Genomic DNA, 144,179 nt, shown 5'->3' on the forward strand with positions numbered 1-144,179 from the left:
TGTCAATGTTTGCATCTGCATCTAGGGATGGACCCTGCACACTACACATTCTGTCTAAATCTAATAACTGAGTTATGTGGGAACCCTGACTCTGGGTTCCATCTTGTATCGTCAGTAAAATAAATATCTTTTTGAAGTAAAATAGAGTTGTGTGGCAGACTGTTTGTGTCTACTGCTTATTTTACAGTGACTGTCTCAGTCAACTCTACCACTTGTCACTTAGCTTGTAGATTTTAATTTTAATGTTAGTTAAATACAGCCTACAGTAAGGCCATCTCAAGGTCTGCTGTCTTTTTTACAATCAGGGTAAGAACACAATTGCCTCCTCCTCGACTCACCTACTCGCTTCCAGCACTTTTGACATTTCAGTCAACAAAATGCCACCAACTTGCATACTTTTGCCCTCACTCGCAAGCATTAGTTCAGCAGGAAGGTCCATCTAGGTGGGTGCTTGTCCCAGACCAGTAGTTTGGTCCATAGATCTGTGTGCTGTATTTGAGCTGGATTCACTTCCACAGAGTGAGGAAACCAAAGCTGTAAACACATACATTGCTTGTCTTCAAAAGTCCTGCAGCGACTGAGCCTGCTAGTCCTCTTCTAGACGTCTCCATTGGATCTCAGACTAATAGTGTGGTGTGTTAAAACTGAGGATGGTCCATGTCATCAAGCCACGAGGCAGGACTTGTTGGAAAGTCTGGGTAACCGGCACTGCTACCTGTGGAGATATCAGATGTGGGACCTCCTGTCATCATTCTCAGGGCATGGCTCATTCCCTGTCCGCCTTGTGCTATAATCCCCAAGGTATTGTCAATATAGCCGAGGCTGTTCATTAAAGGGGTGTGTGCAGGGGCAGAGGCTATAGATGATGGAGACTGAGGGATTCCATAGGGGCTGCTAGCTCTCAGGTCATGGTACTGCTGTCCTGTGCCATCCACGGTAAAGCCTCCATTCAGTAACTGTCTGCCAGTCATGTCACTCACACCGCTGTAAATTCCATTAGTGTGACTGAGTTCAGAGAGTATCTGATCATCTGGAACACAAGACAAACAATATAATGAGTGCTTTTGGCTAACAACGCACTTGCAGCAAAAACTACCTTAGAAGGCAATCTTGCAGCATATAATAATAACAACTTTTATTTATATAGCGCCTTTAACGTAGTAAAACGTCCCAAGACGCTTCACAATAATTTTTACCAACATGTTAGATATTGACCATTGAGGGAAAGAGAGAAAAAGCGTGAGAAGGAAGTGTAAAAAGAGGTTAAAGGCTCGGGTCCGAAGCGACAGCCAAAATGCGCACACAGATAGACACGGGCGAAAAAACTAAAAAAGAAATTCAAATTACATTGTAAATAATACAATAAGGAGAATACAATAGTAAAAGATAGATTAAAAGCAGGAGGTTATCATTGTAATTGTATGTCCTTTCATTATTATATGTTCAAAAATACAGGATTATACAGAATAACCCTGTAACATGCAATGTACATTACATAAAATATACAGGAGTATATACAATAAATTACTTAGTGTAAACAAGAGGGTTATAGCTCAAATGATATTTAAGGCTTATGTCCTTATACCACATAATGTATTTTTTAAAAATGCAGATAATACAAATAGACTTGTTACAGCGCTGTATAACACTATTACCATTTAATACTTACACAATTGTTACGACTGTGTAACAAAGTACATACGTAATAAATGCAAGAATGTTTTACTATTAATACACAGAGCTGTTAAACCATTAAAACACAGAATGCATTACTTTAGAACATAGCTAGGATTAGTAAGAGAATATATAATTATAAATTGGATATTGGATGGGTGTAGCTCTAACAACACTCAAGAAGTTCAACACCATCCAGGACAAACCAAGATGTTGATCCAGCAACGACAAAGTAACAACAATATATGTCAAAGTCAGAATGGTGTGTCACTTGGAGAGAAACCTGGAAGTGAATGTGTTCCCATGCACCTGCTGGCCTTGTCCTTCCAGGTGGTGGAGGTGTCAGATTTGGGAGGTGCTGCCGAAGTCATCTTGGCAAGTTGCTGCAGTAGATGGTACACACTGCAGTCACGGTGCGCCAGTGGTGGAGGGAGTGAATATTTAAGCTGGTGGATGGGGTGCCGATCAAGCAATCTGTTTTGTCCCGGATAATGCTGAGCTTCTTGAGTTGTTGCAGCTACACCCATCGAGGCAAGTGGAGAGTATTCCATCATACTCTTGATTTGTGCCTTGTAGGTGGTAGAGAGGCTTCGGGGAGTCAGAAGGTGAGCCAATGACTCGAGACTCTTCCTGGGTTTATTCAGGCACCTAAAAAAGGGCTTAAGAATTCCGAAAGTCTTTTCAATTACAATTCTTGTACTGGTATTGACCTCATTATATCTGTTGCTCTGCCTGTATCTGAAGAAGCCTTACTGGAGTATTGAGTCATGACTGCAGTGTATAGCCCTGATCCCCAATAAATCATCTGACATATGGCTCGGAGTCATGAGGGCTGGTATGGTGGAATCCCAAAAAGGTTACAAAACCATTAAAACACACTGGCCACTACTAGGGTTTACTCACCTCTGAAACTCAGCTCACTATCGCTGAGACCTCCCTCCTCCACAGAGCTTTCTTTCCCATTCTTTGCCCCTCCACGGCTTCTCTTTACATTCTTGTAATACTGTCCCCATCTGTGCCTGCCAGCGTCCTTCTTCAAGCGCTTCTCCTTGGCTCTTCTGTTCTGGAACCAAACCTGAAAGAAATTTAAGGATTGTCATTTATAAATGCCTGTTCAACGCCAGCTGGAGAATTTTAGTATTAGATTAGACAAAATACTGTAGTCCATGTATATTAAACTTAGAACTATACTTTGTTTTATAACCTGATGAATGAATCCATGTGGTTCCAGTGGTCGGTCGAATATAAGGTGTACTGCACTAATAATCTTGTACATCATAATTTTTTGGGGGGCTGAATACAGCTTTTCAAAATTGTATGGGAAAACTCAAAAAGGTATCCTCAGTTGACAATTATCCTCCTTTATTTGGGGTTAGCAGCTTTATCAGTGTTCAAAACATGCAGAGTAGTAGTGGGGCCGGACATGGATCTTGGTTCGTGTCTGAGGCTTGATTTGCTATTGATTAAAATTCCTTGAAAACTTAAACAACTGATGTCTCCCTATGAAAGGACGGAAAGTAAATTGAATCTGAAATCAGACATTTGGGGGATGAAATTGCCCTTTTTTACAGCCTTCGGGGCTGCTAATGGGGCACAACGAGGTTAACGCCTGGGGAAGGGGTTGATCGCAGATCGCACCACCGGGGAAATTGCCCTGGAGGTTTGATGAGGGGGGGGTATTGAGCCAGTAGCACAACGTCCGTGATTTGCGCCCCGGACTTACTGACTCCTCGCCGTCACGCGGGGGAAATTGCCCCGTGGGCGACGAGGTTGGCACCAGCAGATGTCACCGCAGCTGGAGGGCATCCGCCACTGTGGCACCCCTTAAAGGGGAGACCGTTTGCACCGTGGGCCGCCATATTTTTCTGTTGGCTGACTCTTCTGTCGGATCGACAATGGCAGCCCTCGTCTTGACCGGGACACCATCATGCAGCCTGGCACTCCGTTTTGGGTGCCAGGCTGTTGGTCCAGTCGAGGGCATCCCTGGTGGCCCAGGTGCACTGAGCTCTGTCTCCGATATCACTCTGCCTCCATTGAGAGGTGGAAGGGCCGAATTCCTCCAGGCCGGGTGATAAATGTCCCAGTCCCGGAAGGTTTCCGCCTCCAAACGGGGAGCGGAGCAATTTCGACCTCTTGATATTCAGTTTTCATTTTAGTAATTGCTCTATTGAAAGAAGTTTCTCTAGTTCCAAGCCAGGCCATTAGGTGCCATTCAGGGGAGGAAGATAGTGGTAAGATGGTCATTCAGGAGACGAGATCAGTGGTAAGGTGGCCATTCAGGAGAGGAGCTTAGTGGTAATGGCCATTCAGAGGAGGAGATTAGTGGTAAGGTGGCCATTCAGGGGAGGAGATTAGTGGCAAGGTGGCCAATCAGGGGAGGAAGTTTGTGGTAATGGCCATTCAGGGGAGGAGATTTGTAGTAAGATGGCCATTCAGGAGAGGAAGTTTGTGGTAGGATCGGTCATTGAGCTTCAGTTTTTTCAGCTGTGCTGAAGTCCCCACCTCAGACTCCCCTGGCCTATACAGACTGAGAGGGAAAATGGCAGAATGAGGGGCTAAAGGTGAAGAGACAGTGATTGCTATCTGGATATGGCACTGTGGGGGCCCATTGAGGACTATTTCTTTTTCCAGGACTTCATGGCCCATGCATCATTACCTGACCAAGACACTGGACAGTCCTAGAATGAACTGGGTGAGCTCTCTCTCTAATTTACTCTTCCTTTCCTTTACAGAGGCACCCGACTGCAGCGTTGACGCTCTTCTTCATGGTCTGGTTGAGGTGGAGAACTTACCACACAGAGACTGACTACATCAGCTCAGAGATTGAATTACAACCTTAAAATGTATATATTATATACATACATACATATATGCAAAGCTCAATTTTAAATTGGGAATAATAGTAAAATGACAGCTGTGCTGTGGAGGGAGCCTCAAAAACAGCTAACAGCATTCACGGAAAGGTACAACAGCAGATGACATTGAAAAAAATCATAATGTAAATCATGAGATATAGATCAAGAAACTTTTTCTACGACACCCAAAGGTTGTGCCAGAGCTGGGCCAACATCCTCTCCATAGACTCTCATTGTTCGAGTTTAGACCCAGTTACAGACTGAATAATTTCTAAGATAGATATTCAGGCTACGGATGTGCCTAAATTATAAGCATTCAACCAAATTACATCCACACACATACACACAAAGTGTGAGGCTATTAAATAGTTGCGTTCAAAGTCACTGTTTCTGAATTGACCTGCAAGATTTTGCTCACCTTTTATGAAACTAGCTACAATATTTTAGTAGATATAATTTAGTGAATGAAAGTTATTTTTCACAAGAGCCACTCTGACACTTGTCATAAACTATAAAAGATCTGTGAATATAATGGATTATTTTTCAGTGCCCTGCATCTTTATCCCTCAAGAGTGAAAGGATTCACCCATGTGGCATTGTTCAATCAGAATACTGTCACTGTGATGTTGTCACTCACTGCCATTGTTGCCATTAATTGGTGCCATTGTCACTACTCGCTGCCACTGTGACTTCACCACTCGCTGTCATTGTGACATCACCACTCGCTGCCATTGTGATGTCACCACTTGCTGCCATTGTGATGTCATTGTGACATCACCACTCGTTGCCATTGTCACTGCTCTGTATTTGCATACAAGCCACCAACCAACAACTAGGGGATGAGGTGAACGATAACCAGTAGTATTTTCTGAAGTAAAAGAGTTAATAAAATAAAAATAAGCAAAGCTACTCCCCTGAAAAAATTTTTTTTTACCTGCACAACCCTCATGTCGAGCCCTGTCTCTGAGGAGAGCTGCTCCCTCACATGGCGAGCTGGTTTTGGAGAGGTTTTGTATGCATTCTTCAGTGTTTCCAATTGCTTGGCTGTTATTGTAGTTCGAGGTCTCTTTGCTCCAGCCTCTGCATCAGCATCTGTGTTAGACAACAAGTTCTTATCAGATCTTAAATTACAGACGTAAATATACAATAGAGCCAATGTGACAAAAGTAAAGATTTTGTATTATGATATATGGGAGTAGAGTTTCCGCTTTGGGCACAAATTGCACCCATTTTGAAAAGTGTTTCTTTTCCCTGAATTTCTGCTCAAACTCATTTACATATTGCCGAATGCAAAATTTGTCATGAACCAGCACAATCAGGTAGTGTTTTAGAACTTAAAAAACATTGTTTTAAAAAATATTCCTCGATATACTTAAGACTGGTAACTTGATTAAGTTTGATTAATACAACTGAAAATGGGTTTATCACAAAAATAAGCATTTTAAATCACAATGTCAATTCACTACTAATCACATTGTTTTTTAAGCAATAAATTAATACAGAGGTTAAAAATACCATCAGAGGAAAATAGCAATACATTGTTTAATATCTCACTGGTACTTAAACCTTTTATGATACCAGAATAACAACAGTCCTTTGATGAGCTTTTTATGTAAGTACACACCATTGCTCTCCTGAAATCCTACCTCATAGCAGCAACCTATACATGAGGTATAATTGAGTTAACTGAATAAAGAGCTAGTGAAATATTGTTATATGTATGTCCAGTTTAAGCAGCTTCTGACTACAGAATTGTCAAACTTGGTTTAAAATGAAAATTACATCGATTTATTTCAGAAAATAATATTTTGGGATACCATGGATGAGTAATTTGAGACAGGTTAAGGTAAGCCTTTGGAAGAAGAGATGACTTTGGACCTATGGTTGCCAAAGCTCCCCATCACCTCTGTTGGCGCATCGAATGTTTTGTGGTGGAGGAGATGCCAGAGATTGTGGCAGAGGTGCGGCTAATAAGGGTACAGGGTCCAGAAGAGCCAAGGGCCCAGGGGCAGCACGGGCCAGCCCACACTGTGATATGTGTGCACACTACGTCCGTGCAGCAGAGCAGGTCTCCAATCGTCCTGATTAACCCTTGCCACTGGTTAAAGGTCTAGCTCTGTCGAGCCCATGTGGTGGCCGATGTGCAATGGTCACCACACGTTAAAAAAATCCACGCACGGGCATCATCCACCCCTGGAGTTCAGGACTGGAATATCGGGTCCTTCATTGAAACATCTGCAAACTCATCCCTTTTGGTGTGGAAGCAAGTCATCCTCGTTTGAGGGACCACCTATGATGATGATGTAGACTAATTGATAGAGGTTGATTGCTATGATTAGTTAGCGACACTTATCGTTGCATCATGCAACTACCAGGCTGGTAGAAGGCAAACTCGATGGACCTTGGCCTTTTCTCATCGAATAATTCCTATGTGGCTTCTTAAGTTCCTGACTCAAGCAATTCATATACCTTCAGGACAAAAACAATGGCAAGAGTCTACTGTGGACCCCATGGTGGGGCAGCCAATCCTGAAAAAGGTTTGGTTGTTTCCAGACACTAATATTTGGCTCTAGGCATGTCTGCATTTAACCTTTCAGTGCCTGAAACAATTGCAAATGTAATAGACTGTAAATAAAGGCAATTGACAGCCCAATGCTCCATATGAATTATTTCTATAACCTGTATATGCTTTTCATCTGCTAACACTTGTTAACCAATACAAATAGCTTGGTCCTATGTCTCTATTTGCATCTGAAAGGAAATGAAGCCATTCACTGATCAATAAAGTATCCCCGAATTGATCAGTGGAGTTTAACTATTAGCAGATCAATCAAATATTTTCAGAGCCAGGAGTGAATTCCTAATGCAATTTCACACTGTGATACTTTCAGATAAGAGTGGTTGGTTTTTATTCTTACACACCAACGCACGCATGCACACACACAAACAATTTTTTCTCAGCTCGCTGTTTACAGAAAGCAGTCAGTCTAGTTTAGATTAAGAGATACAAGGGCAAGTAAGTTGTCCAGCTTGGCAGTGCTGACGAGAAGCTCATGCACTGATCTTCCGACCATTTAAAAGGAACGGTTGGAAAATGGCGATCCGCCTGTGTCCAGATTCCTAAAACACGTTCTCAATTCAACAGAATGGAAAAGCGGACGGGATTGTACAACGGGCGGACCATCTGCTCGAATAGGTTCCTGGCCCGGCGGAATTGTGTTTAACCTTCTGAGCGTCAGTCCATGGCAGGGGTGAAGGGGTTAATTCATTATGTGGCTGACAGGCAGGATTGCTCGGGAACCATAAATCGTGCCTTCCTTGCCAGCTGATTGATTGGCTCAGGTGATGTAATGCACATTTGTATTTTGTGTTGTGATATTACTCAGTGCACAACACTTGCTCCAGGGACCTATTAATAACCATCTGTACAACAGGTTATTAGTAATTGTCATTAATCTCATTAATATTAGTCAATCAGTGGACTGCAGGTCAGCGAAAGACATTAGATCTGAAGATTTCAGCAACAAGATAGCCGCCAGAGAATCACCATTTTTAAAAAATAATAACCTGAACAATTAACAAACCTGCGGCTTCGTTTCGTCATGTACCTAGAACCGCTTTAAAAAAAAGAACATAGCATTTTCTCTTTGTTTCCCTGCAGGAGATGCCTAATTCAAGGCAACCTCGCTTTAAGCCAGAGTATAGGATGGCCTGTGTTTGCTGACCACCTGCTGTGCGATCAGCTGACAGGACCTGGATGGAACCCTGCTCATTTAAATGGGCAGCACAGACGCCTCAGGGAGTTTTCAAATAGGCGCCATTGTCTAAACAGGCTGCTCCAGGAATTACATAGCAACAGGAGTAGGTCATTCAGCCCTTCGAGCCTGTTCCACCATTCAATGAACTCACACTGATCTGTATCTTATCTCCATCTACCTGCCTTGGTTCCGTCACCCTTAATACCCTTGCCTGACAAAAATCTACCAGTCTCGGTTTTGACATTTTCAATTGACACGCCGCCTCAACAGCTTTTTGGGGGAGGGTGTTCCAGATTTCCACTACCCTTTGTGTGAAGAAATGCTTCCTGCCATCACCCCTGAACAGCCTAGCTCTAATTTTAATGTTATGCTCTCTTGTTCTGGACTCCCCCACTTCCAATACAGAATGACTGTGTCGGCTGTAATGGTAATCCCATTGATTTTTAAGCGCAGTGGCTTTTGTGATCACAACATGCTCACTGGAGGAACGTAGCAGGGTGGCACAGGTCACGAACATGCTTTGTACTTTTTTAAATCAAAGTTTGTGACATGACAGCCATGGCAGAGCTTCAAAAAGACTGAAGACTTTTAATGCGAAAAGGTGTTTGACTTAAATTAATGTTTTTTTTGAATGTTTAATTTGTTCTTACCCCTCAGGGTAGAAAGATATCGTTGACATGAGTGACATCCCACCGTATAGTTTTAAACAATAGGCCGAGATGGATAAAGAATTTGCAACATAGTCATCTTTTGACATTGCTGCATAACAGTATTGCATCTTACTGCAATTATATCGGGGCCTGGTGAGACCGCAACTGGAGTACTATGTACAATTTTGGTCTCCTTACCTAATGAAGGATATACTTATTGAGGGAGTGCAACAAAGGTTCGCCAAACTGATTCCTGGGATGGAGGGATTGCCCTATGAGGAGAGATTAAGTGGACGAGGCCTATATTCTCTTGAGTTTAGAAGAATGAAAGGTGATCTCATTGAAACATACAAAATTCTTACAGGGCTTGACAGGGTAGATGCAGGGAGGATGTTTCCTCTGGCTGGAGCGTCTAGAACCAGGGGTCACAGTCTCAGAATAAGGGGTCGGCCATTTAGAACTAAGATGAGGAGAAATTCTTCACTCAGAGGGTGGTACATCTTTGAAATTCTCTACCTCAGAGGGCTGTGGAGGCTCAGTCTTTGAGTATATTCAAGACAGGGATTGATAGATTTTTGGATACTAAGGGAATCAAAGGATATGGCGATAGTGCAGGAAAATGGAGTTGAGGTAGAAGAGCAGCCATGATCTTAGTGAATGGCGGAGCAGGCTCGAGGGGGCGAATGGCCTACTCCTGCTCCTAATTCTTATGTTCTTATGCAACACATTCACCTTTCCAGCAGGATGCCTACCATTCTGTTTGGCCGTCTCATAGTCCTCCTTGCACACCAGCCGGCTGTCCTCCATCAGATAGAACTCGTCCCCCGTGGCCAGCTGCCGGTTACACATGATGCAGGAAAAGCAGTGAAGGTGATAGACAAAGTCCTGGGCTTTCCTCACCACCTGGGTTGGGGGGATGCCCTGCTGGCAAGCTGCACATTTTGTCCCAAAACGTCTGCAATTAACCAGAATAAAAAAAAAGATACGGTAAATTTATTTTACAGGTTTGTCTCACATGAATACCACTTTGCTTTAATCATCTTTCTTGATATTTGAAGATGACAGGCTTGTATTTATATAGCCCCTTTCATGACCTCAGGACGTCCCAAAGCGCATTACAGCCAATGAAGTATTTTTTGAAACGTAGTCACTGTATCACTGTAGGAAACACAGCAGCCGATTTGTGCACAACAAACAGCAATGAGGTGATCTTGGTTGAGGGATAAATATTGGCCTGAACACTGGGGAGAACTCCCTTTGCTTCTCTTCGAATAGTATTGTGAGGGTCTTTTATGAGAGGGCAGATGGGGCCTCGGTTTAAAATCTCCTCCGCAAGACAGCACTTCCGACATTGCAGCACTAGCTCAGTACTGAATGAAGTGTCAGTCTAGATTATGTGCTCAAATCTCTGGAGTGGGACTTGAACGCACAACCTTCTGACAGAGGCGAAAATGCTACCCACTGAGCCACAGCTGACACTGTTTGATACTAAATGGACAACACTGAAGCTTTTATTGTGGGGGAGAGGGGGATGGTCAATAAACTAAACTGGTGCCAGGTGTCAGCAGAACTTGAAAAGCCATCACTGAATGTAGGCCAGTCGCTCTCTTAGTGCTGGTGTCTTTGGCTGCTTGCCATCCACAAATGTGTTTACTCATCACATCATCGTTTCAAGTTTGAAAAATGATTATAATATTTCTGAGTGAACGGCTGAAGGTTGACTGGTGAGAAGGCTACCCATAATGAAAAACCTGTGTGCAGCATTATAGATTTCAGCACACCAGAGCCAAGTCACTGAAAGGACCACATCCAAGCGACTCCATCATCAATCACAAAACCTGTCTTTTCATATTCCAACTGCTCCATATTAAAATCGTACTGGCCTTAAGAGCCAATGTACCAGTATCAGCTGTGACTCAGTGGGCAGCATTCTCACCTATATCAGAAGACCATTGGTTCAATCCACATGCTAGGACTCTATCACATCATCTCGGCTAGCACAGAGGGAGTGCTGCACTGCCGGAGGTGCTGTCTTTCTGATGCGACATAGAACTGAGGCTTTATTCGCGTGTACTGACAGTTCAAATGAACGAGGTAGTTCCCACGGAGATATTCAAAGATTAGGGAATTCTCCTGGTGTATGAACCAATACACACCCCTCAACTAGGTGGGAATGTTGGCCAGGACATCAGGAATAAAATGGCTGCTTTCACAACAAATCCTTAGGGACATGCTGAGGATGTGATAATGCCCTTTCTTTCAATTGTGTTATATTTACTATGCTTCCTCTTTCTCTTTCCTTTTTATTCCATTGAAAAAATTGGTACCATAAAGTTATTTCAATCAAATCACATTACATTAGGAGATAAGGTGGATTTGTGTCAGAATTATGAAATGGCAAGTGTCACAATATTATCCTCTTCAAAAATACCAGTTGCTCCCCTGAGTGTACATTAAATCTGATTCATTGCTCTGTGTCAGCATGATTTTTAAAAACATTTTACTTGAAGTAGCCGATCATTACAAATCAAAACAGGAAAGCTAGCCAACATTTAAAATTTAACAGTCAAGGTATAGGTATAGGATGCAGAGAAGATTTACAAGGATGATAGCAGAAATGTGAGGGTATACTATCAGGAAAGGATGCACAGCCTGGGTTTCTTTTCTCTTGAAAAAAGGCTGAGGGGTGACCTAATAGAGGTCTTTAAAATTATGAAAGGTTTTGATAGAGTGGATACAGAGAGAATGTTTCCACTTGTGGGGAAGAGCATAACTAGAGACCATCAATATAAGATAGTCACCAAGAAATCCAATAAGGAATTCAGAAGAAGCTTCTTTACCCAAAGAGTGGTGCGAATATGGAACTCGCTACCACGGAGAGTATTTGAAGCGAATAGTATAGATGTATTTAAGGGAAGGCTAGACAAGCATATGAGGGAGAAGAGAATAGAGGGTTATGCTGATAGAGTTAGATGAGGAAAGACGGAGGGCGGCTCGAGTGGGGCATAAACGCCGGTATGGACTGGTTGGACCGAATGGCCTGTTTCTGTGTCATATATCCTATGTAATCCTATGTAAATGTTTACAGAAGAGATAATTCAGACACTGGTTTTCACATGGATAGTTCAGTGGTGTATATTCTCAACACACATGTCATAGCTGTGCTTATTTGTACAGTGGTCTAACATCCAGGGTGGACATGGGAGCCTTGATAATCTGTGGATCCCAGCGAGTGTACCAGCATCACACACACTGGGAACCTCTGCCAACCACCCTGGAGGACCCTCCTGTGTCGAGGGAGGTTTCTCTTTTGTATGTTGATCACAGGGCACCTGTGCCATGATGGGTACACCTTGGGCACACACCTGCCTCAACCCACTGGCACATCCAGCGACTGACTGCTGCTGTTTCCGGAGGGGGCAACAGGTGCCCCTTTTCAGCCCACAAAGATTTCAGGTCAGCCCCCTGGGGAGCACTGTTTGTAAAAGGGAATTCATCAAAAAATGTAAAAGATGTGATTTACTTTGTTTCTGGCTACTCAGACCATTATCCTGGTCCGCACCCCACCTCCATCCTCCCTCTCCCCCTTGACCCACCCCCCCACCCCACGTGACCCCACATGGACCCTTTGTGCACTGGTATACCTCCTCTCACTGGGTGGTTGATCATAAGAACATAAGAAATAGGAGCACGAGTAGGCCATTTGGCCCCTCGAGCTGCTCCGCCATTCAATAAGATCATGGCTGATCTGATCGTGGTCTCAACGCCACTTCCCTACCTGTTTGACTCCCTTATTGTTCAAAAAGATCTCCACCTTAAATATATTCAATGACCCAGCCTCCACAGCTCTCTGGGGTAGAAATTCTACAGATTCACAACTCTCTGAGAGAAGGAATTCCTCCTCATCTCCGTTTTAAATGGGCGACCCCTTATTCTGAAACTATGCTCCCTAGTTCTAGATTCCCCCACGAGGGAAAACATCCTCTCTGCATCTACCTTGTCGAGCCCCCTCAAAATCTTATATGTTTCAATAAGACCACCTCTCAGTCTTCTAAACTCCAATGAGTATAGGCCCAACCTGCTCAACCTATCTTTATATGACAACCCATTCACTGCTGAGAGGTCGAGAACATGATTACTATGTCCATAGGGAGTCTCTTCCTCCATTGGGGAAGCAAGCGTTCATGACTTTCTCGCTAGGTCCTTGCTAGACAAGGAGCTGGGGCTGGAAAGAAATAAGCTTTTTTTTAATATCATGTTTTGATTTTTTTTGTGGGGCCCAGTGGAGAAGAATCATCCTCCTTGATCACCTTACCCGAATACCGAGGGCAATTCCTTTGAACTCCTCAGAATTAAAAAAATATATATTTTATATTTTTCATTGAAAATTTGTATTCACAAAGATGTTGGATGTTAACACTGGGATGTGGATCATTTTTCCCCTGTTCGCGCCTACTGTTAGCAATCTCGGGGCAGGGATTAGATACAGGGTTAACCTTCCTCCATACAATATTTAATCAAACACTTGCAAATGTCAAGCCATATCCAGAGTGAAGCCTTCTCTGCTCTGTCTCAAACAATTGTCTCAATCCTAACCTCGCAACAGCAGCCCTCATTGTTATCACATGACATTTTCTCTTTTAACATCAGCTGTCTTCATGGCCATTCCGAGTGAGCCCAGAAATAGGCACCAATCCGTGTCAAATTAGAGTTGCCTTTTTAAAATTATTCGGAACGTATTTCCACTGGGGACTGGATCGAAGTGGCCTAAAGTAATTTTCCTTTCTATTGTTACAGACAGCGGAGGACCAAGAGGAATAGGCTGATTACAGATACGCAAACACAGATGCAAACATACATGCAACTTATGAAAAGAAGGGCGAGAGAAACAGTCAGGCCCATCAATGTTCACCTTGTCCATTCGATGATGCAACCTTGTGCACATCGGCCTTTCCAACCACTAGTAATTCTAACAAAAAATTCTTCCTGGCTCCCAGAAAAGACTATTTCCATCCATTGGGCCAGTCCTCCTTAACCTTTTCTGAATATCATAGTTGCGACCTGACTCCAGATTCCGTCTGCTTTTACATTATAATTGCAGCATTGGTGCAAATCCAAAGCGCCTCACACCAACTCTATAGTTATACACCCTTAATGGTTTCAACAACAACTTGTATTTATATAGTGGCTTTAACATAGTGAAATGTCCCAAGGCACTTTACAGGAGTATTATGAGACAAAAAATTTGACATGGAGCCGCATAAGGAGAAATTAGGGCAGGAAACCAAATCCTTCGTCAAAGAGGTAGGTTTTAAAGAACATCTTGAAGGAGGAAAGAGAGGTGAAGAGGTTTAGGCAGGGAGTTCCAGAGCTTAGGGCCGAGGCAACTGAAGGCACAGCCATCAATGGTTGAGCGATTATAATCAGGGATGCAAAAGAGGGCAGAATTAGAGAAGCGCAGACATCTCAGGAGGTTGTGGGGCTGCAGGAGAGTACAGAGATAGAAAGGGGCGAGGCCATGGAGGGTTTTGAAAACCAGGCTGAGAATTTTAAAATCGAGGCATTGCTTAACCAGGAGCCAATATAGGTCAGCGAGCACAGGGGTGATGGGTGAGCAGGACTTGGTGCGAGTTAGGACACGGGCAGCCAACATAAAACATAGTCAGACTCCTTTATAGCAAATTTTGCTGCTGTGGCACAGTCTTCCACTGCCCTAACCTACTGTGCCACCATCACTAGTTTGTCCACTGGTCTAACACACTGCTACCAGTATCCAGTTTCCGACTGATATAGTCCACTATGTCAGCCGCACTCAGCCTTCCACTGGTCCAATCACAGTATAATGCATCACTTTTTTCCCCTGACTGATTATATGTACACACACATATATATACACACACATAGGCATGTATGCATGCACGTATGGGCACCAGAAATGCTGCAGTGCTTCGTCAAAGTTGTTATTCTTCATGTGTGAGCCAGACATGACAGGCCATTCGACCATTGCAGCAAGCCTGGTCCTGCTACCTGATATACACACGCACACACAAACTTACTTTTTTATCAGGGATCATTGGATAGCAATCTTGAATGGGAACCCTGGCTGAGGTGTCAGCTGTGGCTCAGTGGGTAGAACTCTCGCCTCTGAGTCAGAAGGTTGTGGGTTTAAGTCCCACTCCAGGAACTTGAGCACCTAAATCTAGGCTGACACTTCAGTGCCGTACAGCACTGTCAGAGGTGCTGTTTTTTGGAAGAGATGTTAAACCGAGGCCCTGTCTGCCCTCTCAGGTGGACATAAGAGATCCCATGGCACTATTTTGAAGAAGAGCAGGGGAGTTATCCCCGGTGTTCTGGCCAATATTTATCCCTCAATCAACATAACAGAAACAGATTATCTGGTCATTATCACATTGCTGTTTGTGGGAGCTTGCTGTGCGCAAATTGGCCGCCACATTTCCCACATTGCAACAGTGACTACACTCCAAAAGTACTTCATTGGCTGTAAAGTGCTTTGAGACGTCCGGTGGCCGTGAAAGGTGCTGTATAAATGCAAGTCTTTCTGTAACACCTACTCCCATCCAAGCCCAGGGTTGCTGAGGTCAATTGTAGCACCTCACCACCACCTTGCCTGAGATCAGACAATTAGAACTGGGAGTGCTTGGGAGGGTTGGGCACTGCAGACTTTGTTCCAGAACCCGATTTCCATTCCACGATCCACTTTGACCGATCCCCCCCGGGCCACAGCTGATCCAAGAGTGCTTGCTGGGGCACTCCAGGGCGAGCTTTACTCCGCATCCACACACTTGCGATACTTGACTGGGAATACTGGATTGAGCACTGTGAAAGGTGCTTAATCCTCCTTCAGATGCTTACGATGGTTTACGTGGAGGCGATCCCCTTCACCAGAATAGGATGAAAACAAAGATTTAGCCCAGCGTATCTGCATTTTCTATCCTAGCTCAGTTCTCGCTTTCAAAAAGATCAGCACTCCCAAAGCATCTGAAAGACAGAAAAAAATGACCGACCCAGCAGATAACCACTCCCATCTCATCTAAAATCTCCCAGCAAAAAAAAACACGGACAAAAATTTGCAGCAGCAGACCCCATTAGTGCGGCATTCAGCCCTTCAGTGCCAAAGGAACAAGTAAAAAAAAATGCTACTACATTAAGGAAGTTGGCACTGACTCGCAGACTGCAGCTTGCTTCTGCCAAGTTTCTGCTGATTTGCTGCCGGGAGTGCGGTGATAAAGTGAGTGAATGTGCGATGCTGCCGCTGAGTCAAGCCACCGATTTGCAGTTTAAGCGATGGAAATTTTTGGAGCTGCTCGAGGGAACCAAGCCTTTCAAAGTGGGCCTGGGTGCCCCAGTTGTTCCGCACCGCAGGTCCTTCCATCCACAGAGCTGGATCTGAATCCAGCTCCGACTGATGCAACCAAAGCTTCCACTTCTGACACATCTCCACAAATTGATCACATTGATCCGGGCAAATTGTTCGCTGTGTTGAAGGGTTCAAATGTCAATAGCAACTAGAGAAGGTCATTGAAGCTGACCATATAAACGGGGTTCAAGAGACAACTTGATGTGTTTCTGGAGGGGAAAGAGATTCGGGGATAAGGTGAGATATCGGCCTGGTGAGCGGGATTGACCCATGAAATGGAGAGGCTCGTTGGACCAAATTACTTTTTACCTATTCCCAAAAATTCTTCGGGTTTTTACTATGATGTTCCGATGATGGTATGGGCAGTCCTAGTCCACTTTTCAGTGGGTGTGAGTCCACAGCAAATAAACAGCCCCGCCCGCATTCAACACAAAGTTGCAATCGAATACAGAAAGGCTGCATGGTTAAACAAAAGAACATAAGAAATAGGAACAGGAGTAGGTCATAAGGCCCCTCGAGCCTGCTCCGCTATTCAATAAGATCATGGCTGATCTGATCATGGACTCAGCTCCACTTCCCTGCCCGCTCCCCATAACCCCTTATCCCCTTGTCGTTTAAGAAACTGTCTATTTCTGTCTTAAATTTATTCAATGTCCCAGTTTCCACAACTCTCTGATGCAGTGAATTCCACAGATTTTCAACGCTCTGAGAGAAGAAATATCTCCTCATCTCTGTTTTAAATGGGCGGCCCCTTATTCTAAGATCATGCCCTCTAGTTCTAGTCTCCCCAATCAGTGGAGACCGGTGGGAATAGATATATACATAAGAACGTAAGAAATAGGAGCAGGAATAGGCCATTTGGCCTCTCGAGCCTGCTCCGCCATTCAATAAGATCATGGCTGATCTGTAGCATTGAGGGAGTAGGAGGTTGGCTTCTGAAGTTGAGTCAAAAGTAAAGGTCAGATTAAGAAGTATGTACTCTACAAGATCTCTTAACTCTCTTGAAATCATGGACTGCCCCGTGGTTCAATGCCTAAATGCACCACAACAACAACTTGCATTTATATAGCACCTTTAATGGAGTAAAACATCCCAATGCACTCCACCACGAGTGATTATCAAACAAAATTTGACACCGAGTCACATAAAGAGATATTAGGACATGTGACAAAATGCTTGGCCAAAGAGGTAGGTTTTAAGGAGTGTCTTAAAGGTGGAGAGAGAGGTAGAGAGGCAGAGAGGTTTGGGGAGGGTATTCCAGAGCTTAGGACTTAGGCAGCTAAAGGCATGGCGCCAATGGTAGAGCAATGAAAATGTAAATGGCACTGAGCCATATAAATCAGGAAGGTAACAGGCTCGATATTTGAACTGTGCTGATTTTCTTGGTCTCAGCTGGGAATGGTGGGAGCACTACAGTTGGCCTCAGTGCACCTGGTCTAGCGAGCGCGTCTTGCTCTTGGTCAGTGGCCAGTGAGTGCTGCTGGAAAGTGGCATGTGTGAATGTTGGCTGAGGGCAGGGTCAGGCCTGGCTGTGATGCTCACACAAGATTGAATAACCTGCAAAGTCTCGCTGTCTAAGCTTACGCATCAACAGTGGCTGCTGGGATGAAGCACCAGAGGGCTGCTGGCGCATTTGGAACCACTCGCCAAGAATGAGCCCACACCTTCAGGAGACCTGGGTGGTGGAGAATGTCCAAGATATCTCCTGGTTACTATGGGTTATCCTTCTTCAACAGTGCATTTTCAAGCTATGAAGATTCACCATTTTGTGTCTCCATTGTCCTCCTGAGCTGTCCTGGTGATTTAGTGGCAAAAGGATGCATTCATGGTCTGCTGCTCTCACTTACCTAGTCTACAGCACAGAAACAGGCCATTAGGCCCAATGTGAATGGATGCTAGCACTTCAGAGTGGACCACAGGCTGAATTAAAGGCACCCAACCCTAGATTAATCACTATTGGTTCCAGCCACTCAACTCAAACCATATTTGTAGCTGCCATTTTCAGGTTGCACCTGTTTAAGCCATCCTGTGCTATAATCAAGGTATCTCCCTATCTCTGTAATCTACTCTAGCCCAACAACCCCCCGAGATGTCTGCATTCCTCTAATTCTGCCCTCCTGAGCATCCCTGATTATAATCACTCAACCATTGGTTGCCGTGCCTTCTGCTGCCGAGGCCCCAGGCTCTGGAATTCCCTCCCTAAACTGCTCCGTGTCTCTACCTCTCTTCCCTCCTTCAAGACGCTCCTTAAACCCTACCATTTTCCTGCACTAATTTCTACTTAAGTGGCTCGGTGTCAAATTATTATCTCATAACACTCCTGTGAAGCACCTGGGAATGTTTATCTGCATTAAAGGCGCTATATAATTACAATTTGTTGTTGTAATTTTAACAGCAGAAGATTAAATACCTGAATTTAAAGCACATCTTTTGAAAGAACTCTGAATTATAATAGTTATAATGTTACCCTTATCTCTCAGTTCTCTTTTTTTCCCCCACAAAGGGAGTTTACTATCATCAGGGTGAACAGATGCATCAGTCAGTGCCACAGGCATCTCTGTCAATGTTGCAACATGATGACTTTTGTGGTAGGTACGGAATATATATACTATTGGAGACATTAGCATTACTAATACAAATTCCAACATTCTTAAAATAATTCAACCATCACTTACATTTTTCTTCTCCCCACCTCAACATATAGTCAGTCCTGCCCCTACATGCAGATTCTGCTGGATGTCCCAGATGTACTGCACTAATCCACTGTATATACAGGAGCCAGTGAGGCATACATCAGCCATCCCCAGATGTGCTCACCGTGAGAACTGACTAAATTGGGTTCCAGTAGTAGTGGTAATTCCTGAGTGACAGACTGTCCCTGATCACAATCCCTTCAGAGGAAATCATTGTACAGACTGCCCCTCATCTCAATCCATTACAATTTGCTCTGACAGACTCCTTGAATTTCCATCACCCTTTCATTATGCTCACTTTTCCTGAAAACAAACAAAAAATTTACTGCAGCCATCCAATTACATATGTGTCCGTGAATCAAATAAGTTTCCCCTTCCCCCTTTATTCAACATTCTCATCCTCTTTTTATTTCTCCAATAGTACAGGGTACCATAGTGTTCAACTGTGACAAACCCACTTCTACCATTCGTGACTTTTCTTTTAGCCTGCACAGCACCAAATACAAACAGTAACAAATAATGACTACTTACATTGTCCTGTAGAATTACAATTACTACATTCCACAGATGTCACAGCGTACTATGATAACAACAACCTGAACTTATACTGGACCTTTAAAGTAGGAAAATATCCCATGATGCTCTACAGCAGGAAAAATAATAAGGAAAGGACAATGATACAGAGGGGGAGATTTGGAAAACCTAGTCCAAAAATGTGCTCTAGGAAGCTTTTAAATGTAAAGAAGTTGGGTTTACAGATGGAGTCCTAGAGAGTGGGGCTGAAGCATTAATTGGTCTGCCACTAGTGGTGGGGCAAAGGGAGGGGAATGCACAAAGTCAGAGGATCAAAGAGTGCAAGCAGGAAAGTATGGCTGGAGGAGGTGGTACCTGGACAACAGGTCGAAGTCTTGAAGGATTTTGAGGATGAGTATTTTAAATTCAATATGTTGGGGCAGATGACAAGAGTGCCGATTATCAGGAGCAGGTATGATGGGTGAGTAGGACAGGATATGGGCTTCCAAGATTTGAACAAGTTTATAGACAGAGGAGGATGGGAGGCCAATAAGGAGAACAGTGCAGAAATCTAGTCTAGTGGTTACAAAAATGCAGATAAGAGTTTTGGCAGTCGAGAGAAAGCAGGAGTGGTGATGTGGGGGCAAGAAGAGAAATGATTACTGGAAATGCTCTGGCAGCACTGGGATAGGTAGGAGCAGAACCATGTGAAGGCAATCCCACAAAGCTGGACAACTTGAAGAAAGATGATACGGCCAACAATGAAATTACAACAGTTACTATACTTCAAAAGTACTTCATTGGCTGAGATTGTGAATAAGTGCGATACAACTACAAGTTATTTCTTTCTTCATTGAATGTCATGGAGAGGTTGAGGAGGACAAGGACTGCTAGCACACTGCAGTCACAGCCACAGTCACAGGGGATGTACTTTCTGAAGTTGGCGCAGGTGGTCTCAGTGCTGTGAGGTGGCAGAAGCCACTGACATGATTTAAACACGGAACTGACAGGCAACAGCTTAGAGAGGGGGAAACGTTGCAGATAGGGCAGCATTTAGAGAAGCCAGATGCATCAATGATGGACACTTTGAGGAAGTGTTGAAAATGGCAGTTATGTAAAGGAGAGACAATGCCTAAACAAAGGGAGCTATTACCTGTCAGCTAGTGTGGGGGTTGCGGGGGGGGGGGGGGGGGGGGTGCACAGAGGGATCTGCAGGAAAGATAATTGAGTGATTAGGAGTTGGGTGGAGTGGAGTGAGAGTCAAGGAAGCAGGAATAGGTCTTAGGAAAGAGAAGCTTGGAGAGGGTAGGGGGAAATGAGTGAAACTATAAGGTGACAAGGCATCTGGGCAGGGTGAATGAGGCTGGCTAGGTGATGGCTGAGAACAAGGGAGAGACGAGGGCAAGGTAGCAGTAGGGTTAGCTGTGTCAATTATTTCAATTTAAGAGTTCCATGAGTTCTTTACAGTTGGTGATGGAATGACGGATGGAGTGAACAGGGGAAAGGGCTTGAGGAGATGGTTATCCTTGGAGAAAAGGAGCTGTGGGTTATGCTTGCCCACTGGGATAAACCTGGAGTAATAAGGGGATGGCTGAAGTGAGGTCGGCACAGTGGAGCTAAATGTGGTTAATACAAATCTGTTGATGACTAATGAGTCCAGTCACATGCCAAATGTCTTTCAAAAGGGATTAAAGGTATCTGGAAGCTTAACTGCTGATATTTGCTGAGATCCTCATGTACCAGTTGTGCAGTCCAATCTTAGATGCATGATAATTAATACATACGACTTATGTTGTTTCATTGGATAATTAATATACACAAGTTACATTATTTCTAAAAAAAATCGTTTTGACTGTACCTTTCATTTCCTGGACCCTTCTCTCCTTCCCTCCCTACCACCATCCCGCCCTCCCCCCACCACCGCCACCACATTGTTTCTTCTCTGCAGTGCCAGCCTCTCTACTCTGACATATTCCTTTATGTGAGGAGTGTTACATAAATTCAACTTTTGTGTGCACCAAAATTGTCAGCAAAATTGAGCAGTAAGTTGAAGGGGGGCACTTGTATCATTTCAATGAGGTGTATGTTTACTGATATTTACACACCTCAATGTTCAGATGAAGTCAATAAATTGCTCAGGTCTTGCTATCACAGTTTATGATGTCTTCTAATCACTTGGTGCAATATTGGTTTATCACACACACACATGGGCATGTCATCCTACATGCAATGTACAGGAAATATGGGGGGAATTTATCTATATATTTATACAGGTGCGTTAGTCCTTGTAACATAAGGTGCAATAAAATTCAATTACATTGCAATTCAATCTATGCTGGACAGTATCATTTCAGTTATAATTCTATCCCCTTGCCAGTGGTACTGCAGTGCTATAACGTGCCACGGGGGTTGCCTTCCACTCTATGGCTCAGTATTACCACACACCAGAGTACTACAGGGCCTGGCTATATTCATTGACGCAGTGCCACAGTGCACTATTATACAACATACCTAGATACCATTCCATTACATATGCAACTGTACTTAAATGTAGTACACAGCTAGATATAGTCCCTGGCACAGCATATTAATGTACTATAGGGACATTATTGAGTCATCCATGGCACAGTATATTAATGCACTGTATGTACATTGAGTATTCCATGGCACAATATATCAATGTACTATAGGGACATCACGTACTCCATGGCACAGTATGTTAATGAACTAAAGGACTGCAATTGATCTACTTTTTTGCTCCATAAGATGTCACACATAATCCTTAGTTTGGTCTGGACTTGTTTATGAATGTTATCCTGAGCTTGCTTCTTCTTTGTTGATAACTTGTCCTTTAACCATGATGAGTGCATTTCTCATTAAATAACCTTTTTATGTCACCTTTATTTTCAACAAACCATTCCTGATGTTTACAAGCAGTTTGGCCCAAGTCTCCAAAAGCTGCATTGTGGACTGTGTCCCTGAAGCAGTTCCAGTCAGCTTCAATGACACCAGAAGCTGTATTTACATCGATCCAATGGTTTTTAGTTGTGCAGAGTTCTGGGGAAACGAATTGAGCTTACTCACATTTAACTGGGACCTCTGAGGAGGATTGATGAGAATATTGAGTTTTGCGCGAATGAGCCGATGGTCTGTCCAACATTCAGCGCGTCTCACTGCCTTGGTGATCTTGGCATCGTTGATGTCCTTTTTCCTGACTAAGAGGTAATGGGGCCGAAATTTACCTTTGCCCGAAACTGGTCACACCTTCTGCTCCTGAAGTGTTTTTTCCATTGCATAGGATGAGGTGACCTCTTTCAGTAAATTAAGCTCTTTGGCAGGCTATTTTCAGCGGACCGAAAGTCAGTCATAGTGGTAAGTACTCCGGAGGGACGGAAGTGGAGGCAGGACAGAGTGTTTGCCACTGTCAGTCAGCAACGGAGCGGAGATGATGTCACGACGCACGTCCGTCACCATTCTCACCCCTTCACTTAAAGGGAAGAGCCTTTGGCATTTTGAAACTTCGGTTCACTGGGCCTCCAGGGTTTTTTTTTGGCCGGGCCAGCAGCCTGGCACCCAAGGCGGGGCTGCATGTTGGCAGCCCGGCCGAATCCAGGGGTATAATTATCGGCCCGACCTGGCAGTCAGCCAACAAAATAAAACATGGCAGCTGCGGCAGTGTGCCCTCCCCTTGAAGGGCCGCCATGCTGCTGTGGCTCACAGAGTGAAAGCAAAATGCGCCGACAGAAAAACCTGTCGGGGGCACCGCGCGGCGGAATTAAGATTTTTGGATCTAAATTTGGCTGGAGGTGCGATGTAGGTGCGGGAGATTGGATGTGCACCCTTTGATGATGAACTTAGGATGGTCAGCAGCAGCGGGGTAGAAGTGGGGACTGCCAGAAAAATCGGCAAGGTGAATTTCGCTGGCTGTGGCCATTTGACCGGAAGTTGGCGGCCGCTCGACTCCGCCGCCTGGCCGCCAGTTTCTAGTGGTAAATGGCCTTTTTGGGGAGCTGTATTTCAGCCCCAATCAGTCAAATGGCAGTGTTTGAAATGAGGATACATCCAAGATAACCTGTTCTTATTTGGCAGCCAGAAGATGGTGTTGATAATGATCAGGTTGTGTTCAACGCATTTCCTTAGGAAGAGAAGGCCGTTGCTGTTGTCACTTCCAATGCTATGTTTGCCAATGATGCCCTGCCAGGTTGGATAGTCTGACCCAACACAAGCATTAATGTCGCCCAGGATGATGAGTTTGTCATTTTTAGGTACTGGAGAGATAATGCGATCTAGTTCTTTGTCGAATTTGTTTTTGATTTTGCCTGGATTTGGTAATGGTCCGTTCATAGGCACTGATGGTGGTGGTCTGACCTTTTCCAGCGAGTGACAATCTTTGGGATCAGATGGTTATTGATAGTTCTCATATTTGTTTATATCGGACTTAACAGCAAAACCAACACCAGCCTGCGATGTTCCCCTTTGTGCCAGCTACTCCAGAAGAAGGTGAAGTCATCAGTTTCCTTAAGTTGGCCAAGGCGAGTTTCGCATAGTGCTGCAATGCCTATTTTATATCTCTGGCAATCAGCACCTAGCAGTGGAATCATTCCATGAGTGTTCGAACACTCCAGGCAGCCATGTTGAGATGGAAAGATTTGGTATTTGATTTTGGATGTTATCGACTGCAAAAATGGCCTTCCTGTCAACTGCGACATGCTAACCAGGGAATAGAGAAGCAGGCAAGTTTCAGGGCACCTTTTCTAGCCCTGTCCTCATTCAAATCAGCCATCATCCCCACTCTTTCGAAACTCATGCTTGACAACTCTGTCCTTGCTAACTGCTACCCATCCCCAACCTCCCTTTCCTCTCCAAAGTCCGTGAACGCCTCCCAAATCCATGCCAATCTTTCTCCTAACTTCATGTCTAATCAGGTTTCTAATCCTGCCACAGCACTGAAATGGCTCTAATCAAAGTCACAAATGGCATCCTATGTAACGGTAACTATGGTAAACTATTTCTCCTTATCCTTCTTGACCTGTCTGCTGTTTTGACATGGTTGACCATAATGTCCTCTTCCAATGTCTCCCCTCCATTGTCCACCTGCGTGGGACTGCTGTCACTTGGTTCCATTCCTATCTATCCAATCATAGCCAGAGAATCACTTGCAATGGTTTTTCATCCCATTCCTGCACTGTTTCCTTTGGAATCCCCCAAGGATACATCCTTGGTACTTCCTATTTCTCATCTACATGCTGCCCCTCGATGACATCATCCGAAAATACATCATGTTCCACATGTACACTGACGACATCCAGCTCTACCTCACCACCACCTCTCTCGACCCCGCCACTGCCTCTGATTTCTCATGCTGTTTGTCCGACATCCAGTTTTGGATGAGCAGAAATTTATTCCAATTAAACTTTGGGAAAACCGAAGCCATTATCTTCAGTCCCTGCACAAACTCCACTCCTCTCCCTGCCACTGTCTGAAGTTGAACCAGACCATTTGCAACCTTGGCATCCTATTTGACCCTGAGCTGAGCTTCCAACCCCATATCCTCTCCATCACTAAGACCTCCTACTTCCAGTCTGTTTCCGTCTCCCACCTCTACTCCATAAAATTGAGCTAATCCAAAACTCTGCTACCCATATCCTATCTTGAACCAAGTCCCTTTCATCCATCACCACTGTGCTCGCTGACTTACATTGGCCCCCAGTCCGGAAATGCCTCAATTTTAAAATTCTCATCCTTGTTTTCAAATCCTTGCATGACCTTGTCTATCCCATCTCTGTAGTCTCCTCCAGCCCTACAACACTCAGAGCTCTCTACACTCCTCCATTTATGGCCTGTTGTGCATTGGTCAGGTGTCCTATATGGAAGGTGGACAATGGAGGGGAGACATTGGAAGAGGACATTATGGTCAACCATGTCAAAAGCTGCAGACAGGTCGAGAAGGATTATCCCCGGTGTCCTGGCCATTATTTATCCCTCAATCAACATAACAGAAACAGATTATCTGGTCATTATCACATTGCTCTTTGTGGGAGTTTGCTGTGTGCAAATTGGCTGCTGCGCTTCCTACATTACAACAGCGACTACACTCCAAAAGTACTTCATTGGCTGTAAAGCGCTTTGAGATGTCCGGTGGTCGTGAAAGGTGTTATATAAATCCAAGTCTTTCTTTTTCTTTCTTTCTTGCGCATTTACTCTTTTTATTGCTCCATCATTGACAGCCATGCCTTCAACTGCCAAGGCACTAAGCTGTGGAATTTCATCCCTAAACCTTGCCTCTCTCTCCTCCTTTAAGATGCTCCTTAAAACCAAGCTTTTGTTCACCTATTCCAACATCTCCATATGTAGCTCACTGTCAAATTCTGTTTGATAATGCTCCTGTGTTGCGCCTTGGGACCTTTTATGACATGAAAAGGCGCTATTTCAATGCAAGTTGTTGTTGTAGTTGAGCAGCGCTGTCCTAAAACAAAAGGCCGCTCAGCTGTCCAGGGGTGCCAGACAGCACTGCTGCTTCATTCAGTGAGGAACAGCCCTGTGCCCTGAGCTGCCTGCATGCAGGTCTCCAACTGCAGCTTCCAGGGTGACTTCACCTACTTTGCTGCTCGCCCATCACCACAGGGCTTGTGGAATGAAGATATTGAAGGCAATGATGAGGAGAAATGAGATACGAGATGAATGGATAGCACACAGAAAACAGAGGGTAAGGGTTAATGGTCGTCACTCAGACTGTTGGAATCTGGGAGGTGGAGTTCCACAGGGATCGGTGCCGTTCCAATGTTCTTCATTTATAGAAACGATTTGGACGCAGGAATCGGAAATATAATATCACAATTTGCAGATGACTCAAATTTGGGGTTATAATTAATACTGAGGAAGACTGCGACAAAATACAAGAAAACATTAATAAAGTTGCAGAATAGGCATCGAAATGGTATCCGAATTTCAATATAGTTAAGTGTGAGGTGGTACATTTTATCAGGAGGAATATGCAGGCTACCTACTGCTTGGAAAATAAGGGTCTAAATGGGGTCGAGGCACAAAGGGATTTAGGGCCACAAAATCACAAATCATTAAACGTAGTAATGCAAGTTAATAAGGCCCTAAAAAAATGCAAACAAGGTACTGGGGTTCATGTCAAGAAAAATATAATTGAAAACCAGCAAAGTTATTTTAAACTTATATAGAACCCTGGGTAGACCTCACCAAGAATACAGTGCACAATTCTGGTCTACATATTACAAAAATGATATACAAGTACTGGAGAAAGTGCAGAAATGATTTACAAGGCTGATACCAGACTTGAGCGGGTACGACTATCAGGAAAGATTGAACAGGCTGGGGTTTTTTTCCTAGAAAAGAGAAGATTGAAAGGTGACATGAAAGAGATCTTTAAAATTATGAAGGGGTTCGGTAGGGTAGATGTGGAGAAGATGTTTCCACTTGCGGGGGGGCGGGGAATCCAAAAACAGGGGCCATAAATATAAGATAATCACTAATAAATCCAACAAGGAATCCAGGAGAGACTTCTTTACTCAGAGAGTGGTGAGAATGTGGAACTCGCTACCGATATGGAGTAGTTGAGGTGAATAGCATAGATGCATTTAAAGGGAAGGTAGATAAATACATGAGGGAGAAAGGAGTAGAAGATTATATTGATAGCGTGAGATGAAGTAAGGTAGGTAGAGGCTTGTGTGGACAATAAACACTGGCATAGACACATTGGGCTGAATGGCTTGTTTGTGTGCTGTGTAATTCAATGTAGTGGCATTCGTACATGAGATTGATTTCAGTGAGGGATAGTTGCGCTGCATTTACCTGACTCTCTCTGCCCCCCACTCCTGAATCCAATGGTAAGATGAGGTCGAGACATCTGAAGATGGGAGGGCTGATGGCCTGCAGTATCTGATGTGCCCACGCCAACAACCTGAGCTTTCCACCAAGCCTTGGCTGCCGCGCCCTCTGAGTCGGAGGTGTCAGTACAGCCGCCGAGTCCGCCAAATTCGCCACAGCCGTTCTCGTGCACTGCGGGGATGGGTGTCTCTCAATCACCCGGGATACCAATCCGCGGGCTACCCTCACCTAGTTTAGCCTGCGAGCCGACGCAGTTTGCCGGGGTGTGGCCGTCGCCGTGCACAAGCGACTACTTGGAGCCATAGGTGAGAGTTGTGTAAGCAGAGAGGACCAAAGACTGGGGACCATCCAAGGGATGCGGCATGTCCCCAGTCAGAGGCACTACCCCTTCTGCTTAACACTACACCCCATGGCACAATATATTAATGTACTATAGGGACATTGAGCATTCCATGACACGGTGTATCAATGTACTATACGGACATGGAGCATTCTAGGGCAAAGTAAATTAATGTACGAAACAAACATGGAGCATTCGATGGCACAGTACATTAATATACTGTAGAAATTTTGAATGCTCAATGGCATTGTATATTATTGTACTACAGAGTGATTGAGTATTCCATGGAACAGTATATTAATGAACTATAGGGACACTGTATATTGATGCTTATATCAAGCACCCCATGACATAGTATATTAATGTACTGCAGGGACATTGAGTATTCCATGGCACAGAATATTAATGTACTATAGGGTCATCGAGGGCTCCATGGACCATATATTAATGTACCACAGGCACTGATAGGGTACATTAATGTACTATATGAACATTGAGCACTTTGTGACACAGTATATTAATGAACTACCCTGACATTTAGCGCTTCATGGCACTGTGTATATTTTTTGATTCGTTCCCGGGATGTAGGCTACCACTATGCTACCTTGCCCCTTAAATATACTGTCGAAATTCCAAACACTTAATGGCATCGTATATTAATGCACTATGTGGACATTGGGTATTCCATGACACAGTATATTAATGGACTATAGGAGGTATGGTACTATAGTATTTATGTTACTGGACCAGTAATCCAGAGGCCTGGACTACTGATCCAGAGACATGAGCTCAAATCCCACCATGGCAGTGGGAGAATCTAAATTCAATTCATTAAATAAATCTGGAATAAAAAGCTAGTATCAATAATGGGGACCATGAAAATTATCCTTACTCATTCTGGGCTATATGTGACTCCAGACCCACAGCAATGTGGTTGATTCTGAGATGGACTAGAAAGCCACTCAGTTGTATCAAACCGCTACAAAAATAGGAAATAAGACTAAAACCTGACCGAACACTCGGCATTGACATAGACACTGGATTCAGACATGACAAAGGCACACCCAGCCCAGTTGTGCCAAAATTGGGAGAACTGCCCCACAGACTAGTCAAGCAACAGCCTGATATAGTCAAACTCATAGAATCATAGGAAGGACAGACCCACCAGAGGTGGGGAACAGTGGTATACAGTCGGGAGGAAGTGGCCCTGGGAGTCCTCAACATTGACTATGGACCTCATGAAGTCTCACGGCATCAGGTCAAGCATGGGTAAGGAAACCCTCTGCTGATTATCACCTACTGCCCTCCCTCAGCTGACAAACCAGTACTCCTCCATGTTGAACACCACTTGGAAGAAACACTGAAGGTAGCACTGGGTAGGGGATTCAATGTCCATCATCAAGAGTGGCTCGGTAGCACAAATACTGACCAATCTGGCCAAGTCCTGAAAGATATAGCTGCCAGACTGGGCCTGCAACAGGTGGTGAGTGTTCCAACACCAGGAAGAAACTTACTTGACATCGTCCTCACCAATCTACCAGTCGCAGACGCATCTGTCCATGGCAGTATTGGTAGGAGTGACCACCGCACAATACTTGTGGAGATGAAGTTAAGTCTTCACACTGAGGATACCTTCCATCATGTTGTGTGGCACTACCACTGTGCAAAATGGGATAGATTTAAAATAGATCTAGCAGCTCAAAACTAGGCATCCATGAGGCTCTGTGGAAACTTAACTGGCCAGCCACATAAATACTGTGGCTACAAAAGCAGGTCAGAGGCTGGGTATTCTGTGCCAAGGGACTCTCCTACTCACTCCCAAAGCCAGTGAGGTCCATGTGGTGAAGGTACTCCCACTGAACTGTTAGGCAGGGAGTTCCAGGATTTTTATCCAATGACGTTGATGGAATGGCGATATATTTCCAAGTCACGATGGTGTGTAACTTGGAGGGAAACTTGGAGGTGGTGGTGTTTCCTTATGCCTGCTGCCCTTATCCTTCTAGGTGGTAGAGTTTGTGGGTTTGGGAGGTGCTGTCGAAGAAGCCTTGGCGAGTTGCTGCAGTGCATCTTGTAGATGGTACACACTGCAGCCACGGTGCACCGACGGTGGAGGGAGTGAATGTTGAAGGTGATGGATGGGCTGCCAATCAAGCGGGCTACATTGTCCTGGATGGTGTCAAGCTTCTTGAGTGTTGTTGGAACTGCATTCATCCAGACAAGTGGAGAGTATTTCATCACACTCCTAACTTGTGCCTTGTAAAATGTGGAAAGGCTTTGGGGAGTCAAGTGGTGAGTCATTTGCTGCAGAATACCCAGCCTCTGACCTGCTCTTGTAGCCACAGTATTTATGTGGCTTGTACAGTTAAGTTTCTGGTCAATGATGACCCCCAGGATGTTGATGCTGGGGAATTCAGTGATGGTAATGTTGTTGAATGTCAAGGGGAGGTGGTTAGACTTTCTCTTGTTGTATTTGGTCATTGCCTGGCACTTGTGTGGAACGAATTTACCTGCCACTTATAAGCCCAAGCCTGAATGTTGTCCAGGTCTTGCTGCATGCGGGTATGGACTGTTTCATTATCTGAGGAGTTGTGATTAGAACTACAATCATCAGCGAACATCCCTACATGACCTTACATTGAACATCTTCTCCTTTGACTCCACTCACTTTTTTCAAATAAAAGATGTGGCTATGGGAACTCATATGGTTCCTAGCTATGCCTGCCTTTTTGTGGGATACGTGGAACTTTCTTTGTTCCAGTCGTACACAGGTCCCTTCCCTCACCTCTTTTTCTGGATGAGTGAATCGGTGCTGCTTTCTGCTCTCACCCTCAACTAGAAAATGCCATCAACTTTGCTTCAAATTTCCACCCCACTCTCGACTTCAAATGGTCCATCTCCGACTATCTCGGCTTCTCTATCTCCATTTCTGGGGATAGGCTGTCGACTAATATGTACTATATGCCCACTGACTCCCACAGCTACCTTTATTACACTTCCTCCCACCCCACTTCCTGTAACGACACTATACCATTCTCCCAGTTTCTCTGTTTCTGTTCTGACGATGTCACCTTCCATACCAGTGCTTCAGATATGTTTTCCTTTTGCCTCAACTGAGGATTCCCCTCCACCGTGGTTGACAGGTCCCTCGACCGTGCCCATCCGATTTCCCGCACTTCCGCACTCACCCCTTCCTAACCCGCCCAGACCAGGATAGGTTTCCCCTTGTCCTCACCTCTACATTCAACGGATCATCCTCCGCCATCTCCTGTGCGAAGCAAACACCAAACCCATATTCCCCTGCACTCCCCTTTCAGCATTCTGAAGGGACTGTTCCCTCCACGACACCCTGGTTCACTCTTCCATCACCTCCAAGACCCATTCCCCTTCCCTCGGCACTTCCCCATGCAAGCACAGGAGATGCAACTGCTGCCCATTCATCCTTCCTTCCCGCCATCCAGGGCAACAAACTCTCCTTTCAGTTGAAACGTCAATTTACTTGTACTTCTTTCAATTTGTATTCACTGTTCATGATGTGGTCTCCTCTACATATGTACAGCAAACATATTCCATAGCACAGTATATTAATGTAATACAGGGACATCAAATGCTCCATGACAAAGTATATTCATGTATATAGGGATGTAGATCATTCCATGACATGGTATATTAACGTAAGTGTACTAATTTACATGGACTTCCAAATGACATTTGATTAAATGCCACATAATAGGCTTGCCAGTAAAGTTGAAGCCCATGGAATAAAAGGGACACTGGCAGCATGGATACAAAATTGGCTAAGTGACAGGGAACAGAGAGTAGTGGTGAACAGTTGTTGATCGGACTGGAGGAAGGTATACAGTGGTGCTCCCCAAGGGTCGGTTCTAGGACCACTGATTTTCTTGATATAAATTAATGACTTGGACTTGAGTGTACAGGGCACAATTTCAAAATTTGCAGATGAAACAAAACTTGGAAGTGTAGTGAACAGTGAGGAGGATAGTGATAGACTTCAAGAAGACATAGACAGACTGATGGAATGGCTGGACTTGTGGCGGATGAAATTTAATACAAGAAAGTAGGAATTAATACTTTTTGGTAGGAAGATTGAGGAGAGTCAATACAAACTAAAGGGTACAATTCTAAAGGGGGTGCATGAACAGAGAGACCTGGGGGTATATGTGCACACATCATTGAAGGTGGCAGGGCAGATTGAGAAAGTGATTAAAAAAGCATACGGGATCCTGGTCTTCATAAATAGAGGCATCGTGTACAAAAACAAGGAAGTTCTGATGAACCTTTATAAAACATTGGTTCAGCCTTAACTGAAGCATTGTGTCCAATTCTGGGCACCGCAGTTTAGGACGGATGTGAGGGCCTTAGAGAGGGTGCAGAAAAGATTTGTAAGAATTGTTCCAGGGATGAGAGACCTCAGTTATTGGATAGACTGGACAAGTTGGGGTTGTTTTCTTTAGAGCAGAGAAGATTGAGAGGAGATTTGATAGAGGTGTTCAAAATCATGAGGGGTCTGGACAGAGCAGATAGAGAGAAACTGTTCCCATTGGCGGAAGGGTCAAGAACCAGAGTACACCAATTTAAAATGATTTGCAGAAGAACCACAGGTGACACGAGGAAAATTCTTTTTACACAGTGTTTGTTTATGATCTGGAATGCACTGCCTGAGAGGATGGGGGAGGCAGATTCAATCGTGACTTTCAAAAGGGATTTAGATAAGTACCTGGAGAAAACATTTGTACAGCTACGGGGAAAGGGCAGAGGAGTGGGACTAGCTAAAGTGCTGTTTGCAGAGAGTCGGCACGGTTTGACAGGCTGAATGGTCTCCATCTGTGCAGTAACCATTCTATGATTCTATGATTCTATGATCGTGATTCCCGCCCCCATTTTCGGGTGTTAGCAAATTTAGCGGCCAGTATATTATTGTACTGCAGGGATATCACACATTCCAGGACAAAGTTTATTAATGTACGATAGGGACATCGAGCATTCCATGGCACAGTATATTAATGCACTAAAGAGAAATTGAGTATTCCTTATCACAGTGTAATAATGTACTATAGGGATATTGGGCTAGAACCTCCACTTTTTTTGCCTGCATAACGCTCACTTAACACCCATTTTACCGCTGAAATGATGTATAACAGCCATATAGCGCCCATTTTGGCACAAAATGGAAACTGGTGGGCATTTTTCGGAAACTTATCGTCGGGCTTTACTTTCCCCATGTGCTTAACGCCGAGAAAAAATATTACTGCCCACCCACTTTTTGGGGGCGGAATCAGCAGAATGGGCAAATTCATCACCCATAATATTGCCCAGCATTACTTTCCGCACAGAATTAACGGAAAGGTTCAATATTAACGCCCGGTGACTGTTTTTTGTCGTAAAGAGCATATTTACCCAAGCTAGCGGCCATGGAGATTGCCCATCGTCAATTTCACCACCTCACATACATTTCACCCACAATATCGCTCGCTCAAAAAACCGCCCACAAAAAGTGGAACTTGTCATGTATGTACATTCTGTTTGTAGCCACCAGATGGCGTCATTGTTGGAGGCCACTGAGCAGCACACACATGTATAAAAGGCCAGCCATTTTCAGAGTCAGACACTTTGGGCCTAAATAAAGCAGAGCCAAGGTTGGACCTTGCTTAGTTAAACAGTACTCAGTTTTAACCTTTATTGCATACATAACATTTGCCAATGAGAATACAAGAACCTTTGTTTGCAAAATGAGCACGATTGGATTTTTAAAACAATTTGCAGAGGGAGAAGATTGGGCAGACTTGGTGAGCCATTTGAACCAGTACTTCGTGGCCAACAAAATGAAGGAGGTCGACGATGCAGATCGGCGCCAGGTCGTGTTCCTCACTGTGTGCAGTTCAAAGATCTATGTCCTGATAAAGAATCTACTCATGCCGAGTGATCCAACAGAGAAAACGTATGAGGAGTTGTGTACATTGGTACGGGAGCACTTCAAGCCATCATCATCTGGAGATACAGGTTTTATGCACATGTTCGATCGGAGGGCCAGAGCGCGGCGGAATTCGTTGCCGACCTGAGACGTCTAGCGGGACCGTGCAAGTTCGGGACGGTGTTGGTAGACATGCTGCGGGACTTCTTTGTTATCGGTATCAACCACGAGGTGATCCTGCGCAAACTTCTGGTGGTGGAGGAGTTGGATTTAAAAAGGGCCATCCAGATCGCTCAATCATGTATGATGACGGACAGGAGTCTAAAATAAATAGCAGTGAAGAACCGAACCTCGGCAAGTACTGTAAATGCGATTGATTCGGCGTTCAGCAGCGCGGCACATGGAAGGGATTATCCAGCTGCGTTCGCGAAACCTGTGGCTGCCCAAAGTCCGTCAACGGGAATATATCCGACTTCTCCGTGTTGGCATTGTGGGGAAATCATTGGCACCAGCAGTGCCGATTTAAGCAATATAGTTGCAAAGGCTGTCTGAGAGTGGGGCATCTCCAGCGCAAGTGTCCGCAGATGAGCAAGTGAGCTACGACACACCAAGTGAAGGATGAGATTCAGACTAGCGCGGATCCGGATACGCAATCTGAGATGCAAGAGGAAGAAGTGTATGGACTGTACTTCTTCATAACCAAGAGTAAACCAATTTTGATTAATGTGAAGTTTAACGGGATACTGGTATCGATGGAACAGGATACGGGGGCGAGTCAATCGATCATGAACGAGAGGGCATTTAATAAGCTGTAGGATATTAAGACTGTGAAGCCCAGGGTGAGCCCTGTTAACGACAAGCTGCGCACGTACACCAAAGAACTGATAAAGGTGATTGGCAGTGCAAATTAACGCGTCATGTAACGGTGCGGTTCACGAGTTACCGCTGTGGATTGTTCCAGGCAATGGCCCAACGCTGCTCGGCAGGAGCTGGTTGGAGAAAATCAGATGCGACTGGAACGACATAAAGGCGTTGACATTGGAGGAAGATACATGTGCCCAAGTCTTGAGCAAGTGCCCCTCGCTGTTCAAACCGGGTATTGGCAACTTCACGGGAGCCAAAGTGCAGATCCACGTGGACTCAGATGCAAGACTCGTCCATCATAAAGCTCAAGCAATACCGTATATGATGAGGGAGAAGGTCGAAATTGAATTGGACAGACTCCAGCTTCGAGCGATCATATCACCGGTCGAATTTAATGAATGGGCCAGCCCCATTGTTCCTGTGCTGAAAAGTGATGGCACAGTCAGAATCTGTGGAGACTACAAGGCTACGATCAACAGGATTTCGAAACAAGATCAGTACCCATTACTGAAGGCTGATGACTTGTTTGCGATGCTAGCCGGAGGGAAGTCATTCACAAAACTGGACTTGACGTCAGCATATATGACACAGGAGTTGGTCGAGACATCGAAGAGACTTACGTGCATTAACATGCACAAAGGGCTGTTTATTTACCACAGGTGCCCATTTGGAATTCGCTCGGCTGCAGCAATATTCCAGAGGAATAAGGAAAGTCTACTGAAGTCTGTTCCCAGAACCAGCGTGTTCCAAGATGACATCCTGATCACCGGTCGTAACTCCAAGGAACATCTGATCAACATGGAAGAGATTCTACGGCGTTTGGATAGAGTGGGACTCAAACTGAAATGCTCGAAGTGCGTCTTCATGACACCGGAGGTCGAATTCCTCTGGAGGAAAATTTCCGCTGATGGCATCAGACCTACTGACGTGAAAACCAAGGCCATCAAGAATGCACCCAAGCCACAGAATGTGACAGAGCTGCGTTCATTCCTGGGTCTACTCAACTACTTTGGTTCATTCCTGGGTCTACTCAACTACTTCCTTCGTAAATTGAGCACCTTACTAGAACAACTGCACATGCTATTGAGAAAAGGTGACAACTGGGTGTGGGGCGCATCGCAAGACAGAGCTTTCGAGAAAGCCACCAATCTGCTTTGCTTGAACAAGCTGCTGGTACATTATGACCCATGTAAACATTTAGTTTTGGCCTGTGACACATCGTCATATGGAATTGGTTGCGTACTCCAAAAAGCCAATGAGTCGGGGAAACTTCAACCTGTCGCGTATGCATCCTAAAGTTTGTCTAAAGCAGAAAGGGCTTACAGCATGCTAGGAAAAGAAGCTTTAGCTTGTGTGTACGGTGTTAAAAAGATACATCAATACCTGTTCGGTCTGAGGTTTGAATTAGAGACTGATCACAAGCCGCTCATTTCATTGTTTTCTGAGAGCAAAGGTATCAATACCAACGCTCCATCCCGCATCCAAAGGTGGGCATTGACATTACCTGCCTATAATTATGTCATTCGCCACCAGACCTAGCACAGAGAATAATGCTGATGCTTTGAGCCGGTTGCCGTTGCCCACACCGGAGGTGGAAACGCCACAACCGGCGGATCTAATGTTAATTATGGATGCTTTTGAGAGGGAAGGAACCCCTGTCACGGCTCAACAAGTTAAGACCTGGACCAGCCAGGACCCAATTTTATCGGTGATAAAGGGTTGCATCCTCAAAGGGAATTGGTTTGCCATACCTAAGCAAATGTGCGAGGAGGCCAAACCGTACATTCGTCGCAAGGACGAAATGTCTATTCAAGCAGTTTGCATATTGTGGGGCAATCGCGTTGGAATGCCCAAGAAAGGGAGAGAGAAGTTTGTGCGTGAGCTACACAGCACACATCCGGGTATAGTGATGATGAAGGCCATCGTCAGGTCCCATGTATGGTGGCCAGGAATTGATTCTGAGCTGGAAGCATACGTGCATCGGTGCAATACTTGCATGCAGCTCAGCAAAGCACCAGCGGAATCGCCGCTGAGTCTGTGGTCGTGGCCATCCAAACCTTGGTCCAGGATCCATGTAGATTTTGCAGGTCCCTTCCTGGGCAAGATGTTTTTAATGGTGGTGGATGCTTATTTGAAGTGGATAGAATCCATAATCATGTCATCCAGCACGTCCACGGCAACGATAGAGAATCTCAATGTCATGTTCCCGACACATGGTCTGCCTGACATAATGATGAGCAACAATGGGTCATGCTTCACCAGTCAGGACTTTCAGGAGATTGTGAAACTTAACGGCATAAAACATGTAAGGTCAGCACCGTTCAAGCCTGCGTCCAATGGGCAAGCTGAAAGTGCAGTACAAATTATCAAGCAAAGCATGAGGAGAGTAACCCAAGGTTCACTGCAGACTCGCTTGTCCTGCATACTGCTGAGTTACAGGACAAGACCCCACACACTCACAAGGGTCTCGCCTGCTGAACTCATGATGAAAAGAGGTCTTAAGACAAAGCTATCTCTGGTACCCCCGGATTTAAATAATCATGCTGAATACAGAAGACAAAGTCAACAAGGTACCACGATTGCGCAACTGTGTAACGTGAGATTTCTGTTAATGATCCTGTATATGTATTGAACTATGGTGAGGGTCCCAAATGGATCGCTGGTACGGTCATGGCCAAGGAGGGCAACAGAGTATTCGTTATTAAGCTCAAGAATGGGCAAACTTGCAGGAAACATATTGATCAGACAAAGCTGAAGCACACAGACGAGCCAGAGCAGTCGGACGAAGAAATCATCAATAACTTACCAACCTAACAGCAGTCTTCAGAGGAGTCAAGGGTCATCAGTGAATCCAGAATTTCCATCACGGACCTGTTCAATAAAAATGGACTTGCAAATCCTGACATGGCCACTGCCACCCCCAACAAGTCAGTTATCCAGCCATCAGCCGCAACAGACCCCGCACACTCACCCAAGGCTGGAATCGAACTGAGACAGTCAACCCAGGAATGCAAAGCACCGGACCGTCTCAACATGTGAAAGACCGTGATAAGATCTCAGAGGAGGGTATTGTCATGCATGTACATTTTGTTTGTAGCCACCAGATGGCATCATTGTTGGAGGCCATTGAGCAGCACGCACATGGTGCTGCTCAGATATAAAAGGCCAGCCATTTTGAGAGTCAGGCACTTTGGACCTAAATAAAGCAGAGCCAAGGTTGTACCTTGCTTAGTTAAACAGTACTCAGTTTTAACCTTTATTGCATACATAACAGAACTAACTGGAACGATCACAGTGTTATGGACGCCATGTTGTAGATCACATGTCGCATCCTTTAAAAGGCTGCTGTGCTTCAACCTTGGCAGAGGTCGGATGTACTCTGCAGGTCGTTGGAGTTGATGTGAACATCTCTAAAAACATCTTGACCACACTGTCACCGATTGGAATTGAAGAGGTGCGTTTGTCTGGACATTCCTTGTTTGTGAGCAATCGGTGCAAAACAGAGAGCTACTGCAATGGAGCCTGTCCTTTCTCACCCTCTGTTGGTGATCAAATATGTGCAGCAGACTCGACATTGCTGAAGGAATGCTGAACGTGCACAATATACGAAGTGACCGACAGATGAGGAGGAGCAGACGTTACACCCCCCGCAAGTACAAGAAGAAGCATTCATACCTCGACTGCCCTTATCAGCTGACACCACCTGCCTTCGGAGACTGCGCTTCCACAAAGAGGTTATCACTGAGGTATGCCAGCTGATAAGGGAAGATCTGCAGCCTGCCAGCACCATCAGTACTGCACTGTCCGTCGAGGTCAAAGTCACCGCGGCACATCGTTCTACACCTTGGGTTCTTTTCAGGCCACAGCTGGCGACATTTGAGGACTTTCCCAGCATGCCACACATCGCTGCATTAGACAGGTCAGTGAAGCCCTGTACGCACGCAGGAGGGACTAGATCATCTTCCCTATGACCAGGGAGGCACAGAGTGAGAGGGCTCTAGGATTCTCCAGAATTGCAAACTTCCCCAAGGTGCAGGGAGCAATACACTGTACGCACATTGTGATGTGGGCACCTTTTCAGGATGCTGAGGTTTTCAGGAACCGCAAGGGATTCCACTCCCTGAATGTCCAACTGGTTGTCGTCCACCAGCAAATTATACTGACAGTGAATGCTCAATTTCCGGGCAGCATCCATGATGTGCACATCCTGCATGAGAGCCACTGTATCTGACTTGTTTAACAATGAGCCACAAGGTCAATGCTGGATGCTTGGGGACAAAGGATATGGTCTCGCCACCTGGCTGATGACCCCCCCCTGCGTGACACCCACTCTAAGGCTGAGAGGCGATACAACGAGAGCCAAAGAGCAACTCGCAATATCGTGGAGAAAACCACTGGAATGCTGAAGCAACGCTTCAGATGCCTGGACCACTCAGGAGGCGAGCTCCAATACCACCCTGAGCAGGTAGCTCAATTCATGGTGGTCTTCCCTATGCTACACAACTTGGCTATCAGGAGGGGACAAGAATTGGCTGATGAGTCTGACAGTCCACCTCACCAGAGAGAGGAAGAGGATGATGAGGAGGCGGATGCTGACATCAGGCTAGACAATCAGGCTGACGCTGAAGCCATGCCCCCGCCCCCCTGTAGGCTGCATGAAAGGGCCCATGGTGGCATGATATTTGCAAGAGCCTTACGTCAGGAGCTCATCAATGATCGTTTTGCCTGAAAGAACGTTGGTGTTATTTACAAGACTGACACACTGCTGGGTGTGCAGGTCATATATCAAAAGTGGGCATCACCTTGGTGACAGTTAAAGTTTAAGTTGATTGAAGTTAAGTGTGATTATACCCTTTGATGTTAAGGAATCACCAGCGTGTAATGGTGCAGCTATCTGAGTCAATGTGCTGCAAGGTTTTGTTAAATAAAAAACATTTAAACCGAATATTAATCTGAAATCATCCGAGCCATAAGCAAGATGTTGCTGCTGGCTCTTATATGTGGTTGACAATGGGGGTGTGTCACCTTGGGGTGCAGTGCGGTGCTCCGGGAACACTGGGAGCCCTCTGCCACCAGTGTTCCTGGCTACCATATCCAGGGCCTCTTCCATCCTTTCCATTTTATATGTTATTTGTTGGACAAAAATTCAGTGTCAACTATGTTCTTGGTGCTTAGTGGGCTTTTTGCTGCTGTGAATCTCTGTCGTTCCTCCCACAACAACCAGACAAGCACACACCACAGCCACACACGCTTTCAGTGCCTCTGAGCTCCCTCTCTCTCTGGCTCCTCTTCTGCGCATGTCATAATGATCCTTGATCTCCTAAATCGCGGGAATCGAACATTGCCATACCATTGCTAAGGACAGTCACACTTCACGGCAGAATGTCAGAAAAATTTTACACTACCGCCCATTTGATATTGCTCGCGGTAACGCCCATTTTCAAAAATGTAAACTAGGTGTTTTGAGAATGGACGAGAAGCTGGCGATCTGAAAACCCTTTTATACTGCCCACGCTGGAAATAACGTCCACTTTTGGGCGATAAGCTCAAAAGTGGAGGTTCTAGCCCATTGAGCTTTATAGGACACAGTATATTAATGTACTGTGGGGACATAGTGTGCTCCATGACATAGTATATTAACATGTGGGAAAAAAATCGAGCATTCCAGAGCACAATATATTAATGTATTATACAGACATCAAGAGCTCCACGGCACACATATTAATTTACAGTAGGAACATCAAGCGTTCCATGGCACAGTATATTAATGTATTATAGGGGCTTTGAGCACTCCATGACACAGTATTTTAACATGCAAAATGGACATTGAGAATTCCATGATACAGTATATTAATGTACCATGGGAAAATCAAACATTCCATGGTACAGTATATGAATGTACTATAGGGAAATTGACTGCTCCGTGAAACAATATTACTATTGGGTCATTGAGAAGAATTATGGCTGTGATTGTAAGTAACAGTGGGAAGGTAAGTTGTGGGACTATTGTTGAAAGGGGAATTGGGGCTGCGTTCACTAGAACCCCAGTCGGACGAGTCGTTCACGGACAGCCCGGCAGAAAGGGGCTGTCTGGGTTGCCTCCTGCTCCTCTTCCTCGTCCTCCTCTTCCACTTCCTCCTCTTCCTCCTCCTAATCATCCTCCTCCTCTTCCTCGTCCTCCTCTTCCTCCTCCTCCTCTTCCTCCTCATCATCCTCCTCCTCTTACACTTCCTCATCATCCTCCTCCTCTTCCTCCTTGTCCTCCTCCTCAGTTGGTCGTCGTATGCCTGGTGGCGATGGCTGTATCCTCATGATGGTGAGTTTGAGGAGCATGCAGCAGACCATGATGAATCTTGAGATGCACTCTGGCGAGAACTGCAGGGCTCCTCCAGAGTGGTCCAGCCAGCGGACACATTGTTTAAGCATGCCAATGGTCTGCTCGATCACACTCCTTGAGGCAGCAGAGCTTTTGCTACATGCATGTTGCCCATGTGTGCTTGGGTTGCGCAGCGGAGTCATAAGCCAGGTGGTTAGCGGTTAGCCCTTGTCACCCAGTAGCCACCCTCAGGTTTGTTGTGATGGCTCAAATGCAGATGGCAAAGCGGACTGCCGCGGAATGAAAGCATCATAATTGCTGCCAGGATACCGAGCATTGACCTGCATGATGCCCTGAGTATGGTCACACACTGGCTGGACGTTGAGGGAGTGGAATCATATTCGGTTGCAATACATATCTGAATTGACATGCGGAGTGTGTGCAGTCAACGGCACCCTGCACCATGAGGAATCCTGCAATCCTTGCAAAGTTGTGTGCTCACTCCGCCTGCTTCTCTCTGACAAGAGAATGAAATGTATTCAGCACTCTTTGCATACAGTCTCTCAGTGACCTCCCTTATAAAGCAGTGGATGGTGAACTGGGAGATGTTGCAAATAGCCTGGAATGAGCCCGGCGCATAAATGTTGATGGCCACGATCACCTTGAAAGGCATTGGTATTGCCGTCCTCGCCCTGCTCTGAGGCTGCAGTTGTGCTGCAACAGGTGGCTGATTTCAGTGAGCACCTCCTTAGTAAAACGGAGCCATCGCATACACTGTTCCTTGCTGAGGTTGAGGGAGAAGAATTGCTCCCTGAACACCCTGGGTGGATACGGCCTCTTGCTGAGAGTTCTTCTCCCCTCCTCCTCCTTCTTCCTCTTCCAGCAGCTTGTCCTGCTTTGTGTCGCCTCTGCTTATTCTCCCCGTCATGCTGCAGGTCAAAAGGGGGATACAAACTACTGCACCCATGTCTGGAAGCAACTGGTCTGAGCAGAAGCCTAGCAAGTCAGTACCAAGCCCTTGAACACGTGTCACACCACTCCCCGTAGACTTTAGGCAACTTTGAAGAACTCTCGAGAGCATCAAACACTTTTGCAAACTCAGCTACAGCTGGTGATGATCCGATTAAATAGCGCTGGTGGGGGTCCTTCCTGCTGCTGAACGACTGTTCAGCTATGCGAGTTAAAGAGAGGGCATTCGCTCCAGCATTGAGGTCGAAATTGGCAGCGTTGGTGTCAAATCAGTGACCATCTGCTATTCTGGATACTTCCGGCAAACGCTCTCTGTGCTGAAGCTAGCACCCTAAATGTCCTCACCAAAATGGCGTCCTGTGTGGCCTGCACTTGAAATATAAGGTGCTGCTCGGATGCCATTTTGGATACCAAACGGCCCCGATAGCGCCGAGAAATTGGGCACTACGAATTTTGCAGCCATTGACTGCTCCATGACACAGTATATTAGTGTACTTTAGGGACGCTTCAATTTACAGTATAATATTGTACTATACGCACTTTGAGTGCTCCATGACACAGTATATTAATGTACTATAGGTACATTGAGACTTCCATGACACATTATAGTAATATATTTCAGGAACATAGAATGCTCCATGGTACAATATAATAATGTACTATATGGAAATTGAGATCTCCATGGCACAGCATTTTAATGTACATTAGCAGTCCATGACACAATATGTTAATATATTATAGGTACATCAAGCATTCCATGGCACTGTATTTGAATGCACTATAGGGACATTGACTGCTCCATGACTCATTATATTAATGCACTATAGAGACATAGAGCAGTCCATGCCACCGTACTGTAATGTACTGTAGGGACATCAAACTCCACATGGTATGGTATATTAATGTATTATAGAGACAGTGAACTGTATATTAATATACCATAGGGGCATCAAGATGCCCAAATACATTATATTAATCGGACATTGAGTACTCCATGGCACTGTATATTAATATAGCTCAGGGACATTGAGCATTCCATAATACAGTATATTAATGTATTATAGGGACAATGATTGCTCCATGACACATAGTATTATCGGGACTTTGAGCATTCCATGACACAGTATATAAATGTACTATAGGCTCAATACCATCCCATCACACGTATATTAATGTATTATTATGGAAACTCAGATCTCCATGGCACAGCATATTCATGAACATTAGAGACATCACTCATTCCAAAACACAGTATATTAATGTATTAAAGTAACATTGCTCATTCCATAACACAGTATATTAATGTATTAAAGTAACATTGTTCATTCCATAACACAGTATATTAATTTGTTATAAGAACATCGAGAAGACTATGTCACTGTTTACTAATATACCATAGAGATTTTGAGCATTCGATGTCATACTATATTAATGTACAATAGGGACATTGAGCGCTCCATGTCACAGTATATTAATGGACTAGAGGGAAATTGAACATTCCATGGCACATATATTAATGCACAATAGGGACATCAAGCACTTCATGGCACAGTATATTAATGCTCTATTGAGCTATTGAGTGCTCCTTGACATAGTATATTAAGAGGCTTGAGCACAAAAATCTAGATTGACACTCCAGTGCAGTACTGAGGGAAAGTTGCACTGCCAGAGGTCCCGTCTGCCCTCTCAGGTGGACGTAAAAGTTCCCAGGGTACTATTTTCAAGAAGAGCAGGGGAGTTATCCCCAGTGTCCTGGCCAATATGTATCCTTCAATTAAAATCACTAGAACACCACTATCTGTCATTATCACCTTTCTGTTTGTGGGAGCTTGCTGTGCGCAAATTGGCTGCTGCATTTCCTACATTACAACAGTGACTAAACATCAAAAGTACTTCATTGACCGTAAAGTGCTTTGCGACATCCGGTGGTCGTGAAATGCACTATATAAATGCAAGTCTTTCTTCTTTTATATAGGGACATTGAGTTGTCCATGGCACAGTATATTAATGCATTATCGGTACATCGAGCATTCCATGCCACCGTATAGTAATGTACTATAAGGTCATCAAGTATCCATGGCATAGTTTTTTAAGTACCATTGGGCCTTCAAGCAGTCCGTGACCCAGTATAGTAATGTATTATAGGGACAGTGAGCATTCCATGACATTGTACACTAATTGACTATAGAGACATCAAGTGCCCCACGCCACAGTATATTAATGTACAATATAGATATCAAGCATTACATGGCACAGAAATATTAATATTCTATAGGGATATCACACATTCCATGTTATTGTGTATTAATGTACTATAAGGACATCGAGCTCTCCATGAAACAGTATATTAGTGAACTATAGGGACATTATGTGCTCCATTTCACTGCACAATAGTGGACTAGAGGGAAATTGAGCATTTTGCGACACTGTATATGAATGTACAATGGGGACATCGAGCATTCCATGACACCGTACATTAATGTACTGTAGGGACATTGAGCTCTCTATCTCACAGGGTATATTCATGTACAATATGGATATCGAGCTCCCCACATCACAGTATATTAATGTACCATAGGGACATCAAGCATTTCTTGACACAGTATATTAATATAAAATATGGACCTTGAGCGCTGGGTGTCACAGTACATTAATATACTATAGAGACGTTGAACATTCCATAACATAGGAACAACATTGGAATATCCACCTTTCAATTAGATCATGTCGGATCTATATCTTACTTCATCTATCTGCCGTGTTTCTGTATCCCTTAATGCCCTTACCAAGTAAAAATCTAGCGGTATCAGTTTTGAAATTTTCAATTGACTTAGATGGAACAGGTTTTTGTGGGAGATAGTCCCAGGTTTCAGCTTTCATTTGTCTGGGGAAGTGCTTTCTGACATAAGAACATAAGCATAGAAGCAGGAGTAGGCTATTTGGCTCCTCGAGCCTGCTCCACCATTCAATAAGATCATGGCTGATCTGATCCTGGCCTCAATTTCACTTCTCCGCCCGCTCCCCATAACTCTTGACTCCCTTATCTTTCAAAAATCTGTCTATCTCCACCTTAAATATATTTAATGACCCAGCCTCCTCAGCTCTCCAGGGTAGAGAATTCCAAAGATTCACAACCCTCTGAGAGAAGAAATTCCTCCTCATTTCTACTTTAAATGAGCAACCCCTTATTCTGAAACTATGCCCCCTAGTTCTAGATTCCCCCCACGAGAGGAAACACTCTCTCTGCATCTACCCTGTTAAGCCCCATCAGAATCTTATATGCTTCAATAAGATCACCTTTCATTCTTCTAAACTCCAATGAATATAGGCCCAACCTTTCTTCATATGACAAGCCCTTCATCTCAGGAATCAACCTTGTGAACCTTCTCTGAACTGCCTCCAAGGCAAGTATATCCTTCCTTAAATAAGGAGACCAAAATTGTAAATAGAAACATAGAAAATAGGTGCAGGAGTAGGCCATTTGGCTCTTCAAGCCTGCACCGCCGTTCAATATGATCATGGCTGATCATGCAACCTCAGTACCCCACCCCTCTCTTCTCCCCATACCCCCTGATCCCTTTAGCCGTAAGGGCCACATCTAACTCCCTTTTGAATATGTCGAACGAACTGGATTCAACAACTTTCTGTGACAGAGAATTCCACAGATTCACAACTCTCTGGGTGAAAAAGTTTCTCCTTATCTCGGTCCTATGTGACTTACCCCTCATCTCTAGACTGTGACCCCTGGTTCTGGACTTCCCCAACATCGGGAACATTCTTCCTGCATCTAACCTGTCCAGTTCCGTCAGAATTTTATGTTTCTATGAAATCCCCTCTCATTCTTCTAAATTCCAGTGAGTATAAACCTAGCCGATCCAGTCTTTCCTCATATGTCAGTCCTGCCATCCCGGGAATCAGTCTGGTGAACCTTCGCTGCAAACCCTCAATAGCAAGCACATCCTTCCTCAGATTATTTACCAAAACTTAAGGTGTGGTCTCACCAAGGCCCTGTACAGGTGCAGTAAGACTCCCTGCTCCTATACTCAAATCCACTCGCTATGAAGGCCAGCATGCCATTTGCTTTCTTTACTGCCTGTTGTACCTGCATGCCTACCTTCAATGACTGATGTACCATGACACCCAGGTCTCATTGCACCTCCCCTTTTACTAATCTGTCACCATTCAGATAATAATCTGCCTTCCTGTTTTTGCCACCAAAGTGGATAACCTCACATTTATCCACATTATACTGCATCTGCCATGCATTTGCCCATTCACCCAACCGATCCAAGTCCCCCTGCAGCCTCTTAGCATCCTCCTTGCAGCTCGCACTGCCACCCAGCTTAGTGTCATCTGCAAATTTGGAGATATTACATTCAATCCACTCAGGTTATCCACTCAGGATTCACTCTGGAGCATCCACGATGCTGAGAATGACATGAATAGCACGTTTAGCAAGTTGTCTTACCGCAGGTAAAGAGTCCACAGCCAGATAGGGAATGGAAGACCAACAGGAAGAGCAGTGCAAGGAAGATAGTGCAGGGGTCCCCTGCGGTCATCCCCCTGCAAAACAGATACACCGCTTTGGGTACTGTTGAGGACGATGACTCATCAGGGGAGGGCAGCAGCAGCCAAGTTCATGGCACTGTGGCTGGCTCTGCTGCACAGGAGGGCAGGAAAAAGAGTGGGAGAGCGATAGTGATGGGGATTCAATTGTAAGGGGAATAGATAGGCGTTTCTGCGGCTGCAACCGAGCTCCAGGATGGTATGTTGCCTCCCTGGTGCAAGGGTCAAGGATGTCTCAGAGCGGGTGCAGGACATTCTGAAAAGGGAGGGTGAACAGCCAGTTGTCGTGGTGCATATAGGTACCAATGACATAGGTAAAAAATGGGATGAGGTCCTACGAGACGAATTTAGGGAGCTAGGAGCTAAATTAAAAAGTAGCAGCTCGAAAGTAGTAATCTCAGGATTGCTACCAGTGCCACGTGCTCGTCAGAGTAGGAATCACAGGATAGCTCAGATGAATATGTGGCTTGAGGAGTGGTGCACTAGGGAGGGATTCAAATTCCTGGGACATTGGAAACGGTTCTGGGGAGGTGGAACCAGTATAAACCGGATGGTCTGCACCTGGGCAGGACCGGAACCAATGTCCTAGGGGGATTGTTTGCTAGTGCTGTTGGGGAGGGGTTAAACTAATGTGGCAGGGGGATGGGAACCTATGCAGGGAGACAGATGGAAATAGAATGGGGGCAGAAGCAAAAGATAGAAAGGAGAATAGTAAAAGTGGAGGGCAGAGAAACCCAAGGCAAAAAACAAAAAGGGCCACATTACAGCAAAATTCTAAAGGGGCAAAGTGTGTCAAAAAGACAAGCCTGAAGGCTCTCTGTCTCAATGCGAGGAGTATTCGGAATAAGGTGGATGAATTAACTGCGCAAATAGCAGTTAGCGGATACGATGTGATTGGCATCACGGAGACATGGCTCCAGGGTGACCAAGGCTGGGAACTCAACATCCAAGGCTATTCAGCATTTAGGAAGGATAGACAGAAAGGAAAAGGAGGCGGGGTGATGTTGCTGGTTAAAGAGGAAATCAATGCAATTGTAAGGAAGGACATTAGCCTGGATGATGTGGAATCCGTATGGGTGGAGCTGCAGAATTCCAAAGGGCAGAAAACGCTAGTGGAAATTGTATATAGACCACCAAATAGTAGTAGTGAGGTTGGGGACAGCATCAAACAAGAAATAAGGGATGTGTGCAATAAAGGTACAGCAGTAATCATGGACGACTTTGAATAGACTGGCAGAAGATACTTAAATGGTTGACGGTGGATAAGCAATGACAAACATTTAAAGGTCACATGGATGAACTTCAGCAATTGTACATCCCTGTCTGGAGTAAAAATAAAACTGGGAAGATGGCTCAACCATGGCTAACAAGGGAAATTAAGGATAGTGTTAAAGCCAAGGAAGAGGCATATAAATTGGCTAGAAAAAGCAGCAAACCTGAGGACTGGGAGAAATTTAGAATTCAACAGAGGAGGACTAAGGGATTAATTAAGAGGGGGAAAATAGAGTACGAGAGGAAGCTTGCAGGGAACATAAAAACTGACTGCAAAAGCCTCCATAACTATGTGAAGAGAAAAAGATTAGTAAAGACAAACGTAGGTCCCTTGCAGTCGGATTCAGGTGAATTTATAATGGGGAACAAAGAAATGGTAGACCAATTGAACCAATACTTCGGTTCTGTCTTCATGAAGGAAGATACAAATAACCTTCCGAATGTACTAGGGGACAGTGGGTCTAGTGAGAAGGAGGAACTGAAGGATCCCCGGGGCCTGATAGTCTGCATCCCAGAGTACTTAAGGAAGTGGCCCTAGAAATAGTGGATGCATTGGTGATCATTTTCCAACAGTCTATCGACTCTGGATCAGGTCCTATGGACTGGAGGATAGCTAATGTAACACCACTTTTTAAAAAAGGAGGGAGAGAGAAAACGGGTAATTAGCCTGACATCAGTAGTGGGGAAAATGTTGGAATCAATCATTAAGGATGAAATAGCAGCGCATTTGGAAAGCAGTGACAGGATCGGTCCAAGTCAGCATGGATTTATGAAATGGAAATCATGCTTGACGAATTTTCTGGAATTTTTTGAGGATGTAACGAGTAGAGTGGACAAGTGAGAACCAGTGGATGTGGTGTATTTGGACTTTCAAAAGGCTTTTGACAAGGTCCCGCACAAGAGATTGGTGTACAAAATCAAAGTGCATGGTATTGGGGGTAATGTACTGGCGTGGATAGAGAACTAGTTGGCAGACAGGAAGCAGAGAGTCGGGATAAATGGGTCCTTTTCAGAATGGCAGGCAGTGACTAGTGGAATGCCGCAGGGCTCAGTGCTGGGACTCTTGACAATATACATTAACGATTTGGATGAAGGAATAGAGTGTAATATCTCCAAGTTTGCAGATGACACTAAACTGGGTGGCGGTGTGAGCTCTGAGTAGGACGCTAAGAGGCTGCAGGGTGACTTGGACAGGTTAGGTGAGTGGGCAAATGCATGGCAGATGCAGTATAATGTGGATAAATGTGAGGTTATCCATTTTGGGGGCAAAAACATGAAGGCAGAATATTATCTGAATGGCGGCAGATTAGGAAAAGGGGAGGTGTAATGAGACCTGGGTGTCATGGTTCATCAGTCACTGAAAGTGGGCATGCAGGTACAGCAGGCGGTAAAGAAGGCAAATGGTATGTTGGCCTTCATAGCTAGGGGATTTGAATATAGGAGCAGGGAGGTCTGAATGCAGTTGTACAGGGCCTTAGTGAGGCCTCACCTGGAACATTGTGTTCAGTTTTGGTCTCCTAGTCTGAGGAAGGACGTTCTTGCAATTGAGGGAGTGCAGCGAAGGTTCACCAGACTGATTCCAGGGATGGCTGGGCTGTCATATGAGGAGAGACTAGATCAACTGGGCCTTTATTCACTGGAGTTTAGAAGGATAAGAGGGGATCTCATAGTAACATATAAGATTCTGACGGGACTGGACAGGTTAGATGCGGGAAGAATGTTCCCGATGTTGGGGAAGTCCAGAACCAGGGGAGATAGTCTAAGGATAAGGGGTAGGCCATTTAGGACTGAGATGAGGAGAAACTTCTTCACTCAGAGAGTTGTTAACCTGTGGAATTCCTTGCCGCAGAGAGTTGTTGATGCCAGTTCATTAGATATATTCGAGAGGGAGTTAGATATGGCCCTTACGGTTAAGGGGATCAAGGGGTATGGAGCGAAAGCAGGAAAGGGGTACTGAAGGAATGATCAGCCATGATCTTATTGAATGGCAGTGCAGGCTCAAAGGGCCGAATGGCCTGCTCCTGCACCTATTTTCTATGTTTCTATGTTTCTAATTCCTTCGTCTAAATCATTAATGTATATTGTAAATAGCTGGGGTCCCAGCAATGAACCCTGCGGCACCCCACTAGTCACCGCCTGCCATTCTGAAAATGAACCATTTATTCCCATTTTTTGCTTCCTGTCTGCCAACCAGTTCTCTATCCACATCAATACATTACCCCCAATACCATGTGCCTTAATTTTGCACATTAATCTCTTGTGTGGGACCTTGTCAAAAGCCTTTTGAAAGTCTAAATACACCACATCCACTGGTTCTCCCTTATCCACTCTACTAGTTACATCCTCAAAAAACTCTAGAAGATTTGTCAAGCATGATTTCCCTTTCATAAATCCATGCTGACTTGGACCAATCCTGTCACTGCTTTCCAAATGCGCTGCTATTACATCTTTAATAATTGATTCCAGCATTTTCCCCACCACTGATGTCAGGCTAACTGGTCTATAATTCCCTGTTTTCACTCTCCCTCCTTTTTTGAAAAGTGGGGCTACATTAGCTACCCTCTAATCCACAGGAACTGAACCAGAGTCCATGGACTGTTGGAAAATGACCACCAATGCATCTACTATTTCTAGGGCCACTTCCTTAAATACGCAGTACTCCAGGTGTGGTCTTACCAATGCCCTGTACAGTTGGAGCAGGATGTCCCTACTTTTATACTCTATCCCCCTTATAATAAAACCAACATCCTATTTGCCTTCCTGATTACTTGCTGTACCTCCATGCTCATTTTTTTGTGTTTCATGTACAAGAACCCCCAGATCCCTTTTTACGGCAGCATTTTGTAATCGATCCCCATTTAAATAATAATTCACTTTTTAATTTTATCTACCAAAGGGGATAACTTCACATTTTCCCACATTATACTCCATATGCCAAATTTTTGACCACTCACTGAGACTATCTATATCCCTTTGTAGATAGAAACATAGAAACATAGAAAATAGGTGCAGGAGCAGGCCATTCAGCCCTTCTAGCCTGCACCGCCATTCAACGAGTTCATGGCTGAACATGAAACTTCAGTACCCACTTCCTGCTTTCACGCCATACCCCTTGATCCCCCGAGTAGTAAGGACTTCATCTAACTCCCTTTTGAATATATTTAGTGAATTGGCCTCAACTACTTCCTGTGGTAGAGAATTCCACAGGTTCACCACTCTCTGGGTGAAGAAGTTTCTCCTTATCTCGGTCCTAAATGGCTTACCCCTTATCCTTAGACTGTGACCCCTGGTTCTGGACTTCCCCAACATTGGGAACATTCTTCCTGCATCCAACCTGTCCAAACCCGTCAGAATTTTAAACGTTTCTATGAGGTCCCCTCTCACTCTTCTGAACTCCAGTGAATACAAGCCCAGTTGATTCAGTCTTTCTTGATAGGTCAGTCCCACCATCCCGGGAATCAGTCTGGTGAATCTTCGCTGCACTCCCTCAACAGCAAGTATGTCCTTCCTCAAGTTAGGAGACCAAAACTGTACACAATACTCCAGGTGTGGCCTCACCAAGGCCCTGTACAACTGTAGCAACACCTCCCTGCCCCTGTACTCAAATCCCCTCGCTATGAAGGCCAACATGCCATTTGCTTTCTTAACCGCCTGCTGTACCTGCATGCCAACCTTCAATGACTGATGTACCATGACACCCAGGTCTCGTTGCACCTTCCCTTTTCCTAATCTGTCACCATTCAGATAATAGTCTGTCTCTCTGTTTTTACCACCAAAGTGGATAACCTCACATTTATCCACATTATACTTCATTTGCCACGCATTTGCCCACTCACCTAACCTATCCAAGTCACTCTGTAGCCTCATAGCATCCTCCTCACAACTAGCATTCCCACCTATCTTTGTATCATCAGCAAATTTGACTATGTTACACTCAATCTCTTCACCCAAGTCATTAATATAAATTGTATATAGTTGAGGCCTCAGCACTGATCCCTGTGGCACCCCACTAATTACAGTTTGCCAAACTGAAAATGACCCATTTGTCCCGACTCTCTGTTTTCTGTTAGTTAGCCAATCCTCTATCCATGCTAATATATTACTCCCAACCCCTGAGCTCTCATCTTGTGCAGTAACCTTTTATGTGGCACCTTATTGAATGCTTTCTGGAAATCCAAATACATGACATCTACTGGTTCCCCTTTAGCAACTCTGCTCATTACATCCTCAAAGAACTCTAACAAATTTGTCAAACATGATATCCCTTTCATAAAACCATGCTGACTCTGCTTGACTGCATTATGATTTTATAAATGTCTTCCTTAATGATGGACTCCAGCATTTTCCCAATGGCAGATGTCAGGCTAACTAGTCTATAGTTTCCTGCTTTCTGTCTCCCTCCTATTTTAAACAGGGGTGTTACATTTGTGGTTTTCCAGTTTGCTGGGACTTCTCCAGAATTCATGGAATTTTGGTAGATTACAACCAATGCAACCACTATCTCTGCAGCCAGTCATTTTAAGACCCCACGATGCAGGCCATCAGGTTCAGGGGGCTTGTACACCTTCAGTCCCATTAGTTTGCCTAGTACTTTATCTGTAGTGCTAGTGATTGTTTTAAGTCCCCCTGCCAATAGCTCCTTGATTGTCAGTTATTAGGATGTTTTTAGTGTCTGCTACCATGAAAACTGATACAAAATATTTGTTGAACATCTCTGCCATTTCCCTTTTCCCCATTATTAATTCCCCAGTCTCATCCTCTAAGGGACCAACATTTACTTTAGCTACTCGCTTCCTTTTTATATACCTGTAGAAACTCTTACTGTCTGTTTTTATATTTCTTGCTAGATTACTCTCATAAGCTATCTTCTCTGTCTTTATCATTTTCTAATCGTCCTTTGCTGGTTTCTAAAAATGTCCCAATTCTCTGGCCTGCCACTGCTCTTCACGATATTGTATGCCTTTGTTTTCAATTTGATACCATCCTTTACTTCCTTAGTTAGCCACGGATGGTTCATCCTTTTCTTACTGGAATAAATCTTTCTGAGCGTTATGAAATATCTCCTTAAATGTTTGCCACTGCTTTTCTACAGTCTTACCCTTTAATATATTTCCTAATCCACTTTAACCAACTCTGCCTTCATACCTTTGTAATTGCCTTTATTTAAGTTCAGGACACTAGTTTGAGACCTAGCTTTCTCACCCACAAACTGAATTTGAAATTCTACATGCTATGATCACAGTTCCCAAGAGGATCCTTCACTCCAAGATCATTAATTAATCTAGACTCGTTGCACATTACCATAATCTACTCCCTGGTTGATCCCACAACGTATTGTTCCAAGAAACCATTCCACATACACTCTACCAACTCTTCCTCAAGGCTACCTTGCCAATTTGATTTGTCCAATCAATATGAAGATTAAAATCGCCCATGATTATTGCTGTACCTTTCTTACAAGCCTCCATTATTTCTTGATTTATACTCTGTGCTACATGTGGCTACTGTTTGGGGGTCTGTAGACCACTCCCACCAGTGACTTCTTTCCCTTATTATTTCTTATCTCCACCCAAACTGATTCTACATCTTGATCTTCTGAGCCAATATATTTTCTCACTACCGCACTGATCTCATCGTTTATTAACAGAGCTATCCCACCTCCTTTTCTTTTCTGCCTCTCCTTACGAAATAGTAAATACCCATGACTATTTAGTTGCCAGCCTTGATCACCTTGCAACTACATCTTTGTAATGGCAATCAGATCACACCCATTTATTTCTATTTGTGCCGTCAACTCATCTATCTTGTTACGAATGCTTTGTGTGTTCAGATATAGAGCTTTTAATGTTGTCTTATGTGTATACGCTCTGTCACTACCTGTCACACTCTGGTTATCATTACCTCTATCGTTACCCTGCACTTTTGCCTTCTCCTTTCTCTTTGACTTTTTTAGTTTCCGCTCAGCAGATCCCCTCCCCCACTATTTAGTTTAAATCCCTATCTACAGCCCTAGTTGTTTGATTCGCCAGGACACTGGCCCCAGCCTGGTTCAAATGAAGTCTGTCCCGACGGAACAGCTTCCTCCTATCTCAGTACTGGTGCCAGTGCCCCATGAATTGAAATCCATTCCTCTCACACCAATCTTTGAGCCACGTGTTCATCTCTCTGATCCATTTACCCTATGCGAATAGGCTCAGGTAATAATCCAGAGATTATTATCTTTGTGGTTTTGCTTTTTAATTTAGTCCCTAGCTGTTCATACTCCCTCAGCAGAATCTCTTTCTTTGTTCCACCTATGTCATTGGTACCTACGTGGACCACGACAACTGGATCTTCCCCCTCCCACTCAAAGTTCCTCTCCAGCCCAGAGGAAATATCCTTACATGTCCTGATGTCCTGGCACCAGACAGGCAACACAGCCTTCGGGACTCATACTCTCGGCTGCAGAGAACAGTATCTATCCCCCTAACTATACTGTCCCCTACAACTATCACATTTCTTTTTACTCCCCCCACTTGAATGGCCCCCTGTACCATGGTGCTGTGGTCAGTTTGCTCATCCTCCCTGCAGGCCCTGCTCTCTTCCACACAGGGGGTAAGAGCCTTGAACCTGTTGGACAAGAGCAAGGGCTGATGCTCCTCCATCACTATGTCCAGGGTCCCCATACCTGCCTTGCTCGTAGGCACACCTTCCTGTCCCTGACCAAAGAAAAATTTTAAAATATTTAACTTAAGGGGTGTGACTGCATCCTGGAACACAGCATCCAGGTCATCTCCCCCTCCCTGATGTGTCGCAGTTTCCGCAGCTCGGATTCCAGTTCATCAACACGGAGCCGAAGTTCCTCGAGCTGCAGCCACGTACTGCAGATGTGGTCATTGTGGAACTCAATGGTGTCCTGCAGCTCCCACATGTAGCAGCAGTGGGCATCATCCCTGAATGGCCTTGCTCTAACTTTATGGTTATGCCCTCTTGTCCTAGACTTCCTCACCAGAGGAATTTGTTTCTATTTTCCTGATCAAATTATTTAACCTGCTTAAACACCTCAGTTAGATCACTCCTGAATCTTCTATACTCAAGAGAACATTTATGTTCTATACAAACATTCAGTGCTCCAAGATACAGTGTATTAATGTACTATAGGGACAACAAAGATTCCATTATATAGGAGCAACATAGGAACATACAAACAGGAGTAGGCCATTCAGCATTTCGAGCATGTTATGTCATTCAATTAGATCCTTTTTTTTATTCGTTCATGGGATGTGGGCATCGCTGGCAAGGCCAGCATTTATTGCCCATCCCGAATTGCCTTTAAGAAGATGGTGGTAAGCTGCCTTCTTGAACCGTTGCAGTCCGTGTGGTGAAGGTACTCCCATGGTGCTGTTAGGGAGGGAGTTCCAGGATTATGACCCAACGATGATGAAGAAACGGCGAGATACTTCCAATTCAGTGTGGTGTGTGACTTGGAGGGGAACTGGTAGGTGGTGGTGTTCCCATGCGCCTGCTGCCCTTGTCCTTCTAGGTGGTAGAGGTCACGAGTTTAGGAGGTACTACCAAAGAAGCCTTGGCGAGTTGCTGCAGTGCATCTTGTAGATAGTACACACTGTTGGAGAGATGGAATTTTTAATTTGGTGGATGGGGTGCCAATCAAATGGGCCGCTTTGTCCTGGATGGTGTCGAGCTTCTTGAGTGTTGTTGGAGCTGCACTCATCCAGGCAAGTGGAGAGTATTCCATCACACTTCTGACTTGTGCCTTGCAGGTGGTGTAAAGACTTTGGGGAGTCAGGAGGTGAGACATTTGTTGCAGAATACCCAGCCTCTGACCTGCTCTTGTTCCAACATTATTTATCGTGTGTTGGACCTCGTCATCGATGTCTGCCCTTGCTGATAGTTGGCTCCCGAGGTATGGAAAATGGTTCACGTTGTCCAAGGTCGCGCCATGAATTTTGATGACCGGCGGGCAGTGCTGTGTGGCGAGGCCAGGTTGGTGGAGGACCTTTGTCTTATGGATGTTAAGTGTAAGGCCCATGTCCCCAGTGTGCCAGCACAGCATTTAGTCACCTGAGGGAGAGAGGGGAAGACCAGGTCCTCAAATCTGGCACCAAGCTTAAGGTCCACGGCACAGTAGTGATACCCGCTCTCCTATATGGTTCAGAGACATGGACCATATACAGCAGACATCTCAAAACGCTGGAGAAGTACCACCAGCGCTGCCTCCGCAAGATCCTGCAAATCCAATGGGAGGATAGACGCATCGACGTCAGTGTTCTCGTTCAGGCCAACATTCCCAGCATCGAAGCACTGACCACGCTCAACTAGCTTTGTTGGGCAGGCCACATCGTCCGCATGTCTGACACAAGACTCCCTAAGCAAGCGCTCTACTCGGAACTCCTACACGGCAAGCGAGTCCCAGGTGGGCAAAGGAAACATTTCAAGGACACCCTCAAAGCCTCCTTGATAAAGTGCAACATCCTCACCGGCACCAAGAAGTCCCTGGCCCAAGACCGCCCAAAGTGGGGGAAGAGCATCTGGGAGGGCGCTGAGCACCTTGAGTCACGTCGTCGAGAGCATGCAGAAAACAAGCACAGGCAGTGGAAGGAACATGTGGCAAACCAGACTCCTCACCCACCCTTTCCTTCAACCACGGTCTGCCCCACCTGTGACAGAGACTGTAATTCCCACATTGGACTGTACAACCACCTGAGAGCTCACTTTTAGAGTGGAAGCAAGTCTTCCTCGATTTCGAGGGACTGCCTATGATGATGATGATGATTTATCATGTCTGATTTATATCTTACCTCCAGCTACCTGCCTTGGTTCCGTATCCTTTAATACCATTGTTAAACTAAAATCTATCAATGTCAGTTATGAAATTTTCAATTAATGAAGCCTTAACAGTTTTTAGTTGGAGAAAGTTTCAGATTTCGTGACGATTATGTGAACAAATGCTTTTTGACATCACACTTTAACGGCCTAGCTCTACTCTTAATGTTATTCCAACTTGTTCTGGACTCTCCCATCAGAGGAAATAGTTTATTTCTATCTACCCTATCAAATTATTCAATCATCTTCAACACCTCAATTACATCACCTCTTAATCTTCTATACTCAAGGGAATACAAGCCGAGTCTATGCAAACTGTCATCATAATTAAACTCTTTTAACCCAAGTATCGTTCTGGTGAATCTGCGCTGCACCTAATCAAAGGCCAATATATCCTTCCTGAAGTATATTAATGTACTATAGGGACATGGAGCATTCCATGATACAATATATTAATGTACTATGGGGACACTGAACATCCATGACACGGTACATGAATGTTCCACAGTGTAATGTAATTGCTTCATGGGTTCTTTGCTTAACACATTGCTATTAAGAACTAGTTGGTTTATTAGCGAAGGTTTAACAATCACAGTACACATTACCAGTTCATACACTAGGCTCACAACCACCTACCTCATCGTGGATCCCCCAAACCCAACTGGCTGGGGTTTTATTGAGTCTTGTGAATATCCTGTGACTGGCTAAGCCACTCACAATTCAACAGATCTATAAACCTGTGAGCATACTCACAGGTGCATACATTGCACACAGGGATATAGAGAACACCATGACACAGTATATTAATGTACAATAAGAACATTGAGCATTCCATGACATAGTATATTAATCTACAATAGCGATATCAAGGGCTCCATGACACAGTAAATTAATATACTATAGGGATGTTAAGAATTCCATGACAGTATATTAGTGTACTGTAGAGCTACCGAGTACTTCATGGCACAGTATATTAATACTGTATGCAGAAATCGAGCAATTCAAGGCACAGAATGCTAAGGTACTATAGGAACAATTGCTCCATGACACAGTATATTAGTGTACAATAGGGACATTGAGTATTCCATGGCACAGTATATTAATATAGTATAGGGACATGGAGCATTCTATAACACAGAATATTAATATGTTATAGGGCCTTGGATTCTATGTTTTTTGACATCACACTTTAACAGTTGAGATCTACTTCTAAGGTTATGCTTACTTGTTCTGGACTATGTCATGGTATGTTAATGTACTATAGGGACACTGAGCATTCCATGATACTTTGGCCCGGATTTTGTGGTGGGTAATGATGGTGAACTGTCAGCGTTCGCCGTCATTTCTCCTCTGAAATTGATCGCAACTTCAGGATTTAGCGCATGCGCATCTAAATACGGAAATCATGAAGTGATCGTCAGTCATTTACTACTCCGACACAGGCTGCACTAATGTACTGTGGGGCATTGAGCATTCCATGGCACCGTATATTACTGTACTATATGTACATCGAGCATTCCATGGATCAGTAATTTAATATATTATAGGGACATCGAGCGCTCCATAACATAGTATATTAGTGTACTTTAGGGACATCCGGCATTCCATCCCTCAGTATTTCAAAGTACTAAGGCACATTAACTTCTCCACGAGTCAGTTTATCAATGTACAATAGGGACATCAAGACCCCCATGGCACAGTATATTAGGGATAGCAAGTACTTCACAGTATATTAATATACTACAGATATTGAACATTCTGTGGCAAAGAATATTCATGCACTAAAGGGACATGGACCACTCTATGACACAGTATATTAATGTACTCTGGGGATATCGAGCTTTCTATGACACAGTATATTAATGCACTATAGGGACATCAAGAATTCCATGGCACAGTATATTAATGCACTGTAGGGACATTGAGTGCTCCATGGCACAATATATGAAGTATAGGGAAATTCCATGACATAGGAACATCATAGATTCTTAGGAACAGGAGTAGGCCATTTGGCCCCTTGAAGCTGTTCTATTAGATCAAGCCTGATCTAAATCTTAACACCATCTAGCTGTCTTGGTTCCATGTCCCTTAACACCATGGTCAGTTTGTTCATCCACCCTGCAGACTTAGCCCTCATCCACACAGGCAGCAAATGCCTCGTACCTGTTGGATAAGGGCAACGTCCGAGGCTCCTCCAGCACTGCACCTCGGGTTCCTATAAAAGGCCCAGCGGGAGCTCGAATACCAGCGGCAGTTGGGGAGAGGCGGGAGCAGCGTCGGAGCGGCCTATAAAAGGCCCAGCGGGAGCTCGAGAGTCAGCGGCAGTTGGTGAGAGGTGGGAGCAGTGTCGGAGCGGCCTATAAAAGGTGTACCGGTGCAGCTACAGCGGAAGAGAAAGCAAAATAGAAGTATAAAGGAATCAAAAGGTGACGTCACAGCCAATGGGGGTAAGTGATTAGCTGGTGATTGGTGAGTAGCTTTTCTTTTTATTTTTTATATCAGTAAGTGAACTGTAACATTGTTATTACCAATTTAAGGGTATCTAAGGGTTAAGGCATAGCAGGAGAGATCGGTCACATGATATGCTCCTCCTGTACCATGTGGGAACTCAGGGACACTTCCGGTGTCCCTGACGACTACGTGTGTGAGAAGTGTATCCGCCTCGACCTCCTGACGGTCTGCGTTGCGGAATTGGAGCTGAGGGTGGATTCACTCTGGAGCATCCACGATGCTGAGAATGACGTGAGTATCACGTGTAGTGAGTTGGTCTTACCGCAGGAGAAGGGTCCACAGCCAGATAGGGAATGGAAGACCAGCAGGAAGAGCAGTGCAAGGAAGATAGTGCAGGGGTCCGCTGTGGTCATCCCCCTGCAAAACAGATACACCGTTTTGAGTACTGTTGGGGGGGATGACTCATCAGGGGAGGGCAGCAGCAGCCAAGTTCATGGCACCGTGGCTGGCTGTGCTGCACAGGAGGGCAAGAAAAAGAGTGGGAGTGCGATAGTGATAGGGGATTCGATGGTGAGGGGAATAGATAGGCGTTTCTGCGGCCGCAACCAAGACTCCAGGATGGTATGTTGCCTCCCTGGTGCAAGGGTCAAGGATGTCTCGGAGCGGGTGCAGGACATTCTGAAATGGGAGGGAGAACAGCCAGTTGTCATGGTGCACATTGGTACCAACGACATAGGTAAAAAAAGGGATGAGGTCCTACGAAACGAATTTAAAGAGCTAGGAGCTAAATTAAAAAGTAGGACCTCAAAAGTAGTAATCTCGGGATTGCTACCAGTGCCACGTGCTAGTCAGAGTAGGAATCACAGGATAGCGCAGATGAATACGTGGCTTGAGCAGTGGTGCAGCAGGGAGGGATTCAAATTCCTGGGGCATTGGAACCAGTTCTGGGGGAGGTAGGACCAGTACAAACCGGACGGTCTGCACCTGGGCAGGACCGGAACCAATGTCCTAGGGGGAGTGTTTGCTAGTGCTGTTGGGGAGGAGTTAAACTAATATGGCAGGGGGATGGGAACCAATGCAGTGAGACAGAGGGAGAAAAAAGGGAGGCAGAGGCAGGAGATGGAGGGGAGATGGGGGGGGGGGCGGTGGGGGGCGGAGAGGCCCGGGGCGGGGAACAGGAAGGGCCACAGTGCGGCAGAATTCTAAAAGGACAAAGGGTGTTAAAAAAACAAGCCTGAAGGCTTTGTGTCTTAATGCAAGGAGTATCCGCAATAAGGTGGATGAATTAACTGTGCAAATAGATGTTAACAAATATGATGTGATTGGGATTACGGAAACATGGCTCCAGGATGATCAGGGCTGGGAACTCAACATCCAGGGGTATTCAACATTCAGGAAGGATAGAATAAAAGGAAAAGGAGGTGGGGTAGCATTGCTGGTTAAAGAGGAGATTAATGCAATAGTTAGGAAAGACATTAGCTTGGATGATGTGGAATCTATATGGGTAGAGCTGCAGAACACCAAAGGGCAAAAAACGTTAGTGGGAGTTGTGTACAGACCTCCAAACAGTAGTAGTGATGTTGGGGAGGGCATCAAAAAGGAAATTAGGGGTGCATGCAATAAAGGTGCAGCAGTTATAATGGGTGACTTTAATATGCACAGAGATTGGGCTAACCAAACTGGAAGCAATACGGTGGAGGAGGATTTCCTGGAGTGCATAAGGGATGGTTTTCTAGACCAATATATCGAGGAACCAACTTGGGAGCACCTGTACATAAGGAGTCCTCACAGGCTGGAGAAGCACTCTGAGATCTGTAGTAAAGGACTATGGTCACACTTACTTTGAGCTTGCAGTATCTAGTCTGACTCTTTATTCAAGACATAACAGGTTATGCTCTGAAATTGTTGAACTCAATGTTGAGTCCAGAAGGCTGTAATCGAAAGTTGTGGTGCTGTTCCTCGAGTTTACTTTGAACTTTGTTGGAATAGTGTAAGAGACTGAGGACGGAGAGGTCAGAGTGAGAGTGGAGCGGAGAATGTAAGTGACAGGCGACCGGAATCCTGGGGTCATGCTTACAGACTGAACAGAGGTGTTCCGCAAAGCAGTCACCCAATCTGCGTTTGGTCTCCCCAATGTTGAAGAGACTGCATTGTGAGCAGTGAATGCAGTATATTAATTTGCAAGAAGTACAAGTAAATCGCTGTTTCACCTGGAGGGAGTGTGTGGGGCCCTGGACAGCGGGATAATTGTTAAATGCTCTGATTGGTGGTGGGGGAGGGGAACTGTAGGTTGTTTCTATTGGTTGGGTTTAAAACATCTTTACATTTGACACTGCAAAGGTCTGTGAGCACAGAGCTGGGAGAATCTGATAAACGGAATAGCTTGCTGAACAAAATTCCGAACGGAAATTTAGTGAGAGTGGGAATTCGGTGCAGAGGGGGTCAGAGGTATTAAGTAATTCAAACCAAAGGGCAAGTATAAGTAAGTAAATAATCGCACCATAGAAAATAGAAAAAATGACATTCTAGTCAACACACACAAAAGAGTGGAACAACCCAAGGAAATGAAGATAAGTATATCGGTAAGTATCTAGATATCCTTTTGTGTGCTTAGTTTCGTTCGTGGTTGTGTTGGTAAAGATTTAATATTAGAAAAAGAAAGACTTGAATTTATATAACGCCTTTCACGACCACCGTATGTCTCAAAGCACTTTACAGCCAATTAAGTACTTTTGGAATGTAGTCACTGTTGTAATGTGGGAAATGTGGCAGCCAATTTGTGCATAGCAAGCTCCCACAAACAGGAATATGATAATGACCATATAATCTGTTTTTGTTATATTGATTGAGGGATAAATATTGGCCAGGACACCGGAGATAACTCCCCTGATTTTTTTCGAAATAGTGCTATGGGATCTTTTACATCCACCTGAGAGCGTAGACGGGGCCTCGGTTTAACATCTCATCTGACAGAAGGCACCTCCGACAGTGCAGCACTCCCTCAGCCTAGATTTATGTGCTCAAGTCCCTGGAGTGGGACTTGAACCCACAATCTTCTGACTCAGAGGCGAGTGTGCGCAATTAAGTGTAAGCCAAAGGAGAATGAGTACGTGATTAAATTCTAATTGCATTTAAAGATGCTAAGATAAATTGCTAAGTAATTAATCACAATAACTAATTATCTATTTATTTAACATCAAGTTAAATCCACCTATTTAATAAATCTAGATCTCAAGTCAACAATTCGTTCAGGAAATAAACTGCAAATAAGTAACAAACAAATAAATAAATGAATTACTCAAGACATGACAGTGCAGGCGGTGTGTCTGGATTATAGTATGTGGCTGTTTGTGGACAGCGAGACTGTTCCAGACTGCCGTATCTCTGCTTCGAGACACTTTGGCTCAGAATCGTTGACCTGGAGTCCGAGCTCGTGACATTCCAACACAAAAGGGAGGAGGAGGAATTACTGGATAATTTACTCCAGAATACAGTCACACACCAGAGGAAAGTACAGGTGCAGGAAGGGGAGAGTGTGACTGTCAGTCAGCTGGGTAAGGGAAACATAGGAAAGGTAGTGAGGTCCAGTAGACCCTGCTCCTATCCAACAGGTGCAAAGTACTCAATACTTGTGTTCCCTGTAAATATTTTTGGCTCTTCCCTAGAGCAGTGCAAGTTCCTTACAGGGAACACTGTGCAATACCTGTGAGGATAAGAAGAAAGACTGTGGGAAGGACAGTCAGAATGCCTTCAAGATGCCATGGAGCAGGAAGGTGTCCAAGAGGAGGAGGTGCAGAATAGAAAGGTTGTACTTATGGGGTCTATAATTAGGGGAATAGAAATTATTGTTGCAGTCAAGATCGAGAGTCCTGAAGGGTGTGTTGCCAGGGTAAGGGACATTAAAAAACGGCTAGTAACGAATTTGTAAAGGGAGCGGGTGGATCCAGTTATTATGCTCCATGTCGGAATCAACAACATAGGAAAGATTAGGGATGAGGTCCTGCTAAGGGAGTATCAGGAGGTAGCAGCTAATTTGAAAAGCAGGACATCACAGGTAATTATCTTGCGATTATTAATCAAGCCACGAGCAAATTGGCATAGGGACAAGCAGATTGGGAAAATCAACACATGGCTAAAGGAGTGGTGTGAAAGGATTGCTTCCATTTCATGCGAAACTGGCACCAGTACTGGGACAGGAGGGAGCTGTATCATTGGGATGGGTTGCAGCTGAACTGGGCTGGAACCAAGGGCTAGCGGAAAGGGTAACTAAGGCTGAAAATAAGGCTTTAAACTAATAACATGGTGGGGAGGGAACTGCTAGAAATGACAGAAACCTAACAATAACAGAGTCAGGAAAAGAGAGTAAAGGACAAACTCAAGGAAGGAATGAGCATAACTCAAATGGCCAGAGATTGGATAAAGTCATGGAGCATAAAGGTAAAATAACTACTAAAAACAAAGAGAGAGAAATATCAAATAAAAACAGTTTTGGTACAGCAATGCACATGGTATTCAAAACAAAATGGATGAACTGGAGACAATAATTTATAGAGAGGATCCGGAAATGGTAAGGTTGACTGAAACAAGGCTACATAGAGAACAGGATTGACAACTAAATGCTGCAGGATATAACACAATTAGGTAGGAAAGGGAAGAAAGGAGGGGATGTGGAGTAGCTGTACTAGTTAAAGATAACATAATGGCAGTCGAAAAAAAAGGATGTAACTAGCAGTAATATAGATACAGAATCCATATGGATTGAGTTAAAAGATAAGAAGGGACCCATCACCCTAATAGAGATATGTTATAGACAACCAAATAGTGGGAGAGAAATAGGAAGAAATATGTAGATTCGATGGGCCGAATGGCCTCCTTCTGTGCTGTACTATTCAATGATTCTATGAAATCTACGGGAAATCTTGGGCGATTTCAACCCACCCCAATTTAACTGGCAGGAAGAAGTAGGGAAAGGAGAAAAGGGAATTGAGTGTTTACAGTGTATACAGGACTCCTTTCTCACTCAGTATGTAAGAAATCCAACAGGAAAAGAATCACTGTTGGATGCTTAATGAGCCAGAACAGATGGGTGAAGTGTCTTAGTAGTAGGGATCACAACTTCGTAAGGTTCAGGATTAGGATTGAGAGTGACATGAGTAGGCCTAAGACTAAGGCAATAGAGTGGAAAAGAGGAAATGAAGATGGGAATAAAAAAGGTAAACTGGGAGAACATCTTGAAAAACAAAAGAGACAGAAAAGCAGTTTGAAATCTTTTATGAGTAATCAATTGAGTTCAAGTGAAATGTATTCCACTAAAAGCCAAAAACAAGCAAGCTAATTACAGAGCACTGCGGATGAATAAAGATTTAAAGGGAAATTGAATCTAAAGAAAAAGACATTTACAAAGTACTTAGATACTAAAGGAGAGGAGGAAAAAGGGAATACAAAGAATTTAGGAACAAAGTTAAAAATAAACATCAGGAAGGTAAAGAGAAATTACAAAATCAAATTAGCAAGGAACATAAAAATAAATAATAAAGTGTTCTATAGACACATAAATAACACAAGGAAAATTAAAGTGGGATAGGGCCACGAAAGGATGAGCAAGACAAACTTACAGGTAATAACAGAGAAATGGAAGAAATATTGAATAACAACGTTGCCTCAGTTTTTATTAAACAAGATAATGAAATAAATACTTCACTAGAGGATGAGCTTAAAAAGAATATTAATACAGTTGGTATAGAAAGGGAGAAATTAATTGACACACTAGCAAAACTAAAAGAGGATAAACCCCCAGGTCCGGATGGTATGCACCCAAGCATACTCAGGGAAACTAGGGAAGAATGAGCAAAGGCACTAGTTTATAAGTTCCATAGAAGGGGGATAGTACCAGAGGACTGGTGGACAGCTAATGTTATTCCTATATACAAAAAGGGAGATAGAACAAATCCTGGGAACCATAGGCCCATCAGCTTAACATCAGTGATAGGAAAGATACTCGAATCTGAACTAAAAGAAGTGATAGAGGAGCATCTAGAGACAGAAAATCTAACAAAAAATAGTCAGTATTGATTCTGAAAAGCTAAGTAATGCTTAACTACCCTGATAGAATTATTTGAAGAGTTAACGGAAAGAGTAGACAACCGTAATGTAGTAGATGTCATATACTTGTATTTTTAAAGCCCTTCAATAAGGTACCACACTTAGAGGAGGTCTGATAGAGGTCTTTAAAATTATGAATGGGTTGGACAGGGTGGATGTGAAGAGAATGTTTCCATTTGTGGGAGAATGGGAAAAGCCAAATCTGGGAACCATAAATACAAGTTAATTACTAATAAATTAAATAGAGAAATAAGGAGAAAATTTTTTACTCAGACGATAGTTAGATTGTGAAACTCGCTACCAAAGGAAGGAGTTGAGGCAAATAAGTTAGATGCTTTCAAAAAAGACACTAGACAAATATATGATTAGGGGTGCATGCAATAAAGGTGCAGCAGTTATAATGGGTGACTTTAATATGCACATAGATTGGGCTAGCCAAACTGGAAGCAATACGGTGGAGGAGGATTTCCTGGAGTGCATAAGGGATGGTTTTCTAGACCAATATGTCGAGGAAACAACCAGGGGGGAGGCCATCTTAGACTGGGTGTTGTGTAATGAGAGAGGATTAATTAGCAATCTCATTGTGCGAGGCCCCTTGGGGAAGAGTGACCATAATATGGTGGAATTCTGCATTAGGATGGAGAATGAAACAGTTAATTCAGAGACCATGGTCCAGAACTTAAAGAAGGGTAACTTTGAAGGTATGAGGCGTGAATTGGTTAGGATAGATTGGCGAATGATACTTAAGGGGTTGACTGTGGATGGGCAATGGCAGACATTTAGAGACCGCATGGATGAATTACAACAATTGTACATTCCTGTCTGGCGTAAAAATAAAAAAGGGAAGGTGGCTCAATCGTGGCTTTCTAGGGAAATCAGAGATAGTATTAAAGCCAAGGAAGTGGCATACAAATTGGCCAGAAATAGCAGCGAACCCGGGGACTGGGAGAAATTTAGAACTCAGCAGAGGAGGACAAAGGGTTTGATTAGGGCAGGGAAAATGGAGTACGAGAAGAAGCTTGCAGGGAACATTAAGGCGGATTGCAAAAGTTTCGATAGGTATGTAAAGAGAAAAAGGTTAGTAAAGACAAACGTAGGTCCCCTGCAGTCAGAATCAGGGGAAGTCATAACGGGGAACAAAGAAATGGCAGACCAATTGAACAAGTACTTTGGTTCGGTATTCACTGAGGCGGACACAAACAACCTTCCGGATATAAAAGGGGTCAGAGGGTCTAGTAGGGAGGTGGAACTGAGGGAAATCTTTATTAGTTGGGAAATTGTGTTGGGAAAATTGATGGGATTGAAGGCCGATAAATCCCCAGGGCCTGATGGACTGCATCCCAGAGTACTTAAGGAGGTGGCCTTGGAAATAGCGGATGCATTGACAGTCATTTTCCAACATTCCATTGACTCTGGATCAGTTCCTATGGAGTGGAGGGTAGCCAATGTAACCCCACTTTTTAAAAAAGGAGGGAGAGAGAAAACAGGGAATTATAGACCGGTCAGCCTGACCTCAGTAGTGGGTAAAATGATGGAATCAATTATTAAGGATGTCATAGCAGCGCATTTGGAAAATGGTGACATGATAGGTCCAAGTCAGCATGGATCTGTGAAGGGAAATCATGCTTGACAAATCTTCTGGAATTTTTTGAGGATGTTTCCAGTAAAGTGGACAAAGGAGAACCAGTTGATGTGGTATATTTGGACTTTCAGAAGGCTTTCGACAAGGTCCCACACAAGAGATTAATGTGCAAAGTTAAAGCACATGGGATTGGGGGTAGTGTGCTGACGTGGATTGAGAACTGGTTGTCAGACAGGAAGCAAAGAGTAGGAGTAAATGGGTACTTTTCAGAATGGCAGGCAGTGACTAGTGGGGTACCGCAAGGTTCTGTGCTGGGGCCCCAGCTGTTTACATTGTACATTAATGATTTAGACGAGGGGATTAAATGTAGTATCTCCAAATTTGCGGATGACACTAAGTTGGGTGGCAGTGTGAGCTGCGAGGAGGATGCTATGAGGCTGCAGAGTGACTTGGATAGGTTAGGTGAGTGGGCAAATGCATGGCAGATGAAGTATAATGTGGATAAATGTGAGGTTATCCACTTTGGTGGTAAAAACAGAGAGACAGACTATTATCTGAATGGTGACAGATTAGGAAAAGGGAAGGTGCAACGAGACCTGGGTGTCATGGTACATCAGTCATTGAAGGTTGGCATGCAGGTACAGCAGGCGGTTAAGAAAGCAAATGGCATGTTGGCCTTCATAGCGAGGGGATTTGAGTACAGGGGCAGGGAGGTGTTGCTACAGTTGTACAGGGCCTTGGTGAGGCCACACCTGGAGTATTTTGTACAATTTTGGTCTCCTAACTTGAGGAAGGACATTCTTGCTATTGAGGGAGTGCAGCGAAGATTCACCAGACTGATTCCCGGGATGGTGGGACTGACCTATCAAGAAAGACTGGATTAACTGGGCTTGTATTCACTGGAGTTCAGAAGAATGAGAGGGGACCTCATAGAAACGTTTAAAATTCTGACGGGTTTAGACAGGTTAGATGCAGGATGAATGTTCCCAATGTTGGGGAAGTCCAGAACCAGGGGTCACAGTCTAAGGATAAGGGGTAAGCCATTTAGGACCGAGATGAGGAGAGACTTCTTCACCCAGAGAGTGGTGAACCTGTGGAATTCTCTGCCACAGAAAGTGGTTGGGGCCAATTCACTAAATATATTCAAAAGGGAGTTAGATGAAGTCCTTACTACTCGGGGGATCAAGGGGTATGGCGAGAAAGCAGGAATGGGGTACTGAAGTTTCATGTTCAGCCATGAACTCATTGAATGGCGGTGCAGGCTAGAAGGGCTGAATGGCTTGCTCCTGCACCTATTTTCTATGTTTCTATGTTTCTATGTTTCCCTTACCTGCCTGAGTCACAGTCACACCCTCCTGTCCCTGACCATTAACCAGAGCTATATCACTACCTAACCTAAGGGGTGTGACTGGCTCCTGCGTCAAAGTGTCCAGGTAACTCTCCCCCTCCCTGATGCCCCACAATGTCTGCACCTCGGACTTTTGTTTCTTTACTTGTCCCATTATCATCTCCTTTAGCCTTGCAGCATCATCCCTTTTGTCATTGAATCTCTTCTGCCTTCCACCCCATCACAGACCTTCCCTTTGTTCTTTCCTCCCCTCCCTCTTTCCCTGCCCCTACACTTGCTTAAAACCTGTCACATCTCTAACTTTTTCCAGTTCTGATGAAAGCCCATCAATCTGAAAGCTTAACTCTGTTTCTCTCTCCATATGTGCTACCTGACTTGCTGAGTATTTCTACCATTTTCTGTTTTATTTCAAATTTCCAACATCTGCCATAATTTGCTTTTATATTAATGTACTATAGCGACATTGAGCAGTCCATGACACAGCATATTAATGTAGAATATGGATATCGAGTTTTACATGGCATGGTTTATTGATGTACTATAGGAATATTCACCACTGTATGGCACTGTAAATTAATGTACTATAATGCTGCTGAATTCTTTTGTCAAATTGGTCACACAATATATTCATGTACTATGGAGAGATCAAGACCTCCATGTCACAGTATATTACTGCATTATAGGAACATTGACTTCCCCACAACACATTGGCCCTGAAATTCCGTTCGACCTCTTCCCGTGGGGAAACAGCCTAAAAAAAGCAAAAAGATACGCACTTACCTGCTGCTGCGGCGACTGTCCGAACTTCCGGGCCTGAGGCCCAGAGATGACTGCGTGCGCAGCTCATGCACATGGGGACCTGCGCAGGCCAGGATCTAATGACAGCAGCCAATCCGGTACAGTAAAGTTTCTCATTCATAGCAATAGGAGTTCCATAAGTATGGAACTCCGATTGCTATGACCCCCCCCCCCCCAAACACTTAAATCCAAAATAGAAAATAAAATACACAATTAACATGCATTTAAATTAAAGTTGTTACAAAAAAATAGTTTTCCGACTGAAATTTTTTTTTTTTATTAACACTTAAAATAAACTTACCGTAGTGAGGAGGGATTTTAATCATAAAAAGTGCTTTTATAACTTTATTTTTTATTTGTATGTGTATTTCTAATCACTTGCGCCTGTAAAAGTAGGCTATATGTCTGCTTTTTCAGGCACAGGATTTTAAAGGACATTTGCAGGGCAATATATTCGTAAATATCGGAAATTTTACCCTGCAGGTATCCTCGCTCCCGAGATGCAGCTATCTGTCAAGACCAAGAACTTGACAGATTGGAAATGTCGGTTTCCAGCGCATGCACATTGCGTGCTAGAAACCGACTTTTCCAATGCCTTCCCGGGTCTGTAGGAACTTCTTACGGACCTGGGATATCGGAATTTCAGGGCCATTATATTAAGGTACGAGGGCCGATTTGCCCCTCATCCACACAGACAGCAAATGCCTCATACCTGTTGGATAAGAGCAAAGTCCGAGGCTCCTCCAGCACTGCACCTCGGGTTCCCTTACCTGCCTGAGTCACAGTCACACCCTCCTATCAAGTACTCCATGACATAGTTTATTAATATACTAGCAGGACATTGAGCCTTCCACAAAGCTGTATATTAATGTATAATAGAGACATCCAATATTGCATGCCACCGTACATTAACGCACTGTATGGACATCAAACATTCAATGACACTGATTTTAATGTTTTAGGAACATCGAGCATTCCATGGCTCAGTATATTAATGCACTATGGAACATTGATTGTTCCACAACACACAATATTAATGTACAATAGTGGCATCAAGCACTCCATGGCACAGTATTTTAACGTGCAATATGGACATTGAGGGTCTAGTGAGAAGGAAGAACTGAAGGATATCCTTATTAGGTGAGAAATTGTGTTAGGGAAATTGATGGGATTGAAGGCCGATAAATCCCCAGGTTCTGATAGTCTGCATCCCAGAGTACTTAAGGGAGTGGCCCTAGAAATACTGGATGCATTGGTGATCATTTTCTAACAGTCACTCGACTCGGGATCAGTTCCTATGGACTGGAGGGTAGCTAATGTAACACCACTTTTTAAAAAGGTAGGAAGAGAGAAAATGGGTTAGCCTGACATCAGTAGTGGGGAAAATATTGGAGTCAATTATTAAGGATGAAATAGCAGCGCATTTGGAAAGCAGTGACAGGATCGGTCCAAGTCAGCATGGATTTATGAAGGGGAAATCATGCTTGACAAATTTTCTGGACTTTTTTGAGGATGTAACTAATAGAGTGGACAAGGGAGAACCAGTGTATATGGTGTATTTGGACTTTCAAAAGGCTTTTGACAAGGTCCCACACAAGGTCAAAGCACATGGTATTGGGGGTAATATACTGGCGTGGATAGAGAACTGGTTGGCAGACAGGAAGCAGAGAGTCGGGATAAACGGGTCCATTTCAGAATGGCAGGCAGTGACTAGTGGAGTGCTGCAGAACTCAGTGCTGGGACCCCAGCTCTTTACAATATACATCAATGATTTAGATGAAGGAATTGAGTGTAATATCTCCAAGTTCGCAGATGACACTAAACTGGGTGGTGGTGTGAGCTGTGAGGGGGACGCTAAGAGGCTGCAGGGTTACTTAAACAGGTTAGATGAGTGGGCAAATGCATGGCAGATGCAGTATAATGTGGATAAATGTGAGGTTATCCACTTTGGGGGAAAAAATGCAAAGACAGAATATTATCTGAATGGCGGCAGATAAGGAAAAGGGGAGGTGCAACAAGACCTGGGTGTCATGGTTCATCAGTCATTGGCATACAGGTGCAGCAGGTGGAAAAGACGGCAAATGGTATGTTGGGCTTCATAGCTAGGGGATTTGAGTATAGGAGCAGGCAGGTCTTACTTCAGTTGTACAGGGCCTTGGTGAGGCCTCACCTGGAATATTGTGTTCCATTTTGGTCTCTTAATCTGAGGAAGGACGTTCTTGCCATTGAGGGAGTGCAGCGAAGGTTCACCAGACTGATTCCCGGGATGGCTGGACTGACATATGAGGAGAGACTGGGCCTTTATACATTGGAGTTCAGATGAATGAGAGGGGATTTCATAGAAACATACAAGATTCCAATGGGACGGGACAGGTTAGATGCTGGTACATTGTTCCCGATGTTGGGGAAGTCCAGAACCAGGGGACACAGTCTTAGGATAAGGGGTAGACCATTTAGCTCTGAGATGAGGAGAAACTTCTTCACTCAGAGAGTTGTTAACCTGTGGAATTCCCTACCGCAGAGAGTTGTTGATGCCAATTCATTGGATGTATTCAAGAGGGATTTAGATGTGGCCCTTACGGCTAAGGGGATCAAGGGGTATAGAGAGAAAGCAGGAAAGGGGTACTGTGGGAATGATTAGCCATGATCTTATCGAATGGTGGTGCAAGCTTGAAGGGCCGAATGGCCTACTCCTGCACCTATTTTCTATGTTTCTATGTTTCTATGTTTGAGCATTCCATGACATAGGAACAACATAGAGCCATAGTAACAGGAGTAGGCCATTCAGCACCTCGAGGCTGTTCTATCATTCAATTAGATCATGACTGATCTAAATCTTAACTCCATCTAGCTGCCTTGGTTCTGTATCGCTTAACATCATTGCCAAACAAAAGTCTATCAATGTAATTTATGACATTTTTTTATAACAACTTTAATTGAAAATGTCATAACTTACATTTTTTGAGGTAGAGATTTCCAGATTGCCCCTACCATTTGTGTGAAAACGTGCTTTCTCACATCATCCCTCAAAGCCAAGTTCTAATTTGAAGGTTATGCTCCCTTGTTCTGGACTCTCCCACCGGAGGAAATAATTTATCTTTCTCTACCTTATCAAATCCTTCTATCATCATAAACACTTCAATTAGATCACGCTTTAATCTATAATTAAGGGAATATTAATGTTCTTTTGGGACATCGAGCATTTGAATTCAAGGTGGCTCCTGGGCTGACAGCTCCTTTCTGACCTGCTCTTCTCTTCAACTGTATCCATGGTCAGACTTTGTCATCCTTTGCCCTTTCTTCCCCAAATCGCCTTTCTTCCATTGCTTACGATACCCTGCCTCTGCTCGTGAAGGCATTTTAGCCCAAACTACAAGTTCAAACTATAAGTTTAAAGCTATCCCTGCCGATCCCACCGTCCATCCCCCGGCGTGCCTTTGTTCTCACTGAGCTCTTTCATCTGCTGGCTCTTTGAAGAAACTTGATTTCTATCAGTGAATCACTCACGAACAGGACTTCGTTGCTCGACAGACTACACTGTTTGACTCATTGGCTGTGGTTTTGTTCTGCTTTCAGTCACTTCAAGTTTTTGCTGCTGAATTCTTTTGTCAAATTGGTTTCCGATCTCTGGACTTCTCTGGACATCTAGACTACGTTTCTGCTTTGAACTACACTGGATTACACGACTACGTTTCTGTCCTGGACTACACTGGATTATATACTGTAAGACTTACCTACTGTTTCTCTATCTCTGCTGCTAAAGATTGAGCCTAAACTTTCAGCCTTGCCGGGTCCGTACGAAGTGCGCACGGATCCGGTGAGGCCTCGCAAAAGATTTCTCCTGACAGATCCTCCTCATCCCCGGGACAAGGACAGCTGCGTGGGAGAGATTGGGCTATTTGCCCAACTCATGCCCAGCGAATGTCCTTCAACCTTTTACGTCTGGCAAAAGCAGTTGGTGTATAGCTTACTTTTACCAGCGTAAGAGTTTTAAAACATATAAAAATTAAATTTAAATACACATTTTTACAATAAAAACCCTGTCCATTAAGGTAAGTTTATTTTTAAGATGATTAAAACACATTCAAAAAAATTCCCAAAATATTATTTTTTCTTAAACATTTAATTACATTTAATTTCAATTAATTTTAAATATGAGAGGTGTTTTATTTATTTATTATGCTGAGCTTGGGTGTTTTGGGGGGTTATTCTCATTGATAGTAATGGGAACTCATACAAACGGATTCCCATTTTTATCAATGAGAATACTGCATAGTGATTAGTTGTCCAGGCCCACGTGACTCCAGCTTGGACTTAGTACCTGAAAGGTATCTCCCCATGCGCTGCGCAGTGAATCTAGGCCTCCAACCGGGATCTTACTGTCATGTATTCAACTATCATTGTAACCCATGTATAAGCTGACCGAAGTTGTACATGTTGAGAACATTGACCACAAGGGGCGAACTTGTGGGAGATACTCCCAACCTAGACTTTCAGGTATAAAAGGGGAAGCTCCACCCACCTTCATCACTTGGTCTTGGTAATAAAGGTAACTGGTCACAGAGTGACCTTCTCTTAAGTATGGGCCTCGTGTGCATTTATACTGTATAGTAAGGACATATCACTTACATTCCTCCGAGGCCACCAGGTATTTCGCAGATTTGTTTCGGGTTGGAGGCGTTCGTATGAAGGAAGCCTCCGACCGCAATGTTAGGCCCATTATTTTTCCTTTTAACTGCGACTGTGTCTCTGCTGAAGTGCTGAACAGGTTCTACTGATTTTTCAGCTCTGCTGGCTTCTAGCTAGCAGCTGGTGCTTCAATTGCTGTCCAGTGACTCGTTCTACCGGTTTTCAACTTTGCTGGGCACTGGTTTGTAGTTTTACTTTTTCTCCACTACTTTGATCGAAGTTAACCTCCAACTTGCGCCAATTTTGTCATCATCTTTCTGTACCGCTACCAACTCTCTTTCCTATGGCAACGACCTCGAACTCTCTACACTTCAAATAACCTCTGGACCTCACTCGCCTGCTTTGGACAGTGGTTCGTTGATGCTCCGTGCTGGCCCCGTCCTGCTTATGACAGCTTTGTCCTCCCATGGGACGTCTGACTTTGACCCTGGTCCCCCTACTATTGTATCCCATTAATTACTACATTTAACCAGTCCCATGTAACCTGAGCTTTTCCCCTGTGTCCATTTGCATGCACACTTTGGCTGTCGCTCTGGGCCTAAGCCATTCAATACTTTTCCACTTTTCTCCCTTTCCTTTTCTCTCTATCCCTCCCTGACTGCTCTCTGCTGTCGTCATGCATCCTTTCATCTCTCCTCTCTCAGATACTCTGCCCTCCCAAATCCCTACCCCAATCCTTCCTTACTCTTTGACCTTCCAACTCTCCTGCCGCCATCCCAGGCTTGACTCCCTCCTAGATAAGCGTACAGCTTCCCTCTGTACCTCTCTTGGCATCCTACTTAGGGCCCATCGAGGCACTCATCGCTGCCTCCTTATGAGCAGCAACCCCAACTGTCCCATCCTACTCTCACACCAACCTTCCGGCCCAACATGCCCACTGGGGGCTAATCTTACCTCCTCCCCATCCAACTCATCCCGCCCAGCGCCGACTCAGTGGCCGCTGGCAGTGGGGCAGTTATCACGCAAGAACTTACGAAATAGGAGCAGGAGTATCCCATTTGGCCCCTCGAGTCTGTTCCGCCATTGAATAAGAACATGGCTGATCTGATCTTGGCCTCAACTCACCGACCCTCTCCGCATTTCCCTCCATAATGTCCGTTCGCTTGCGAACAAAGCCCTTCCCATCATTAGCTTATCATACATAATTGCATCGAAATCATGGCCTTGACGGAAACTTGGTTGAGGGTTGATGACACCTTACCTTTTAATGAAGCCTCTACACCTGGCTATACCTTCCACCACTTGCCCCACTCAGATCACTATGGTGGCAGTGTGGCTCTCATCAGCAAATCACACCTTGGTCTGTCCCCCTACTCCTCCGGCACTTCCTCCTCCTTTGACCATCTCACCCTATTCCACCCTCTCACATCTCATTTAAAATTCTTCATTCTCCACCGCTCACCCAAGTACTATAACATTTCCTCTCTCAGCCTCTGCACCAACGACTTCTCAACCTCCATCTCAATTCATCATGTTATCGCAAGCTCTCGTGGCATGGCTACTCCTATCGTGTCAATCGCAGATAAGGCCATCTCTGAACATTTCCTTATATAGCTCTCAATCCTTCCACCCCTCCTGCCCACCAACCCTACATTCTACTGTGTCCGCCCCTGGAAAAAACTCTCTCACGACTCATACAACTGGACTTACGAACTCCCAACTGTCTAGTCTTTGGCCCTCTATTCACCATGACATTTCTGCAGCTACTGATCTGCTCAACCACACCGTCACCACCACCTTTGATGTCCTAGTTCATATTAAAAGAATTAATCTCTCTCTTAAGTCCAAGGGACGCAGACTTGAATGGATATGGCGGACAACTGGTTTAGCCATTCACCATCAGATCTGGCTGGAACACATAAAGCACTATCGGCTCCTGCTCTCATCTGTAAAATTGCTGAATGTTCCAGAATAATTCTGGAATGCAAAACTAAACCCTGGCTTCTATGCTCCACTGCTAACCATTTTCTTAAACCCCTCTCCCCTGTCTCCACCTTGTCTCCATCCTCATCTCCGACAATAAGTGAGGATCTCTAAGATTGAGACCATCCATTCAGCTGCCTCTACCACTTTCCCTCCTTCCCTTAGCTCACTGGGCCAAACTTCCTCTAATGATCCCCCCTGCCCTAGCTCTGACTTCACATCTTTCTCCAGTTTCTCTCCGATCTCCCCTCATGACCTTTCCGGGCTCACCTTGCCCATGAGACCCACTTCCTGCTCCCTCAAACCTATTCCCACCAAACTGCTGACCACCCAACTTCCTTTTCTGGCTCCCATGTTAGCTGACCTTGTTAAGGGTTCTCTCTCCTCAGGTACTGTCCCCCTCTCTCTCAAATCTGCTGTCATTGCCCCTCTTCTCAAAAAAACAACCGTTGACCCCTCCGTCCTTGCAAACTACCGCCCCATCTCCAACCTCTCTTTCCTTTCCAAAGTCCTTGAACATGTTGTTGCCTCCCAGATCTGCGCCCATCATTCCTGCAAATCCATGCTTGAAACACTCCAATCAGATTTCTGCCCTTGCCACAGTACAGAAATGGCTCTCATTAAAGTCACAAATTCCATCCTTTGTGACTGTGACAAAGGCAAACTATCCCCCCTCGCCCTTCTCCACTTGTCTGCAGCCTTTGACGTGGTTGACCACTCTATCCTTCTCCAACACCTCTGCACTCGCCTGGTTCCATTCTTATCTATCTAATTGTAGCCAGAGAATCACCAGCTTCTCTTCCCGCCCCCCGCAGTGTTACCTCTGGTGTCTCCCAAGGATCTATTTTTGTCCCCCTCTTATTTCTCATCTATATGTTGCCCTTTGACGACATCATCCGAAAACACAGCATCATTTTCCACATGTACGCTGATGACACCCAGCTCTACCTCACTACCACTTCTCTCAACACCTTCACTGTGTCTAAATTGTCAGTGTGCTTGTCCGACATCCAGTTCTGGATGAGCAGAAATTTTCTGCAATTAAATATTGGGAACGTAGAAGCCTTTGTTGTTGGTCCCCATTCTACTTCCCTCTATCTCCCTGCATACGTTCCCATCCCCCTGTCATATTAGTTTAACCCCTCCCGAACAGCACTAGCAAACACTCCCTCTTGGACATTGGTTCTGGTTCTGCCCAGGTGCAGACCGTCCGGTTTGTACTGGTCCCACCTCCCCCAGAACCGGTTCCAATGTCCCAGAAATTTTATCGTGGTTCATATAGGTACCAACGATATAGGTAAAAAATGGGATGAGGTCCTACAAGCTGAATTTAGGGAGCTAGGAGTTAAATTAAAATGTAGGACCTCAAAGGTAGTAATCACAGGATTGCAACCAGTGCCACGTGCTAGTCAGAGTAGGAATCGCAGGATAGCTCAGGTGAATACGTGGCTTGGGGAGTGGTGCAGAAGGGAGGGATTCTGCCCTCCCCTGATGAGTCATCTCCCGCAGCAGTACCCAAAATGGTGTATCTGTTTTGGAGAGGGATGACCGCAGGGGACCTCTGCACTACCTTCCTTCCACTGCTCTTCCTGTTGGTCACCCATTCCCTACCTGTCTGTGTAACCTTTACCTGCGGTATGACCAACTCACTAAATGTGCAATTCACGGCATCCTCAGCATCGCGGATGCTCCAGAGTGAATCCACCCGGAGCTCCAGTGCCGCAATGCGGTCTGTCAGGAGCTGCAGCAGGATACATTTTCCGCACATGTAAGTGTCCCTGAGTTCCCACATAGCACAGGCGGAGCATGACACATGTCCAAGGTCTCCTGCCATGAATTAACCTCTAGATTAACTTAACTTGGCAACAACAATGATAAAGGTTACCTACCGATAAAGGAAAAGGAAAAGAAAAACGACTCACCAATCACCAGCCAATCACTTACCCTCTTGACTGTGACGTCACCTTTTGATTTCTTTCTACTTCTTTGTTTACCTTCTGCTCCTGCTGCAGCTGGCTCCTCGAACTCCCGCCTCCTCGACTCTCGGGACTTTTATAGGCCTCCGACTCCCCGGACTCCTGCTCCTCGAACTCCCGCCTCCTCGACTCTCGGGCCTTTTATAGGCCTCCGACTCCCCGGACTCCCGCTCCTCGAACTCCCGCCTCCTCGACTCTCGGGCCTTTTATATGTCACAGGCTCCCCAGACTCCTGCTCCTCCGATCTCCCGCTTCTCGAATCTCGGGCCTTTTATAGGCCTCTGACTCCCCGGACTCCCGCTCCTCGAACTCCCGCCTCCTCGACTCTCGGGCCTTTTATAGGCCTCCGACTCCCCGGACTCCCGCTCCTTGAACTCCCGCCTCCTCGACTCTCGGGCCTTTTATATGTCACAGGCTCCCCAGACTCCTGCTCCTCCGATCTCCCGCTTCTCGACTCTCGGGCCTTTTATAGGCCTCTGACTCCCCGGACTCCCGCTCCTCCGATCTGACATGGCTCCAGGGTGACCAAGGCTGGGAACTCAACATCCAGGGGTATTCAACATTCAGGAAGGATAGACAGAAAGGAAAAGCAGGTGGGGTAGCATTGCTGGTTAAAGAGGAAATAACGCAGTAGTAAGGAAGGACATTAGCTTGGATGATGTGGAATCTGTATGGGTGGAGCTGCGGAATACCAAAGGGCAGAAAACACTAATGGGACTTGTGTACAGACCACTAAACAGTAGTTGTGAGGTTGGGGACATCATACAATAAATTAGGGATGCGTCTTGTTGTGCTAGGCCCCTTGGGGAAGAGTGACCATAATAAGGTAGAATTCTTGATTAAGATGGAGAGTGACACAGTTAGTTCAGAGACTAGGGTCCTGAACTTAAGGAAAGGTAACTGTGATGGTATGAGATGTGAATTGGCTAGAATAGACTGGCAAATTTTACTTAAAGGGTTGACGGTGGATAGACAATGACAAATATTAAAATATCACATGGATGAACTTCAACAATTTGTACATCCCTGTCTGGAGTAAAAATAAAACGGGGAAGGTGGCTCAACAGTGGCTAACAAGGGAAATTAAGGATAGTGTTAAATCCAAAGAAGAGGCATATAAATTGGCCAGAAAAAGCAGCAAACCTGAGGACTGGGAGAAATTTAGAATTCAGCAGAGGAGGACAAAATGTTTAATTAGGAGGGGGAAATAGAGTATGAGAGGAAGCTTGCTGGAAACATAAAAACTGACTGCAAAAGCTTCTATAGATATGTGAAGAGAAAAAGATTAGTGAAGACAAATGTAGGTCCCTTCTGGTGAATTTATAATGGGGAACAAAGAAATAGCAGACCAGTTGAACCAATACTTTGGTTCTGTCTTCACGAAGGAAGACACAAATAACCTTCCGGAAATGCTAGGGGCCTGAGGGTCTAGTGAGAAGGAGGAACTGAAGGAAATCATGATTGGGCGGGAAATTGTGTTCGGGAAATTGATGGGATTGAAGGCCGATAACTCCCCGAGGCCTGATAGTCTGCATCCCAGAGTACTTAAGGAAATGGCCTTAGAAATAGTGGATGCATTGGTGATCATTTTCCAACACTCTATCGACTCTGGATCAGTTCCTATGGACTGGAGGGTAGCTAATGTAACACCATTTTTTTAAAAAGGAGGGAGAGAGAAAATGGGGAATTATAGTCCAGTTAGCTTGACATCAGTAGTGGGGAAAATGTTGGAATCAGTTATTAAAGATGATATAACTAGCAGAGCGGACAAGAGAGAACCAGTGGATGTGGTGTATTTGGACTTTCAAAAGGCTTTTGACAAGGTCCCACACAAGAGATTGGTGTGCAAAATTAAAGCACATGGTATTGGGGGTAATGTACTGACGTGGTTAGTGAACTGGTTGGCAGACAGGAAGCAGAGAGTCGGGATAAACGGGTCCTTTTCAGAATGGCAGGTAGTGACTAGTGGGGTGCCGCAGGGCTCAATGCTGGGACTCCAGCTATTTACAATATACATTAATGATTTAGATGAAGGAATTGAGTGTACTATCTCCAAGTTTGCAGATGACACTAAGCTGGGTGGCGGTGTGAGCTGTGAGAAGGACGCTAAGAGGCTGCAGGGGGACTTGGACAGGTTAGGTGAGTGGGCAAATGCATGGCAGATGCAGTATAATGTGGATAAATGTGAGGTTATCCACTTTGGTGGCAAAAACACGAAGGCAGAATATTATCTGAATGGCGGCAGATTAGGAAAAGGGGAGGTGCAACAAGACCTGGGTGTCATGGTACATCAGTCATTGAAAGTTGGTATGCAGGTGCAGCAGGCGGTGAAGAAAATAAATGGTATGTTGACATTCATAGCTAGGGGATTTGAGTATAGGAGCAGGGAGGTCTTACTGCAGTTGTACAGGGCCTTAGTGAGGCCTCACCTGGAATATTGTGTTCAGTTTTGGTCTCCTAATCTGAGGAATGATGTTCTTGCTATTGAGGGAGTGCAGCGAAGGTTCACCAGAATGATTCCCGGGATGGCAGGACTGACATATGAGGAGAGACTGGATCGACTGGGCCTGTATTCACTGGCGTTTAGAAGGATGAGAGGGGATCTCATAGAAACGATTAAAATTCTGACGGGACTGGACAATTTAGATGCAGGAAGAATGTTCTCGATGTTGGGGAAGTCCAGAACCAGGGGACACAGTCTAAGGATAAGGAGTAAGCCATTTAGGACTGAGATGAGGAGAAACCTCTTCACTCAGAGAGTTGTTAACCTGTGGAATTCCCTACCGCAGAAAGTAGTTGATGCCAGTTCATTGGATATATTCAAGAGGGAGTTAGATATGGCCATTATGGCTAAAGGGATCAAGGGGTATGGAGAGAAAGCAGGAAAGGGGTACTGAGGTGAATGATCAGCCATGATCTTATTGAATGGTGGTGCAGGCTCGAAGGGCCGAATGGCCTACTCCTGCACCTATTTTCTATGTTTCTTTGTTTCTATGTAAACTCCGTTCTGAAGAAATGCAAAATTCACAAGAAACCCTTCCTGTGTTTGGGCTCATTCGAAAGGAAATTTAATTTGGGACTATCTACCGAAAAATTTGGAACTCTAAAGTGCTTATAGAAGAAACTACGAACTTTAATAGAATTTTGGATTTTAAAAGACAAACTCAAGGCTGTGGGCGGACCTACGGAACTCACAAGAGACAGTCTAATTAAGTAAAGCTACCTGGTTGTGAGGACTGAGGTAACCTGTCTGGAAGAATGAGTATTCAAAAATCCTTCCCCCACAAGAGATATTAACATCACAAAATCACCCAGAGGTAGCGACCCATCAACATGGGTCTGAACAACCATTTCAGCATATACATCACAAAGAGGCCCAATTCAGCCTGAATGTAAAAGCCTGAGCACAAAAGGACATTGCAATTACCAAACTAATATTTCCATCAGGAAACAGTTTTCGAACATCAACCCACCCAAGACATATCAACTTTTAACGAGCCCAGCAAAATATTACAAAGAAGAACCAAGCCCGCCAAAATTTTACAAAGGATTTTGAAGAGATTTGAAGGCAAGATTAGAACAATGAAATCGTATAACTGACCCCTGTTTTCAACAGAGGTTGGGTGGTTTCTAGGTTGCTACAAGGCTGCTACCACCTCAGATGACACTTTGACTGACAGACTAGTACCACACTACGCTGTGTCATCAAGACAAGGAGAGAAACCAACGCGACAGTTGTAAACTAACTTCTCCAGCCTCGAAGTCCTGAGTCCTGAAGGAAGGAAGAACATCACCATCGCAGCAGCGACCGACCTCAGTCAACATGGTATAAACGGAAAAACAACCGCGATCTACCATTAACTATCAAAAGGGATGGTAAGCATAGTCCCGGTCTGCCCTGGAGTCTAGCCGAGCTAGAATTAGGTATTGGGAGGTGGGAGGTATAATTTACTGTGACCCCTCTTTGAATGTGCCGTGCATGGTTCTTTATTGGAGTGATTTGTGATTTTAAGTTTGACCTTGTACCTTTCCTTGTATTGTTCTTTATTAGAGTGATTGTAAGTTTGGCCTTATATTTTCTTACCAGAGTAATAAGCCTGTATTACTTTGACTGTAATAAAACCAAAGTTCTTTGCATCAAACCAGTGTCCTTTGCACTTTTGTCACACCCCCCAAATAAATCCAGAGTATAGAACCCAAGGGAGTGGGAGCAATTCGAACATCTCAAGTTTGTCAGAAGGGAACGTGACCCCCTCATATAGACCACCCCCCCTTTACAGTTCCCTAGCCACTGACTCCATCTCTCTCCCCAACTTTAGTCTGAGACTGAACCACACTGTTCGCAAACTTGGTGTCATACTTGACCCTGAAATGAGCTTTCAACCACATATCCACAGCATAACTAAGACCGCCTATTTCAACCTCCGGAATATCGCCCGTCTCCGCCCTGCCTCAGCTCATCCGCTGCTAAAACTCTCACCCATGCATTTGTTACCTCCAGACTTAACTATTCCAATGCACTCCTGGCTGGCTTCTCATATTCTAATCTACATAAATTGAGATGATATAAAACTCAGCTGCCCATATCCAAAATCGCACCAAGTCCCGCTCACCCATTACCATGTGCTCGCTGACCTACATTGGCTCCCAGTTAAGCAAATGCCTCAATTTCAAAATTCTCATCCTTGTTTTCAAATCCCACCATGGCCGTGCCACACCCTACCTCTGTAATCTCCTCCAGCCTCACAACCCCCCGAGATATCTGTGTTCCTCTAATTCTGCTCTCTTGAACATATAAACATAAGAACATAAGAAATAGGAACAGGAGTAGGCCATGTGACCCCTTGAGCCTGCACCACCATTCAATAAAATCATTGCTGATCTGATCATGGACTCAACTCCACTTTCCTGCCTGCTCTTCATAACCCTTGACTCCCTTATCATGCAAAGATCTGTCTATCTCCACCTTAAATGCATTCAATGACCCAGCCTCCACTGCTCTCTAGGGTAAGGAAGTCCAAAGATTCACGGCCATCTGAGAGAAGAAATTCCTCCTCATTTCCATTTTAAGTGGGCGATCCCTTATTCTGAAACTATGCACCTTGTTAAAGATTTCCCCATGAGAGAAAACATCCTTTCTGCATCTACCCTGTTAAGCCCCCTCAGAATCTTATACGTTTCAATAAGATCACCTCCCATTCTTCTAAATTCAAATAAGTATAGGCCATACCTGCTCAATCCTTCTTCATAAGCCAACCCCTTCATCTCAGGAATCAACCTTGTGAACCTTCTTTGAACTGCCTCCAATGCAAGTATATCCTTCCTTAAATATCAAGACCAAAACTGTATGCAGTACTCCAGGTATGGTCTCACCATGCCCTGTAAAGTTGTAACAGGACTTCCCTACTTTTATACTCCATCCCCTTTGCAATAAAGGCCAACATTCCATTTGCCTTCCTAATTACTTGCTGTACCTGCATGCTAACTTTTTGTGTTTCATGTACAAGGACCCCCAGATCCTTCTGTACCTCAGCATTTTGTAATTACTTCCCATTTAAATAATAATTATCTTTTTTATTTTTCCTACCAAAGTGGATAACTTCACATTTTCCCACATTATACTCCATCTGCCAAATTTTTGCCCACTCACTTAGCCTATTTATATCCCTTTGCAGATTCTTTGCATCCTCCTCACAACTTGCTTTCCCACCTATCTTTGTATCATCAGCAAATTTGACTACATTACACTCGATCCCTTCATCCAAGTCCTTAATATAAATAGCAAATTGTTGAGGTCCCAGCACCTATCCCTGTGGGCACCCCACTAGTTACAGCTTGCCAACCTGAAAATTACCCATTTAACGTGATTCTCTGTTTTCTGTTCGTTAGCTAATCCTCTATCCATGATAATATATTACCCCCCAACCCCGTGAGCTCTTATCTTGTGCAGTAATCTTTTATGTGGCACCTTATTGAATGCCTTCTGGAAATCCAAATACATGACATCTACTGGTTCCCCTTTTTCCACCCTGCTTGTTACATCCTCAAAGAACTCCAGCAAATTTGTCAAACATGATTTCCCTTTCATGAAACCATGCTGACTCTTCCTGACTGTATTATGATCTTCTAAATCTCCTGCAACTACTTCCTTAATAATGGACTCCAGCATTTTCCCAATGACAGATGTTAGGCTAACTGGTCTATAGTTTCCTGCTTTCTGTCTCCCTTCTTTCTTAACTAGGGGCGTTACATTTGCGGTTTTTCAATCCACTGGGAGCTCTCAAGAATCCATGGAATTTTGGTAGATTACAACCAATGCATTGACTATCTCTGCAGCCACTTATTGTAAGACCCTAGGATGCAGGCCACCATGTCCAGGGGACTTGTCCACCTTTAGTCCCATTTGCTTAGTACTTTTTCTCTAGTGATGGTGATTGTTTTAAGTTCCTCCCTCCCAATATCTCCTTGATTATCAATTATTGGGATGCTTTTAGTGTCTTAGACTGTGAAAACTGATACTAAATATTTGTTGAAAGTCTCTGCCACTTCCCTGTTTCCCATTATTAATTCCCTAGTCTTATCCTCTAAGGAACCAATGTTTACTTTTGCTACTCTCTTCCTTTTTATATACCTGTAGAAGCTTGTACTGTCGGTTTTTATATTTCTTGCTAGTTTACTCTTAAAAACTATCTTCCCTCTTTATTATTTTTTTAGTCGTCCTTTGCTGGTTTCTAAAAATTTCCCAATCCTCTGGCCTTCCACTGTTCTTCACAACATTGTATGCTTTTGTTTTCAATTTGATACCATCCTTTACTTCCTTAGTTAGCCATGGATAGTTCATCCTTCTCTTAGATTCTTTCTTTCTCACTGGAATATATCTTTGCTGAGAGTTATGAAATAGCTCTTTAAATGTTTGCCACTGCTCATCTACCATCTTACCCTTTAATCTATTTTCCTAGTCCACTTTAGCCAACCCTACCTTCATACCTTTGTAATTTCCTTTATTTAAGTTCACGGCACTAGTTAGAGACCTATATTCCTCACCCTCAAATTGAATATGAAATTCTACTATGCTATGATCACTCTTCCCAAGAGAATCCTTTACTATGAGATCATTAATTAATCTAATCAAAATTAATGAGCATCCCTGATTATAATCGCTCAACCATTGGTGGCTGTGCCTTCAGCTGCCTTGGCTATAAGCTCTGTAACTCCCTCCCTAAACCTCTACGCCTCTCTGTCTCTCTTTCCTCCTTTAAGATGCTCCTTAAAACCTACCTCTTTGTTCAAGCGTTTGGTCACCTACCCTAATTTCTCCTTATGTGGCTCGGTGTCAATTTTTGTGTCTCATAATACTCCTCTGAAGCCCCTTAGGAAGTTTTGCTATTTTAAAGGTGCTATATAAATACAAGTTGTCATTGTATATGTTTCTCTACGCTATCAAATCCTTCTTTCATCATAAACACCTCAATTAGATTATTCTTTAATCTTCTTTCATCAAGGGTATGTTAATGTACAATGGGGACATCATGCAATGCATGACGCAGTATATTATCGTACTACAGGAATATCCAACACTCCATGGCATAGTAATTTAATATACTATAGGGAACACTGAGCACTGCATCGCAATGTAAACTGAAGTTTTTTCGGGAACATCCAGCATTGCATAGCATAGTGTACTGCTGTACTGCCAGAGAGATCTTGCACTCTATGGGAAAATATACTAATATACTTTTGGATTAGATAGCATTCTGTTGCAGTGTTCTAATATATAACAGGGCTTATATAACAGTTTGTGGTACAGCGTTGCAATGCATTAATGCGCTACATGACTTGGCCTAATCTGGCACACTGCTATAAACAACTAATCTATTTCAGGGCTCAGCTACCACTTCTGGGCATAATTGCACAAATAGCTAAATTCAGATCAATGTGTACAGAATGATCAAGATTGATATAGATCCAGGAGGGAACAGAGCTTAAAATTACAGCAATCTATATATTTAAAAAAAACATTTTCTCGTGCTCAATATATAGATATACCATGGGCATATCTCGTGGTCTTCCCCATTACTTAGACTTACAAATGCATGTTGAGCTTTTAGAACATTTTGCCCACAAAGTTGCTGGAAGTTCGAGCTGATAATAGTGTGGTGAGGGCAACAGGGCATCTGGAACCTCAGTGAACAATGGGACAAATGGGGCATCTCCTTAACCAATGAGATAAAAGGATTGAAAAATAAACAGAGGAACGACTGAGAAGGAGTGAAATCAGGTGTAGAAAGATAAATAAAGAGAGGGAAAGAAAGATTGGATTAAGAGAGAGAGAGAAAGAAAGAGACAGAATGAAAAACAATTACATTTAAAATTTGACATTTAAAAAAATCTGAAACAATTCACAACCTGAAAAAATAAGACTCTGCACATATTATTATTTACTTTCTGAGCCAGAGAGGCTGATTGACAGTCAGTAACAATTATGATATTGTTAAAAGGGTACTTATGCTAATAATTACTAGTCTTGATTTTCTGTGGTGAGTTTTGTTACACTCATAATAAATGGTCAGACTGAGTACTGTGTGTAATGAGCAAGTGTGACCTTAGCTCCTTTATTAAGGTTCCAGAGTGCAGGTACCTCGTGGGTGGCCTGCTTATATACTGTGCTTCCAAGGGATGCTGGGATCCCTTGGGACTCCAACAAGTAGGCCCTCTGATGGTCAGGTGAGATGCAGGTTACAAGGGGTTAAATACATAACATCACTCCCCCATGAAATCAACAGTACACTTTTTGCAAGGTGAGACGATCTGGGGTTTTGCGCTCCATTGTCGATCGTCTCGGTACAATTGCTGGTGTGGTGGGTTGGTCAATTCTTCATTAGGCTGTTGGGCAGCTGGCCTTACCGGGCTGCTGGGGATGGTGAGTTCGGTTTTGTGGTCAACTGTGATGTCAGTTACCATTTGTGTGTGTGTTGGAAGGTCAAAGTTGGTGGTGTCCTCTTCAGGTTATTCGTAGCTGTTGGTGAACCGCAATTTGATTGGGTCCAAGTGTTTTCTGTGCGTTTGTCCATTGGTCAGTTTGACCTGAAATACCCCACTCCACTCTTTGGCTGTGACCTTGCCAGCGAGCCATTTGGGACCATGTCCATAACTGAGCACAAACACAGGATCATTGATCTCAATATCGCATGACAAATTTGCGTGGTCATGTTGATGCCGCTTGTCCTCCACGTGATCATATAGTTCAGCCTTGTTTTAAGCATCCTTTTCATGAGCAGCTCAGCTGGGGGAATCCCGGTGACTGAGTGGGGTCTGGTGCCGTAGCTGAGCAGTACTCGGGACAACCAGGTCTGCAGGGAGCCTTCCGACACGCATTTCAAGCTTTGCTTGATGGTCTGAACTGCCCGTTCTGCCTGGCCATTGGTTGCGGGCTTGACCGGAGCAGATGTGACATGTTTGATCCCATTGCAGGTCATGAATTCTTTGAATTCAGCACTGGTGAAGCACAGCCCATTGTCGCTGACTAGGACATCAGGCAAGCCATGCATGGCAAACATAGCTCATAGACTTTCAATAGTGGCCATGGATGTGCTTACAGACATTATTGCACATTCAATCCACTTTGAGTAAGCGTCCACGACAACCAAAAACATTTTGCCGAGGAATGGGTCCACATAATCTACATTGATACTCGACCATGGTTTGGATGGCCAGGATCACAAACTTAGCGGTGCCACTCTGGGTGCATTGCTCAACTGAGAGCAAGTGTTGCATTGGTGCACACATGACTCTAAATCTGAGTCGATGCCAGGCCACCATTCGTAGGATCTGGCTATGGCTTTCATCATTACGATGCCTGTGTGGGTATTGTGCAGTTCACAAATGAATATGTCTCTGCCTTTCTTGGGCAAGACTATGCGATTGCCCCACAAAAGACAGTCTGCCTGCAGGGACAGCTCACCTTTGCGTCTGTGGAACGGCTTAATCGCTTCCTGCATCTCCACTGGGACACTGGACCAGCTCCTATGGAGGACACGGTTTTTTACCAGGGATAGTAAAGGATCCTGGCTGGTTCAGGTCCTGATCTGGCGGGCCGTAATGGGGGATTTCTCATTCTCAAATGCCTCCATGATCATGAGCAAGTCCGCTGGCTGTGCCATTTCAACCCCGGTGGTGGGCAATGGTAGCTGACTGAGAGCATCTGCGCAGTTCTCTGTGCCCGGTCTGTGGCGGATTACATAGTTGTATGCCGACAGCGTGAGCGTCCATCTTTGGATGCGGGCAGAGGCATTGGTATTAATCCCTTTGCTCTCCGAGAATAATGATATGAGCGGCTTGTGATCAGTTTCAAGCTCGAACTTGAGGCCAATAAGTACTGGTGCATTTTTTTTACCCCGTAAATGCACACCAGAGCCTCTTTTTCAATCATACCCTAGGCCTTTTCGGCCTTGGACAAACTCCTGGATGCATACGCAACTGGTTGCAAAATTCCCGATTCATTAGCCTGTTATAACACACACCCAACCCCATATGACGACGCATCGCAAGCTAACACCAATCATTTACATGGGTTATACAGGACAAGCAGTTTGTTAGAACACAATAAGTTTCTGGCTTTCTTAAAGGCAGCCTCTTGTGAATTCCCCCATACCCAGTCGTCTCCCTTGCGCAGTAGCGCATGTAGGGGTTCTAGCAGGGTGCTTAACCCAGGTAGGAAATTACCGAAGTAGTTAAAGAGTCCCAGGAACGACCGCAGCTCCGTCACGTTCTGTGGTCGCGGCGCGTTCTTGATGGCCTCGGTCTTGGCGTCGGTGGCCCTGATGCCGTCTGCTGTGATTCTCCTTCCTAAGAATCGATGTCCTGTGCCAGGAAAACACACTTCAAGCGTTTCAACCTGAGCCACACATGATCCAGCCAACTAAGAACCTCCTCCAGGTTATTCAAGTGCTCCATGGTGTCCCGACCTGTAACCAATATGTTGTCCTAGAAGACTACTGTGCAAGGAACCAACTTTAGCAGGCTCTCCATGTTCTGCTGGAAGTTCACTGCGACCGACTGAATCCTGAACGGGCATCGGTTATAGATAAACAGACCTTTGTGCGTGTTGATGCAGGTGAGGCCTTTCGAAGACTCCACCAGCTCCTGCGTCATGTAGGCCGAGGTCAGTTCCAGCTTGGTGAATGTCTTCCCTCCAGCCAGGGTCACGAATAGGTCGTCTGCTTTTGGTAGCGGGTACTGGTCCTGCAGCGAAAAACAGTTAATTGTTACTTTATAGTGCCCACAAATTCTAACCGTACCGTCCTCCTTGAGTACTGGAACAATCGGACTGGCTCAGTCGTTGAATTCCACCGGTGCGATGATGCCTTTGCGTTGCAGCCTGTCCAGCTCGTTTTCCACTTTTTCATGCATCATGTACGGTACCGCCCGAGCCTTGTGGTGGGTCACGTACTGGGAACCAAATGGATCTGCACTTGCACTCCCGAGAAGTTTCCAATGCCTGGCTCGAATAACGAAGGGAACTTGCTTAGAAGCTGGATACATGTGGAGTTGTCGACGGATGAAAGCGCTCGGTTGTCCAGCGGATTTTTCCCAGCCAGCTTCTGCCAAACAACGTGAGGCCATCCCCTGGCACAATCCACAGCGGGAGTTCATGTACTGCTCCATCGTAGGAGACTTTGACTTCAGCACTGCCAATTACAGGGATTAGTTCCTTTGTGTAAGTCCTTAGTTTGGTGTGAATGGGGCTGAGCTTGCGCCTATGTACCTTATTGCTCCACAGCCTGTCGAAGGCCGTTTTACTCATTATGGACTGACTTGCCCCCGTGTCCAGCTCCATAGACACTGGAATACCGTTCAGTTCAAATTTCAACATTATTGGTGGGCATTTCGTCGTGAACGTGTGTACCCTATACACCTCTGCCTCCTCCGTACGAGTTTCCAATTCCGTCTGATTCACTGTGGATCGATCTTCCTCTGCAACGTGGTGGTTTGCAGGGTTTGCAGCTCGCCTGCACATTCGTTGAAGGTGTCCCATTGTTCTGCAGCCATTGCACGCATAGTGCTTACAGCGGCATTGATGGGGCCGATGATCACCTCCACAGCGCCTATAGGGGGTTAACTGCCTCGCATTAACAATTGATGGCAGATTCTGGGTCAATTGAGGTCCGGCATTTATGTTCTGCCCTGTACATTTCGGCTCAAAACCGACGTTACTTTATGCACAGTACTGGCCGAAACTTCTTTGTTCTGCAAAATTTGCTTGGTGTTGTCGCTGATGGATATAAATGCCTGGGCTATCGTTATGGCTTTACTCAGATTCGGAGTTTCTACAGTCAACAGTTTGCGAAGGATTGTCTCATGTCCGATGCCCAATACAAAAAAGTCTCTGAGCATTTGTTCTAAGAATCCCTCAAACTCACAATGTCCTGCAAGGCGCCTTAGTTCGGCGCTGTAGCTCGCCACTTCCTGGCCCTCTGATCGTTGACACGTGTAGAACCGAAATCTCGCCATCAAAGCGCTTTCTTAGGCTTTAGGTGCTCCTGGACCAGCGTACACAGTTCTTCGAAGGATTTCTCTGTTGGTTTTTCCGGGGCCAGGAGATTCTTCATGAGGCCATAAGTTGTTGCCCCACAGATAGTAAGGAGGATCGCCCTTCATTTGGTCACGTTCTCGTCCTCTTCCAGCTCGTTGGCCACGAAGTATTGGTCGAGTCTCTCCATGTAGGCCTCCCAATCGTCCCCCTCTGAGAACTTCTCCAGGATGCCGACTGTTCTTTGCATTTTCGCGCAATTGTTCGTTACCTCGTCGCCAGTTGTTATAATAAATGGTCAGACTGAGTACTGTGTGTAATGAGCAAGTGTGACTTTAGCTCCTTTATTAAGGTTCCAGAGTGCAGATACATCGTGGGTGGCCTGCTTATATACTGTGCTCCCTTGGGACTCCAACAGGTAGGCCCTCTGGCTGTCAGGTGTGATGCAGGTTACAAGGGGTTAATTACATAACAAGTTTAATGGGCAATTAATTCAGCAATGTCATGAAAATCCCGGGGAGGTTAAGCACGAGATGCTATTTACTCGAAGCTAATGCCGGAGCAGCGTAAAATCAGCCAACAACTTGTGATGATTCCTAATTCACGGGGTAACTCTTCCTGGCAACAGAAGTTGCTGGCAATTTGCACATTAATAGTAATGTCACTCACACGCAATTATTTTTTCAGCAAATTCTGTCCCGTAATTAATGACTGACAATCAACCTCTCTGGCCCAGAAAATGGACAATTCAACGAATGGAGTCGCCTCCCTTTAGGTAGTGAATTGTTGTTGGGAGATTTTAAAAATGCCAAATTTAAAATTTTTAAAAGTTTTCTTACTTTTCCTTTCTGTCCCTTTTCTTTCTCTCTCTCTTAATCCAGTCTTTCTTTCCCTCTCTTCATTTCTCTTTCTGTACCTGATTTGGTTCAAATTCATCCTCCTTTCTCAGTACTGCTTCTGTTTATTTCTCAATCCTTAAATCTCATTGGTTAAGGAGATAGACCATTGGTCCCATTGTTCACTAAGGTTCCAGATGCCCTCGCCACGCCATTATCAGCTCACACTCCCAGCAACTTACAGGGCAAAAATTAATTGAGTTGAACGGTGCAAACAACATCTAACAAACCGGGCACGCCACATTCTGACAAATTCTGCCCACTTGAGATAGAGAGAGAGAGATAGAGACAGATTTTAAAACCCATAGTCTCATAGATTCTTCCTTTTTTTCCACAACCTATTTCTATTTAATCAGGGTTCAGCAGCCCACTGCTCCTATCTCCTCCCCTAGTATTGTTAGTAATGTTAATAATCCAATTAATGTGGTATTGATTACTTACGCCAGTGAAGATAGAAGAGTGGTTATTCTCACATAACGCTCCACTTGGGCATCACTCTGTGGAACAATTCTCAGCATGGTTTAACGATGGTGAGAAAATAATTTTCAGATCTCATCATTGCCTGCGCTGCTGCATTGTAGACCTGTCACACTCCTTAAAGAGCAATGGTTCTGCTTCTGCAGCAGTGCAGTATCTGCATTTTATTCAATACCAGTTTGTTGGGCATTCTTAAGCATTGACAGATTCACAGCATGCTGCCTATAGCATTAAATTCGGCTCAGGCCAAAGGTTAACAATGGAATTATAGTAAGCAAATAGAGTCGTGGTATGCAAATTGATTGCAGCTAACAGCAGGCCTACAGATCTCGCTTATTTACCTGCACTCCATAATGTAAATGGCTCAGCATTCGACAACAACTTACATTTATATAGCACTTTAACATAGTAAAACATCTCAAGGCAATGCACAGGAGCGTTATCAAACAAAATTTGACACCGAGCCACATAAGGAGATATTAGTATACGCGACCAAAAGCTTGGTCAAACAGGTAGGTTTTAAGGAACAGTTTAAAAGAGGAGAGAGAGAGGTAAAGAGGCAGAGAGGATTAGGGAGGGATTTCCAGAGCTTAGGGTCTAGGCAGCTGAAGGCACGGCCGCCAACGGTGGAGCGAGCAGTATTGGGGATACGCAATTCAGGAATCCAATGGCGTTGCAGAGTTGTGAAACACAAGTTCAGTCATTGGGTTAAGGCCACCTGTTTCAGTCCACATGTGGAGCAAGACACACGCACTGGGCTGAAGTATGCCGGCGGGGGGTGTGGTCAGCGGGCACGATCGGTGGCGGGTCGGATGGGAAAAATTATTTTTGGACAGCCAGGCTGTCACATGATGCACCAGGTTGGCAGCAGCCCACACCAACACCATGGGCGAGAACCTCCACTTTTGTGGTTATCGCCCATTTCCGACATGGGCGTTAAAAAAGGGCTTTCAGATCGCCGGCTTTTCTCCCATTCTCAAAGCACCTAGTTTCCACTTTTGAAAATGGGTGTTTCCGTGAGCTATATAAAATGGGTGGGAACGTTGAATTTTTTTGACCTTCTGCCATAAACTGTGGCCATCCTTAGCAATGGCATGGCAACGCTCGATTCCCGCGATTCTGGAGGTCAAGGATCATCATGACATGCGCATAAGAGGGGACAGAGAGAGAGGGAGCTCAGAGAAACTGAAGGCGTGTCTGGGTGTGATGTGGCTGCTTTGGGAGGAAGGAGGGAGACTTTAGAGCTTCACAGCAAGTAGGCAAACAAAAAGTAGCTGTTACTAACCACGTATTTGACCGAATTTGGCCTATAATGGAGAGAGAGGAGGAGGCATCACAGCACGTTGTAGAGACTGACGCTGGAGAGAGCAGTGAAATGGGAGAGGAGCACATTGGAGGGCTCAAAAGAGTCAGGCGATTCTCAGACAAGGCAAATGCCTCCCTCCTGCAGGAGGTCGAGTTACGCTGGGGTGATTTGACACAGGGAGGGCATGGGAAGCCCACCCCAAAGGCATACCAGAAGATATGGACCGAGATAGCAGAGGTGGTCTCGTTGGTGACCAAAGAGGTGCGTGAGGGCAAACACAGCCGCAAACGATGAAATGACCTTGTGGGATCTGCAAGAGTAAGTATTACATTGATTTACATGTACTTATGTATTTATATAATTTGATTTATAACAGTCATTAGAACATAAGAACATAAGAGATAGGAGCAGGATTAGGTCATATGGCCCCTCGAGCCTGCAACGCCATTCAATACGATCACGGCTGATCCGAACATGGACTCAGATCCACCTCCCATCCCGCTCACCATAACTCCTTATTCCCTTATCGTGTAAGAAACTGTCTATTTCTGTCTTAAATTTATTCAATGTCCCAGCTTCCACAGCTCTCTGAGGCAGTGAATTCCACAGATCCACAACCCTCTGAGAGAAGAAATTTCTCCTCATCTCAGTTTTAAATGGGCGACTCCTTATTCTAAGATTTTGCCCTCTAGTTCTAGTCTCCCCCATCAGTGGAAACATCCTCTCTGCATCCACCTTGTCAAGCCCCCTCATAATCTTATACGTTTCGATAAGATCACCTCTCATTCTTCTGAATTCCAATGAGTAGAGGCTCAACCTAATCAACCTTTCCTCATAAGACAACCCTCATCTCCAGAATCAACCTTGTGAACCTTCTCTGAACTGCCTCCAAAGCAAATATATCCTTTTGTAAATATGGAAACCAAAACTGCACACAGTATTCCAGGTGTGGCCTCGCCAATACCCTGCACAACTGTAGCAAGACTTCCCTGCTTTTATACTCCACCCTCTTTGTGATAAAGGCCAAGATTCCATTGGCCTTCCTGATCACCTCTGTACCTGCATACTAACCTTTTGTGTTTCTTGCACAAGTAACCCCAGGTCCCGTTGTACTGCAGCACTTTGCAATCTCTCTCCATTTAAACAATAACCTGCTCTTTGATTTTTTTTCTGCCAAAGTGCATCACCTCACACTTTCTAACATTATACTTCATCTGCCAAATTTTTGCCCACTCAATTAGCCTGTCTATGTCCTTTTGCAGATGTTTTGTGTCCTCCTCACACATTGCTTTTCCTCCCATCTTTGCATCATCAGCAAACTTGGCTACGTTACAATCGGTCCCTTCTTCCAAGTTGTTAATATAGATTGTAAATAGTTGGGGTCCCAGCACTGATCCCTGTGGCATACCACTAGTTACTGATTGCCAACCCGACAATGAACCATTTATCCTGACTCTCTGTTTTCTGTTTGTTAGCCAATCCTCTAAACATGCTAATATATTACCCCCAACCCAGTGAACTTTTATCTTGTGCAGTAACCTTTTATGTGGCACCTTGTCAAATGCCTTCTGGAAGGCCAAATATACCACATCCACTGGTTCCCCTTTATCCACCCTGTCCGTTACATCCTCAAAGAATTCCAGCAAACATGACTTCCCCTTCATAAATCCATGTTGACTCTGCCTGACCGAATTTTGCTTGAGTGACTACCATCAGATGTGAGGTCTTTCACTTTTACTAGGAATGTTTTATTCAAAGCCTGCAGTCACGGTATACTTCTTTAGGTAAACAATGATAATTATCATAATAATCATGATTATATTTCTTGGTTATGTGTTGTATCAATGTCTGTGACAGTACCTTGCAATGATATCATGCAATGATCTCATGCCATGTCTTCCTGTCACCTTTTACAGAAGAAGTTATCGACGATAAGGTCCGTGCAGAGGCGAACGGGTGGGGGACCATCAGTCCCCAACGACATCACTGACATGGAGGAGCATGTGCTCACACTCATGGGGATCCACACCCGGACAACCACGGACGCATCTGCAGACCCTGAAGTGATGCCACGTGAGTAAAGCTTACATCATTGCGTTATGTAAAGTCAACAGATGCCACACCCACTCATATCCAAACAATCATATATGATAGATGATTTCTAAAATTGCCATAAAAATAATGATGGCCTAATGAAAATCATTGGAATGCAAATGTGTTGATCATGAAATGTGATGTCTGCGATGATTTTGAGAGTGGTGGTGCTTTTGTCATGAATATGCTGTGTGTAGCGCTGGACTTACCTTGTCACCCTAGCACCCGCTTCTCCTCTAATAACCTCATTTGTGTTTTGCAGCTCAGCCAGCAGTGCGTCCCAAGGCAAGACCACAGAGGCCAGAATGTAGGGGCACGGTGCAGGAGTTGGCAGACAATCCTACATCTGGTGCTGAGGAGCTCCGATTCTCGCCCGACAATCTGCTGGATCTGTTCTCCACGGATGAGAGCGCGGATTTCGAGGAACCTGCATTGTCACGCTCCAGAAGCCATTCCACCCCAAGGCCATCTTGTGGCCCTCCGGTCATTCCTGCCTCCACTCTGGAGGTACCGGCCCCAAGCACCTCACCACAGGGCACCCCATTTGTCCCCATGACGGCGCCGACTCCGCGGAGGCCTCGTGGACGTGACAGGTCTGTTGCATGTGCGCCACCTGACAGCAGAGAGATGGTACAGTTGTCCAGGAGGACTGTAGACATTGGTGACCAGATCATTGAAGCATTGGGATGCACATGCCAATATGCGAAGGCCCTGGATGCGATAGCCAGGAACACTCCTGCACAGGCCTCCCAATGGTCCCCAAGCGCGGCACTCCACCCCTAGGTTCCGCACCACCACTGTGAACGACAGATAAGAACAAGGACCAAGATCCTGCTTCTGCATCAGAGAATGTTGTCCCCTCGGCATAAAAGCATAGAAACATAGAAAATAGGTGCAGGAGTAGGCCATTCGGCCCTTTGAGCCTGCACCGCCATTCAATAAGATCATGGCTGAAAATTCCCTCAGTACCCCTTTCCTGCTTTCTCTCCATACCCCTTGATCTCTTTAGCCGTAAGGGCCATATCTAACTTCCTCTTTAATATATCCAATGAACTGGCATCAACAACTCTCTGCGGTAGGGAATTCCACAGGTTAACAACTCTCTGAGTGAAGAAGTTTCTCCTCATCGCAGTCCTAAATGGCCTACCCCTTATCCTTAGACTATGTCCCTGGTTCTGGACTTCCCCAACATCGGGAACATTCTCCCTGCATCTAACCTGTCCAGTCCCGTCAGAATCTTATCCGTTTCTATGAGATCCCCTCTCATCCCTCTAAACTCCAGTGAATAAAGGCCCAGTTGATCCAGTCTCTCCTCACATGTCAATCCAGCCATCCCTGGAATCAGTCTGGTGAACCTTCGCTGCACTCCCTCAATAGCAAGAAGGCCCTTCCTGAGATTAGGAGACCAAAACTGAACACAATATTCCGGGTGAGGCCTCACAAAGGACCTGTACAACTGCAGTAATACATCCCTGCTCCTATACTCAAATCCCCTAGCTATGAAGGCCAACATACCATTTGCCTTCTTCACCGCCTACTGTACCTGCATGCCAACTTTTAATGACTGATGAACCATGACACCCAGTCTCGTTGCACCTCCCCTTTTCCTAATCTGCTGGCATTCAGATAATATTCTGCCTTCGGGTTTTTGCCCCCAAAATGGATAACCTCACATTTATCCACATTATACTCCATCTGCCATGCGTTTGTCGACTCACGTAACATGTCCAAGTCACCCTGCAGCCTCTTAGCGTCCTGCTCACAGCTCACACCGCGACCCAGTTGAGTGTTATCTGCAAACTTGGAGATATTACACACAATTCCTTCATCTAAATCGTTAATGTATATGGTAAAGAGCTGGGGTCCCAGCACTGAGCCCTGCGGCACTCCACTAGTCACTGACTGCCATCCTGAGAAGGACCTATTTATCCCGACTCTCTGCTTCCTGTCTGCCAACCAGTTCTCTACCCACGTCAGTACATTACCCCCAATACCATGTGCTTTGATTTTGCACGCCAATCTCTTGTGCGGGACCTTGTCAAAAGCCTTTTGAAAGTCCAAATACATCACATCCACTGGTTCTCCCTTGTCCACTCTGCTAGTTATATCCTCAAAAAGTTCCAGAAGATTTGTCAAGCATGATTTCCCTTTCATAAATCCATGCTGACTTGGACCGATCCTGTCACTGCTTTCCAAATGCGCTGCTATTTCATCCTTAATGATTGATTCCAACATTTTCCCCACCACTGATGTCAAGCTAACCGGTCTATAATTACCCGTTTTCTCTCTCCCTCCTTTTTTAAAAAGTGATGTTACATTAGTTACCCTCCAGTTCATAGATACTGATCCAGAGTCGATAGACTGTTGGAAAATGATCACCAATGCTTCCACTATTTCTAGGGCCACTTCCTTAAGTACTCTGGAATGCAGACTATCAGGCCCCGGGGATTTATCGGCCTTCAAACCCATCAATTTCCCTAACACAATTTCCCGCCGAATAAGGATATCCTTCAGTTCCTCCTTCTCACTAGACCGACTCTCCCCTAGTACATCCGGAAGGTTATTTGAGTCTTCCTTCGTGAAGACGGAACCGAAGTATTTGTTCAATTGGTCTGCTATTTCTTTGTTCCCCATTATAAATTCACCTGAATCCGACTGCAAGGGACCTACGTTTGTCTTCACTAATCTTTTTCTCTTCACATATTTATAGAAACTTTTGCAGTCTGTTTTTATGTTCCCTGCAAGCTTCCTCTCGTAATCTATTTTCCCCTTCATAATTAAATCCTTAGTCCTCCTCTGTTGAATTCCACATTTCTCCCAGTCCTCAGGTTTGTTGCTTTTTCTAGCTAATTTATATGCCTCTTCCTTGGTTTTAACACTATCCTTAATTTCCCTTGTTAGCCACGGTTGAGCCACCTTCCCCGTTTTATTTTTACTCCAGATAGGAATGTACAATTGCTAAAGTTCATCCATGTGATCTTTAAATGTTTGCCGTTGCTTATCTACTGTCAACCCTTTAAGTATCCTTTTCCAGTCTATTCTAGCCAATTCACGCCTCATACCGTCGAAGTTACCTTTCCTTAAGTTCAGGACCCTAGTTTCCGAATTAACTGTGTCACTCTCCATCTTAATAAAGAATTCCAGCATATTATGGTCACTCTTCCCCAAGGGGGCTCGCACAACAAGATTGCTAATTAATCCCTTCTAATTACATATCACCCAGTCTAGGATGGCCAGCTCTCTAGTTGGTTCCTCGACATATTGGTCCAGAAAACCATCCTTAATACACTCCAGGAAATCCTCCACCACTGTCTTGCTACCAGTTTGGTTAGCCCAATGAATATGTAGATTAAAGTCACCCATGATAATGGCTGTACCTTTATTGCACACATCTCTTATTTCTTGTTTGATGCTGTCCCCAACCTCACTACTACTGTTTGATGATCTGTATACAACTCCCATTCGCGTTTTCTGCCCTTTGGTATTCCGCAGCTCCACCCAGACCGATTCCACATCATCCAGGCTAATGTCCCTCCTTACTATTGCATTAATTTCCTCTTTAACCAGCAATGCCACCCTGCCTCCTTTTCCTCTCTGCCTATTCTTCCTAAATGTTGAATACCCCTGGATGTTGAGTTCACAGCCTTGGTCACCCTGGAGCCATGTCTCCGTGATGCCAATTACATCATATCTGTTAACTGCTATCTGCGCAGTTAATTCATCCAACATATTCCGAATACTCCTCACATTGAGGCACAGAGCCTTCAGGCTTGTCTTTTGAACATACTTTGCTCCTTTAGAATTTTGCTGTAATGTGGCCCTTTTTGTTTTTTGCCTTGGATTTCTCTGTCCTCCACTTTTACTATTCTCCTTTCTAGCTTTTGCTTCTGCCTCCATTTTATTTCCCTCTGTCTCCCTGCATAGGTTCCCATACCCCTGCCATGTTAGTTCAACTCCTCCCTAACAGCACTAGCAAACACTCCCCCTAGGACATTGGTTCCGGTCCTGCCCAGATGCAGACTGTTCGGTTTGTACTGGTCCCACCTCCCCCAGAACCGTTTCCAATGTCCCAGGAATTTGAATCCCTCCCTTCTGCACCACTCCTCAACCGATGTATTCATCTGAGCTATCCTGCGATTCCTACTCTGACTAGCACGTGGCACTGGTAACAATCCTGAGATTATTACTTTTGAGCTCCTACTTTTTAATTTAGCTCCTAGCTCCCTAAATTTGTCTTGTAGGACCTCATCCTGTTTTTTTACCTATATTGTTGGTACCTATATGCACCACGACAACTGGCTGTTCACCCTCCCTTTTCAGAATGTCCTGCACCCGCTCCGAGACATCCTTGACCCTTGCACATACCATCCTGAAGTCTCGGTTGTGGCTGCAGAAACGCCTATCTATTCCCCTTACAATCGAATCTCCTATCACTATAGCTCTCCCACTCTTTTTCCTGCCCTCCTGTTCAACAGAGCTACCCACGGTGCCATGAACTTGGCTGCTACTGCTCTTCCCTGATGAGTCATCCCCCTCAACAGTACCCAAAGCGATGTATCTGTTTTGCAGGGGGATGACCGCAGGGGACCCATGCACTACCTTCCTTGCACTGCTCTTCCTGTTGGTCACCCATCCCCTATCTGGCTGTGTACCCTTTACCTGCAGTAAGACCAACTCGCTAAACGTACTATTCCATCATTCTCAGCATCGTGGATGCTCCAGAGTGAATCCATCCGCAGCTCCAGTGCCGCAACACTTCCCGCACACGTAGTCATCAGGGACACTGGAAGCGTCCCTGACTTCCCACATATTACAGGAGGAGCATAACACATGTCTGAGCTCTCGTACCCGAGCAAAGACCACATCTGCCTTCATCCCCCCCAATGAGGCACTGCCTGAGGAGCTCCTCGGCCAGAAGCTGTGCAGCGAGGAGGGGAAGGGGTAGAGGTGGGGAGAAGAAGCAGAGAAGAAGGGGAGGGTGGAAGGAAAGTGAGGTGCATGTCTGCAGGTGATGGCTGTGTTATATCTCCATCTGGGTGTATGCAATTTGTTGCAATGTCTGGGGGCTGGGGACCACGCTCCTGCTTTGCCTTTGTTGCTGGACATGTTGAACATGTGATTTATGTCAATGGTGGGAAAAGTGGAATGTGGGCGGGAGTTGGGCATTATTGCCTGTGATGCTTATGATTTCAGACCAATGTTGGTATAAAAGTTTTGTTATTGAACCTAACCTTGTTGCACATTGTCTCAGATAGCTGCACCATTACACACTGGTAATTCCTTAACCTGAAAGGGTTAAATACAACATAACATCAATCAACGTAAACTTTAACTGGCACCAAAGTGATGGGCACCTTTGATGTCTGAGCTGCACACACACAGCAGTGTGTCAGCATTGTCACTCACATCAACTCTCTTTCAGGCAAATCGTTCAGATATCAGCTCCTCACGTAAGAGTGGGATTTTAAAAATGCCAGCCACACCGCTGGCATTCGTTCAGGACCGTTCCACTTTTTGTGGGTGTTTTTTTAGGTGAGCGATATTGTGGGCGATATGTGTGCGAGGTGGTGAAATTGACGCCGGGCGATCTGCTGGGCGTTAGTTTCGGTAAATATGCTTTTCACGACAAAAAAAAGTGGGTGGGCGGTATTATTGAATCTCGGCGTTAAATCGGTATGGAAATTAACGCTGGGCGATATTATGGGCATTGATTGTGCCCATTCTGCTGATTCCACCCCAAAAAAGTGGGCGTACGGTAATATTTTTTCCCGGCTTTAAGCACATGGGGAAAGTAACGCTCGGCGATAATTTTCCTAAAAATGGGCGTCAGTTTCCATTTTGTGGCTAAATGGGCGATATCTGGGCGTTATATGTCATTTCAGCGGTAAAATGGGCGTTAAGTGGGCATTAAGCATGCAAAATAAGTGCAGATTCTAGCCCCATAAAGCATCCCTATAACTCTCAAGCCATTCCTTTCACACTCATCACCATTACGAGGGTTACTGTTATGTCTCACCATTCACTGCAACTCACTAAGCCACTTCCAAAGGTGCACACAAATCTGTCCAAGAATGCAAAGTTTTGAATACAAAGGTTTTAATGTTTGACACCGTATTAACGGAAACTTTACATGAACATTGCATAAAACACCTAAGTGCCTACCCTTTCGTGTTGTTAGTTGTTGGTATGATTGCACAAGGATGAGGGTGAGTGTGAAGGGTGGCTAGTGAGATGGGGATGTAAAAATGTAGATAGAGTGAGACGGATGGGTGGTGGTGCAAGGTAAGCTGATGTGAGTAAGGATGTGCAGGAGTAGGGTAGGGATCAGGTTAAGTGTGACTCTTCAGTAATGTTTCGTGATCTACTGAGATCATTGAAACATTTCTGCCACTGCAGCTTAGTCCTCCTGACGACATCCCTGCTTGTGCCCTCCTGTGCAACATGCAACCAGGCTGCGTTGGTTTCCTGGGGATGGTCTTCTGCCCATTGGAATGGAAGAGAACCTTTCTGCATGCTGTAACGCTTTTAATAAGCATATGGAGGGAGTCATGGGAGAGCCTGGTGCAGCTGTGCACCTCTGTGCAGTGCTTGTCAGTGTTTGCAGCACGTCAATGCTGTAGAACACTGACAGCACAACTGTCAAAATCAATTTGAGCATGGTCCCTTTAAGGAAACCGGCTGATGACGTGTCATCAAATGACATCACCAGACTTGCTTCCTTCAATTGGCTGGCAAACACGCTGGGCAGGCTTAAGAAGCCCCATCAGGGGAAAATCATTTTAGACAGCGGGCTGGAGCCGCCATCGACATCGCCCACCATGGACCTGCTGAAGTTGGTAAAATCCAGGTCACTGAGTCCAACTCCCAACACCAAGTGACAAAGGGGGAAAAGCTCTATTTGAAAATTGCTTTCAAGGAACAGGATCTTTTAACCTTATATAAAAGTTGCAAGATAAAAGTATCCACAGTGCAGCATTGTCAATCCTGAATGCACAGGGCATAGTTATTGTAAATTCAAGCTTGAGGGGAGGAGGGAGAATATCTGACACAGCTCTAGTCTGCATTCATGTTATAGTCCACTCTTAATTCAAAGTTACTTCATTCAAATTTTTTATCAATTCAAATTTTAATGCAAAAAATTATTTCAATTAATCAAGGATAGGCTGTACAATCATCATTACTTCGAAATCGAACTGGACAGATTCCAGCGTGAAGGGATCATATCACCGATTGAATTTAATGAATGGGCCAGCCCCATTATTCCTGTGCTGAAAAGTGATGGCATGGTCAGAATCTGTGGAGACTACAAGGCTACAATCAACAGGGTTTCAAAACAGGATCAGTACCCGTTACCGAAGGCTGATGACTTGTTTGCAATGCTAGCCAGGGGGGAAGTCGTTCATCAAACTGGACTTGACGTCAGCCTACATGACACAGGAGCTGGTCAAGACGTCGAAAAGACTTACGTGCATTAATACGCATTAAGGACTGTTTATTTATCACAAGTGCCCTTATGGAATTCGCTCAACTGCAGCAATATTTCAGAGGAACATGGAGCATCCACTGAAGTCCGTTCCCAGAACCGTTGTGTTCCAAGATGACATCCTGATCACAGGTCGTGACTCCGAGGAACATCTGAACAACGTGGAAGAAGTTCTACATCGTCTGGACAAAATGGGACTCAGACTGAAACGCTCGAAGTGTGTCTTCATGGCACCAGAGGTCGAATTCCTGGGCAGGAAAATTGCTGCTGACAGCATCAGGCCCACGGACGCGAAAACCAAGGCCATCAAGAATGCACCCAAGCTGCAGAATGTGATGGAACTGCATTCGTTCCTGGGTCTACTCAACTACTTTGGTAACTTCCTACCTAAATTTGAGCACCTTATTAGAACCACTGCACATGTTGCTAAGAAAAGGCGACTGCCTGGGTGTGGGGTGTGTCTTAAGACAGACTTTTTGAGAAAGCCACTAGTCTGCTTTGATCTAACAAGCTGCTGGTACATTATGACCCATGTAAACCTTTAGTATGGGCCTGTGATGCTTCGTCATATGGAATTGGTTGCGTACTCCAACAAGCTAATGAGTTGGGTAAACTTCAACCAGTAGCGTATGCTTCAAAACGTTTGTCCAAAGCGGAAAGAGCCTACAGTATGGTAGAGAAAGAAGCACTAGCCTGTGTGTACGGGGTTAAAAAGATGCATCAGTACCTGTTTGATCTTCGGTTTGAACTGGAGACAGATCACAAGCCGCTCATTTCACTGTTCTCTGAAAACAAAGATATCAATACCAATGCTTCATCCCGCATCCAGAGGTGGACGCTGACATTATCCGCTTATGATTGTCATTCGTCATAGACCTGGCACCGAGAATTGTGCCGATGCTTTGAGCCGTCCACCTTTGCTCACACTGGAGGTGGAATCGCCACAACCGGCAGACCTATTGTTAGTTATGGATGCTTTTGAGAGTGAAGGAACCCCTGTCACGGCTCAACAAGTTAAGACCTGGACCAGCCAGGACCCGATTTTTTTAGTGGTGAAAAGTTGCATCCTCAAAGGTGATTGGTCTGCCATACGCAAGCAAATGTGTGAGGAGACCAAATCTTACATTCGTCACAAAGACAAACTGTCTATTCAGTCGGATTGTATACTGTGGGGCAATCGTGTTGTTATGCCCAAGAAAGGGAGAGAGAAATTTGTACGTGAGCTACATAGCACACATCCCAGCATTGTAATGATGAAAGCCATCGCCAGGTCTCATGTATGGTGGCTGGGAATTGACTCTGAGCTGGAATCATGTGTGCATCAGTGCAACACTTGCATGCAGCTCAGCAAAGCACCAGTGGGATCGCCACTGAGTCTGTGGTCGTGGCCGTCGAAACCATGGTCCAGGATCTATGTAGACTTTGCAGGTCCCTTCCTGGGGAAGATGTTTTTAGTTGTGGTGGATTCATATTCGAAGTGGATAGAGTGTATAATCATGTCATCCAGCACATCCACAGCTACCATTGAGAATCTCAGCGTCATGTTCGCGACACATGATCTGCCTGACATCGTTGTTAGCGACAGCGGATCGTGCTTCAAGAGTTCATGAAACTCAATGGTATCAAACAGGTAAGGTCAGCATCATTCAAACCTGAATCCAATGGGCAAGCAGAATGTGCTGCCCAAATCATAAAGCAGAGTATGAAGCGAGTAACCCAAGGGTCACTGCAGACCCGCCTGTCATGCATACTGCTTAGTTACAGGACAAGACCACACACGCTTGCCAGGGTCTCACCTGCTGAACTAATGATGAAGAGAGGTCTTAAGACCTCTGTCATGTATTCAACCAGCATTGTAACACATGTATAAACTGACCCTTGGCATTGACATGCTGCAACACACACCCGACACCATAGGACGACGCATTGCACGTTAACACAAATTTCTTACATGGGTCATATAGCGTTAACAGATTGTTGGAACATAACAAATTGCGTGCTCTATTAAAAGCCCTTTCCTGGCTGTCCCCCCCAGACCCATTCGCGACCTTTGCGTAGGAGCATGTGTAGCGGCTCTAGCAGCGTGCTCAATTTGGGAAGAAAGTTACCAAAATAGTTCAGGAGCCCCAGGAACGAACGCAGCTCCGTCATGTTACGGGGTCTGGGTGCTCTTTGGATCGCTTCTGTCTTGGACGCAGTAGGGCTGATCCCGTCTGCTGCTACCCTCATCCCCAGGAATTCTACCTCTGGAGCTAAGAAGACGCACTTCGCCTTTTTCAGTCGCAGACCTACCCGGTCCAGTCTGCATAGCACCTCCTCCGGGTTGTGGAGGTGTTCTTCAGTATCGTAACCTGTAATGAGGATGTGACTGCCCCTGTTATTGTCCTTGAGTGCCCCATTAACAGGTGTTGATGGCCCCATTACTGGCCGCATTGTCCCTTGCAATGGTGTGAATCGCTGTTCAGCTTGCCATTGTCTCTGTCGAACTCCCCCTCTGGGTTCGACTACATGTTGGAGCATGCCCTACTGCCCTTGTCTGCCTGGAGAACTGTGTGCTGCTTTAACAATGTTGAATCTCTGTCCCAACCATTCCTTAACACAGTACCTCTCTTCTGTTCTGCTAGTGGCCATGCTCGCATGGTTTAAATCGCAGTTTCTTGTCCCCATTGATACGTCTTTACTATAAAGTATAAATGCACACGAGGCCCATGCTTGAGAGAAGGTCAGTCTGTGACCTGTCCTTTATTCCTTAGCACTCAAGTGATGAAGGTGGATGGAGCTTCCCCTTTTATACCTGAAGGTCCAGGTTAGGAGTGTCTCCCACCTAGTGGTCAGTGTTCTCACGGTGTGCAACTTAGGTCAGTTTATACATGTGTTACAATGCTGGTTGAATACATGACAACCTCTTGTACACCCTGACTTGAATAATCATGTTGAATATAGAAGACAAAGTCAGCAAGGGTATCACGATTGTGCAGCTGTGTCACGCGATATTTCTGTAAATGATCCTGTATATGTTCTGAATTATGGTCAGGGTCCCAAGTGGATCGCTGGTACTGTCATGGCCAAGGAGGGCAACAGAGTATTTATTGTCAAGCTCAAAAATGGGCAAACATGCAGGAAACATATGGATCAGACAAAGCTGCACAGACGAACCTGAACAGTCGGAGGAAGAAACAATTGACGACCAATCAACCTACTCCCAGTCATCAGAGGACTCAGTGGTCATCAGTGAATTGGGACTTTCAATCACTGACATGTTCAATGAAAATGGACTTTCAATCCCTGACATGGCCATTGGCACTCCCACCAGGTCAGCCACCTGGCCACCAGTCACAACAGACTCTGAACACTCACCCAAGGCTGGAGTTGAACTGAGACGGTCAACCCTAGAGCGTAAAACACCGGACAGTCTCAATTTGTAAAAGACTGTGTTAATATCTCACAGGGGGGTATTGTCATGTATGTACTTTTTGAATCACTAGCCACTAGATGGCATCACTGTTGGAGGCCATTGGGCTGCACGCACGTGTGTGCAGCCCAAGTATAAAAGGCCAGCCACTTTGTACATTAAGCACTTTGGGCCTTAATAAAGCAGAGCCAAGGTCATACCTCTTGGAGTTAAACAGTACTCAGTCTAACAGTTATTGCATACACAACACCTTCCACACGAGGAAATAATTCTAATCACATTTATTCACACTGTTCCCACATTCCTTCAACCCCCTTTCATTTGTCCACCTGTCCAATATAATCTTGAATGTTGACATAGTTTCTGCCTCAACCATTAACCCTGGAAGTGAATTCCACAGCCTCACAACTCTCTATGTGAAGATGTTTCTCCTGGCCTCTGCTCTGAATCTCCTAAATCTTGTGTTTGCAGCCCCAAAGCTATTGAAAACATTCTGCTTCTATCTACCATGTCCCGTCCTTACATAATTTTAAAATCTCCTGTGAAATCTTCCCAAAATCTGCATTGTTGCAATAAATAATGAACTAATTGTTCAATTCTTTCTTCATATTTCCATGTCCTCTTACCAGGCAGCGTCCTAGTCAATCTGCATTGTAGTCTCGCTAAAGACTCAATACCTTTCCTATAGTGTAGAGCCCATTACTACATGCAAGGTGCTAACTGCTATCTTATAAAGGTTTTATCGAGGCCTTTATATTCTATACCGATAAAACCTAGAATTCTACAGCTTTTCTTACAGCCTTATCACCTTGAGGTGCTGCCTTAATGTCCTGTGAATCTGTGTCCCCAGATCCCACTGCTCTTTTACAGCACTGAGCCCACTTCCATTCAGAACATAATTACTGCTGTTTATTTTTACCAAAATGCCTCACCTCACACTTACTGACACTGAATTTCATCTGCCACTATTAAGCACACCCCACCCTTGCCCCAGCTCCACTATCAATATGCCTTCGCAGCTTCCTTTGGTTTCCCCCAAAAATAATTCTACTTCCTATTTTGGTATCATCTACAAATTTCGACACCACTCTTTCTCTTCCTATATCCAGTTCATGTGGAGCGAAATGGGACATCACTTGTTTTTCTTTATCTCGATATTTGGTCATTTTCATCTTAGTTAATGACTAAAATTTACCTACCAAAAATGTTAATCTAACTGTCCTGTAATTACCTGGTTTAACTCGGGCTTCCTTTATAAAACGGGGACCACATTGACCACTCCCCAGACCTCTGATACACATGTGCACTCAATTTGACCTTTTTGTCTTTCCGTAGTTTGACTAAGTTATCTAAATGTTTCCTTTAATCCATCGCTATATGGCGCATCTTCCAATGTGTCTAACTCAACTTGCCGCTGGAGTCAGGCTGGACCCTGACCCCTGATTTACAGTTACAGTGCAGCGAAAGGCTTTGCACTGAGGTTACAGTTGGAGTGGGAGCGCTGCCTCAGAGAAGGTAAGGATGTGGGATTTCACTCTGACAAGTGAAGTGAGCCCAAGGGTCTCAGTCTCATGGCAATACTAATTGGTCCAAAAGTGGCAGAAGTCAATGAGGTTCCCGCCACGCTATTTGAAATCTGTAACGTTTGCCCAGTCTTCAGACAGCTGATCTACCTTGACCTCCAGTTCTCATGGTTTCCTGCACTGTGATAATCCCGCAACAACAAAAAACACCACTCAAATTTCAGCACAATTTGCTCCACGGTTATATCTCAATGTTATATTTAAAAGAAAGACACATCCCATTGGAATGGGGCCTGGGAATGAGCAAGATTGAGTTACCTGAATCGGTAATCACCCATCCCTGGATTGAATACGCACACACATGGATAAAACTGTTTTCAATCAAGTTAAACCAAAGGTAAATATGTCACAGGTAAAGTCAGTACAGAATTGCAATAAATTCTGTCTCGTGTGTTTGCGCAGTACAAAGGAAGTCCTCGAATACTGCTCAGTGATCAATGACCGAGGTATTGCCCCGACCAACCTCTTTATTTAATATCGACACACTAATTTGCACACACTAGGCCAGTGCCTGCTCTGAGGCTCGTAGATTCACGTTGCCAAGGCTTGTTTAAAAAACTATTACTGCTCTATCCACCCACAATTCTCCCTCAAATCTACTCACACTTCACCCTCAAATCCTCTCTCGATTCACCTTCAAATATACTCACAATTCTCCCTCAAATTCACTCACACTTCACACTCAAATCCACTCGCAATTAAGTCCTAAATTCACTCACATTTCTCCCTTAAAAATCCCCTCAAACTTCACCCTCAAATCCAAACACACTTCACCCTCAAATCCACTCACATTTTACTCTCAAATTCACTCAAACTTCACTCTGAAATCCACACACACTTCACACTCAAATCCACTCCCAATTAACCCCCAAATTCACTCAACTTTCTTCCTGAAATTCACTCACATTTCACCCCCAAATCCACTCACATTACTCCCTCAAATCCCAATCACATTTCTCCCTCAAAACGCATCACACTTGAATCACAAGTCTACTCACACTCGACTCTTAAATCCACTCGCACTACTCCTTCTAATTTATTCACACTTCTCCCTCAATCCACTGAAATTTCTCCCTCAAATCCACCCCCACCTCTACCTCAAATTCACTCATACTTCTCCCTTAAATCCACACATATTTCAGACTCAAATCCACTCCCAATTCACCCCAAAATTCATTCACACTTCTCCCTCCAATCCACACCCAATTAACTCCCAGATTCACTCACATTTCTCCCTCAAATAAGCTCACAATTAACCCTCAAATCCCAATCACACTTCTTCCTCAAATCTACTCAACTTTACCCTCAAATCCACTCATACATCTCCCTGAAATCCACTCCAACTGCTCCCTGAAATCCACTCACATTTCACCCTCAAATTCACTCACAATTCACCCTCAAATCTACTCTCATTTCTCCTTCAAATCCACTCCCAATTAACCCCCAAATTCACTCAAATTTCTTCCTGAAATACATTCACACTTCTCCCTCAAACCTACTCACACATCTCCCTCAAATCCACACAAACTTCATACTCAAAACCTGTCACACTTGAAACGCAAGTCGACTCACACTTAACTCTTAAATCCACTCACGCTATTCCTTCAAATCCACTCACAATTCTCCCTCAAATCCACTCAACATTACCCTCAAATCTACTCATACTTCTCCCTCAAATCCACACACATCACATTCAAATCCACTCCCAATTCACCCCAAAATTCACTCACACTTCTCCCTCAAATGCACTCGCAATTCACGCTCAAATCCCAATCACACGTCTCCCTCAAATCCACTCACATTTCACCCTCATATCGACACTCACTTCTCCCTCAGATCCATACACACTTCTCCCTCAAATCCACTCACATTTCTCCCTCAAATAAACTCACAATTTAACCCTCAAATCCCAATCACACTTCTCCCTCAAATCCACTCAAACTTCTCCCTCAAATCGACTCACATTTCACTCTCAAATACACTCACATTTCTCCCTCAAATCCACTCCCACTTGACTCTCAAATTTAGTTGCAATTAACCCCTAAATTCACTCACATTTCACCCTCAAATCCGCTCACACTTCTCCCTCAAATCCACTCACACTTCTCCCTCAAATCCACTCACACTTCATACTCAAATCCACTCCCAATTAACCCCCAAATTCACTCACCTTTCTTCCTGAAATCCATTCACACTTCAACCTCAAATTCACTCACAATTCTCCCACAAATCCACTCACATTGCACCCTCAAATACACTTACAATTCACCCTCAAATCCTAAACATGCTTCTCCCTCAAATCTACTCACACTTCTCCCTCAAAACCATTCAAATTTCACTCTCAAAGACACTCAAACTTCTACCTCAAATCCACTTACAAGTCTACCCGAAATCCGCTCAAATTTCTCTGTCAAACCCACTCACATTTCTCCCTCAAATCTGCTCACAATTAACCCCCAAATTCAATCATATTTCTCCCTCAAATCCACTCACACTTCTCTCTTAAATATCCCCTCAAACTTCTCTCTGACATCCTCTCAAACATCACCCTCAAATCCACTCACATTTCACCCTCAAATCCACTCACATTTCTCCCTCAAACCCACTCACGATTCTCCCTCAAATCCACTTGAGTCTCAAATTTACTCACACTTCACACTCAAATCCACTTGCATTTAACCCCCAAACCCACTCACATTACTCCCTGAAATCCACTCCCACTTCTCCCACAAATCCACTCAGAATTCTCCTTCAAAGCCACTCACATTTCTCCCTCAATTACGCTCACAATTCTCCTTGAAATCCACTCACACTTCTCCCACAAATCCGGCAACAATTCACCCTCAAATCCACCCACAATTCTCCCTCAAATCTACTCACACTTCACCCTCAAATCCTCTCTCGATTCACCTTTAAATATACTCATAATTCTACCTCAAATCTGCTCAAAATTCACCCTCAAAGACACTCACAATTCAGCCTCAAATCCACTCACATTTCTCCCTCAAAGACCTTCACACCTTCCTCAAATCCACTCACAATTCTCCCTCAAATCCATTCACACTTCCCCCTCAAACCTACTCACACTTCACCATCAAATTCACTCAAACTTCACCCTCAAATCCACTCACACTTCTCCCTCAAATCCACTCGCGCTACTTCCTCAAATACATTCACAATTCTCCTTGAAATCCACTCATAAATCTCCCTCAAATCTGTTCACACTTCACTCACAAATACACTCACAATTCACCTCAAAGACACTCACAATTCACCCTCAAATACACTCACACCTCCCTGAAATCCACTCCCACTTCTAACTCAAATTCACTCACACTTCACCTTCAAATCTACTCACAATTCTCTCTAAAATCTGATCACACTACTCCCTCAAATCTACACACACTTCTCCCTCAAATATACACAATTCTCCATCAAATCCACTCCCACTTGACTCTCAAATGTACTCACATTTTATCCTCAGAACCACTCACATTTCACCCTCAAATTCACTCACATTTCTCCCTCAAATATGCTCAGAATCTCCTTGAAATCCATTCACACTCCACCCTCAAACACACTCACAATTCAGCCTCAAATCCACTCACAATTCTCCCTGAAATCCACTCACAATTCTCCCTCATATCCACTCACAATTCTTGCTCAAATCCACTCACAATTCTCCCTCAAATTCACTCACATTTCACCCTCAAATCGACTCGCACTTCCCCCTGTAATCCACTCAAACTTCAATCAAAACTCCAATCACAATTATCTCCCAAATACACACATATTTCACCCTCAAATCTACTCACATTTCTCCCTCAAATCCACTTATGCTCCACCCTCAAATCCATTCAGAAATCTCCCTTAAAGCAACTCAAACTTCACCCTCAAATCCACTCTGACTTCTCCTCCAATTCCTGCCACACTTGACTCTCAAATACACGCAAACTTAACTTTCAAATTCACTCACACTTCTTCCTCAAATCCAATCACTCTTCTCCCTCAAATTCGTTCACACATTTCCCTCAAATCAACTCAAACTTCTCCCTGAAATCCACACACTTTTCTCCCTCAAATCCACTCACACTTCACCTGGAGTTAAGGCAGAAATAGATGGATATATGAGTGATAAGGGAATAAAGGCTTATAGGGAGCAGGCAGGGAAGTGAAGCTGAGTCCATGACCTTAGTAAATAACGTAGCAGGCTCAAGGTGGCAAATGGTCTACTTCTGCTTCTATTTCTTATGTTCTTATCTAACCTTCAAAGCCATTCACACTTCACCCTCAAATTCAGTCACACTTTATCATCAAATCCACTCACACTTCTCCCTGAAATCTACTCAAACTTCACTGCCAAATTCACTCACACATCTCCATCAAATCCACTCATAGTTCATCCTGAAATCAATTCATTCCTCACCCACAGATCCATTAAGACTTCACCCTCAAATCCACTCACAATTCACCCTCAAATTCACTCACACTTCTTCCTCAAATCCAATCACTCTTCTCCCTCAAATCCACTCACACATCTCCCTCAAATCAACTCAAATTTCTCCCTCAAATTCACTCACACCACTTGGATTTAGGGCAGAGATTGATGGATATATGAGTGATAAGTGAATAAAAGGTTATGGGGAGCAGGTGGGGAAGTTGAGCTGAGTCCATGATCAGATCATCCATGATATTAAATGGCATAGCAAGCTCAAGGGGGCAAATGGTCCACTTCTGCTCCTATTTCTTATGTTCTTATGTAACCTTCAAATCTACGCATACTTCACCCTCAAATCCTAATATATTTACTCTCAAATCCACACAAACTTTTCCCTCAAATCCACTCACACTTCTCCCTCAAATATACTCACACTTTTTCTTCAAATCCACTCAAACTTCACCCTCAAATCCTGTCACAAGTCATCCTCAAATCCAATCACACATCTCCCTCAAATCCCATCTCAATTTTCCCACAAATCCACTCAAGCCTAACCCTCAAATGTACTCACACTTCATCCTCCAATTCACTCACGTTTCTCCCTCAAATTCCATCACACTTCACCCGCAAATCCTGTCACACTTCACCCTCAAATCAGCCCCCAATTCACCCTCAAATCCATTCAAATGTTTCCCTCAAATCTACTCACACTTCACCCACAAACCACTCACATTTCTCCCTCAAACCCATGCACTTTTCACCCTCAAATCCAGCCGCACTTCACCCTCAAATCCGGTCTCACTTTTCCCTCAAATCCAATCAAACTTAACCCTCAAATGCACTCACACTTCATTCTCAGATTCACTCACATTTTCTCCCTCAAATTCCATCACAATTCACCCTCAAATCCACTCACATTTCACCTTCACCAATTCACTTTTCACCCCTAAATCCACTCACACTCCATGAAGAAATCCTCTCCCACTCCACCCTCAAACCTACTCACTTTGCATCCTCAAATCTACTCAATTTCTCTCATATCCACTGACACTTCACCCTTAAATCCACTCACACTTCTCTCCCAAATCCAATCACACTTCAACTTCAGATCTATTAAGACTTCACCCTGAAATTCACTCACATTTCTCCCTCAAATCCACTCATACATTTCCCTCAATTCTACTAAAACTTCCCTCTCAAATCCACTCATGTTTCATCCACAAATCCACTCAGACTTCTCCTCCAAATCAACTCACATGTCACTCTCATATCGATTCACTGTTCCCTCAAATCCACTCATATTTCTCGTTCAAACACACTCCCACTTTACCTTCAAACCCACTCACTCTACAAGCACAAACCCACTCACATTTCACCCCCAAATCCACTCACACTCCATGAAGAAATCCATTCCCATTTCTCCCTAAAATCCACTCACACTTCTCCCTCAAATTCCATCACACTTGACTCTGAAATCCACTAGCAAATCTCCCTCAAATCCACTCAGACTTAACTCTCAAATCCACTCACATATCTTCCTCAAATCCACTAACACTTCTCTCTCAAAGCCACTCACATTGACCAACAAATACGCAAACTTCTACCTCAAATTTACTCACACTTCTCCCTCAAATCCAAATTAAAATTCACCCTCAAATCCACTCACAATTCACCCTCAAATCCACTCAAACTTCTCCCTCAAATTCCATCACACTTGACTCTGAAGTCCACTCACACTTAACTCTCAAATGCACTCACACTACTCCCACAAATACACTCACACATCTTCCTCAAATCCACTCAAACTTCTCCCTCAATGCCACTCACACTTAACCGACAAATATACTCACACTTCTACCTCAAATTCACTCACAATTCACCCTCAAATCCAGTCGCATTTCACCCTCAAATTCATCCACATGACTATCAAATCCATTCACACTTTTTCTCAAATCCATTCACACTTGACCCTCAAATCTACTTACTTCTCCCTCAGATACATTCAAACTTCACCCTCAAATACTCTCAAACTTCACTCTCAACTCCACTCACAATTCACCCTCAAATCCACTCACACTTTACTGATTATTTGTTTTAGATTCCATTTCATTATTAGATTAGATTATATTCTGCTGTCTCAGGGTTTAAGGTGTTTCAGGCTGCACTCCAGGATCGTCGCTTACAATCCAGGGTTTGCAAAATGTTTTTTTTAACCAACCTTCATTTTAGTTCAACGGTTCGGTACCATTGGGTGAAGAATTATTTTCTACACTGTCCGATATTATTTCGGGTTATTTTTGTTTTATATAACGGACCCTCACATTTTTATTTCCTTTAGGATCGACACGTGTGACCGGACGAAATGATATTCCCGAACCTTCGCATTTCTGTGGGGTTTGAGCAGGTTTGAAATACATAAATCCGCAGCCTTTTTGTTCCAAGGGCCCAGGGCTCCAATATCAGCTTTAAGCGGCTGAAACTGAGCAGAGATGAACTGGTAATAGAAATTCTAACTGGTATTTTTATAACACATTTCGTTTTCTTCTAGTTTTAACACCTGGGTTAAACGTCATAAGTGTGGTTTTATTTTAATTTCTTGTGCGATTTTTCAAAAGTCAAGTGTCGCTGGCAGATTTGGAGCGTGTTTGCAAAGGAGCGGGAATCCCAGGCTGAATTGCTACCTCGGTCAATGCGCATTGTCGAGTGACGGATTATATTATTCTCCTTATAAAATACCCTCGAACGGCGCAATGAAGGGTTAATTAAGGCGACAACAAAAACACCGAAGGGATTTTATATAAATTTCTTCACAAGGCAATCTCCGATTTCTGGTTTTCTAAGAGATTTAACTCGGGATTTTTAATTTCTAGTGTTAAACTCAAATAAACATCTGGCAAGTGCATATCCAGTGCCATACAAACACACTTCAATCTGTTCAAAAACCCTCGCACTTACCCCTGAGACCACACAATATTCCGCTTTAAACATTACTCCGAGTTAAACAAAGATCGCTATTTTAAACCAATCCAGTTTAAACAATGTTCAGACAATATCCCCTTTTAGAAGGGTGGAATTTAAGGTGTAAGATCATAAAATAACCCGGTTAAAAGGCCTGTACAATTTAAATAATGACCAGAAAATATCCCGGTTAAAGACCTTCCCAAATTTAATCAGTGATCACACAACATCTAGGCTTAAAAGCGTGTCTGGTTTAGTGATGGTACAATATTCCGAATTAAAGATCACCCGAATTCCAATCTAGATTCCAGCCCCAGGAACAGAATAGTTACACAGAAACTGCACAATGTACGGGGTTTACACACAATCAGATTTAACAAAGATCGGACAATATTCCGACTGTTCTCCGCCCCAGTTTAAACAGCGAAACGACAACTTTGCCTTAACAGGGAAAAGGTGCATTTGTCAATTTAAATAAAACCAGAAAACGCCGGCGTCGACGGCCGCATTGAGAGTGGACAGATGCTGTTTGGTGAGGTGATTAAGCTTTCGGATTTTCAGTGTAATTCGGTGGGAAACCCGCTGAAGTTAATCTTCAGTATTTGGGTCAACAAAATATATCGCAGGAAGAGAGAGAGAAAGAACTGTGCAGAACGGCGAGAACAAATAGTGAGACTATAAAAATCCAACCTCAGCCGAAGAGACCAAGCACAAGGCTCGCAGGCAGGGATAGAGGACTTTAAACAGGCTTTTGCTAATAAATAGGTAACTGTATTTTACTTGTATAAAACTAACTGAAATGACAAGGTTGAGTCTGTACACTGCGATCCCACATACTAGTCAACGGAAGTAGGACCCAGTTTAAAGCCAACATATTTTTAAAGTACTGTGCTAACATTGTACAATCTTCAACTCCACAAAAGCCTCTTCAAATCAACATTGACCACTCGTTTTCTTGCAGTCACAATATACCAGCTGTCAGTTATGAAGCAAATCTCGCCGGCTCCTCCTTTTCTATAATATCTAGCCCTCCTGCGGTGATTGTGCGCTGGCATCAGCATTTGAAAAAGCAAAAGTATATTAAAATGTAATATGCATCTATCTATCTATCTATCTATCTATCTATCTATCTATCTATCTATCTATCTATCTATCTATCTACTTATCATATCTTTATATATCTATCTCTGTATATATCTCGCTATCCCTCTCTGTACATATCTCTATCTGTGTGTACACATATATATCTATAATATACACAAACATATATATATATAACCAGGGTTTTGCGTCGTTTACGTTCTCATCAGAAATATTAATTCAATAATTAGATTTTTGCAGTGGACGAAGTAACTCTAACCAAGGCTGAAACCTTCACGGTCAGATTTGAGACCATTTTTTCCGAGAACAAGGCACATTTCCTTTCTCAATGCCCTTTCCTTGGGCTCGGGGCGTTCTCTCTAAATGTGAAGATTGTATTGTTTTTGGTGCCACGGGACTTATTTTAAATAAGAATAACAGGCTCCAGAGTCAACCCGCTGAATATTTTTTCGTTATTCAGCGTCCCACTGTTAATAAAGCGCAGGAAAATCCCAACCACGGGGACACGGATTCACTAACAGACCGGGTTCTCACATTGGCAAACCGCATCCAAATAACCGTTAATTGTCCAACATCCTAGGCACGGAAACCGCCGACTATTGATACAATCCGCCCTATAATATTTATACAACAGGTCCTGTAATATTGATCAGAACCATCCCAGAATAACCTGCAATATTGACACAAACCATCCCAAGTCCTCCCTCTCCCTCCGTCCCCCGCCCCCGTACTCCAGCCCAAAGTGAGTACTCAACTCGGTATCTGTGAGATACTGTCTGGTCAATGATTTGATTTTGGTCAAACCTACTCACTCTTGTGCCGTATAAAGTGGTCTTCCCTTTCCCTCTGACAAGACATATTCCGCCCCTCTCTGTTGTGACATGTTTGAACAGTCCCACCCCTCTTGAACTGTTTTCTGATCTAACAGCAGTCTGTGCCTTTTGTCCTGTTTTATTTTAGCTGGTAAGAATTTATATAAAACAGAATGCGGGCTGCAGAGCACTCAATGTAACACGCCGGCTGTGCATTTAAACCCGTGCTGACTGTCCCTGTACAGGTCAATACCGAAGGAGCAAGGTGGATCTGATCTCTGCTTACAGCCGTGTCCCTCACTGTAAATATATCGACTGCACAACTCACTGATATTCGTACAGTAACACAAATCTAGAACACAATTACTGGCATCCAACATTAACAAAAGTGATATTTTATAAGCCGGTGTTAATATGGGAAAGACCGTATGAAAATTGCGTGATCAAGGCAGTGTTTGGTTTAATAAAAACAGAGAATGCTGGAAACACTCAGCGGGTCAGGCAGCATCTGTGGAGAGATAAACAGAGTTAACGTTTTAGGTCTGTGACCCTGGGTCAGAATTGGGGAAGGGTCACAGACCTGAAACGTTAACTCTGTTTCTCTCTACACACATGCTGCCTGCCCTGCTGAGTATTTCCAACATTCTCTGTTTTTATTTCAGATTTCCAGCAGTATTTTGCTTTTGTATTAGCGTTTTGTTTGAACCGAGATTGGTGGGTGGGTTTATAAATATAAAGTTCCGAATTTCTACATAACAACGCCAAGTGGCGATTGAACTGCTGGGGATGGGACTTTCTTTCGTCAACCTGTAGGGACGACACTGGGGCAACTCGGGAAGCCAGAAACATAGAATATTATGGCAAGTGCCCACGGGCACCGGCAATATAATAATACACAATAATAACCATGCTTAATGCAGCGACAGTGCACAAATAATAATTAAATCCTAATGCTGTTGTATCAATGATGCCCTCTATACCCTGCGGTGCCCGCAGGCGAGGGAATGTCCCAGGTGTGTCAGTGGGCACCGCATGCCTCCTCTCCGGGGTGCCTGGGCACGGCCAATGCCGTGGATGTGCTGGGGGTGGGCACTGGTGCTTTAGTAAAGTGCCCCCCCCCCCTCCCTCCCCGTGTAGGCGTTTTCTGGATACGCTGCCCATCGGCCGAGCTACAGGAAGCCCCTGAAGCTGACTTACTTGAAGAAGTCTTCCTTGCAGTAAACGTCTCCGGCCCTGGAGAAGCACTTGTCCGCCAGCTGGACCTGACAGTCCGCGCACTTCAGGCACTTGCTGTGCCAAGATCGGTCCAGCACCTTCAGGATGAACTTATCCAGGATGTGCTGGTTACAGCCTGCACACAGCGGGATCTCTGCAAAGGAGAGGAAGAGAAGTTAACAACCCGGCAGAGCTACAGTGGTATCCCCGAAACTGAGGGCGGGGGAGCAATTGTCTGAGCGAACGAGAAAAGGGTAGGAATCAAATACAAGAGCAGAACATAATAAGGGGAAATAAATCTCAGAAGAAAATAATGAAGGTAGCAAAAATACATTTGTACAAGAAGTTAGATAGATAGATACATAGATAGATGGATAGATAGATACATGGAGAGATAGATAGATAGATAGATAGATAGATAGATAGATAGATAGATAGATAGATAGATAGATAGATAGATAGATAGATAGAATGTGAACGACAAACAGTGGACAAGGAGAGAAGCCGATCATCCAAAAGTCAAGCTGAAGGTAAACCCACCGACTGCAACATAAAGCTCTGCCTGCTGAAGGATTTTATCCAGATCAGTAACTCGGATTTGATTTGGTTTAACAGGGCAGTTATGGCTCCGAGAATATCAGTTCTATTGAAAGGTTAAACTTTCAGATGTTCCACTGTGTTATTTTAATACACTTCCCCTCTCATCTGCAGACCGGCTTGCTTTTGAGCGCAGGTATTAGTGGCACACAGCATTTCCTAATTCACGGTTTGCAGAAAAGTGCATGTTCTTGCGGCGGGAATCCTGTGCAATATGGGCTGGAGTACACTTGTATTCTGATTTTAGAAAACCAGGGGACAAGCTGTGAACCGATTTGGCGTAGCTTTGCCCGAAGATACTCTGTAATTTCAACAGACAATATTTGGCAGACTGAAATACTTAGCAATTTCTGATTTAAATACGTTTAAATACAAAATGGGAACAGTAACTAAAATATATCGGCGTGTTACAGGGAAAAAATACCTTTTCAATTGTAACTTACAAGAGTTATATGAGAGAGAGAAAAATGAAAAGGGAGGGAAATGATTGGAGTGAGACGCTGTCTAAAATGATAACACGTGGACAGAATGCCCCCATTGAATCTAAATAAAGATAACTATAATATCCCAGTGCCCAATCCTAGCTCTTTCGCAAACACTTACACTTGAATTTAGTCGTGTTCTGCCAGAAAATGCCTTGGAGTTCACAGATGCGCTACCTTTTTTTTTAACAACAATTTTTAAATAACGAACAGTTACGTTGATCAAAACGAGGAGTATCTGTAGGAAGGTGATTGTTGGGACTGGGAATTATTTTGAAGTGGTCTATTACTGTGGAACATACTAGCTTCGCGTCCCATTACAAAGGTACTGACGGCGAAACCCGCGTGGCTTTGATAGCGTGGAAATACTAATAACCCAAATGAACTCGGATTGAAATGTAAAGTGATTGTGGTTTGAAACACATTTTTCAGGATTTCGTACAGATACAATTGCTCCCAAATGGCTGACACGTGTAGGGGCTTCAGTGCGTTTGGCTTTAGGCTAGATTTCTTTCCAATGTTTCCACGGGACAGTTTGCTGCGGGGATGTCAGCAGTTAGCTCGCTTGATGCAAATCAATGCATATTGCCGCTTGGTTGTGTTGACTGATAGGTAGGCAGACTGCCTTTTCCAACTGTAATCAGTTAACCTAATAACGCTTTAGCTGCACATAGTAACTAAACACACATTTCTATCCACTTTTCTCCATTAGATACATTGCTTGTACAAAATCCCCCAACCGTCTGATCCCAGTCTAGACACGAATACCCCCACCCTGTTGCTGTGAGTATATTTCACTTAGCACTTTTACCTATTTACCAACCAGTTCGAATAAACCCTGTTTAATATTAATATTTTACATATAGATACATTTCCTCCTTTCAGCTAGTGAGAGGCTAATAACATGCCACAGACTATCAACAGGCCTTGGCGGTACAAGATTAAAACTGTCAGATAGTCTGTAGATAAAATAGTTAAGACCATTTACCCATACTCTTTAAATATTTGTACCAGGCAGGCTGGTCATCCGCGATGGGTGCCCCAATTGCAAGGTCCTGTGCCTCTGGCGTCAGCTGAGTACAGTATCTTCACTCTGACACACAGTTGTCCGCTTCACCCTGCCACCCAACACCTCGTCCTCACTGCCACTTAGTACTGGAGCAGATCAGTGCAGCCTCCCCCGTCCTGCCGCAGGTTGTATATTAAATCTGGCGCCCCAACTACTGGACCTTTTCTGCCGGTGAAATGCACATTTGTTTTTGCCGAGTCCGGCAGTAATTTCAGCTGAAATGACAGCCTTGCTGCAGAATTGACTGACTGAAGTTGGCTGCGACTTTGCTTCTCAAACTGCACGGAGGCGGGGGGGGGGGGGGGGGTGGACGGACGGGCGGACGGTGCAGTAAGCGAGGCCTCTAAAGTCCATCTCAACCGGACTTCCACAATGCTGTAATATTCTCATTTTCAACGCGCAGCGCTCTCGGTCCTTGGACATTCCTGGCACCTTCTACTTAATAACAGGTGATTAATGTCACCGGAAAACACAGTTTAAAAAAAGCCCTACCTCCTACCGTCTCTAGCGCTGCTAAGGATAAAGTTGCAACACTCACGCCCTTACCCCGGCACAGGGTTTATATCGCAATTGCCATCAGTAATAAACTGTCACCCTTTTATCTGGGCCTCACTTATGCTGCAGCCTAGAAATACATTGCTTGCTCGAATTCCTGCAGTTAGCCACCCATCTTATTTCCCTCTGATAAATCTTTCTACAACCACCCCCTCCCTTCCCCATGCACCACCCCCCACCCGCCACGAAATGCGTTTACCCACCACCCTGTTCCAGGCTCAGCTCTCCTGGTCGCTTGGTTCTGAAATGTATGCAATTGACAGGTGGACCTGCAGCAAAATAAAAAAAGGCTTCCCGCGGCTTCAAGCGTCCCTGTACTGAAAGGCTCCTTACGTTGCACTGTGACTCCCAACAGCTCTTGAACTCCTTTCCCAGGACTCTCAGTGGCGATCGCTGCACTTTGCATCATTTTCCAAACGAAATCCTCCCCCTCCCTCCCCCTAATAAAGAACAATTTATATTAAAAAAATAGACATATACACAATATAATTCAGGCCTGTCTTCCAAACGGATCCGTGCAGATATCAATAAATAAATCCACTGCCCCAGTGCCTGGGTTGATGCGGGATTTCCCTCCTCACTGATACATCCAGATTTCTATCATACAGTCAGTCCAACACATCATGACATCATCGGCTCCCACCTGCCAATCAGGAGCCCAGGGTGCCCCCTCCAGGGGCGCGACTTTGCCATAAGAGGAGATAATTGGGTCTGGGTGGGCGGGATTTCCATACATTGGGGCTTCATTAGAATCAATGCACCACCTATTCCTGGTTCTGTTCGCTCAGTGGAACTCATTAAAGCCGCAGTATACTTGTACGCACCATAAGTTCCTCTCCCAAGCCCGAAAGCACTGGTTTACTTTCTTTTGCTGATATATTCTTAATTCTGGGCAAAATCAGTCAGGGAGAGCTTCATCCATGTTCCGATATATATACACAGTGCAGAATCAAATCTTATATTCTCAGTCACTGTCAATCGGTCTTAAAGCCACTTCGTGGGGTTAAAATAAATCACTTATTGGGTGTGCTCTGCAGCCCCAACTCCGTCAGCCTGCATTAGTCCAAGCGATTTTAGAAGGATGCAATCTTGCCTATCCAGTCGTAGTAAGAGCATCTTTGGCAATGACTTCTCTCCCCACCCCATACCTTTACCTCAAGTGTCCCAAAAGGATCTGTCCTTCCTCCTCTTCCTCCAATTCTGGCCTTTTGTGCATCCCTCACTTCCTTTGCCCCATCCTTGGCGGCCGTGCCTTCAGCCACCTCGGCCCTAAGCTTTGGAGTTGCCTTCTCAAACCTCTTCGCTGTTGAAACTGCTGTTGAAACCTTGTGCATGCCTTTGTCATTTCCAGACTCAACTCTACCTCTCTACCTCTCTCCTCCTTTAAGACTCTGCTTAAAACTACTTATCTGACCATGCGTTTTGTCACCAGTCATAATGTCTCCTTCTTTGACCCAGTGTCACATTTTGCCTGATTACCCCCGACCACAAACTCCATACCCTTACCACCAATTCTATCGCCTCCCAGGCCAATGTCTCAGGTAGAACCAGGCTGGTTAAAACTTTGACATCTTACTTAACCTTAGCTGAGCTTTTCCATTGTCCATCCATCATAAATACTGCCTACATCCACTCTGTAACATCACCCTCCACTGTCCCTGCCTCAGCCCTTCTGCTGTTGAAAACTGTGCATGCTTTTGTCCTTTTACAGACTCAACTATTCCAATGCTTTCCTGGCCCACCTCCCATCGTCCACAATCTGTAAACCTTTGCTCATTCAAAACTCTATAGCCTGTATCCTGCCCCACACCAAATTCTACTCATCCATCACTACTCTCCTCACTGACCTACATTGTCTCCCAACACCTCCAACATTCTCATCCCTATGTTTAAATCCATTCATGGCCTTACCAGTCCCAATATCTGTAACTTCTGCCAACTCTATAATCGTCCCCCACCCCAAACTCTCCATTCCTCCAGTTTGGTCTCTTGTGCATCCCTTCTCCTTTTATCTGACCACTGGAGGCCATACCTTCAGCTCCTCTAGACCCCACACTGGAATTCCCTCCCTCCCTGTCCCTTCATACTTCCCCCTTCTCTAGGACCCTCCTTAACACTCACCTTTCTGAGCAAGTTTTTTCCTCACCCATCCTAATACCTAATTCTTTGACAGGGTGTCCATTTTTGACATTACCTCTGTGAAACAGCATATGACCTTTTCCCAAATGCAAAGGAGCTAAATAAATGCAATGTGTTGCTGTTAACCCGTTGAGATAATAATTGATTGTTTATTTATTTCTGGTGTAAATGTTTACTTACCTCAGATTTATTATTTGTTAAATAAAAACTTATGCTAGCCTACAAATTGAATCAAATATTTTAAAAAGAGCTTGTGTTTTGCTATAAAATAATAGTGCAGTCTATTTGTGACTTGTTAACAGCAGCCCACATATAATATATAGAAACAGGTATATACCATATACATACTGGCATAAAAAGGCAAAATACTGCAGATGCTGGAAATCTGAAATATATATATTGGCATACTTAGGTGTATACGATATAGGCATACTTGAACATATACTGTCACTACAGGCAGGGATACCATATAAGGTATATACCATACCACACATAATATATACATGCAGACATACCCGGAGACACACCATACGCATACAGATAATACACTTCGGTATACACTACATATATACTCCTAGTGAGGCACTTTATCAGTTTGCATTGTCCCAGTCACATGAACAATGCAATTATTAATACCAATAGCATTACGCGGATAACAGGAGGATGGAGTCACAGCAAAATATAGGCTTGAACTTTCTATGCAACTAAAGTTATAAAATAAAACAATGATAGGGTTCAACAGCTCCAGTTGTGTTAGTAATCGCACACTGCTTTGGTAGAACTGATTTCACTTCTATTCAGAATACCTCATCATCACGATCATCATCACTGGCCTGCTTAAGGCAGGTTCTGGCTCAATTCTTCCCTCCAAACCATTCTGGCTTGTGCTTCTCTCTGCAATGCTCCACACGACCACCTATACTTCAGGTGGTCCAAAAGCATCTTTCTTTTCCTCACTCTTGGTCTTTTTCCTTCCATCCGTCCTTCTATCGCCTCTTTCATCATCCCATCTCCTCTTAGCACGTGCCAAATCCAATCCGTTCTGATAACATCAATCAAATTACCATCTTCTTGTATCATTGCCAACACCTCCTCATTACTTTTCTTATCTATCCACTTTACTGTCACCTTGCGTCTCCAAACTCACGTCTCAACGCTCTCTAGAAGCCCGGCCTCCTCTTTCCTCCGCGCCCACGTTTCAACATCGTACAGTTCATATCAAACTCTTCACTAATCTTGTCTTCAGTCACTTTTCAGTTTTCCAGACAATATTCTCTTCGTTCTATGAAATGCAACTTTCCCCATTGTAATCCTCCTTGGCATGTCTGTCATCTTCGGTCATTATACTTCCCAGATATTTAAATTGTCAACCTGATTCAACTATTCCTGACTTATGAACATCTATCAGCAAAATATCTTGGCAATGAACACATGGGGCAATAGTGATAATAAGAGTTCTGTGCCAGAGGCGTAAGGAACATCATTGAGAGGTGTGCATTTCCTTTGTAGATTTTGAAAAAGGCGACAGTAGAGCGAACTGATCAAACTAATGGATATACTAAAAACTATTGATGTGTATCAGCGCTATAGACGCTGGATAAAGGCTTGGTATATGGGACAAACTGCAAGTGTCCGGGTGGCAGATGGAGAATCAGATCCAGGAGTGATTCGAAGTGGAGTGCGGCATGGATGCTGCTTGTCAGCTGTGTTGTTCAACGTGTGGGCAGAAGCAATGGTAAGTGTAACGTTTAATCAGACAGAGGGAGGAGTGAAAGGTGCAGATCAGCTCGTGAAAGCTGTCGGATTTGCCAATGACAATCCCCTGGTCGCCGATAGACAGTCTGGGTTCTGCAGTAGTGGCTTATAGAATGAAAATCAATTGGGAGTGTGAAGACCAAAATTATGATGTTTTCTAGGAATGCCGGTGAAAGAGCGCGCATTTTTTTAAATAACCTAGGAACCGTTGGATCAGCATACTTTACAGGAGCATAAGCGTTTCTGCTATTTCAGAAATCTGGTTCAAGTGACTGTAACTAACTTAATAATTGTGCTGATCTTTAAGACGGTTTGATATAGAATGCAGTGTGTCCCATATACCGAGCCTCTATCAGGGGTCTACCTCTCCAATCCATATTAGTTCAGTCTACTGAAGCCCTTTTCTTAGGATCATAGAATAATACATCACAGAAGGAGGCTATTCGGCCCATTGTACATATGCTGGCTCTTTGGTCGAGCTATCAAATTAGTCCCACTCTTCCGCTCTTTTCCCATAGCTCTGTAAATGTTTTCCCTTCCAGTATATGTCCGAGTCCCATCTAAAATTATGACGGGACTGGACAGGTTAGATGCAGGAAGAATGTTCCCGATGTTGGGGAAGTCCAGAACCAGGGGTCACAGTCTAAGGAAGGGGTAAGCCATTTACGACCGAAATGAGGAGAAACTTCTTTACTCAGACAGTTGTTAACCTGTGGAATTCCCTACCGCAGAGAGTTGTTGATGCCAGCTCACTGGATATATTCAAGAGGGAGTTAGATATGGCCCTTACGGCTAAAGAGATCAAGAGGTATGGAGAGAAAGCAGGAAAGGGGTACTGAGGTGAATGATCAGCCATGAATTTATTGAATGGTGGTGCAGGCTCGAAGGGCCAAATGGCCTACTCCTGCATCTATTTTCTATGTTTCTATTAAATCTGCTTCCACCACTCTTTCAGGCAACGCATTCCAGATCACTTCTCCCTGTGTAAAACATGTTTCCACACGTCCCCTCTGGTTCTTTTGCCCCACTTCAAATCTATATCCTCTGGTAACCAACCCTTCTGCCACTGGAAAAAGTTTCTCCTTACTTACTCTATCAAAACCTTTCATGATTTTGAACACGTCTGTCAAATCTCTTCTTAACCTTCTCTGCTCTAAGAAGAACAATCCCAGCCTTCTCTAGTCTCTCCGCATAACTGAAGCCCCTCATCCCTGGTACCACTCTCGGAAATCTCTCCTGTACCCTCGCTGAGGCCTTGACTTCCTTCTTAAAGTGTGGTGCCCAGACTTGAACACAATATTCCAGCTAAGTAATTTACAAAGCAAATTATACTCCTTTTGATTATGTTATATACTCCTCTCTCACAAGGTTCTCCAGGTACTCCCGTGAACAACCCGGGAATCTCATCCTGGCTGTTAAACGTGCCCTGCTATTCATACCTCGTTGTACATCTGATGAGCACAACCTAGGGGCTCCAGATATTTTTTTAAAAGATCATCGTAATCGTACCTACCACACAGCCCTGTCAGTCGGTTTCGACAAAACAAACCCTTCACCAATTGTTCACGATTTTAAGGATTTTAAAGTACTGAATATTGCTTGCCCATTGTTTATGCTATATGCAGGCAGGGTCAGATACCAAAGTTTGTTCATTTACGCCGATCAGTTTTTGCAATTCCATCCTCGCAAATTATATTTCAAATCGGAGTCGCTGCTGGGCTATTCTAATATGGAGATGTGTTCACATTACTTACTGTACAGATGCAACCTTCTTACAGCCCGGGGTTTATAACCAATCCGTTCCAGCAAAAACAACTTTGCCATAAGTCACGTACACTTCTGGAAGTACATGGCAGTATTGTAGCAGCACTGTGGGACTATTGCACAGCTTTCTTTATAACTTTCAATATTGTGATTTGCGGCGATATAATGTCGCGAGGACTCGCATCGTGAGCTCCTGTATCAGTAATATCACAATCTGACCCAGAGATTCAAACTGTCACTTTCTGTGTGTGTGGGAAAGAGAGTAAGAGAGACTAAACCCTCCATCCCTAGATTGAAAATATCACTTGGTCTTAAATCTTTTTGCTACCTTAAATAACATTTCTCCAGAATTTGCAAAGCACAGTACAGAGCTTTTCAAGATTTCCCACAGTCGCCTAATTGTGTTGAAGTTTACTTGATCAGCTCAGATATACACCCTCTACAATCAGTTCAGGATTCATAAATAGACAAGATTCGGGGCAGCATGCGTCTGTGTATGTATACATGTATATGTGTATATGTATATGTGTGTGCATATATGTATGTGTATGTGTGTGTGTGTGTATGTGTGTGAATGCGTGTGCATGTGTGTGTATAAAAGACTATCTCCCCTAAATAGATGTGAATATTGAACAAATGGACTCCGAGAGAATCTCTCACCGGATTTTCTACCCTGCGAATTAAATCAGCGAATGAATTGATTTCTATTGAGTTTATTGACTACCCCTTAAAATGGAATACAATCAATGTGGTATCTAGCGAAGATTAATTTTAAAACATATCATGGTGTATCAATCCGGGAGTTGCACTGCACCTCATATCATGGCCCCTGGCAGCGGAGAGTGTTGTGCCCGTGTTCCAGCATCTGAGGAGGGAGAGCCTCATCACCCTAATACCAGAGGGGCCAGTTCAACAAAACAATGCACACATCTCTAACATACTACTGTGGGTGAGATTGAAGCGCACACACACCAAGCCGGATAAAAACCCAATGCAACCATCATCCCAGCAAATTGAATTGCCATGCTATCGCATTGGTTTTTCCATTGTGTCCATGTGCGCGATCCTGGCTCAAGAATAAACTTCCCAATCCATCTTTACCCCATGCTCTGTGCAATGAAGACTGCACGATCCGTCTTCTGTTTGGTAGGGTCAGGTTGGAAACACCATTGTTTAGATGGGAAGACACTGGGCTTGGTGTTCTGGGAGGATGGGATCAAATTGGGAATTGGGAGCTTCTGCATCTGAATCGACGTTGTGGAATGTAAATGTTTACAGAGTAACAATACTTGGTCATTTGTGTTTGCAGCTCGAGGCACTGTACATCCAGATAGGAACATTGCTCCATGATTATGCACGGATACCCATCTAGAATTCCCTTCGCAAATCGCAGTCCCACGCCCGTCCGCTTTCAACAAACTACTGGATTGTAAAATGAAAATTATTGAATCAATTTGAGAAGACGTCGATCTCAAACTTCGTCGCTGTCTAGCTTGGAATGGACTTCCGTCAAGAGTCCGAACAAAATTAGAAATGAAGAAAAACAAAAAATTCTAAAATAAAAAATCGCTCCAAGCCCTAGACTTATCGGAATCACTCGATTATAACATCACAGAGTTTTCTATCCAAACAAGGCACTAACACATACATGTATGCACACTTTCACACAAATGCTAACACCGACGGAAATACAAACACCGTTTACATAGAGACACCAACACAAATACAGACCTTTCAGCAACACACAGAAACACTTTCAGCAACACAAATACACAGAAATACCTGCACACATTTGCATGATAAACACCCACACAAATGCAGGCGCTTTCACACCAATGCACAGCAACACCAACACCAACACAAATACAGACACTTTCACACAAATACACATACACCGACACTGACACAAACACATAAATGCACGCATGTCTATACAAATACACAGACACACTCACGTTGACACACACACTGACACAAACAGAGACACACAGTACGCTCATACATAGCACAGGCATACTAAGCATTTGATATACTGAACATCTTTTCAGTTGCTTATTCTTTTAAATTTGGCTGATAAGAATTTGCAACATCCAAACTGATTACTCCGTTGTGTCAAAAGACTAACATTGGTTTGTAACTCGGACCTAACACCCCAATTGCTCGCCCGAGCTCTAAGCACATGACAACAATAGCCATGTATTATATCGATGCCATATAAAGGACAAGCTTGTCTTGCTGAACGAATTTTCGGATTTTCGGAATGTAGGATAATGCGCCTCAACTCCCCCTCCCTCCAAACACACACACAACTAATAACATTTGGGTTTAAAATTAACGTTTGCATCCACCTTTTTATTATTGAACTTCTGCTTGGTATAAGCAAACACACACATGAGAAGCTGTGACATACCACACGTGTGCCAGGGACTCAGGAGTTCACAGGAGGTGATGTACTAATCACACCCCGCCCTGGGCTGCTCATCATCGCCAATTCCCTTGGACCTGATGTGCAGTGACCCGTTCACCGTGTATTAATAACTAACATTGCAAAACAGCTGCAACAAAATGGTACTGCGACAGGTACAATGGAAATACTGACCCTTCCCACTGGGTTCCTGCACCCTGCATCTCCCGCAGGTGAATTTCAGGGAGCAGAAACTGTCTCTGTGGCAATTTTCCTCCTCACCAATGCCCAGGGAGTGCAACCACGCCAACCGAGGGACAGGCGGCTCCTTCTGGATTCTTTAGCTATTTTGTGAGCGTTTGTTGGTGTTTGGACACCCACACGATCTGTGCCTGACTTCATGGCCACTGGATTCAACTCTTATAGAATTTTCAGTAATTTACAGCACACTGCAAACCAACACGACTTAATCTGCATGCCCAATGTTCCATCCAGAGTTACTGTTGGAAAATGCATTATTATTGCTAATAAGTTGAAAGACAAAAAAGTCATAATTACAACCTAATTTTAAAAGATTCAAGATCACTCCCGCAAACCCCAAACAACGGGGATTGAATCCAACATCTAACTCAAGTCCACTCAAGTGCTAGTTCAGGGTACATTCTCTGTTCATTTCTCCCATTAAGTCTACATTAACGGGAGTGATTTTCTGTATAGCCTCTATTAATAAGGCCATTTTCCGTGCAATTTAAGATCATTTTCTGCGCATTATCTCCCAGAAATGAGGGCACACTATCGCGTCCGTGCCAGTGATATTCAACTGGCGATTTCTACTCTGTGCGCTGTATGCATTAATCGGAGATATTCTCCGCACATTGTATGGTAAGTACAGTTTTCTGTATTGAGGATATAACGTTTCTTAATAAAAGGTTTGTGTAAGAGATACATTTTGTGTACGATTTACATTACAGCAGTTTTTATGTTGCAGTGCGGATTAATTCTCTGTGCAATGCAACGTTCCGAGTAGCGCATTTTACTGAGGATATTTACAGTCAATTTTAGCAATAATAATTTTAGTGTACCTTAGCAAGCATATTTCAATGTATGTTATCAGTATTATTTTAGTATATATTACCAATAATAATTTCATGTTGATTACCAGTAGCAATTGTAGTGTACATTAGCAATAGTAATACCTGTGTTTATTACCAATAGTAATTTTACTGTATATCACTCATAATAAATTCAGTGTATGTTAGCAATAATAATTTTGGTGTATAATACAATAGTAATTTCAATGTTTATTACCTAAATAATGTCAGTGTATGTTAGCAATTGTGATTGTATGTATATTGCCAAGAATAATTTCAATGCACATTCACAGTATTGTTTTAGTGTATATTACCAATAGTAATTTATGTATTTATTACCTAGCATAATTTCAGTGTATATTGTCAGTAGAAATTTAAATGTTAATTACCTGAAATAATTTGTGCATATTACTAGTAATAATTTTACTGCCTTTTAGCAATAATAAGTTGTGTGATTATTACCTAAAATTACTTCAGTGAATATTACCAATAGCAGTCTTAGTGTATATTACCAATAATAATTTCAGTGTATATTACTAGCAACGTTCCCTTTAAGCTGCACGCCTGCGCAGTTGTCTCAAGGTCCCGCGCAACCAGTGATCTGGCTTCCCAATGCAAAATACAATGCATGAGCGGAAGTTTGAATGGGCCACACAGCTCAAAATTAAGGCGAACATTGATTACCAGTAGTAATTTTAGAGTACATTATCAATGGTAATTTCAAATGTTTATTACTTAAAAACATTTAAGTGTATATTACCAGTAGTAATTTTAGTGTACACTAGCAGGGGTGATTTTAATGTACATTACCAGGGGTAATTTAATAACCAAAGAAGTTTAGAGCATAGAAGGCAGCCATTTGACTTGTCTGTGCCAATTCTTTGCAACAGTAATCCAAAACTAATCGCACTGCCCCTCTCCACAGCCCCATATCTTCTCTGCTGCAAATATTTGTCCAATTTCCTATCAAAGATGCAATGGTCTCTGTCTAAGCTACTCTCTATTGCAAAATATTCCATGGTTCAACAATCCTTTGCTTAAAAAAAATCTCCCCGTTCTCTCATTAACAATTTTAAATTGCAACCCCCTCTTCACCAACTCCACAGCCAGAAGAAATAGTCTTTCACCATTCACTATCGAAATGCTTCATAATTTTTTAAACATCAATTAACTCTCCCTTTAACCTTCGCTACTCCAGTGTGTATTACCACGAGTAATTTTAGTATCTATTACTAAGAGTAAATTCAATATGTATTATCAAGAGTAATTCAATTTAAATTACCAAATAATTCAATTTATATTACCAAGAAAATTCAGCATATTTCTAAAAGCAAAACAAAAATCCTGCAAATAATAGAAATTTGAAATAAAACCAGAAAATACTGAAAATACAAAGCAAGTTTCTTGGCATATATAAAGAGAAAGAATAGGCTAATGTTTCAGGTGTAAGACCCTTCCTCAGGACTGTAAACTGAAGGATAATCAAACCCCTTTTGTAGGATAGGAAAGATCAAAAATAGAAGGGGGAAGATAAGAGCTATTGCAGTCACAGAGAAGGAGTTAGTGGGTTAAATAAACTGCAAACCACATCAGATAAAAAACATTTCGTTAAATCCTACTGTGAAACCCCCATTTCTATTCTCAGCACCTGCCTCCTTTTCTGCTTTGTCCCTCACATATTCTAGTTCCAGTTTGCCCTTTCCTCTTTTGAATCTACTCATGATCACCCATACCCTTGTGATAGACAATACTTCCCCAGTGTATCTTAGCAAGAGTAATTTCAGTGTATGTTATAAAGAGTAATTTGAGTGCCTGTTAGAGAGACTAATTTCAGTGTATGCTAACAAGAGTAATTTCAGTGTATGTTATAAAGAGTAATTTAAGTGCCTGTTAGAGAGACTAATTTCAGTGTATGTTAGCAAGAGTAATTTTACACTATACTACAAATGGTAATTTAATATTTGATGCCAAGAATAATATCAGTGTATATATTACCAAGAGCAATTACAGTGTATCTCAGCAAGTATCATTTCAGTATGTTATGGAGTGCTTTTAATGCATGTTACAGAGAGTGTTTTAGTGTACATCATCAGTGTCAGCTGTGGCTCATTGGTAGCACACTCGCCTCTGAGTCAGAAGGTGAAGGGTTCAAGTCATACTCCAGGGGCTTGAACATATAAATCTAGGCTGACACTGCAGTGCCGAGGGAGTGCTGCACTGTTGGAGGTGCCATCTTTTGGATGAGATTATAAACCGAGGCCCCGTCTACGCTCTCAGGTGGATGTAAAATAACCCATGGCACTATTTTGAAGAAGAGCAGGAGAGTTATCCTCAGTGTCCTGGCCAATAGTTATCCCTCAATCAACATAACAAAACAGATTATCTGGTCATTATCACATTGCTGTTTGTTGGAGCTTGCTGTGTGTAAATTGGCTGCCGCATTTCCCACATTACAACAGTGACTACACTCCAAAAGTGACTACACTCCATCATTGGCTGTAAAGTGCTTTGAGACATCCGGTGGTCATGAAAGGCACTATGTAAATGCAAGACTTTTATTCTTTCTTTAATGTACTTTGCTAAGAGATATTTCATTGTATTTTAGCATGCTGCTAATAACTTTGATGTATATTACTAAGTATACTTTAAAAGGGTGATTTTGCAAATTAGTACTCCCAGCAGAGGCCAGGCTTGTAGGGAGTGCATTTGAGGAAATTGTGGACAACCATCCATTCATTTTACAGGATAGAAAATCATTGGCTGAGCTCCCACAGTGCACTTCCTGTGATAGCGATTCAATACTGGAAGTACCAGATGCTGGAGTCACCCTTTAAGTTCACCAAGTGTCATTTCAGTGTATATAAGATAGAGAAGTTTAGTGTAATATAAAATGGTAATTTTCTAGGTCCACACAGCTGGATAGCAACTTCAGCTGCCAACAGTGAACATTGGGAAACAGTGGGTGTGCTGCATGTGATTTTCCGATACCTGCAGTCAGCAAATGAGGTTCTCCACTGGAAGCACAAACTTGGAAAATGTCTACATCAGTGAATATTACCAAAGTAATTTCAGTGTAAATTACCAACAGTAATTTAATAACCAAAGAAGTTTACAGCATAGAAGCAATGCAAAACTAATCACACTGTCCCTCTCTCCACAGATAGCATCTTGTCTGCTTCAAATAAGAAATGGGCTACTGCTTGGCTAACAAAGGAAATTAAGGATAGTGTTAGATCCAAGGAAGAGGCATATAAATTGGTCAGAAAAAGCAGCAAACCAGAGGACTGGGAGAAATTTAGAATTCAGCAGAAGAGGAAAAAGGATTTAATTTATTGTGTACAGTTTTGGTCTCCTAACCTGAGGAAGGACATTCTTGCTATTGAGGGAGTGCAGCAAAGGTTCACCAGACTGATTCCCGGGATGGCGGGACTGACCTATCAAGAAAGACTGGATCAACTGGGCTTGTATTCACTGGAGTTCAGAAGAATGAGAGGGGACCTCATAGAAACATTTAAAATTCTGACGGGGTTAGACAGGTTAGATGCAGGAAGAATGTTCCCAATGTTGGGGAAGTCCAGAACCAGAGGTCACAGTCTAAGGATAAGGGGTAAGCCATTTAGGACCGAGATGCGGAGGAACTTCTTCACCCAGAGAGTGGTGAACCTGTGGAATTCTCTACCACAGAAAGTTGTTGAGGCCAATTCACTAAATATATTCAAAAAGGAGTTAGATGAGGTCCTTACTACTAGGGGGATCAAGGGGTATGGCGAGAAAGCAGGAATGGGGTACTGAAGTTGAATGTTCAGCCATGAACTCATTGAATGGCGGTGCAGGCTAGAAGGGCCAAATGGCCTACTCCTGCACCTATTTTCTATGTTTCTATGTTTCTATGTAATTAGGAGGGGGAAAATAGAGTATGAGAGGAAGCTTGCCAGGAACATAAAATCTGACTGCAAAAGCTCCAATAGATATGTGAAGAGAAAAAGAGTAGTGAAGACAAATGTAGGTCCCTTGCAGTCGGACTCGGGTGAATTTATAATGGGGAACAAAGAAATGGCAGACCAATTGAACAAATACTTTGGTTCTGTCTTCACAAAGAAAAACACAAATAAGCTTCCGGATGTACTAGGGGACCGAGGGTCTAGTGAGAAGGAAGAATTGAAGGATATCCTAATTAGGCAGGAAATTGTGTTGGGGAAATTGATGGGATTGAAGGCCAATAAATCCCTGAGGCCTGATTGTCTGCATCCCAGAGTACTTAAGGAAGTGGCCCTAGAAATAATGGATGCATTGGTGATCATTTTCCAACAATCTATCAACTCTGGATCAGTTCCTATGGACTGGAGGGTAGCTAATGTAACACCACTTTTTAAAAAAGGAGGGAGAGAAAAAACGGGTAATTATAGACCGGTTAGCCTGACATCAGTAGTGGGGAAAATGTTGGAAACAATTATTAAGGATGAAATAGCAGCGCATTTGGAAAGCAGTGACAGGATCGGTCCAAGTCAGCATGGATTTATGAAAGGACAATTATGCTTGACAAATCTTCTGGAATTTTTTGAGGATGTAACTAGTAGAGTGGATAAGGGAGAACCAGTGGATGTGATGTATTTGGACTTTCAAAAGGCCTTTGACAAGGTCCCACGTAAGAAATTGTTGTGCAAAATCAAAGCACATGGTATTGGGGATAATGTACTGGCGTGGATAGAGAACTGGTTGGCAGACAGGAAGCAGAGAGTCAGGATAAACCGGTCCTTTTTGGAATGGGAGGCAGTGACTAGTGGAATGCCGCAGGGCTTAGTGCTGGGACCCCAGCTATTTACAATATACATCAATGATTTGGATGAAGGAATTGAGTGTAATATCTTCAACTTTGCAGATGACACTAAACTGGGTGGCGGTCTGAGCTGTGAGGAGGATGCTAAGAGGTTGCAGGGTGACTTGGATAGGTTAGGTGAGTGGACAAATGCATGGCAGATGCAGTATAATGTGGATAAATGTGAGGTTATCCACTCTGGTGGCAAAAACACGAAGGCAGAATATTATCTGAATGGTGGCAGATTAGGAAAAGGGGAGGTGCAACGAGACCTGGGTGTCATGGTTCATCAGTCATTGAAAGTTGGTATGCAGGTACAGCAGGCGGTGAAGAAGGCAAATGGCATGTTGGCCTTCATAGCTAGGGGATTTGAGTATAGGAGCAGGGAAGTCTTACTGCAATTGTACAGGGCCTTGGTGAGGCCTCACCTGGAATATTGTGTTCAGTTTTGGTCTCCTAATCTGAGGAAGGATGTTCTTGCTATTGAGGGAGTGCAGTGAAGGTTCACCAGACTGATTCTCGGGATGGCTGGACTGACATATGAGGAGAGACTGGATCAACTGGGCCTTTACACACTGGAGTTTAGAAGGATGAGAGGGGATCTCATAGAAACGTATAAGATTCTGACGGGACGAGACAGGTTTGATGCGGGAAGAATGTTCCCGATGTTGGGGAAGTCCAGAACCAGGGGACACAGCCTTAGGATAAGTGATAGGTCATTTAGGACTGAGATGAGGAGAAACTTCTTCACTCAGAGAGCTGTTAACCTGTGGAATTCCCTGCCGCAGAGAGTTGTTGATGCCAGTTCATTGGATGTATTCAAGAGGGAGTTAGATATGGCCCTTACGGCTAAAGGGATAAAGGGATATGGAGAGAAAGCGGGAAAGGGGTACTGAGGTGAAGGATCAGCCATGATCTTATTGGATGGTGGTGCAGGCTCGAAGGGCTGAATGGCCTACTCCTGCACCTATTTTCTATGTTTCTATGTTTGTATGCTATCACCCATTAATGTTGGGTGTAAAACTGACTGCTGATTCGGTATCTAGTGTTTTTTGCCCGGTGATAACATTTTAAATTACCCCCAAGACTGATCAACATTTGGTTAGGTTAGGGGAGGTAAACACCCAGGAATCATTAAAGACTGCTGTATACTGCTCGTGGTCATCTGCAAGAGGTGGGCGCCAAAGGGGCTGGAGTGCATCATCACCCCTGGGAACAAGATTTTAATTTGATTTGATAAAGTTCCCATGTTAATTTGGATTATGTGTTCTAGTGCCCTTAAAAAAAAGGGAGGGTACTTGATTTAAACCTTCTTATAAAAATAGTTGTATACTGCCATCTTTACATCACTGGAAAAGAATTCCCACGCGACAAAGACAAAAGCAACTAAGAGTTAATGGTTGGGAGATGAGCTCTCTGCATGCAATTGCTCCGAGAATACATGATGTAGCCAGGCAGTAACAATAAGATACCATCAAGCTGGAATCGGTTCTGTACCACAAATCTCAAACAAGTAGCTATAGTATAAATACAATCTAAATGTTAAAATAAAAACAGAAAATGCTTAAAATACTCAGCAGATCAGGCAGCACCTGTGGAGAGAGAAACAAAGTTAATGTTTCGGGCCAATGACCTTTCGTCAGAAACTGGAAAAAGTTAGAGGTGTAACAGGTTTTAAACAAGTGCAAAAGCAGTGAAAGGGGGGAGGGGAGGAACGAACACAAGGAAAGGTCTGTGATAGGATGGAATACAGGAGTGAATAAAAGACAAAAGGTATGATAGTACAAAGCAAAAGGAGATGGTAATAGGACAAGCAAAGACAAAATATGGGTCTAGAAGAGCTGTAAATGTGAATAGCAGAATCATCAACAGCTGCCATCTGAAAAAATAGGGGCAGAGATTATGTTATGTATGTAAACCTGTAATTACCATGTCTAACCACCAGAGGGCTTATCCCCTGGTGTCCCAAGGGATCCCACAATCCCTTGGGAGCACCTGTATAAAAGGAAGCCTCACAGGCTGGAGAGGCACTCTGAGATCTGTAATAAAGGACTACGGTCACACTTACTTTGAGCTTGCAGTATCTAGTCTGACTCTTTATTCAAGACATAACAACTGGCGATGAGATACAGATGATGAACCCCAATGCAACAATACAGAGAACTGTGGCATCCTGGAGAAATTTTCGAAGGGAGACGTTTGCGAAACCTTCACGGTTTGACTTGACCAATACTTTGTGACCAACGAGCTGGAAGGAGAAGTGAACACTGCCAAACGAAAGGTGATCCTCCTCACCGTTTGCGGGGCATCAACCTATGGCCTCATGAAAAACCTGCTCGCTCCAGAGAAACCCACAGACAAGTCGTATGATGAGTTGTGCACACTGGTCTGGGAGCATCTAAACCTGAAGGAAAGCATCCTGATGGCGAGGTATCGGTTTTACACGTACAAGAGGTCTGAAGGCCAGGACGTGGCGAGCTACGGCGCCAAGCTAAGGCACCTTGCAGGACATTGCAAATTTGAAGGATACTTGGAGCATATACTCAGGGACTTCTTTGTACTTGGCATTGGCCATGAAGTAATACTTTGCAAACTTTTGACTGTAGAGACCCCAACCTTGAGTAAAGCCATAGCAATAGCCCAGGCGTTTATCTCCACCAGTGACAATACCAAACAAATTTACCAGCACATTAGTGCTGCTGCAAGTACTGTGAACAAAGAAACTTTTTTGAATCGAAATGTACATGGCAGGTCTTGCACATCCACAGATGACTCAGAGTCCGGCATCAAGGGCTGCGGGGGTGATCATCGATTCCATTCATGCCGCTTCAAAGGATACATTTGCAAGGGCTGTGGAACAATGGGACACCTCCAATGCATGTGCAGACGAGCTGCAAACCCTGCTAATCCTGCAAACCACCATGTTGCAGAGGAGGACAGATCCATGGTGGATCATGATGAGCCAGAGCCTCACACTGAGGAGGCAGAGGTATATGGGGTGCACACATTTACCACAAAGTGTCCCCCAATAATGCTGAAGGTTAAATTAAATGGACTCCCGGTGTCCATGGAGCTGGACACGGGTGCAAGCCAGTCCATAATGAGCAAAAAGGCTTTCGATAAGTTGTGGTGCAACAAGGCTTCAAGGCCAGTCCTGACGCCCATTTGTACCAAACTTAAAAAGTACACAAAGGAACTGATTCCCGCAATTGGCAGTGCTACCATAAAGGTCTCCTACGATGGAGCGGTGCACGAGTTACCACTCTGGGTGGTACCGGGCGATGGCCCCACGCTGTTCAGCAGGAGCTGGCTGGGAAAGATATGCTGAAACTGGGAGGACGTCCGAGCGCTTTCATGCATCGACGACACCTCAGGTGTCCAGGTCCTAAGCAAGTTCCCCTCGCTGTTCGAACCAGGCATCGGGAAGTTCCAAGGAGCAAAAGTGCAGATCCATTTGATTCCGGGGGCGCGACCCATCCATCACAAGGCGAGAGCAGTACCGTACATGATGTGAGAGAGGGTGGAGATCGAGCTGGACAGGCTGCACCGAGAAGGCATAATTTTGCCGATCGAATTCAATGAGTGAGTCAGTCCGGTTGTTCCAGTCCTCAAGGGAGATGGCACCATCAGAATCTGTGGTGATTACAAAGTAACTATCAATTGTTTCTCACTGCAGGATCAATATCCACTACCAAAGGCAGACGACCTATTTGCGATGCTGGCGGGAGGGAAAACGATCATGAAGCTGGACTTGACCTTGGTCTACATGATGCCGGAGCTGGAGAAATCTTCAAAAGGCCTCACCTGCATCAACATGCACAAAGGTCTCTTCGTTTACAACAGATGCCCATTTAGGATTCGATCGGCCACGGTGATATTCTAGAGGAACATGGAAAGCTTGCTGAAGTCGGTCTCGCGCACTGTGGTCTTCCAGGACGACATCTTGGTTACAGGTCGGAACACCGTTGAGCACCTGCAGAACCTGGAGGAGGTTCTTAGTCGGCTTAATCGCGTGGGGCTCAGGCTAAAACGCTCGAAGTGCATTTTCCTGGCACCTGAAGTGGAGTTCCTGGGGAGAAGAATCACGGTGGAAGGCATCAGGCCTACCGAGACCACAGAACGTGACTGAGCTGCGGCCGTTTCTAAGACTCCTGAACTATTTTGGTAACTTCTTACTGGGTCTTAGCACATTGTTAGAACCCATGCACTCTTTACTGCTTAAAGGAAATGAATGGGTATGGGGTAATAGCCAAGAAAATGTCTTTGAGAAAGCTAGGAAGCTGTTATGTTCCAAAAAATTGGTTGTGTTGTGTGATCCATGTAAACATTTGGTACTAGCATGTGATGCATCGTCGTATGGGGTGAGGTGTGTATTGCAACAAGCTAATGAATTTGGGAAATTGCAACTGGTTGCTTGTCTAAGGCCAAGAGGGCCTACAGTATAATCGAAAAAGAAGCATTAGCGTGTGTTTACGGGGTAAAGAAAATGCATCAATATCTGTTCGGGCTCAAATTTGAATTGGAAACTGACCATAAGCCGCTTATATCCCTCTTTTCTGAAAATAAGGGGATAAATACGAATGCATCGGCCTGCATCCAGAAATGAGCGCTCACGTTGTCCGCATACAACTATGCCATCCGCCACAGGCCAGGCACAGAAAACTGTGCCGTGCTCTCAGTAGGCTGCCATTGCCCACCACTGGCGTGAAGATGGCAAAGCCTGCAGATTTAGTTATGGTAATGGAAGCATTCAAAAGTGAGCAATCACTTGTTACCGCCTGACAGATTAGAACCTGGACGAGCCAGGTCCCCTTACTGTCCCTAGTATAAAATTGTATGCTTCACGGGAACTGGTCCAGTGTACCAGTGGAAATGCAGGAAGAGATAAAGCCATACTAATGGTGCAAAGATGACATTTCTATACAGGCAGACTGCCTTCTGTGGGGTAATCGGGTAGTGTTCCCCATGAAGGGCAGGGACAATTTCATCAGTGATATCCACAGTACTCACCCAGACATTGTAATGATGAAAGGGATAGCCAGATCCCACATGTGGCGGCCCAGTATCGATGCAGACTTAGAGTCCTGTGTGCACAAATGTAATACGTGTTCCCAGTTAAGCAATGCACCCAGGAAGGCGCTACTAAGTTTATGGTCCTGGCTTTCCAAACCGTGGTCTAGGGTTCATGTCGACTATGCAGGCCCATTCTTGGGAAAAATGTTTTTAGTGGTTGTAGATGCATACTCCAAATAGATTAAATGTGTGATAATGTTGGCAAACACTTCCGCTGCCACCATTGAAATTCTACGGGCCATATTTGCCACGAGCGGCCTACCTGATGTCCTTGTAAGTGACAATGGGCCTGCTTTACCACAGCTGAATTCAAGGAGTTCATGACCCGCAGTGGGGTCAAACATGTCACGTCTGCCCCGTTTAAGCCAGCGTCCAACGGTCAGGCAGAACGAGCAATTCAAACAATCAAGCAGAGCTTGAAAAGGGTAACTGAAGGCTCACTGCAGACTCGCTTATCCCGAGTCCTGACCCCACCCGTTCACCGGGGTTCCTCCCGCTGAACTGCTCATGAAAAGGGCACTTAAGACAAGGCTCTCGTTAATCTATCCTGATCTACATGAACAGGTAGAGAGCAGGCGGCTTTTACAGAATACATATCATGATCATGCAAATGTGTCACGCGAAATTGAGGTAAATGATCCTGTATTTGTGTTGAACTATGGACAAGGTCCTAAGTGGATTGCTGGCACTGTTTTGGCCAAAGAAGGGAGTAGGATGTTTGTGGTCAAACTCGCAAATGGACTCACCTGCAGAAAACACTTGGACCAAACCAAACTCAGATTCACAGACCATCCAGAACAACCCACAATAGACTCTACCTTTTTCGACCCTCCAACACACACACAAGTGGCAACCGACCCAGCGGTTGACCACGAAGCAGAACCCATCACCCACAGCAGCCCATCAAGACTCACCACCCCTAGCAGTCCAGCAAGGCCAGCTGCACAGCAGCCCAGCGAAGGCCCAACAAATGACTCACCAACACCAGCATTTGCACCGAGACGATCAACCAGGGAAAGGAAGGCCCCAGATCGACTCATGTTGTAAATAGTTACACTATTGACTTTGGGGGGGGGGAGTGTTGTTATGTATGTAAACCTGTAATTACCATGTCTAACCACCAGAGGGCTTAGTCCCTGGAGTCCCACGGGATCCCACAATCCCTTGGGAGCACCTGTACATAAGGAGGCCTCACAGGCTGGAGAAGCACTCTGAGATCTGTAGTAAAGGACTATGGTCACACTTACTTTGAGCTTGCAGTATCTAGTCTGACTCTTTATTCAAGACATAACAGGTTATGCTCTGAAATTGTTGAACTCAATGTTGAGTCCAGAAGGCTGTAATCGAAAGTTGTGGTGCTGTTCCTCGAGTTTACTTTGAACTTTGTTGGAATAGTGTAAGAGACTGAGGACGGAGAGGTGGACGGAGAGGAGTGAGAGTGGAGCGGAGAATGTAAGTGACAGGCGACCGGAATCCTGGGGTCATGCTTACAGACTGAACAGAGGTGTTCTGCAAAGCGGTCACCCAATCTGCGTTTGGTCTCCCCAATGTTGAAGAGACTGCATTGTGAGCAGCGAATGCAGTATATTAATTTGCAAGAAGTACAAGTAAATCGCTGTTTCACCTGGAGGGAGTGTGTGGGGCCCTGGACAGCGGGATAATTGTTAAATGCTCTGATTGGTGGGGGGGGGGCGGAGGGGAACTGTAGGTTGTTTCTACTGGTTGGGTTTAAAACATCTTTACATTTGACACTGCAAAGGTCTGTGAGCACAGAGCTGGGAGAATCTGATAAACGGAATAGCTTGCTGAACAAAATTCCGAACGGAAATTTAGTGAGAGTGGGAATTCGGTGCAGAGGGGGTCAGAGGTATTAAGTAATTCAAACCAAAGGGCAAGTATAAGTAAGTAAATAATCGCACCATAGAAAATAGAAAAAATGACATTCTAGTCAACACACACAAAAGAGTGGAACAACCCAAGGAAATGAAGATAAATATATCGGTAAGTATCTAGATATCCTTTTGTGTGCTTAGTTTCGTTAGTGGTTGTGTTGGTAAAGATTTAATATTAGAAAAAGAAAGACTTGAATTTATATAACGCCTTTCACGACCACCGCATGTCTCAAAGCACTTTATAGCCAATTAAGTACTTTTGAAATGTAGTCACTGTTGTAATGTGGGAAATGTGGCAGCCAATTTGTGCATAGCAAGCTCCCACAAACAGGAATATGATAATGACCATATAATCTGTTTTTGTTACATTGATTGAGGGATAAATATTGGCCAGGACACCGGGAATAACTCCCCTGATTTTTTTCGAAATAGTGCTATGGGATCTTTTACATCCACCTGAGAGCGTAGACGGGGCCTCGGTTTAACATCTCATCTGACAGAAGGCACCTCCGACAGTGCAGCACTCCCTCAGCCTAGATTTAAGTGCTCAAGTCCCTGGAGTGGGACTTGAACCCACAATCTTCTGACTCAGAGGCGAGTGTGCGCAATTAAGTGTAAGCCAAAGGAGAATGAGTACGTGATTAAATTCTAATTGCATTTAAAGATGCTAAGATAAATTGCTAAGTAATTAATCACAATAACTAATTATCTATTTATTTAACATCAAGTTAAATCCACCTATTTAATAAATCTAGATCTCAAGTCAACAATTCATTCAGGAAATAAACTACAGATAAGTAACAAACAAATAAATAAATGAATTACTCAAGACATGACAGTGCAGGCGGTGTGTCTGGATTATAGTATGTGGCTGTTTGTGGACAGCGAGACTGTTCCAGACTGCCGTATCTCTGCTTCGAGACACTTTGGCTCAGAATCATTGACCTGGAGTCCGAGCTCGTGACATTCCAACACAAAAGGGAGGAGGAGGAATTACTGGATAATTTACTCCAGAATACAGTCACACACCGGAGGAAAGTACAGGTGCAGGAAGGGGAGAGTGTGACTGTCAGTCAGCTGGGTAAGGGAAACATAGGAAAGGTAGTGAGGTCCAGTAGATCCTGCTCCTATCCAACAGGTGCAAAGTACTCAATACTTGTGTTCCCTGTAAATATTTTTGGCTCTTCCCTAGAGCAGTGCAAGTTCCTTACAGGGAACACTGTGCAATACCTGTGAGGATAAGAAGAAAGACTGTGGGAAGGACAGTCAGAATGCCTTCAAGGTGCCATGGAGCAGGAAGGTGTCCAAGAGGAGGAGGTGCAGAATAGAAAGGTTGTACTTATGGGGTCTATAATTAGGGGAATAGAAATTATTGTTGCAGTCAGGATCGAGAGTCCTGAAGGGTGTGTTGCCAGGGTAAGGGACATTAAAAAACGGCTAGTAACGAATTTGTAAAGGGAGCGGGTGGATCCAGTTATTATGCTCCATGTCGGAATCAACAACATAGGAAAGATTAGGGATGAGGTCCTGCTAAGGGAGTATCAGGAGGTAGCAGCTAATTTGAAAAGCAGGAAATCACGGGTAATTATCTTGCGATTATTAACCAAGCCACGAGCAAATTGGCATAGGGACAAGCAGATTGGGAAAATCAACACGTGGCTATAGGAGTGGTGTGAAAGGATTGCTTCCATTTCATGCGAAACTGGCACCAGTACTGGGACAGGAGGGAACTGTATCATTGGGATGGGTTGCAGCTGAACTGGGCTGGAACCAAGGGCTAGCGGAAAGGGTAACTAAGGCTGAAAATAAGGCTTTAAACTAATAACATGGGGGGGGGGGGGAACTGCTAGAAATGACAGAAACCTAACAATAACAGAGTCAGGAAAAGAGAGTAAAGGACAAACTCAAGGAAGGAATGAGCATAACTCAAATGGCCAGAGATTGGATAAAGTCATGGAGCATAAAGGTAAAATAACTACTAAAAACAAAGAGAGAGAAATATCAAATAAAAACAGTTTTGGTACAGCAATGCACATGGTATTCAAAACAAAATGGATGAACTGGAGACAATAATTTATGAAGAGGATCCGGAAATGGTAAGGTTGACTGAAACAAGGCTACATAGAGAACAGGATTGACAACTAAATGCTGCAGGATATAACACAATTAGGTAGGAAAGGGAAGAAAGGAGGGGATGTGGAGTAGCTGTACTAGTTAAAGATAACATAATGGCAGTCGAAAAAAAAGGATGTAACTAGCAGTAATATAGATACAGAATCCATATGGATTGAGTTAAAAGATAAGAAGGGACCCATCACCCTAATAGAGATATGTTATAGACAACCAAATAGTGGGAGAGAAATAGGAAGAAATATGTAGATTCGATGGGCCGAATGGCCTCCTTCTGTGCTGTACTATTCAATGATTCTATGAAATCTACGGGAAATCTTGGGCGATTTCAACCCACCCCAATTTAACTGGCAGGAAGAAGTAGGGAAAGGAGAAAAGGGAATTGAGTGTTTACAGTGTATACAGGACTCCTTTCTCACTCAGTATGTAAGAAATCCAACAGGAAAAGAATCACTGTTGGATGCTTAATGAGCCAGAACAGATGGGTGAAGTGTCTTAGTAGTAGGGATCACAACTTCGTAAGGTTCAGGATTAGGATTGAGAATGACTTGAGTAGGCCTAAGACTAAGGCAATAGAGTGGAAAAGAGGAAATGAGGATGGGAATAAAAAAGGTAAACTGGGAGAACATCTTGAAAAACAAAAGAGACAGAAAAGCAGTTTGAAATCTTTTATGAGTAATCAATTGAGTTCAAGTGAAATGTATTCCACTAAAAGCCAAAAACAAGCAAGCTAATTACAGAGCACTGCGGATGAATAAAGATTTAAAGGGAAATTGAATCTA

The 144,179-nt window shown here is 44.2% G+C and overlaps 1 protein-coding gene across 1 annotated transcript; it reads right to left on the reverse strand.

The window, feature by feature from the left end:
* Nucleotides 1–638: 638 nt before the first annotated feature.
* lhx4 (LIM homeobox 4) lies at nucleotides 639–120,742 on the reverse strand. Its single transcript, XM_070886223.1, has 6 exons — nucleotides 120,667–120,742; nucleotides 117,613–117,784; nucleotides 9,690–9,892; nucleotides 5,464–5,621; nucleotides 2,578–2,749; nucleotides 639–1,030 (listed from the first exon to the last, which is right to left on the reverse strand). Exons 1-6 carry the CDS (start codon nucleotides 120,740–120,742, stop codon nucleotides 639–641), a joined length of 1,173 nt encoding a protein of 390 aa, XP_070742324.1.
* Between the last annotated feature and the right edge of the window lie 23,437 nt (nucleotides 120,743–144,179).

Source organism: Pristiophorus japonicus, chromosome 8 (assembly GCF_044704955.1).
Source record: "Pristiophorus japonicus isolate sPriJap1 chromosome 8, sPriJap1.hap1, whole genome shotgun sequence".
Taxonomy (NCBI): Eukaryota; Metazoa; Chordata; class Chondrichthyes; family Pristiophoridae; genus Pristiophorus; species Pristiophorus japonicus.

What these genes read in the sequence shown, in the direction of transcription:
- lhx4 (XM_070886223.1), bottom strand. Translation starts at nt 120,742, where the DNA reads ATGATGCAAAGTGCAGCGATCGCCACTGAGAGTCCTGGGAAAGGAGTT. An exon ending in TGCAAGGAAGACTTCTTCAA is followed by an intron (nt 9,893 to 117,612) that starts GTAAGTCAGCTT and finishes GGTTAATTGCAG; the next exon opens with ACGTTTTGGGACAAAATGTG. An exon ending in TCGACATGAGGGTTGTGCAG is followed by an intron (nt 2,750 to 5,463) that starts GTAAAAAAAAAT and finishes AATTTCTTTCAG; the next exon opens with GTTTGGTTCCAGAACAGAAG.